Source organism: Prunus avium, chromosome 8 (assembly GCF_965620075.1).
Source record: "Prunus avium chromosome 8, drPruAviu1.hap1.1, whole genome shotgun sequence".
Classification (NCBI taxonomy): Eukaryota; Viridiplantae; Streptophyta; class Magnoliopsida; order Rosales; family Rosaceae; genus Prunus; species Prunus avium.
The window spans coordinates 37,824,479-37,947,998 of NC_142291.1; the positions used below are offsets into that span (position 1 = coordinate 37,824,479).

At 36.9% G+C, this 123,520-nt stretch overlaps 16 protein-coding genes, 2 non-coding genes and 6 pseudogenes across 31 annotated transcripts; 9 read left to right on the forward strand and 15 right to left on the reverse strand.

Moving 5' to 3' along the window:
- The first annotated feature begins 7,272 nt into the window (after nucleotides 1–7,272).
- Nucleotides 7,273–8,061, forward strand: LOC110757516 (ethylene-responsive transcription factor ERF098 pseudogene; annotated as a pseudogene).
- Nucleotides 8,062–8,497: 436 nt separating this feature from the next.
- LOC110757439 (ethylene-responsive transcription factor ERF096 pseudogene) lies at nucleotides 8,498–9,082 on the reverse strand (annotated as a pseudogene).
- A 2,613-nt stretch (nucleotides 9,083–11,695) lies between these two features.
- Nucleotides 11,696–14,458, reverse strand: LOC110757464 (dehydrodolichyl diphosphate synthase CPT3-like). Of its 4 annotated transcripts, none has more exons than XM_021959070.2 (2): nucleotides 14,220–14,458; nucleotides 11,696–12,905 (listed from the first exon to the last, which is right to left on the reverse strand). In XM_021959070.2, exon 2 carries the CDS (start codon nucleotides 12,857–12,859, stop codon nucleotides 11,987–11,989), a length of 873 nt encoding a protein of 290 aa, XP_021814762.1. In that variant the 5' UTR covers nucleotides 12,860–12,905; nucleotides 14,220–14,458; the 3' UTR covers nucleotides 11,696–11,986. The 4 variants fall into 4 exon arrangements, with proteins under 4 accessions (XP_021814762.1, XP_021814763.1, XP_021814764.1 ...); XM_021959071.2 differs by lacking the exon at nucleotides 14,220–14,458 and adding an exon at nucleotides 14,045–14,209; XM_021959072.2 differs by lacking the exon at nucleotides 14,220–14,458 and adding an exon at nucleotides 13,837–14,038.
- Nucleotides 14,459–14,633: 175 nt separating this feature from the next.
- LOC110757465 (uncharacterized) lies at nucleotides 14,634–17,268 on the forward strand. The gene is made up of 5 exons (XM_021959073.2): nucleotides 14,634–15,169; nucleotides 15,339–15,389; nucleotides 15,883–16,016; nucleotides 16,486–16,586; nucleotides 16,702–17,268. Exons 1-5 carry the CDS (start codon nucleotides 14,780–14,782, stop codon nucleotides 16,881–16,883), a joined length of 858 nt encoding a protein of 285 aa, XP_021814765.1. The 5' UTR covers nucleotides 14,634–14,779; the 3' UTR covers nucleotides 16,884–17,268.
- Nucleotides 17,269–18,877: 1,609 nt separating this feature from the next.
- LOC110757463 (hyoscyamine 6-beta-hydroxylase-like) lies at nucleotides 18,878–20,549 on the forward strand. Its single transcript, XM_021959069.2, has 4 exons — nucleotides 18,878–19,291; nucleotides 19,398–19,648; nucleotides 19,731–20,046; nucleotides 20,138–20,549. The coding sequence occupies exons 1-4, from the start codon at nucleotides 19,082–19,084 to the stop codon at nucleotides 20,378–20,380; spliced, it is 1,020 nt and encodes a 339-aa protein (XP_021814761.1). The 5' UTR covers nucleotides 18,878–19,081; the 3' UTR covers nucleotides 20,381–20,549.
- An 859-nt stretch (nucleotides 20,550–21,408) lies between these two features.
- On the forward strand, nucleotides 21,409–22,680 carry LOC110757466 (RING-H2 finger protein ATL16 pseudogene; annotated as a pseudogene).
- Nucleotides 22,681–23,116: 436 nt separating this feature from the next.
- On the reverse strand, nucleotides 23,117–25,860 carry LOC110757461 (Tetratricopeptide repeat (TPR)-like superfamily protein). The gene is made up of 2 exons (XM_021959066.2): nucleotides 24,064–25,860; nucleotides 23,117–23,668 (listed from the first exon to the last, which is right to left on the reverse strand). Exons 1-2 carry the CDS (start codon nucleotides 25,734–25,736, stop codon nucleotides 23,467–23,469), a joined length of 1,875 nt encoding a protein of 624 aa, XP_021814758.2. The 5' UTR covers nucleotides 25,737–25,860; the 3' UTR covers nucleotides 23,117–23,466.
- A 223-nt stretch (nucleotides 25,861–26,083) lies between these two features.
- Nucleotides 26,084–32,039, reverse strand: APG9 (autophagy 9 (APG9)). Of its 2 annotated transcripts, none has more exons than XM_021959065.2 (10): nucleotides 31,657–32,039; nucleotides 30,215–30,835; nucleotides 29,772–30,092; nucleotides 29,161–29,383; nucleotides 28,601–28,780; nucleotides 28,290–28,496; nucleotides 27,757–27,834; nucleotides 27,589–27,659; nucleotides 27,323–27,433; nucleotides 26,084–27,106 (listed from the first exon to the last, which is right to left on the reverse strand). In XM_021959065.2, exons 2-10 carry the CDS (start codon nucleotides 30,784–30,786, stop codon nucleotides 26,263–26,265), a joined length of 2,607 nt encoding a protein of 868 aa, XP_021814757.1. In that variant the 5' UTR covers nucleotides 30,787–30,835; nucleotides 31,657–32,039; the 3' UTR covers nucleotides 26,084–26,262. The 2 variants fall into 2 exon arrangements, with proteins under 2 accessions (XP_021814757.1, XP_021814756.1); XM_021959064.2 differs by having other exon boundaries at nucleotides 30,215–30,856; nucleotides 31,657–32,038.
- Nucleotides 32,040–32,213: 174 nt separating this feature from the next.
- Nucleotides 32,214–35,237, forward strand: CDT1A (CDT1-like protein A). Its single transcript, XM_021959067.2, has 7 exons — nucleotides 32,214–32,672; nucleotides 32,800–32,919; nucleotides 33,030–33,270; nucleotides 33,501–34,385; nucleotides 34,479–34,659; nucleotides 34,748–34,838; nucleotides 34,964–35,237. Exons 1-7 carry the CDS (start codon nucleotides 32,380–32,382, stop codon nucleotides 35,019–35,021), a joined length of 1,869 nt encoding a protein of 622 aa, XP_021814759.1. The 5' UTR covers nucleotides 32,214–32,379; the 3' UTR covers nucleotides 35,022–35,237.
- Nucleotides 35,238–35,374: 137 nt separating this feature from the next.
- LOC110757438 (WAT1-related protein At1g44800-like) lies at nucleotides 35,375–37,451 on the reverse strand. 2 transcript variants are annotated; one of them, XM_088244940.1, is made up of 7 exons: nucleotides 37,143–37,448; nucleotides 36,983–37,045; nucleotides 36,763–36,879; nucleotides 36,443–36,671; nucleotides 36,088–36,246; nucleotides 35,842–35,993; nucleotides 35,375–35,736 (listed from the first exon to the last, which is right to left on the reverse strand). In XM_088244940.1, the coding sequence occupies exons 1-7, from the start codon at nucleotides 37,343–37,345 to the stop codon at nucleotides 35,535–35,537; spliced, it is 1,125 nt and encodes a 374-aa protein (XP_088101066.1). In that variant the 5' UTR covers nucleotides 37,346–37,448; the 3' UTR covers nucleotides 35,375–35,534. The 2 variants fall into 2 exon arrangements, with proteins under 2 accessions (XP_088101066.1, XP_088101067.1); XM_088244941.1 differs by lacking the exon at nucleotides 36,763–36,879 and having other exon boundaries at nucleotides 37,143–37,451.
- A 3,908-nt stretch (nucleotides 37,452–41,359) lies between these two features.
- On the forward strand, nucleotides 41,360–42,896 carry LOC110757467 (hyoscyamine 6-beta-hydroxylase-like; annotated as a pseudogene). Its single transcript, XR_002526802.2, has 4 exons — nucleotides 41,360–41,600; nucleotides 41,688–41,935; nucleotides 42,055–42,373; nucleotides 42,478–42,896. The product of XR_002526802.2 is annotated as a hyoscyamine 6-beta-hydroxylase-like (transcript).
- Nucleotides 42,897–46,275: 3,379 nt separating this feature from the next.
- CPUorf7 (transcription factor bHLH155-like protein) lies at nucleotides 46,276–52,729 on the forward strand. Of its 3 annotated transcripts, XM_021959102.2 has the most exons (12): nucleotides 46,276–46,502; nucleotides 47,078–47,565; nucleotides 47,913–48,083; nucleotides 48,291–48,375; nucleotides 48,531–48,572; nucleotides 49,104–49,160; nucleotides 49,525–49,650; nucleotides 49,817–51,016; nucleotides 51,107–51,208; nucleotides 51,603–51,743; nucleotides 51,952–52,077; nucleotides 52,352–52,729. In XM_021959102.2, exons 2-12 carry the CDS (start codon nucleotides 47,468–47,470, stop codon nucleotides 52,439–52,441), a joined length of 2,238 nt encoding a protein of 745 aa, XP_021814794.1. In that variant the 5' UTR covers nucleotides 46,276–46,502; nucleotides 47,078–47,467; the 3' UTR covers nucleotides 52,442–52,729. The 3 variants fall into 3 exon arrangements, with proteins under 3 accessions (XP_021814794.1, XP_021814796.1, XP_021814795.1); XM_021959104.2 differs by lacking the exon at nucleotides 46,276–46,502 and having other exon boundaries at nucleotides 46,532–47,565; nucleotides 51,615–51,743; XM_021959103.2 differs by lacking the exon at nucleotides 46,276–46,502 and having other exon boundaries at nucleotides 46,533–47,565; nucleotides 49,531–49,650.
- Nucleotides 52,555–54,432, reverse strand: LOC110757458 (1-aminocyclopropane-1-carboxylate oxidase homolog 1-like). The gene is made up of 3 exons (XM_021959061.2): nucleotides 53,825–54,432; nucleotides 53,406–53,727; nucleotides 52,555–53,200 (listed from the first exon to the last, which is right to left on the reverse strand). The coding sequence occupies exons 1-3, from the start codon at nucleotides 54,334–54,336 to the stop codon at nucleotides 52,949–52,951; spliced, it is 1,086 nt and encodes a 361-aa protein (XP_021814753.1). The 5' UTR covers nucleotides 54,337–54,432; the 3' UTR covers nucleotides 52,555–52,948.
- Nucleotides 54,433–55,748: 1,316 nt separating this feature from the next.
- LOC110757450 (uncharacterized) lies at nucleotides 55,749–58,033 on the reverse strand. The gene is made up of 5 exons (XM_021959046.2): nucleotides 57,850–58,033; nucleotides 56,638–56,752; nucleotides 56,284–56,373; nucleotides 56,091–56,189; nucleotides 55,749–56,007 (listed from the first exon to the last, which is right to left on the reverse strand). Exons 1-5 carry the CDS (start codon nucleotides 57,915–57,917, stop codon nucleotides 55,906–55,908), a joined length of 474 nt encoding a protein of 157 aa, XP_021814738.1. The 5' UTR covers nucleotides 57,918–58,033; the 3' UTR covers nucleotides 55,749–55,905.
- Nucleotides 58,034–58,651: 618 nt separating this feature from the next.
- On the forward strand, nucleotides 58,652–58,812 carry LOC148292684 (U1 spliceosomal RNA). Its single transcript, XR_015827648.1, has one exon. It is a non-coding gene; the product is annotated as a U1 spliceosomal RNA (small nuclear RNA).
- Nucleotides 58,813–58,966: 154 nt separating this feature from the next.
- Nucleotides 58,967–61,123, reverse strand: LOC110757540 (pentatricopeptide repeat-containing protein At1g06143 pseudogene; annotated as a pseudogene).
- A 173-nt stretch (nucleotides 61,124–61,296) lies between these two features.
- Nucleotides 61,297–63,315, reverse strand: LOC110757541 (1-aminocyclopropane-1-carboxylate oxidase homolog 1-like). The gene is made up of 3 exons (XM_021959192.2): nucleotides 62,697–63,315; nucleotides 62,249–62,570; nucleotides 61,297–62,151 (listed from the first exon to the last, which is right to left on the reverse strand). Exons 1-3 carry the CDS (start codon nucleotides 63,233–63,235, stop codon nucleotides 61,897–61,899), a joined length of 1,116 nt encoding a protein of 371 aa, XP_021814884.2. The 5' UTR covers nucleotides 63,236–63,315; the 3' UTR covers nucleotides 61,297–61,896.
- A 6,520-nt stretch (nucleotides 63,316–69,835) lies between these two features.
- Nucleotides 69,836–71,670, reverse strand: LOC148292685 (1-aminocyclopropane-1-carboxylate oxidase homolog 1-like). The gene is made up of 3 exons (XM_088246204.1): nucleotides 71,077–71,670; nucleotides 70,617–70,938; nucleotides 69,836–70,515 (listed from the first exon to the last, which is right to left on the reverse strand). Exons 1-3 carry the CDS (start codon nucleotides 71,613–71,615, stop codon nucleotides 70,261–70,263), a joined length of 1,116 nt encoding a protein of 371 aa, XP_088102330.1. The 5' UTR covers nucleotides 71,616–71,670; the 3' UTR covers nucleotides 69,836–70,260.
- Nucleotides 71,671–78,049: 6,379 nt separating this feature from the next.
- LOC148292686 (1-aminocyclopropane-1-carboxylate oxidase homolog 3-like) lies at nucleotides 78,050–79,686 on the reverse strand. Its single transcript, XM_088246235.1, has 3 exons — nucleotides 79,118–79,686; nucleotides 78,658–78,979; nucleotides 78,050–78,565 (listed from the first exon to the last, which is right to left on the reverse strand). Exons 1-3 carry the CDS (start codon nucleotides 79,654–79,656, stop codon nucleotides 78,311–78,313), a joined length of 1,116 nt encoding a protein of 371 aa, XP_088102361.1. The 5' UTR covers nucleotides 79,657–79,686; the 3' UTR covers nucleotides 78,050–78,310.
- A 4,906-nt stretch (nucleotides 79,687–84,592) lies between these two features.
- On the forward strand, nucleotides 84,593–88,053 carry LOC110757504 (increased DNA methylation 1-like). 5 transcript variants are annotated; one of them, XM_088245179.1, is made up of 5 exons: nucleotides 84,593–84,885; nucleotides 85,004–85,312; nucleotides 85,802–85,814; nucleotides 86,043–86,123; nucleotides 86,282–86,540. In XM_088245179.1, exons 1-4 carry the CDS (start codon nucleotides 84,874–84,876, stop codon nucleotides 86,045–86,047), a joined length of 339 nt encoding a protein of 112 aa, XP_088101305.1. In that variant the 5' UTR covers nucleotides 84,593–84,873; the 3' UTR covers nucleotides 86,048–86,123; nucleotides 86,282–86,540. The 5 variants fall into 5 exon arrangements, with proteins under 5 accessions (XP_088101305.1, XP_088101304.1, XP_088101303.1 ...); XM_088245178.1 differs by adding an exon at nucleotides 87,384–88,053 and having other exon boundaries at nucleotides 84,596–84,885; nucleotides 85,802–86,123; nucleotides 86,282–86,372; XM_088245177.1 differs by adding an exon at nucleotides 86,640–86,718 and having other exon boundaries at nucleotides 84,596–84,885; nucleotides 85,802–86,123; nucleotides 86,282–86,372.
- Nucleotides 88,054–90,052: 1,999 nt separating this feature from the next.
- LOC148292687 (small nucleolar RNA R71) lies at nucleotides 90,053–90,159 on the reverse strand. The gene has a single exon (XR_015827247.1). It is a non-coding gene; the product is annotated as a small nucleolar RNA R71 (small nucleolar RNA).
- A 13,585-nt stretch (nucleotides 90,160–103,744) lies between these two features.
- Nucleotides 103,745–105,407, reverse strand: LOC110757456 (1-aminocyclopropane-1-carboxylate oxidase homolog 1-like). Its single transcript, XM_021959054.2, has 3 exons — nucleotides 104,810–105,407; nucleotides 104,349–104,670; nucleotides 103,745–104,258 (listed from the first exon to the last, which is right to left on the reverse strand). Exons 1-3 carry the CDS (start codon nucleotides 105,346–105,348, stop codon nucleotides 104,004–104,006), a joined length of 1,116 nt encoding a protein of 371 aa, XP_021814746.2. The 5' UTR covers nucleotides 105,349–105,407; the 3' UTR covers nucleotides 103,745–104,003.
- A 3,744-nt stretch (nucleotides 105,408–109,151) lies between these two features.
- LOC110755411 (1-aminocyclopropane-1-carboxylate oxidase homolog 1-like) lies at nucleotides 109,152–110,961 on the reverse strand. The gene is made up of 3 exons (XM_021956607.2): nucleotides 110,306–110,961; nucleotides 109,825–110,143; nucleotides 109,152–109,682 (listed from the first exon to the last, which is right to left on the reverse strand). Exons 1-3 carry the CDS (start codon nucleotides 110,815–110,817, stop codon nucleotides 109,476–109,478), a joined length of 1,038 nt encoding a protein of 345 aa, XP_021812299.1. The 5' UTR covers nucleotides 110,818–110,961; the 3' UTR covers nucleotides 109,152–109,475.
- A 4,844-nt stretch (nucleotides 110,962–115,805) lies between these two features.
- LOC110757506 (protein ANTAGONIST OF LIKE HETEROCHROMATIN PROTEIN 1-like) lies at nucleotides 115,806–118,107 on the reverse strand (annotated as a pseudogene). The gene is made up of 2 exons (XR_015826201.1): nucleotides 117,883–118,107; nucleotides 115,806–117,145 (listed from the first exon to the last, which is right to left on the reverse strand). The product of XR_015826201.1 is annotated as a protein ANTAGONIST OF LIKE HETEROCHROMATIN PROTEIN 1-like (transcript).
- Nucleotides 118,108–123,520: the final 5,413 nt, after the last annotated feature.

The window sequence follows — 123,520 nt, forward strand, 5'->3', positions numbered from 1 at the left end:
TGGGTCAAATAAGGCACGGCGGCGGGATTTGACCAAAATTACATATTACATAATTACTTTAATATAAGATTGTGTTGCCGTGGCATCATGGCAATCTACTTTAATTTGCGATTGGGGTCGGTTGGCATAACGAATTGAATAAACAGTTCGTAGGAATCTTTAGTTGTGAACTAGTGCACTGTGCACCGGTGTAGCAGTTGGCTGGCAGCCTATCAGCAAATGTAACAATGGGGTGTTAATTGGATTGGCCCAAGCTTTTAGCTTATTTCTAATTAGTCGTGAGTTCAAGCGCTCGTGGTATCCTATCCCCTTCCTTTCCCTAACCCTAAACGCATATTTTTCTTTTATTAAAAAAAAAAGAATAATTTGAAAGATAAAGTAAATAACTACTAGATTGTAGTTGGTGTAAGTGAGGAATCAAAATATGATATACTTGACATCATTATTAACTGTATAAAAAACATTAAAGAAGAAACATTGATGTATTTGTCTGTTTTTGTCTTTTCATCGACACTAGTGTGTGTTTAATTAGATTTTCTCTATATATGCATATTATAATATCGTCGACATCTCTGTTTACTATATAAAAAATCTTGAAGAAGAAATATTATTGTATTTTTTCTTAAACTGTTTTGTTTTTACTTAACACTTGTTTTTTATCTTTCTCTAAATAACTTCATTATTCACGGTGGTTTTTATTTTATTTTATATACAAGTGATATTCTACATTCTTTTCATCACTCTTCACTGCACCATTTGTTATCCCTCAATCCTTGTATATATTTCTCCTCCGTTTTTAATCAAAATAAAAACTAAAAACAAGAAATCCTTGGCTTGCCAACATGACTTGGATTAATCTAAGAGGGTCATTTGTTCTTAATTAATTATATTATTAAACAGAAAAATAAGAAATATATGGACTAGAAGAAAAAGTAAATCCTCTTACACATGAAATGTCATTTTCAACACTACAGGTAATTCAATTTTGAGACCGATACTTAGCCTAAGATTAACCCAAAAGTTTAAACTTCAATTTTTTAATTTCTCACTGGCCTCTGTTCAATGGCGGATCTATGAATTTTTCTAGGGACTGGCTAAATTTATTTTTTTGGGAGATCTTTTATAACCATGAATTGTTCTATGTGCACTGTTCTTCTCCACAATGCCCATATATATAATTAATTGAATAATGCTACTCTTACCATATTCTCATACTATTTTATGTGGCAGATGAGGTGGACAACCACATCAAATAAAATTAATTTAATAATTTATATTCTTTTATAATTTATTGACATTTTTTAATTGATGTTGATGTACACCTCATCTGCCATATAAGGTGGTATGAAAATATGATATACATGTAAGAGTAAAAAATGTCGAAATTCCTAGGATTATTGCATTAGTCACGCTTGGCCCAACATATATGGACTTGGTCAATTGAATTTTGACTATGGTTGCTTATAAATATATGTTTGCCATTTTCCCAAGCAATGATTTGTTGGGATATGCATGGTGACATTTTTCTTAGATTGCATTTCTATTTGTTTAATTTGAAGTACAACCACTCCTTTAGTCCTTTGCACCACAAAAGGTGGTTAAATCTAACATCTGTTTTAGCTTCCCTTTGCTAGAGATTAGTGCCGGTCCTTGATATCTAATACCAAAAAAGAGTTTGAATGTTTCTTTTTATAGAAATGGAATTCGTTCATAGAATCAAAGTAGCGTACATAGAACGGTATAAAACAGTGATTTCATTAAAACCTTCTTGAGGGACAAACCTCAAGATAAGAAAGAGTGCCACACATGTCATAGACTAACAAAAGAGTCTGAAACAGTCACGCAGGACCAATATTAGAGCAAAATAAAATAAAACAGCAAACATACACATAGACCTTCGACGCAAAGACCTCTATAATTGTCAATAGGATCCGGCTCAATAGAAAAATGGATTGACTTGCAAATCAGTGGTTTCAGGTTCGAACTCGAATGACACTTTGAGACAGTGTCTGTGAGAAACTATCTCTTTTTATTTATAATTCAGACTATCGCTTGTATTAAAAAAAATATATAATTATCTATTTATCAAAACCTATGTTATTCCTCATAAGAATAAAAATAAACCTATGTTATTGTGAATAAAATTGGTGAGAGCTTCACAATGGGCTTCCTAAATCACATCCTTAGACAAATTTTAGGGAGGATTTAGAAAAATACAACTCAAACCATGCTCCCTATCCACCTCCTAAAATAGGGAGACCTCTAGGAGCTCCTAAATTTAAGGAGAGAGAAATGACTCCTAGTGACTCCCTATAATTTAATGCTGCTTTATTTAATGAGTCTTTCAAACCTTTAATTAATGTTAATTAATTTTTATATATATTTTTTTAATAGAGATGGACCAATTAAAAAAGAGTTATAGCATTTATATAACATTTATGACTTTCTAAACTAGAGAGTATGATTGGAGTTTAAATTTTACAAAGAGTTCCTAAAATAACTTTGATATGTTTTTAGCTAAAATTTAACTAAAAAATAGAGCATGATTGTGGATGCTCTGACCACGGTAAACTTCCATTTACTTTCGTCGCATTGGGGATTGCAATTTTCAGTTTTTTGTTTCATCCTCAACCGACCAGCTTTCTAGTTGTCACATAATTAAATTATAAATTACATTAGTGATGACTAAATTTCTTTATATTATCATTATCTCAAATAATTTGTTTTTGCTAAATTATTAAATCCTATACGTGTTAGGTCCTAGCCAACTTATTCATAGAATAATACCACTTGCTCACCATAAACATAGAATCAAATGTTATGTGTCACATCCCCATATATATATATATATATATATATAAAGTAATAAAACACAGATATTTGGTGTTCCAAATCGAACTGTGGTTTGGGTGGTGAGCCAACTCTGCAACTTGTTGTGAGTGTACTGCATGTTTTTTTTGTTTGGGCAGATGGGGGCCATGGGCCATGGAATGTTATGAGAAGTTCTGGGCTGGGTGCATGAACCAAGATCAAATTCACATCATCCAAAATGTAAGGGACATGTACAACGTTTTTTTGGGGTAAAAAACGTGATAAACTTATCTTTTATGAATGTTCTTTTTTTATCGTTGAAAAAGAGATCTTTGATCAATAATGTTAGGCTATATAAAACCTTATAGCATATAGGTTAATTAGGAAAGGATTAAGGAAAGCATATACTTTCATTTTAACCTAGGTGTATGAAATGAATCATGATTAGTCCTCGTGTCAGTGTGAGTTTAAAATTAAGAGAGTAAGTGCATGTACTAGTACAATTCTTTATCCTCCAACTAATTATTGCTTTAATCATGGTAGCTACCTCAATCTTTATCCTCAAACCCCTAAGAATAGACATTAAGTAACACAATCATTAGAAAGATTTAACCGATGTAAAATTAGAGAAATGTTCGTGTGTGACACAATGACTGTAACACTATGTTATAACATGAGTGATCAACGGATTAAGGTATATCATTAATAAGTACACATGTATTATAATATGCGTAAATTAATAATACCACGTAACGTCAATGTTATGGTTACACCGAAAAGTTTATCCTAAAACTTGCTAGAGCATATACCTAAGATTATACAGGTGTATGCAGCCTTCGTGTCTCCATTGATTTAGACACTTTGTTTTGTCCGGAGGTTTTTGCGTACCCTCTACATAACTCCTTTTCTGGCTTAACAAGCAAGAGAAGTAAGAATATAGAAGACATGAAAGCTTATACACACGAACACTTGTGCATTTGCAGTTGCAGGATGAGAAGTGAATCTGATTAAAGTCAAATGTCTACGCAAAATTCAAGAAGCACTTGAAAAAAAGTCAAGAGTGGGAAAAGCTAAACCATGATGTAGGAACGTCGCAAAAAGTTTTGGCTTTATATTAATATTTGTTTCTTGCACCTAAGTATATTCTATGCACCATACACTTCATGGGTCTTGGCCTGAAAGGGAACCCAACTGGGCTAAATTCATTGCATACTCTCACAGTCTCACAGTCTCATTGTCACTCATCCGAGCTATCGCATTATATTAGCTTTTAATTTAAGCACGTGCGTTTTACCACTGATTTTGTTAATTCAGCTTTTTTCTCAAGTTGCAAGCTTCAGTACTTTCCAAGAACCTCTCTCTGTATCTTTCTTTAAATCTTTACTTTAGTTTTCTAATATGGTTTTAACAGACTTCCATGTAGTCTGGTCTAGACTAGCTTCTTTTCTTCTGCTGCCGGGAAAATTTTCAATGACATATTTGATTAAGTGTCATTAAGAGATTAATTAAGGTGTGCTAAATCGTGCTTAATTATAGCTGTTTCCTGGAAGCTCACTTGAGAGAAAGAGGGCCTACTTTTGTGCATGCAGATTGCCCCACAGGCAACATTTGATTGCAACTTGCATTAAAATTATGAGTTGAACGGGTTTATTCAACAAGAGGAATTCTGCAAATTTGATGACTAGCCAAAGAGGAATTCTCTAGATGGGTGACATTGATTTGAATCACTTATATATATTCAATTCAATTATTGATTGCAGGATTATGGGGAGAGTTGGTATTCCTTTATGTTTTTGTATGTAAAAGATATAAATTATAATGCATATGTTGACCTAATGTTAATTTCTCTGTGTGTTTCTGAGCCTGAAAAACTTGAATCCGTGTCAATATTGGATTGCCGGACATGGTTTGCACTAACTACTGGTTTTATCACCTAATTCCGTTGAATTGGAACTTGGAATATACAACTATGAATTACAAAAGGGGAGCAAAAAGAGTTTTTTAGCTATACGTCTAGACAAACACTAAGGAAACACATAAAAAAGTATGTGATTTCGCTTTCTAATGGAACACTACGAACGCATTTAAAAAATCAATGAGTTCAAGAAAGAGAAAAGTAACCAAAATTAAATGATTCGGGGTTCTATGCGGTCGTCTTGCGTGGCTCTGCTTGGGGCCAACCTTTAAAGGCCGTGCTTTTGGTTATACATACTTAAGTCACATCAATTTGTACCCAACCACTTAGATTGAGGTGGGATGACCCTCTTAAGTGAGGAGGTTGGGTGATAAGAGTGGACTTAAGACAATTTCTTAAGATGAAAGTTTCTAATGTGGGGTGCGCCGCAACTTGCTTGACAATCACATTAATGATCATAAACTGATTGAAATACTTTGTATCGTATTTAGTTTAAATAAACTAAACCTTATTTGTTGAAGCTAAGAGAACAAGGCATCTTAGAGAGTATTATCAGATAAATAAATGCAGGAATGAATCAAAATCCGAAAAAGAAAATAATAACTTGGATTTAAGAATAAAAAAAACCATGAACTTCTAACAACGTTGTTGACAGTAGGGCTAGTAGTGCCTGTTGAATTGGGCTTGCCAATGTTGCAATTACTTGTGGGCTTTCTTAGATGCAATTGGACATCTCATTTATTGGAAACCCATGTGCATCCGCATGACAAAGCAATACGTCGTCCGACCAAAACAAAAAGAAGCAATACGTCGTCGCATTGTCATCCCTCATCATCACCAACGAAAATACGCATGGAAAAAGACACGTCGTCCATTGATGCGTTTTGTCGCTTATCAATGAAATGCACGACATGTCGTTTTATTTGCTTTTCCCCAAAAAGGTGAGTTTAGAGAGCAGACCAAGGGAACATTGAATTCGGACAATGTCTGAAATACGCCAAAGATGGCATGGAACGCACCAACTACCAGTACCAGACTATTTCTCACTCTCTCTGTGGCCAGCCAGCCATCAAAACCCTTCCACAATAATTCCTCCCACATATCAAATATGCATGCACCTCCATAATTTTTCTTTTCCAAATTTTCATGGTGGTAAACAGGGGCAGCCTTGAGGGTGTGCAAGTGATGTCACCGCACAGGCCCAGAAATATTTTTTACGTGTAGAATATGAATATTAATATTATAGGTATTATATATATACTTGAGCGAGTAGGAAAGTAACACAAGTGTATTTGGTTGAGTTGGAATTCATCCCCTTGATTTTTGTAGGCAAGTTGGGTTCAAGTCTGTATTGTGTCATTCAGTAGTTGCGAAACAAAAAAGTTCATGTCTTCTTCCTCTTCCATTTTCTCAAATTGAAACATTAAAACTTTTATGAATGTTATTTATGATTGCTATTGCATGTTGGCACTAAAAACTGAACAGATGGAGATGAGTGCAACTTACAAGTGGGATGGACGATCAAGAGATCGATTGGATGTTGGATGCCGATTCTTCCTGTCCTTGGATGCTGATCCTGAATAGAAGATAAGCGAAGCTCGTGAGGTCTATGGAACCGGTGTGGAACCAGCCTAAGACCCTCCGATGCTCAAGTAAGATTGTTTTTAAGAGCTCTTGCTGTTGACCATATAAAAGTATAAAAGTCAAGCTGAAAAGTCTTCTTCTGTACTGTGGTGGAGGGGTGTATTTATAGAGGGCATTTTGTATGCTCTTAGTACTTATTTCCGATGTGGGACTCGTGGGAGGGCCCTATGAGGTTGACACGAGTCCTTAGATATTTCGGGCGGGTGCTTCGAGGTTGATTGTGCAGAATCGGTAGGGGGTACCGATTGTAGACGAGATGGGCCTGCAGCAGCCGTTGGTAGCTTTCAGACAATGCCATCGGTAGCCGATGCCGATTGTTCGATGCCTTGGGTACTTGGGTGGGTTTAGATGATCCACGTGTCGTTGTATGAGTGGAGGGTCAGATATGGTACAAACATTGCATGCTAATGGATGATGAATTTTAGTTATTAAAAAAATTGTTTTATGGTGTTAAGTAATTGAATTTTTTTATATAAATATTTTCATATTAGATTAAGGGCTCCCATTTAAGTTTCGCATAGGGCCTTCAAAATCTCAAAACCGGCCCTGATGGTAAGGGGTTTGTAGATTAAGTAATTAATATCAGTTATTTATGCACCTAAAGTCATGTGTTTCGATCGTCTCTCCCAATATCACTTGTATAATAATAAAAAATAATTGGCCATGCTCAAATAATAATAATAAGCAGACATCTCTGCATATACAGTAATATAATGCTCAAAGGCCTTTTTAATGGCCAAAGGGAGGTTTGCCTTTTCTTCTTGGTCAGAAGCTTCCTAGGCTCCTAGCCAAAAAAACATTTTCCAACCCATCAACCATCAGATTGGACCAGCTTAATTTATTAGTCCCCACCACCAGAGACCACACCATTCACTATATATCTTGCATGTCACAACCCATATTTTTGCCACCAAATTTGAATAAAGACTTCCTGTTTTTGCTTAACATGGAAGGGAAGAAAGTGGAGAACCAGCAGAAGGAGCAGACTAAGGTAAGAGATCAACCCCGGTATCGAGGGATTCGGAGGCGACCGTGGGGCAAGTTTGCTGCTGAAATACGTGACCCTTCGAGAAATGGGGCACGCCTATGGCTAGGCACATTTGAGACAGCTGAAGAGGCAGCTAGGGCTTATGATCGAGCTGCTTTCGGCTTCCGGGGTCATTTGGCCATCCTCAACTTCCCTAATGACTACCAGTATCATAACCCATCAAGCTCCTTGATCAGCACTTCATCCTCTTCATCTTCTTCTTCATCATCATCTCCATTTTCTGCTGCTGATATTGGAAAGAGTACTAATTTTGGCAGAGGCCAAGCAGAAGATGAAGTTATAGAGTTTGAGTACTTGGACAACATGGTTTTGGAGGAGCTTCTTGACACAAAAGAGGATCATCATAGACAGGGGAAACCAACCCATTAAGGAAATTGACTGGTTTTGCTTGAACTGCAGGCAAAATTGAAGTTGGTTTAGCTCTGTTTGTTTCTTTCAATTTTTACTTTTTTACCCGACAACGTGTGAATTTGTGAAATTCATTGTAGCCAATTGTTACTCTGACTTATTTATCTCTATCAATCTTTTTTTATCTCAGTAAAAACAAAACTTGTGAAGGTAAAAGAATCAGGGAAATTTACCTGATATTATAATGTGGAAACAAATCCGTACATTGGTGAGACCCAAAAAAAAATAATGAAGATGCTGGCTGTTCTTGACTTTTGGTTATGATTTCAAGCAACATAATGCCAATCATTGAGCTGCTATGACCAAATTTTTTTTGCAGAAGATAACGCAGTCAACTCACTCAACAAGGCATCTATGGATCCAAGGAAACACAGTTTCTTACATTTACAGTTGCTCAAGTCATATATTTAATTTTTTATTAGTCTTAAAATATGATATAATGACAGTAATTAAGAATATAATAATTGGGTTCAGGACAAAATAAGATTATAATAGTTGGGTTAATACTAAAACAGAAAGGTAGCTATACATTGACAACGCATGAGCATGACAACTTTCATGGTATTTTCACATTGGAGCAGTGCTTTAATATTTAACCAAAAATTCTATTCAAATGACTCGAATCCTACACCGCCGAAACAGAGAGAACATAAAAAAAATTTGAAGCTTCGATTTGCAGAAACAGAATTCTAAAGTTGATGTTCTGTTTTTCACTAATTAAGCAAAGATTTGAGTTGTGTGATTTGTATTACACCAAGTTCTTCACTCACTCTTGCTTTTGTTGTCAAAATCAAGAAGGTCCTCTAACACACTGTCATCTAAATACTCAAACTCAAAGATTTCTCTTCCTGTTTCTGTCCTGGTGGCCACATTATTATGCAATGTAGAAGAGGATGAAAAATTAGATGAAGACGAAGACGAAGAAGATGAAGAAGAAGAAGAAGAAGAAGAAGAAGAAGCAGCAGAAGTAGAATGATCAACTTCAGGCAAACCATATTCACTTGGAAAATTGAGAATTGCAAGAGGACCCCTCATGGAAAAAGCAGCTCTGTCATAAGCCCTTGCAGCCTCTTGTGCAGTGTTGAAAGTGCCAAGCCACAGCCGAGCTCCTTGCCGTGTCGAATCGCGTATTTCGGCTGCAAACTTCCCCCACGGCCTTATTCTCACGCCTCTGTACTTCACATCCCTCTGTCCCTCTTCTCTGGCTTTGCCTCTGCTTTGACCTCCTTCCATATGGCCTACTGAGTTAAACTATTGAAGCCTCACTCTGGGAATTTATATTGGGATGGAAATGTGCCTACTTGGGTAGAAACAAAAGTTGACAAATCAGACTCAGATGCCCATTTGATAAAGATTTTTTATTTATTGGTTACGAAGTATTATGACTGTATTGGAGATCAAGGTGATGGCTTTCAAGGAGAGGGTCAATTTTGTGTGTATCTGACATGACTTTTTCCTGTTATTCTTTCCAATTTCAAAACCTCATGAGAGTAGTGGCATCATTTGGATTCAAACAAAGGTGGGTTTGGTTAATTAAGTTGTATTATTAAAAGGAAATTAAAATTAAAATATAACCTGGCAGATGCTGCAGCAGATCATAGGTTCTATGTATATATTTTGTGTGTGCCAATGCATGAATGATTCCTCTGTTCTGGGGACCATAAGAGAGGTTGCTAACTTGGCATTGAGGTCATCGAATTACGTCTGCGTAATTCGTCATCAATCTAGTTTTTCTAATCAGCTATGAAACATAGGATTAAGAAATAGATCAATATAAGTATATGAGGAGGAGGTTGAATTGGGACTGGTGAGAAAGATTCTATTGGAACATGTGTCAGATTTGTTCAAAAGGTGAGGTCACTTGGCTTGCGTTGCTCATAGAGGTCATGGGATGATGTCTTGTAATTTGGGGAAGTTCCTAGGTTCATTAGGGGTGAGGGTGTGGGTGAGGTCAGCTTGCTTACCCTTAAGCTTTTGCTCAGCAAGATTATATGCTGCTGTCAGTTCACAACAAACCATTCGCTTAGAACGTGGGCATCCAAATTAAGCACAATATGCTTCCAATTGATGAATCCTTCTTTCCCATGTTTTCACTTTATGCAAAAATCTGCCTTGTGATTCTTTTTGTTAGGCAAATTTGTGTCAATGATTTGGAGAAAGTTATACAGTTTGTATCAATTGGCTTTCCACAATTTGTAATGCAGGTTTTTTAGGTGACAATTTAAGTTATTGCCTTGATGGTTTTGGTTATGTTTTGGTGATGGTGTGTGGTGATAGCGGCAGGAACAAACAAAACCCCTTCTGGGTTATTTTAATCACCACACTGTTTCTTGGTCACGCCAGATTTAAATAAGAGAGAATGTGTTCCACAGGTCAAACAATTTTAATTCTCCATAGGTTCAAGAAAAGAAAGGGGGAAGTAACTAGAGCAAAGTCCAAAGCCATGGGGGTCATCAAATAGTTTTTCAATTCGAACTTTTAAGAGTGCTTAATAATATTCTATTAACAAATGGGTTAGTTTAATTAAGCCAAAAATTAAAAATTGATTTTGTTTATAAGGAGTGGTCCTGCTCTTAAAAAATTACACTCATTCGTAATCAAGGACGTGGTTTTACATAATGTTGGTAATGATGATGTGTGCAAAGCATCAAGAGGAAACATTTGATGAGATCATCATATGAATCATGTATTGTACAATCTAACTATGGCATACAAATGCAACCCGAGATCTTGTGTTCGATTTGTCATCTGTTTCAATATTGCTTGTATGGAGGATGAAAATCCTCCTAGAGAATTCATCAACAAAACATACACATCTTTTCTTCTCTTTCTCTTTCCCTTCTCCCTTGTTCTACTTTCCCATGTTTTCCCGGCAACCAAATGGCAGGGAAACGAATGGTTCCTCTGTTTTGGGGACCATAACATTTGGTAACATGGTATTGAGGTCATCAAATTACGTCTGCCTAATTGGCCATCATAAATTTTCTTATTTTTTAATTGGGTATATACAACATAAGATTCTATTAGATTTGGTTCAAAAGTGAGGTCATTTGGCTTGCGTTGCTCTTACAGATCATAGGATGATGTCTTGTAATTCTGGATTTCCTAAGTTAATTGAGCTGAGAGGGTGAGATCATCTTGCTGACGTTTGAGTTTTTGATCTGCAAGCTTATGCTGCTGTCAGTGGCAAAAGTCCCTAAGCAATCTAAGTCCTAACGTGACATAAATAAAATAATCAATATTTTGTCGATAATAGTGCTATTCAAAAACTTTGCTATGATCGTTGTGGTATTTAAGAGCATTTTTTGCCTATGTGTTTCAATTCATGCTTAAAACTGCCTTGGGGTTCTGTTTGCTTTCTTGTAAACTACTTTAAGTTATGTTTAGGAGAAAATTCTATACTTTGTGTCCATTTGCTTTCTACACTGTGCTCCAAAATGCAGTTGTAGATTTTTGGTGACAGTTTTAGCTATGTTTTGGTGATGGTGTGGTGATAGCAGCAGGTGCAAACAGAGGCCTTTCTAGGTTATTTTAATCACCATTCTGCTTGTTCCATGTGGTCATCTTTTTAATTGATTTGATGTTGAGAAAAGGAAGGGGGGAAGTAAATAAAGCAAAGTCCAAAGCCGTGAGGGGTCATCAAATGGTTTTCAATTCTACCTTCTAGAGTGTTTAATAGTATTCTATTAACAAATGGATTAGTTTAATTAAGCCAAAACCATTGATCTTGTTAAAAAAAGGTTGTCCTGCTCTTAAAAATTACACTTAATCGTAATCAAGGACCTTGTTTCGCATAATGCCAGTAATGATGATGTGTGCGAAGCAGCACAGGAAACAATTGATGAGATCACTTCATGAGCAAGGCAAGGTTTAACAAATATAAATACATATGTATATATTCCAGTAGTTATGACATTATTGCATACATGAAAAACATCACTAAACCATGACCAGATGATCATAATGCAAGTATTCAGCAAAGCAACCACACAGGGAAGCAAATTATTCTTACAATACAGCAGACTAATGTTTACAATGTAAGAACTACAGGCAGGGGCACTGATAAACGCTTCAAGCCTGCATCTAATCTGTATTTGTTACAGAGGATAGTAATTCAGAAACAAGTAGACCAAATGTGAAAAATACATCAATAAACAAATTTATGACTGTTTCCTTTTTCTGTCCAGATAAAAGTAGCTACGCTGAAAGCTCAAGATTGACCAAGTGAAATGCCGGAAACCAATCTCTGGCCAGAGCACAGATGGAGAGTACAAATAACAGTGTGCACTCTGCCACAAAAGAAAATTGCTCAACCGGGTCTCGCCAGAAGTACGGATTAGAATATCAGGGTCAGGTGCAACAGCCATGTACATATGCTTTTCAATATCTGTCAATTTTACAATGTTCTCCCTTTCTTCCTTTTCATTCCCTCCAAGTTGAAGTAGACCATACCCAGCTCCACTTGCATTCATTACACTGATTTCATCTGATTTTTCTTCGCACGATTCTTGAACAGCATGCACAATCTCATCAGTGGAAGTGTAGGCAATACATATTGACAAAACTCCGCTGGAGTTGTTAGCAGTGGCCTCCATTGCCCTCTCAGCTGCCAACCTAACAGGTTCACTCAAGAGTTTTAGGTTCCCTATAAAGTGTACCCTAATTCCATAGCGGTTAACTATGCTTTCTTCCTTGATTAACCCTTCTATTTTCTCCTGCATCAGGTTCATCAAGGATTGAACTTCTTCAGGGTCCCTTTTGAAATTATCAATACTAAAGGCATATATAGTCACATATCTAACTCCCAACTCATAACAATACTTGAGCATGGTCATCAGAGCCAAAAACCCAACCCTATGTCCATCCCCTTCCTTCAACTTCCGCTTTTTAGCATATCTTCGATTTCCATCCATGATGAATGCAATGTGATGAGGTATAGGACGAACAGAAATTACAAGAAAAAGACATCTCCTCAAGAAACTAACTATGCTCCAAAAAATCTGGGTTGCTTTATTGCCATTGCTTTTCTCCATCCTAGAACCATGTACAACTGCCGAGTTCTGCTAAAACCTATTTGACCTGTTAATTAATAAACAAACTTTAGTTCAAACTCCTGAAGTTAAAACATGGAACCACTGAAAAATCATGCCTTAAAATGTAGTTCAGCCTATTAACCTATAACCACAATCATATAAAGATTGAGTTCCAGCATAGTATGCTTAACAGCAGGTGTGGCTTTTCTACTTTTAGAATGATCTCCATTGAGGTATCACGCATTAACATCTTAAACCAAATCCCTCAAAATTGAATAATCACTTGTCTGGCAGATATTAGTCATAAACAAATGAATACAGTGCGCACACAGCAGTTCGAAAATTACAACAAAAAAAAAAAACAGAAGGCAAATAGTCAAGAAACCAATGCTTGAATATTAGAAAATCACAATACTTTGTTGTGCTTTTTAACTGTGGTAAATCAAGATTCGGAAATAATCACACCACAATGCAAACAACACTTGAGCAGAATAAAATGAACCAAGGAATAAAGATAGCGCACAAGGGATTTATGAGGTTTGGCAAAATCCAGCCTATGTGACTACGTCCCCGGATAGAGTTATCCTTCACTATGAGAACAATAACAGTACAAGACAAACTTGAGTTAAATCAACATAACCCAAACCATAACCCCTGTGCATCCACTCACAGTATTTCTCTCAAACACCCATGTTTCAACTATTACATGCACTCATCAAATGAATCACATTCTGCCCATTAATAGGCAGTTGGTTCAATGTGAAAACAAAGCTTCTACAATTGTCTTCAATTTTTCAGCCACCATTTCATGCAACATGGCTTCCTCTAAAAGCCAATCCTCTAGTTAGATCTACAAGGACATAGGATGCTGCACCATTTACTACATGGTCCCATTTTTACCAATTTCAATAAACTTGGTACTGTGAACATTGAAAAGACATTGACAGTTACCTAAATTTGTACAAGTAGAACAATACCTTGAACATCTTGTTGTGTTACTTGTGTATTCTATCTCATGCATATAGTCAATTTGGCGTATAGGCTTCTATGACCAAAATGGTAAAACCAATCAGAATAAACGACCTCGTTTAATATGCTTAGAGCTGTAACTACTGATTAAAAGCCGCAAACATAAAAAAGGAAAGTGAAGTTCTGAATTTGAGATAAATTGGAAATGACAGAAACCTAATAGCCTCCCTCCATTGAACCCAAGATACAAACTTTTCTGGTTCCCAGGAAGGAAGGTCCCATCTTTTAGACGAAAGTTGATTGATTTTTCCTTTTCGATTTCTCGGAGACCAAACAGAGGCTTGGAAAATGAGAGAGAGAGAGAGAGAGAGAGAGAGAGAGAGAGAGTTACCGGTTAACCAAATACAGAGTGGGATCAAAGTAGCAGCAGGGGAGGGAAGTAGAGTAGACCAGTCCCAGTGTGAGAGTGAGAGAGTTGAAAGACAATTTGGCTACTTCGGGCCCCCCTTTGAAGTTGGAATTTGCACACATGTTTACCGACAGTTCTACCCGTGTTCCTTCAGTCAGTGTGGCTATTTTGCAATTTTGCAACTGAAGAAGGACCAATGAGAATAAGACGACAGACTATTCAGGCCAACTCGTGAATATACCAAAATAGGGCAAACACACACAACAAACGACCTTGGGGTCAAACCATGAATAACGATAAATAGATAATGTCGCTTTTAGTCTACTACATTACAGAAACAGCGAGGGTAGTTTTGGATCTTCACGTCTCATTTCCTCTGCGTTTTCACGTGTGGTTTCCAGAATTATTCTTTTCACACGTGTGTTTCTTCTTCTTCTTCCTTCTTCTTCCTTCTTGATTTATCCGAAATGGCGGCAAGTTGACTGTGGAGCTTAGGAGTGGCTTAGGAGTAAGCTCCTGAGCTCCTAATTTCGGTGGCAGAAATGAAATCTGTTCATTTCTCACACCTTTCACCTCCAATTCGTGCCTTCAACCCTAATAATCATACTTCATCATCATCTTTTTCTTCTTCTTCAATCACTCTTCTCCAGCGCTGTAAATTCAGCTCTGTTTTTCTCACCTCCACTTCCAGGCCCTCCCGCTCAATCATGCTTTGCGCTCCCAATTCCACCAAAGCGACGTCGTCGTCGTTGTCCCAGTTCGAATCGGTGGCAGCGGAGGGCATAAAGGAGGCTTCTTTTCAGGTTCAAAACGACGCTTCGCAAAGTCCGTGGAATGTGGAAGTCGGAAAACCTAGCGTTCCGTCTCCGTCGGTGGCCAAATTAAGCTTGAGCGACCAGGCTTTCTTCCTCTTGGCCTTCGTCGCCTGCACGGTATATAAGCCTCAGTTCTTTTTTTCTTTGCTAATATAGTTTAATATGTAATTCTGTTGTGGAAATTGGGATCAATTTGGAAACTTTTTTTTTACATAAATGAGAAATGATAAGATTTAGTTAATTATGTGCATACACTGCTGATATGTTAATTGATTTCATTGTGCAGACTTCTGTGGCATTTACGAGCCTTGTAATTGCAGCTGTCCCGACACTATTTGTAAGTTTTCCTTAATATTTCAATCCAAAGGAAAAAGCAATCACTGAAGTGCTGAGGAAATCAGTTGAGTTTTAGGGAGTTCTGACTTTTCCATGGCATTTCCTTTTTTGCCAAAACCCCAAACCCTGAATCAGATTCTATTCTTTTTCCGTCTATCTTTGTACTGCTTGTTATTGGGTCTTGATATTTTTGGTTTTGTTATTTGGATGAGTTTGAGTGCTATTTGGATTGTCAGAAGATTTATTGTGCAGTGCTTTGCATGGAATGGAATGTTTGAAAACTCCTGGCATTGACTCATGGCTTGAATGGTCTTGGTCTTTTGAGTCCTTGTCTTGAGTTGGGCATGAACCCAAAAGCAAATTAGAATTTTAAGTCTTGGTAAATGACTTCTTTTGAGGTAGCTTTAGGTGCCCTTTTCTTTGGTTAAAATCAGATGTTCAAGGTCTTGTCCAAATTCTTGTTCCAATGTGGCTGTTTGTGATATGTTCTGTAGGCAATGGGGAGAGCTGCAATATCTCTTTCAAAGCTGGCGGATACAGCTCGTGAAGAACTCCCCAGTACTATGGCTGCCATTAGGCTTTCGGGCATGGAAATAAGTGATCTTACACTGGAACTGAATGATCTGAGGTGATAATTAAATCTTTATTACCTTAGTCTCTGACCCGTGTTCTGTTTTACATGGTTGCTTTATAGCTTCTCTTCATAGTTAAACTCCCCTCTTTACTATGAGCTATCCATCATTTTCTAGTTTATAACCCCAAAACGAATCCATTCAATTGTCGACTGTATTGTTCCATGCATACGTGCCCACCTGCAAAAGCAATGGGGTTTCCAAGGGGGACAAATTCAATCTTGTCTGGTTTTCTTTTTTCCCCTAAAATATTTGTTATAATCTGGTGTTTACTTCCAGAAATACACTAAACCAGGTTTGATATGAGGATTACTTCACAAGGCAATTTGGTTACCACTCGTGTCTGTCAATACATTTGAATTTAATTTCTGGGTTTTCTATATATGGTTCACTTCACGTAAGGTTTTTTTTTTCTTTTCACATTTTGAATATTTATGTCATGCTTTTATTCCATTCTGCATTCAGCCAAGAGATCGCTGAGGGGGTCAGCAAATCCACTCAAACTGTTCAAGCAGCAGGAGCTGGGATTCGGCAGATTGGTACACTCGCACAGCAGCAGACTATGTGTACGTTTATCTGACCTCCGGATAGAATTCATTTGCTTCGGTTTTCCTTAATATGGTCTTTCTATTGATCTTCACTTAACTTCTGAACTGTTATTATGAATTTTTTATGATACAGCAATGATACAAGAGAGGGCGAACCTGCCCATCATCTCTTTGCAACCAGCTGTTGTTGGAGCAGCAAAGAAGACTACTCGTGCTGTTGGCCAAGCTACCAGGATCTTCATGAATATAATATCTCCAAGGGACTCGGAGAAGGTCAATGAGGAGGACATTGAAATTGATAGGGTGGAACTTTAAGTTTGCCGCACTCATAATCAGTAGCCATTTTTTCACGAACTTTGTGTGCATAATACTTGTACAGTTTCCAGAGCATGTGGACCGACTTAATTATTTGTTATTGGAAATGTCCCGGAGTTAGGGATAAGCAGTGAAGATAAAATTGCCTCCATTGAAGTCCTAAGCTCCCGTTGCAGGGGTGGTCCAATTGTTCATATTGAAGCTGTCAAAGGAGTAAGAAGTTCCTAAGCTCCTATTGGAAATGTGGTCTTTTTCTAATGCAAGATTTCTATATTACCTTTCCAAACTTATGAGGTTGACCAGTAAATTTAAATGTTGATAGAATCTTTGATTTATATGTATTGAACCTTTACCCTAGTCAAGTGTCAAGGTAAGCTTGTTGAAATTAGAACTACAAGGATAAATGTGATATCGATTCGAAATTAGAAGAACGGAAATGGAGAAGTTATGGGTATCTGGTAAGATGTGCATAACTCTGTTCAGGACCAAATTAATCTTGCATCACATGTTCAGGGCCAAATTAATTTTTCTCCCGTCCCTCCCTTCAGAAGATGAACACTGTTCAGGACCAAATTAATCTTGCATCATATATCTGAAGTTAATCCCAATATTTTATTATAGTTTTCTACAATCAGTTGAATTGAAACATGGAAAGAAAATAATGTAGTTGACTTGGGAGAACAAAATATGATTGACCACAAATATTTGAAAAAGAAAAATGGCCGGTGGGGATTTTGGTTTGTTATAACTCACTCACGTGCATCAACCGGGTGATAAGAAAAGAAAGGAAAGGAAATTGAAGGTGGCTTTTGTTTATGAAGAAATTAAAGTAAAGATCAGGTAATATTAATTAATAAATAAGTAGTAGTTGTATCATAAGATGATAACTTAAGATAATAGCATAGGATGATAATAATGTATTACTAGCAAATGATTATAAAATTATAATTATTGTTATTATTATTCTAAGATGATAATGTTTGTTATTTCCTGGATTTTCCATGTTGGATTTTTCCAATGGGCACCAGGCTTGTAATTACAGCTTCATCTACAAATTGATACTTTTGAGGCATTGGCCCCCATTCAACGAAAAGAACCAAAAATAAAAAATTAACATTGTTTAATTAGTATGATTATGACAAGGCAAGGGTTGAAATTGACTGGCATTTTGCAAGTTCAATGAAGAGAAGAACTTGATTCATATTTAGTAAAGTAGCTGCCCAAATATGTTTATTTGACGGATCAAAACTAGAGCTGGAGAGAAATGTCAAAAGCTAGTCCTGGACTTGCCAATCAAACGACATCAATATCGTGTTTGATTTCTACACTCTTAATATCGCTTGTAATTCAAAAAAAAAAAACATTAAAAGTGCTCCTCAAACTAATTACGCTTTGATCTCCCACTTTTCAAAACTCAAAAGCATCATTGATATTCTTCATAAAAGGATTGAACACAAACAATTAGGTTTATGTAGTTACTCATCGTCATAAGAATCTGTTGTTGAAATACAGCTACAACCATACAGTATCCGACGGCGTGGGAAAGTTGAAAATTGTACGTGCATAAATATGCAAATGCAAGCTGGCAACTCTATCGATGATGCATATATATAGGTTAAGGACCAAGTTAATTGAATACGAATAAATTGCTAGTATATGCTCCTTGTGTTGAATTGAAAATGCTAGCCACTCTAATATGCTTTGACTTTCTTAATTAGCCCGCCCTCATTTTTAATCTAAATTATTGAATATGGTTCCAACTTCCCCAAAAGAAATATAGTAGTATAACATTGCATACTAATGTGTTATGGAAAGCTTCAAAATTTATGGAGGGAATTGACTTTGCAAATGTTCTAGTTTACTTTTTTTCGATGATGTGGCAACCCGTAACTGGATGACGGGACTTTTGTGTCAAGGATTTCTGATTTGCCACTTGTCATGGAAAGTTCCTTAAGGCACTCCCTCCCCACAACAATTTCTATTTCAAAATATTCTGTCAATGTTTTTTTACCAAAAGAATTGCAACTTGTTCTTTGTTAATGTTAACATATATTTCTCCATCTCCACAACTTGTTGATGCATGTGGAATATGACAGAAGACTTCCTATAAAAGGCAAGTTGCAACCAGTTTTTTTTCCAGCATGTTTGCTTTGGAGTGAGTACATTGAGACAACCATTCTTCTGTTTCAAAGATTGACATGGAGACACTACTAGATCAAAAGCTTGTTTCAAGCTGGTTTGATGTTCAATCTGTGCCCCAAACTTATGTCCACCCACCCGAAAAACGACCCGGGAAGCTCAACGTTCCGCTATGCAAGCACATCCCAGTAGTTGATCTTGGAAGCCATGATCCCCGTGACACCATTCATCGAATTTCCAAAGCTAGCGAAGAGTTCGGATTTTTCCAGGTTCAGGATCAATCACCTTCTTCAGCTTTGCACTTGTTTTATCTTGTTATTTACATAAAATTTTAGAGTTCCATTGTGATCATAAAATAGTACTACGTTCTCTCAGGTCATCAATCATGGTGTTCCCATTAAGTTAATTGATGACACAATGAGTGTTTTCAAGGAGTTTCATGCACTGCCCCAAAAAGACAAGGCAATTGAAGGCTCCAAGGACCCAAGTAGAAGCTGCAAGCTCTACACAAGCAGTGAAAACTATGCAAATGAAGAGGTTCACTACTGGAGAGATGTCTTGACCCACCCTGGTCATCCCTTTGAACACTACATACAGTTTTGGCCTGAAAAACCAACTCGATACCGGTATGTGGCCTTGTATGCAATCATGTAAAAAATATATGATCTTTCAAGCTTATAATTGCTTAACCTTGTTATATCTAAGCAGAGAGGTTGTTAAGGCTTATTTGGAGGAGGTAAGGAACTTGAGCTATGTGATTTTGGAGCTGCTTGCTGAAGGCTTGGGAATTGGCACTGAGTTCTTCTTTGGTGGACTTACTGAAAGTCCAGTGCTGTTGTCCAATCATTATCCACCATGCCCAGACCCTAGTTTAACATTGGGATTAACCAAACATTGTGACCCTACCCTTATAACCATTTTACTTCAAGATACAGATGGCCTTCAAGTTTTCAAGGATGGGAACTGGATTGGTGTTGAGCCTGTTCCTAGTGCTTTTGTGGTTAACATAGGCTATGTCTTGCAGGTACGTTTTTAAAATGTGATATGAAAATATGGTCTCCCTAGCATTATTCGAGTTAATATACTAATTAACTTCATGATGTGGACTAATGCAGATGATCAGCAACTCGAAGTTTAAAGGCGCCGAGCATAGAGTGGTAACAAATTCAAGAGTTGCAAGGACAACAATCGCATACTTAATTCATCCATCGAATGAGAGCCTTATAGCACCTGCAAAATCTTTATGCAATCCACCATTGTACAGGTCCATGAAGTTTAAAGAGTTCCTCAGAAACTTTAAATCCAAGGCTGCTAATGCTGAAGCTGTGTTGAAGGTTATAAGCCTCTCAAGTAGCTAGTGTGGTGATTTGCCAAGACAAATCGCCATACAAATTCTATTTCTGTACGAAAAGGTTTTAAGACTAGGTTGTTATACCCAAAAAAAACTACTTGCATAGTTGATATGATATTTTGCTTTAAATTATGTTCTGTAAATGAAGGATGCGATTGTATTTGTACTGGTGCACGAGTTCTTATGCAAAAATTATTGAAAACAGCATAAAAAAACGTAAGCTGGTTTAGACACAAGCTAAGCCTTATAAAATAAAACTGGTGCAGATAAGGACATGGGCATAATCAACCAACCAAAAGAAGAAAGATTAGATTAAAAATCTGAATTATATATGCCTGCAAGAGCCAATCATCTCTACTTAATTCCAATTAATACTCATAATCAGCATCTGCTGCTTTGTCTACTTGAATTATATATGCCCACAAGACCCAACAATCTCTGCATAACTCCAATACTTATCAGCATCCTCTGCTTTGTCTGGTTAATTGATTTGGATATATATATATATATATATATATGAAAAATAATTATGTGGAGGTTGAGACATTCAAATCATGAGCTTTATTGGTATTGCTTGGCATATAATATATCTAGGTTTTTGACTTAGGAGGTGCAGTGTTGCACAAGTTGTGTGTAGTTTTGGGAAAGAAGAAAGCTATAGTTGACTTAAGAGTTATCACATGCAAATATGATCTATAATATAATAGATTCACCAGGACATGTGCATGTCTCAGAATTCAAAATGCCCAAATTGCCTTGAAAGAATTTGATGAAATGGGCTTGTACCAGGTGATGTTTCAGGGAGGGGACAAATTCCAAGATGATGATTTTTATTTGCCATGAAGAGACATGGTCCAACAAAATAGTAGTAGGCCAACTCCGCAAATAACCTTTATAAGTCTTGCCCAATAACACATTCTTTCTGATCAATGAGAGGGCGGATTTAAACTTGGAATCTCTTTCAATATCAAGAGAAGAAGTACCATTAAGAACTAGTTAAGTTTAATATCACCTTAATCACTCTATCTCTTGCAGTCTCTAATATATAGTCTTTAAGTCATGTCATAAAAAGATAGGTATGGGACCTACATTGTTTCCCACAAGTGTGTGACCACAAAACCAGTCCAAGACAAGAGAACAATCTTCCAAAACCTGTATGATCTTTCAATTTAAGATCTCACTGAACCCATTGATCATAATCTATATATCAGCATCTGTGGCACCATTACTCCCATGTTTCAGCCACATACAGACCATTTGTTTATGGCTCCAAAGCAGAAACACTTGTACAAATTTGACCAAGCTCTACCACCCATAAAAAACCAGGTAAACTCATACTATCAGCCACCCCTGCCTAGCCCAGACTCTTCTTTTCCTGTATTAGCTATTGTTGTACTAAGCATCATGGCCACAGCTTTCTTGCTAGTGAGCTACTATGTCATTGTTGTCAAATTTTGCTCAAATTGGTACCAAATTGATCTGCTGTCAAGGTTTCCTATCTTTCGAGCTCGAGAAACGGAGGATCTTCTTACAGCCTTCTCTCCATCAATTTGGAACCGGGGGCTTGATGAATCAGTCATTCGCGGAATCCCAACTGTTCAATTCAAAGGAGGAGAAGTTGAAGATAGAAATGTTTGTGGATGTGCAGTTTGTTTGAAAGAGTTTCAGGAGCAAGATACACTAAAAGTTCTTCCCAACTGCAACCATGAGTTTCACTTAGACTGCATTGATATATGGCTTCAAAGCAATGCAAACTGCCCTCTTTGCAGAACAAGCATTTCAGGTACTATCCGGTATCCGACTGATCATGTCATAGCACCAAGCACTTCACCTCAAGACTCTGAGTTGTTTTCTCATAGCTTCATGGGCAGTGAAGAGGACTTTGTAGTAATTGAGTTGGGGGGAGAAGATGGTGTCATTTTCCACCAAGGCAGCAGCAAAGAAATGATTATAGAAAGTCATAGGACAGCCTAGAAGAAGTCAATCACCAAGAAAAATGGAGAAGCTCAGAGACTTAGAACCAAGAATGTGATAGCAGAATCGAAAGGTTTGTTTTCGATTTCGACATGGCCGAGTATCTAGAAATGCAGTTTTTCCTGATGAGTGTGCCTGTAATTCCTTTCTCTTTTTCTTCTTTTGTTGATAAATTTTGTTAGTTGGTGTTTGGTATTAAGGTGAGATGGTGGAATTGTTAACTTGCAATTGATAGTTACTTAGCATGAAATAGACGAATGTAGAGTTACTTTGGGTTGATATTAGACACAATGAGAAGCTTTGGACAATTGGGATTCTTGCTTAATCCTGAAACGCTGGCATGGGTTTTGAGAATCATTGCTTTGTTATCTTCTTCTTCTTCTTCATGAATGAAAATGATTACGTTAACCTCTTCTTTTTCTTTTATACATATATAGAGTTTCAGAGAGAGAGAGAGAGTATAGGGACCCAGATGCTAGAGAAAAGCAGGACAAAGATTTCCCTGGAAATTATCTCACTTCTTTTGTCTTGAAGCCATCACATGAATGTTGGTGAGTGCTGAAGGTATTCATTATTGTGTTGAGTTTAATTATGGCATTACGTTCTCACTGTTTCATTCAGAAGGAACAGAAACATACTGTATACATGTGCTTGTAAGGATAATAAGTGTGGCAAAAAGGCTTGTAGGATCCTTTCTTAGCTGAGCAATTAAGGACCAAGAGCATTCTTAAACAGGCTAAATTCCAAAATGCTGGCTAAAATCATCACCTTTCAGCAAAAGAAAAAGGATTATTATTTCCGTATCACTGCCAAAGATGACAAACATTTCATTCAAAATAAATTTGATGATCCATAACAATGAAATTTATTTTAGTACACAATACTTATCTATATGAAGACATCCCTAATTCCCAAAAACAAAAGAACTAGGAATCCCTGAAAATTGTGCTGTTTACACGACTAGCTACGTAACACAACCAAAAAATTAAAACCAGCAACCAGAGACCCCCACCATTCGATGAAGCTAACCAATCCTTGCAATGTTCTTATGCAATGGATCAATTAATTTGAGCATCTTCTAAATTATGTCCAATCAATTCTAATTCACAGGCGAAAGGCTTATGAACTCCTGGCAGATGGATGAGTTTGGGGTAAGGGCAAGGCCTTTGTAGTATGCTCATCATTTGCAAATGTGCCACGGGCTTTTTTCTTCAATTGTTCGAGAACTCGGTGTGCTTCTTTGAGTTCGTCTTGAGCACTTGGTCCATGGCTTTCCCAAGCATCAACTACTTGCTGCTGGAATTGGATTGCAAGGGCATAGCTGAAAAATCCAGGAGATAAATTATGAGATATACATATATTTATCCTCAATAGTCAACATACAACAAAACATCTTTACTAAATGCACCAATCATCTCGCTTAATTTCTGCTTGATAAATAGAGACATGAAAGGATTATGCATGTGACTACAATTAAGTTGCAATACGTATTAAGTTTACTTTCTCCTAACAGGAACTACCGGAAATAGCACAAAGAACTAGGTACTCGGTGAATTATATATCAAATTCAGCAATGCAAGAATTACAAGTCAAAGGAGTAACCATCTTAGCAGATACACAAGTGCAATGTAATTTCAATATCGAATGAATTAATAAATTCCAACAATAAGAACATATGCTGGAAATGTAGCCAAAAACCAGAAAGAGCATTCATACCTTTTCATGGCATCATATGCTTTTGAGAGGTTCTGGCATGACTCAATTGAATCTGCATGATGGGGGCCAAGCGAAAAATCCATGATGTCCTTCGCAACAGCAAACATCTGAGCAGCTGACTGAGGTCTGTCTAGTTCCAAATATGCTGCCCCCAAGTTATTGTATATATAGCCCACACCAAAATGCTTGGGACCAAAGCTCTCTTTCAACCTCTCAGCTGCACTCTCCAAGTAAGGAACAGCCTGTGAGACCTTTCCCGTCAACAGAAGTAACCACCCTATTCTAGCCGAAACACTCCCCTCGGAGTGCTGTTCTTGTGGGAGCTTCTCAAGCAAAGCCAATGTTCTCTTTAACAGTGAAATTGCAGTCTCAAACTCATTCATAGATTCGTATTGCATTGATATCTCTGAGTATGCCTCAGCAACATCTACCGGGGAGACTGTCTCTTTCTTGTCAAGAATTCCACAAGAAATCTCCAAACATCTCTTTGCATCGGCAAATTTTTCCTGATTACATAAGGCTTTTCCCATCGAGATAAACACCAGTGCCCTAGTCTCACTCTCCTTGTCTGTTTGCTGAACAACAAGCTTCAAAGTATCAATAGCCTCATCAAACTTTCCCAGTGCAATCTGCATATTAGCAGCATCAATCTCTGCACGAAGCAAATCAGAACTAAGACCCCAATTCTTCAAAACCCTTTGTGACAACTCATTTTGCTCCAAGGCCTTCTCATGCTCCTCCAACCCAGTATAAATAACAGCAAGAAGCCTCCTGTCATGTGCAACCTCCACCGAATTCTGCCCCAACTGCTGTCTGTGAATGTCCAATGCCTTCATACAGAAGCATAATGCATCCTTAAAGTTCAAAAGAGCGACATATGCCTCCGCCAAATCCCGGTTCGCCTTGCCAAGTTCTGTACTATCTTTCTCCAGCATCAACTCCTTAATTTCCAAACACTTCCTAAGATTCCCAAGAGCCTCCTCTCTCCTCCCCATTGCCGTCTTTACATTTGCCAGCTCGAGCTGTACAGCATGAAGCACAGGCCTAATATCCCGAACATCAAAACCCTCCTCCTCTAATCTACCCAATGCTCTATTAGCCATGTTAAGGTACCCCAAACTATCACTAAACCTTTTTAAGCTATAATTGGCAGAACCCAATAATTGTAAAGCCATGGCAACAGGCAAAGAAGGTTTATCATCTCTATCCAAAGCTTTCAAGGCTCTGGTAGCAAAAGACAGAGTCTTTTCAGGGTCCTCACCTTCTTGGTCAAGTTTGAGGCCAACTTTTAAAGAAGCCAAACCAAGCTCTCTCTCATCAAAAGCTGACTCCATGTTCTTGAAAGCCTTAAGCATTTCTTCAGAAGTCTTTGCAGACTCGAAAGCCTCTTCAAGCTCAGATTTTTCCATGGACTTTCTCTGCCTTGAGGACACTTGAGGTGATCTTTCAACAAGGGTGTTCATATTTTGAGATAGGTTTGCTTGGAATTGGCTGCTTTTGAAGAATAAGCCATGGGTTTCGGTGCAGGGCCTGAAACGGGTCGGTGAGACCAGCGGCGAAGAAGATGAGGAGGAGGTGCGGTCAGAAATGTAATTTCTGGAAAGAAGGGGAGTAGAGGATTTAAGTCTTTGACGAGTGAGATGAGAGAACAGTGAGATTGGAGATTTTCTCATGGCCGGAACTGTAAAGTTCTGTAATTTTGTGAGTGTTTGTTTGGGATTTTGCTAAAACCCTATGCGAAAACCCTCGCGCTGCTTCTGCTTTTGGTGAGTTGGATGGAAGCCTGTGAAGTGAAGACGAAGGACAAAAAGAACAAGGAAAACTAAAATGTTACCCAAACGGCGTCGTTTGAGATAAAAATTTCCATATTTTCTCTACTGCATTAACTTTTTGGCAGATATTAAACAATTTAAACAAATTTAAAAATCACTTCTCAAATAAATTCGTGGAATGTAATTGCACAATTTTGGAGGGCTTCTGGTTGTTCTTTGGCCTCAGTCACCCTCACACAAGTCGAGCATTGGCCGATCAAGAATCGATTGAATATATATACAGAAAAGAATACACAGATTCCTTAAATGAGTGTATTATAAACAGAAATCACATTCCAGTAGCTAAAAACCACCCAAATAATTAAGCAAGAACCTCTTGAAAAAACTAGAGGGAACGAATGGATCACTAAAAGTTTGGGGGCTATGGCTATATCTTGGGAGTTTCAGGAGGTCTACTATATACATCATCAAAATGAAGATTGAAGTCCCCTGCCTCTAAGTCTAAGTCATCCATGCAAGTCGTTCGGGATAACTTGTGATAGTTCTTCCAATCTAAGTGTTCTTCTTGTTCTTTTTCCTCTAAGCTTCTATCTGAGAAATTTTCATAATAATTATCTGAAGGCTGGCGGATGAAATCTGGAGGCTCAATAAAACTTGACTGGGGCTGTGTAACATGTTGGCCGAACTCTGGGGGCTCAAGGAAACTTGACTGGGGCTGTGAACCATGATGTTGGCCAGTCCTAGCCCACCAATGACTCCCTGTTGGATGCGCCAAATTACCACCATCATGATGCTGAAGTACACTCCCTCGGTGGAATGGGGCCGACGTGGAAGCCCCCAGATTAGACTGTGTACGGTCCTCATAATGATGCCCCCAGAGTTCTTCAAATCTCACTTGATTATCTGTAAAGTTAGGTGGCATCCAATCAGCAGAATGTTGCTCAGTAACTTCAATTGGTTCTTCTGGAATGTCCCCCGTATAACTTGTTGTATGATGCGGCCGAGAGGTGTAATACCAATCAAGGAGATATGGGTGATTTTTTTGATCTGCATCAATTAACCAAAGAGACCCCAACTGAAAGCCAGTTCCAAGGGTATGATGTGGCCTTTCCCTTAATAAAAAGTTGTTCCTGTCACCAAAGCCTCTTGGAGGAGAATATCCATGTCTAGTTCCTTGTCCCTGCAACTTTTGTTCCCTGAAAGTTCTCAGCTTTTTAAGAAACTGATTTCCTTCAGTATTTGGGTCCCATGATGGATAGTTACTCTGGAAGCTGCCACAAAAATTGGAAAGGTCATTAGAATTGAGATGTGGAAAGGAAATCATTTGGGTGGCGCCTAATTAGCATCCCAAGAAATACTTATGCTCTAAGTGGAAAACAGGGAGAATACTGAAATAGCGCAGGGATATTGCATGTTTCTGATAACTACTTTATTGCAGCTTAAAAAATTGTGAGCACATCATATGAGTAATGCTTTTGTGATCATACCTCAAGAACGATTTCTCCATTTTTCCCTGAGAACTCCTCTGAGAGCGAGGCAAATTGTAAAGTGACCCATAATTGCTATTACCATGTCTTTGAAAGTCAAAGGCACTAAAACTGCCAAGAAATCAAGAGGACAGTCAAACTTTGGAATCTTGTCAATGTTAGAGCAAACATATCCAGTAATGGCTCTCTACAGAAAGCTTTAGAGGATATGGTGCTAGAATAAAAATGAAACGATGGTGACAACAATGACGATGATGAATACCAACCTACACACATGACCAACACCTTCAACATCCGCTGTGAACTCTGCAATAAACTCTAAAATGTCATCCACCCGCTGCAAAATAACAAAAAGCATATTAGATCAAGAAACTGCAAATAATTTATAGATGGCATAAAAATAAAAGCAGATTAACAATTTTGATAAAACTGACCTTTGGGACGACAAATAAAAGTAAATATGGAGTAAGGAAGATTGAGGCCATCTCCTCAAGTAACATCATTCCAGTATACTGCGTTTGAAGAAACAGAAAAAGGGGGGAAAACCCAAATAGCATGAGCAGCAACTTAATTTGTGTTTTAGTCATAATATGTCATAACTGTTATTTGTTTCCGTTGACGGCTATAATTAAATTAAATGCTGAAAAGGGTAGACCAATCTTCACGCATAGGTAATATAGTTAAAAACCAAAAACAAAATTATTTTCAAAACAGGATAGAATCATGAACAATCAAACATTTACTGGGAAGTAAGTTAAGACTATGTAGAATCAACTATGTATGTAATGCAGAAATGGGCCCTAGTAAGTATCTGTGGTTCACCAACTGGCAATAGATATGCTCCATCTTTCCAGACCTTATCAACAGAAGCTACTCTAAACCACTATAGTGGCATGCCCATAACTTATGTCCTCATATCAATCCCAGTTTAAGATAAACAATAGGAAATGAAATGTCCCTGGATTACCTGAAACAGGGTTTCAAACTCTATCCGAACCCTCTCAGTATTCTCTTTACCACGCCATGTCTTCGGCATATAATGTGTATATTGCACCACCATAGACATGGCCCCCTCTGGATCAAGGACCAATAGCTCATCGGTAATGGCAGCCCTGCTAATAGCGGTTATAGTTCCAAAAACAGCAGCATACCAGAACAAGTTACGACCAAATATCTGCATGATTCAAAAATATTTTAAAAACAAAATAACTTAGAGTTAGCATCGATATCTATACAGACAGCCTAACATGGCATTAAGTACAAATATCAATATCTTACATGGCCCTCCAGCAGAGATTCCTCCAGAAATGCGATGATGATTAGAATAGCAGCAAAGCCACCAGAAACAAAAGAGATGAACTTTGCTATTATAGATATAATAGGAGAAGGAAATTGCTTCAAGTAATCAGAAGCATGCACTATGCTGCTATTGATTCGGTGCTTAAACAAATGGTCCACCTGCCACATCACCATACCAGTTGTAAAATTAATCCAAAAAGAGAAAAATACAAAATACCATATAGACATTGCAAACAAAAAACCAGTCAGGAGGAGAGGGCAACATTTGTTTTAGAAATATGCATAAATGCACAATTTCATTAAATAAAGTAAACCCAACATGTTAACCGTGCCAATTCAGAAAAGCCACAATTTTTCATAAGGTTTCACTTTCATATGAATTGGGGAACCAAGTTCCAAGTGTCCTCATGTGAACTGTTTCTTAATGTAAGAATCTGATGCCAAAAATTTAATCGAGAATGCATGTTTCAATATTAGCATAAGTACCAGACATGGGGTTAGGATCATGTTTAACTTAATAGAAAGAAGAAAAATATTACCTCATTAAATTCCCTAAACATCCACCTTGATAAATTTGACCATCTTCGAGATGATGCAGTGCTTGGATGATTATAAAATTGTTCTGCATGCCTCAGGAAGAGATATACCAGCATGAATATGACAAGAAATGGCGAGAGGAGAAGCATTACGAGCCCAACTACCATAAGCCTTTTCTTTAATGTTCTTGGATTTGATATAAAGTCCCTTCTAAGACAAAAATTTCTGCAGCAAGAGTACACAACATCAAAACTTGGAAAGCACACAGGACAAACTCCAGAGTGCATCCTGTTTGAAAGAAATATTACTCACTTCATACAAAAGTAAATCCACATTACACACTATTGGTACATGAATAAACAACTCAACCAAACCATACTGTAACAAAGCTTTAAAGTCTGTTCTGTGTACCTAGGGTAAATATTCACTATGGCTCAAACAAAACTTCTAACTATCAAAACAAGAAAAGGCATCATAATGACATGCTGTCTTTCACATATTCTAGATGCTTGTAGATATTGGCCATGTGTCAGCTGGATATAAGATCAAGACATCAAGTAAAATCAAGAATTAAAAATGCATTGCAAGATATTTGTACTAAGATTCACCCTACCGATCAAACATGCTCTGCATTATGCACCAATTTAAGGTCCACTCAAGGGTTTTTGTCAGTATTAGACGTTCTTGCTTTCCATCTGAGCCAAATTTGACAGTTGGACCAGCACCTGGGACCCACTGTGAGATTGGGAAAGCAAGCACCCCCTTGTTAAGCATTCCAATCAAGTAGTTCTCCTTCCGCATCAGTCGCATAACCACATCATGAACAGAAAGATCCCTGACCACACAGAGCTGCTGTGATCTTTGGAGCTGAACAACCTTTTCAAGAATTGATGCCCATGGCATAGTCTGAATTTCATTGTCTGTGACATGGAGGCTGCAAGAAGACAACCAAAATCACCATTCATTACTAAGACAATGTTATGAAGGCATAGGTTTTGTACAAACCATAATCGTCGCTCAAATTAAAATTTTGGAGATAGAAGTATTCAGACATACCTGTTGTGATAGAAGTGACGGACTCCCAAAGTATCCCTTAATTGAGCAAAAAACCTCAAAAAACAGAAGACCCAATAAATGGAGAATATACCCAAATATCCCACAATGATAGCTTTAGAAAGCGTCAAAGGGGTTAGTGGGTTCTGATGAAGGGCTTCCTTAGCAAGGTCACAGGGCTTAATTCCAGATTCAAATGCATCCATCCCACACTTTGCATTACGAAGACCATTCCAATCAACATATAATAAGAAGAATCCTGAGAAGCATATAGTAAATCCCAAGCTCAGAAGCTCAACTATCCACTTTATAATAATACACCAAAGCCCTTTCTCACAATAGTAGCTGTAGAGCCTTTCAAAGAACAGGTCCAAATCAGCAATTGGTTCCGCATTTACACTCTCACCATTAAGAAGCCCCGAAGGGCTCTCACTGCCAGGACTTGGTGCCCTTCCATATTCAGATAATTCAACCTCAGGAGGCACATCCCTGAGCAACGCTGCTGTCAAAGATGATTCGCTATTCAACTTAAAAATGCCAAGAGACTTCACACCCTTCAACCAACGGAACATCATTCACAAAGCCTGACAGTGTGCAGATACAGCCAGTCCATTCCACAAACCACTATACCAGTTAAGCAGGGTTCTGTAAGTATGAAAGGCATAAGATAAGTTCCTTCTACGGGCATGTAAATAAAGCTTGGTATATGCAAGGAGGAAAAGAAAGAGCATGAGGTAACTAAGATAATAAGCACTTCCACCACACTCAGATTATCACCACATTTACAGTTTAATAAGTATAAATATCATTGAAAGCAACTACTCATTTTCTAAAGCATATTAAACTAATCAGCTGAACCCTAGTTCGTTTGGGAAGAAAATAAATAAATTAGTAAATAAATATGAAACAATCCAAACTTAGAAAAGAGGTTCTTGTATCACTATCCAGTTGAGTAAAAGCCATACAGTGCAACTGTTATAACCACTCACAGAACCTCCAATGCAATTGGAGTCTCCGAGGAGTACACAAATTCCTAATAACCCAGCACCCACTTTGTTGTTTCTCCTACATTAAGCAATATACTTCAGCTGGTTACTTTCTGAGAAAGTGCTATGACGTTTCTGCAAAAAAGTATAGTCATATCCGAAAGCCGGAATGACTGCTACAATCTAATCATTTAGCACTCTTAAGCCCAACTATCTCGGAGGGGAGTTATTATCCTTGACCATAAGTCAATTCATCAAAGCACATATCAGATTTTAACAAATAAATTATAAAAGACCAAGAAAACCAGATTAACAAATAACAAGAAAAATAAAATTATGATTTTTCACATAATTAAGGATTGAAAAAAAAAAACTCCAACACCTTCACCTTCTCTTTTGGGCTAAACAAACAAAACCCAGAACGAGCAATAATAAAGCAGTTAAAGAACGAGACTTTACCTCCGACCCACGAGGCAACATCCAACCAAGAGTTGAAATCAATCAAATTTATTGGAACCCAGAAAAGATACGCTTCGAAAAAGATACCCCAATCAAAAAGGACTCAGAAGGTGAGAGAAAAAGGTGAAGGGGCAAGGGAGGTGTTGAGGCTAAAATGGGGAAGCTGAAGCAATGGTCCTGTTCCTGTAATACAAATTAAAAGCAGAGGAGAAACCGAAGAGAGAAGGGAGCTTTTTGGGTCTTTTAGTTATTTTCTCTCTCTCTCTGAGTTTGCTTGTTAAATTGTCTCAATATAAGAAAATTAGGAAGGAGACGTGAAGTTGGGTAAATACTAAAATGGAGCCTCTCTTGAGTCCTTGATGCTTCAAAAGACTTCATTGCGTTGGAATGAAAAACAAAATCATATTTCTATTAGGTTACTCTAGAAAAAGCAGAAATTTAGAGCAAAGTACAATGGCACCTTTGGGTTGGGCCTAAAGAAGGCACAGATAATACTGACATTGGGCTTGCCCCGACCCGAAGACAAACCCAAGAGCCAACGGATCTATTTGGAGCGAAGCCACGGGACACGCGAGCACCGGTTCATCTTTCCCGCCACAGAGAGCTCCTGTAAATACCGAAAACCCTCAAATGACTATCGCTTCACCTTCTCTGTGAGACTGTGATCCTCAAGATCTCGCCTTTTGATCGATTCAAAATCATAAATTTCTCTTGGCCTCTGCAATGAGTTCCTCAGAGACCTTAAAATCCAAGACACCCATAAGCGAAGCCCTAAGCCCTAAGCCCCATGTCCGAGAAAATGAGATACTGAGCTCTAAAACCCCTGAGAAGCCCCAACAGCTCCGTCGCCGAGCTCGCAACTGCAACATCGCGCTCTCCATTGAACAAGTTAGAAGATCTGCCTCCAAAAGCCTCTTCAAGTCGAACCAGAAGCAACGGACGGACCAGATCGATTCTTGGCCCGAGGAGACCCAGAAGAAAACCCGTATTCGCCGACCCGTGAAGCTACCGGAAAAGTAAGGTTCTTTGAGTTTTAGATGGATATAATTTGACAGATTTGTTCCTGACATTTTCAGGTGGGTTTTGATTTATTCATTTTGTCAGGTGGGTTTTGATTATTTCATTTTGTGGGTGTTTTTGCAGGTATGAGATATTGGGTGAGTTTTTCAATTGCTTGGATATTTCGATTCGGAGGTTGCGGAAGAAGGGTTTGAAGTCAATTTTTACCAATATTTGCCCGGCAATTGAGTATTTAACGGAGAGGTATTTTTTCTTTAAGCCAAAAACGGAGATCTTTTTAATGTGTTGTTTGGTTTCTGAAGAAATGAAACAAGGCAATAGAAAGTGATGGACTTTTGTTTGTCTCATTTTAGGAGGTTTACATATGGTCACTTGGCTCAGCTGAAGTTTGTTTTACCTGAGGTGATTGAGATAAAGAAATTGCTTGTGTGGGATGAGCGAACCTGTCGTAGGAAGCTGGATCTTCATGTTAGCATGAATATTGTTGCAGTAGAGAATAATGGCATGTTGAAATCTCAAGGTGGTGGTGCAATTATGCATTTGAGGAAGGCCTTCTGGAAACGGCTTGCGGATATTTCAAAATCTCATCCTGAGGTATATACCCTATATATACTCATTTCCAGTATAACACAGCAGGGTTTAAGGGTAATAGAAACCCTTTTCTACATTAGATGTTCAAATATCTAACTTGTTTAGTTTTCCTGAGTGGGAACCAAGCTTCACTACCGGGGACTTCAAGCTTTTAATTTTATCATATTGTCTATATTTTTGTTGAACTGCACTGTGAATGCTATGTGATCTAAGAATTCGTAATACGTGTTCAGGATTATGAAATTCCTGAAGAAACTCTGCCCCATCCATTCAATGCTACGAAGCAGCATATGCATTCAGATAGGGTCAAGTTTCCCTCATCTTCATCTTCTGGTGAGGTTGAGCAACCAGCAGTATCAACAATCTGCCTTCGGGGTGATGAAATTCCAGATGAGACGCATCCAATGCCATCTAATCAGTCAAAGGAAGATTTGAATTCTAACATAAACCACACTCCCAAACGGTCACTGGTGATTAAGACATCAGTTGAATTGCCTAAAAATCAGCAACCAGCAATAGCAGCTTATCTGTCTCAGTCTTTTCAAATGCAGTCTTCACAGGAAGTCACAAGAACTGACTCCCAAGCTCCAAATATTTCACTTCCAAATTCAAACCTCAATGCAGTTTGCTTCATTGAGGAAACTAAAACTGCTTCTTCATTGTATGGTCAAGTGCCTGCAACTCCAACCAAAAAGATATGGCCCATAAAAGATGATGATGGTTTGCCCAGAACAAGTGCTAGTATTACGTTAACTCCAGAAAAGCTTGCTTCAACTCCAGCCAGGTTGATGACCCTCACACCTGCATTGCACCCACCAAAGCGATGTTATATGAGCCCTGATGATGATTCTACAAGCTTGCCAAACAAGTTGGTTAAGCGTCTTCCATGCTCCAGGTCATTGAAATTTAACACTCCTATGAAGAATAAAATGTCAAGCCCATATGATATTTCTACAAGCTCGCCAAACAAGTTGGTTAGGCATCCTCCATGCTCAAGGTCACTGAAATTTAATACTCCTGTGAAGAATAACATGTTCGAGGAAGAAGCAGTTGTTCTGGATGACGCATCAAGTGATAGTGATGTTTTCGATGTTCTTCCAGAGGATCTTTTGCAATCAGTATGTCTATCATGAATTCTCCATTTTTACGTCTACTTGGATATGAACAAAATGAACTGTAATTTTGAGAAGTATCCATATATCTCTTTGCAGCTTAGGGATAAGGAGAGGAAGGCCATCTCGCAAGCAAAGAGGCGGCGACAGATGATTTCCAGCCTTCCTGAACTCTTCAATATGATTCATTTCTTATTTCAATCAATGAACTATTCTTTTATGAAAAAAGAGGATCTTGTTGACAAGATCATTTTTAGCCATTCTGATATTGTTGATGAAGGTAATCTATATACAAAAACAGATAATTTCCCACTGGATGGAAGCATGAATTGAGGCTGAATTCCTTTTAATGGTTTTTTCTTTCATAGGGGAAGTTGAAGAGCAACTTAAGTTGTTGGTTGAACTGGTTCCGGAATGGATTTCTGAAAATTTAGCACCTGGAAGAGATCTTTTGGTCAAGTAAGTTTCTTTTTAATCAGAAATACAGATTGTATGTTTCTAGTGTAAATATATATTATACTCCATTAAAAAAAAGTAGAAACTTGATCGAAGTGTTTGATGTCATTGTGCCCCTCTTCTTGCAGGATTAATAAGATTTCAAACCCCGAATCCATACGTGCTCGGCTTGAAGACGCAAAGTAGCTGGAGAATGCTAGGTGTCTTTAAGGTTACTGGAAGAATAAAATTAGGGGTGATGTGCAATTTCCCCATTTATATATGTTTTGGTTAATTAGTTGTTCATGTAAAGTAAATCTGGGTGGCTTAGTCGTGTAGCCTAATCATGTAGTTAGTATGAAGGCTTTTGTGAAGATTGTTATTTAGCAACAATATCATAGAAATATCCATTTCCCTTTTGCAGTTTTTGGTGTTATTTTCTTTTTTGTAAATAAATACAAAAATTCCTGAGCAGCACCAAAAATTATAAAATAAAAAACTTGGTTAAGCTGATTGAGATGTGAGATGTGCAAGTTTTCAATTGCCATTTCTAAGAGGCCTTTATTTAACAACAATTGAATATTTCATGTCTCTTCCCATGAACTTCAAAGCGGAATATGATACATCTTGGATCTTCCTGATCGACCTTAACATGCCAGCGCTCAATACGAAGCGTTATACTTTCCATTACATTATTCTGAATCATAGGATGCATAATCTTCAACCAACAATTGCACCTTTCTTCTCAAGGTCCGTTTCGAGGACCTGTGATTCTGCTAAAGGTTCCATTTGTATCTTGGGTTTCTTCAGCTCATCACTAGTCAATATAGCTTGATCTTGGGGCCTGCTATGATTTTCATCTATATCTTTGCCCCATAAAACCAAGTATAGTCCAATGATGATAATGACTGCTCCAAGTATTCTGAGGTAAGCCAAATATCGACTTAGACATCGGCTTAAGTAGAGTGAAGGTGTGTCTGTGTGTGTGTGTGTGCACGCGCGTTTGTGGCATAAACTGTGATTCTACCTGCCAACGTGCAGTCTTTCGCCGAGAATGAAGTACGCCATAACTGCCACCAATGATGTTGCAAGGGGACTGAACATGGTCACAAAAACTGGTCCTTTTTGTTTTATGCACCACAGTTGAATGAAGATTGTGATACCTGAGCATACAATTCCCTGTTGTTTTTGTTCATCATCAAAAGATACAAAATTAAATATTAATAGCTACCTAATAAATTAGAATTTCTACTCATATCATAATTTTACTTACAGCATATAGGATAGACCAGAAGTCATTGTTGTACGAAATGCTCCAAGCTGCCTGTTTGTGTTCTATAATTACTGTGAAAACAGCCGATTGTGCTGCCCCAATACAATTTATCCATGTGGTTAGAGACAGTTGTGCAGGATATTTCTTCAATGTGATTCCCTACGAATAGCACAATATTTACTGTAAATGAACTCCCTTGTATCATTCTACTCTTTCTTAGTTTATCATTTATGGTAATTTTTTTTTATCAGAATGTTTCTGGTGTCGATAATGCATGCATGGTCTTGGACAAGGTTAATAAAGGATATGTTGATAGAAAAACCAGTACATCCAATGAGATTATCATGGTGAATACCTGCATTATGAACCATATGGACCACGATATACAACTTGCAACGATTAGGATTGATCCTTTCGTCCAATTTTTGTGAACAGGATCACTTCTGATGTGTACTGAAGCGCCTGGGAAGCTTTGCACAGCAGGTCCTCTGTACAAGGTCATGGTCATGACCCCAGCCAAAGATAGTAAGGTTCCGAAGACTTTAGCTATTCCATGGGAACTCGTAACGTCTACAGCCTCCAGCCTACATGAAATTTGTATTAAAAAGTTTGTCAAAAGAAAGAGAAAGATGTATACTTATCTCCCAGGTATACATGAACACTTAGCGCCCCCACCTGAGTATGACAGCAATTAGAAAAGTCAGGGATGGAATGGTGTTAGCAATTGATGTGACAAAGGTTGGAGAAGTGTACTTCAAGCTTGCAAAATATATATTAAGGGTTAAGCTAACCCTGTTTTTCATCAAGAGAAAAAGGTTAGTTTTTTCCTGCATCAGATAATTTCAAAGATCAATATCTCATTTCATGTTAATTGGAAGAAAAATATGTACCCTACCCTAGCAGAGAAAGTACAAATATCTCCACAAACAATGCTAGTGTCAACTTTGGCCTTACTTTTCTGCAGGAAAACAAAAAAGGAAATTGAAATGGTAAACCCTTAGAATGATGAGACTTTTTTGTTGCAGTATAAAGGCATGAGGGCCTCAGTCATTTACCTTTCAAGAAAATAGGCAAATGGAAACATCACTAAGCCACCTACTATATGTCTATAGGTTACAAAGACATGAGGGTTCATCCCGTGATCGAAGGATGCAGCGGTTATAAAGTAGAGAAATGTATAGCCGATCTGTGTCAAAACCATGAGAAGATGTGGCTTGAATCTCATGTAGACCATGTATGGACATACTACCGGTGCCATAGCTTGATCTTCTGCAACATATTTTTTTGCTACTCTTTGCTTGTTTATAATCAAAGCACTGAAAAGAATTCTGTTTTGGTTATGCCTGCATGTTGAGAGTATCATGTTCTTGGTTAAATTCCTACTTGATCATGATATTATTGCTGTGAAAATGACAGAGCAGAAGTATGGTTATATTCTTTTCAATGTGCTAGATTGGCTGCACTTATTATATTCCTGAAATCAGTGCAATGGCCAATATTTTTTCAACTATCTCTTTAGCAGATGCATAAGTAAACCGGTGGCGGAGTCACATAGAGCGCGGGAGTGGTTGCATTTACTGAAGTTTTCCCCTGGCTAAGCTTTTCAAGCCTTGCCGCAAGTGCCCCCCTTTAGTTCCTCTTAGGAGCCAAGCTGTTTTGACGAAATGCCTAGCCTCTTTATTTTTTTCAATAAGATTTATTTATTTTTCTTTGGCCTGAATAAAAAATTGTATGGGTCTGTCGGAACTAAACAAGCGAGAAAAGTCCTATATGTTTTAGTGTAGTATATGTTATATTAAATGGTTTCTGTCAGATTAAATGAATGTGTTATTTGATATATTAAATTGAAAAAGGGTGAATATCATTAAATTAGTATTGAAATTGATTCTTACAAGATTCTTTGAATACTTGATTCATGTGTGGACGAACATTGTGGAAAGCACAAACACTTGTGGATATTTGAATGTTTGATATATGTATGTATTGAAAGTAATTTAGAAATTAGAAAGGAATTAATAATGGATGTAGGATGTAGGATGTAGGATTTAAGCTTAAAACAGTTATGGTGAAATATTTGAAAAGAAAATCACAAACAGTTAAAATAGTTCAAAGCATACTGATGTATTTGTCCCTGCTAGAAAAAGGGACATAAGCCACAGTTTCCCTAGCCATGACATGCCAACAGTGGCCAACGCCCTTTGGCCTCGGGTTGTCTGTGATGAACAGGAATATACTCCACAGGTATATCAGTGGCTTATAATGTGGTTTTCTAGTATACATGTATACTACTATATTGGCCCTTCAGTTTATTGATGCAGAGAATTGCTTTGTTTCCAGATGCTTAATCCCTTGACATATAACGATTCTTTTGTGCAATCTTTCTTTTAGTGATTTAGTTTTCATTATAACACGTGGTGCTGTGGAGAATCAGAATTGTTCTTCCTGTTGGAAATTGGTGGTCCTCTCTTTTCCCTCAAATCTTTTTTTTTTGCATAGAAAACTGGACCTGATTTCTTCTATCTTGCTGCTGTAAACTTCTTCTGCAGTGCAGAACAATCCTTTTTAGGTTGCAGGAAAAAAAATCCCAAGAACTCAAAAAGGAAAGAAAGAAAGAAAGAACAACAAAATTTAACAAGGACCAACCAACTAGGAAATAACTTTGTAGCTTCCTTTTTTGTTGGCATCTGCACCATTTTTGTCTGCTCAAATGGACGTTTACATCACCAAGTTCTTGAAGTAATCGTCCCCTTTTGTCTCCAACAATTCTCAACCCTTCTGAATCACAAGTTACCATTTGGACCTTCCTGAATGAAAGACAAAAACCATCAAAATTTAAGGTCATATGTGGTAGTGTGACTGAATTTTTCTTTATGGTCACATATGGACCGTATATATATATCGTATAATTTGTATGTATATATATGGATGGATCTTATATATATATCGTATAATTTGTATATGCATACATGACATAATGAAGTTCCACATGTAACAGATTGTGATTGAGAATATGAGAGGCCGGCTTAGTAAAGTAACTACTAATTAATCACTAATATAATTGGATGTGAAGAAACCAATGGAGCTTTGGGGATTTAATTTCTTACAGCTACAATAAAAAGATGCCCAAGATGCCAGCACAAAGAGCATTACATTGGAAGGCTGGGAATTAGAGGGAGGCAGATATGAGGCAGAGAGACTTGCTGGAATTTAGAACACCCCAACACCCATCATCATTGGGGTTGGCCGCAAACAACTGGGGTGGTGCTTCTCCCTTGTTAGCAAGAAACATACCAAAAGAGTCACTTGAACAGAAGTATCTGAGGCTCAACACAATTCGAACACGCGACGAGATCTTCCCAGCTGAGGATGATGAGTTCAACAACCTGCCTAAGTCTCCTGCATCTAAACAACAATGTCCTCCAACGCCGAGCCGGAGCAGAAAACAATTTATCTTGAAGCTTTTGTTCACACCAAAGAGGAAGACTGCTGCTGCTGCTACTACTACTACACTGGGTTCAAATTCAAAGAAGAAGTCATGGTTCCCAAGATGGGATCCTCAGAAAAGGTGGCCTCAAGGTTGGTGATGTTTACATATCATGCATGCATGGGACATGGCAAAGGTTTTAAGAGAAAATTGGATGAGAGTGGAAACCAAAGCATGCTTATCAAGTTGTACATCAGAAGAAGTGGAGGAATAAAACAAGCATGCTTGTCCATTGATTGGAGACTACATAAATTTTTGGTTGAGAGATTTTTGTACAAATACAAGTTGATGTATTGTGTTTGATTTCATTCTATATTTTGTGCATTTATATAGGTTCATTTTGGACTTAAATACCTAAAAGTCCCTAAAGTTTTTCTCTTTTTCTTTCCAAGTGAGTTGGGGGCTACTTGGTTTCATGACCCCCAAATCCTAATGAATTTGGATCATCTTTTTTATTTTGGCTATGATTAAGTTCTAATTCAATTGTCCATTAAAACCAAGTTCACCAGAAAAACAGAAGATAGAGCAAATTTAGCCAAGGAAATGAACTACTTAGGCCATCTCCAGCCATGGGCTATTTCCTAAATATAGCCCTAAAATAATATCAAAACCATCTCCAGTCATGGGCTAAATAAAATTTTGGCCACATTCGGCCCTTTAGCCCTCCAATCAGGCCATATGTAGCCCAGCTTTAGGAATGGGCCAAATTTGTAGTGGGACCCATAATTTGCTTTTCAACTGCCATCTATCCCTAGGATGCTACATCTGCTGGATCTATATAGATTTTTAAAATAATAAAAATAGTCAGCTTTTCAAATTTGTAGTCAGATTTTTAAAATGACCGTTGGACCTACCCACTCCCTTTTTAAAAAAAAATAAATAATAAATATGGTTAGCTTTTCAAATCTTTTCAAGTGTTGTTTTAAAAAAAATTATAAACAATATATTAAACAGTAGTTTAATTAAATCAAACAATATATAGTTGTGGAATGTATGAGTGTTGTACCATAGTTTTTCTCAAAATAATAAAATATGAAGGACCCTAAAATATAGTCCTGCATGGCTGGAGATGGAAAAATTTAGCCCTGCACTATTCTTTAAAAAATTAATATTTTGAGGGGCTAAATTTTTAGCCCTAGACTATATTTAGCCCTATAACTGGAGATGGCCTTAACTGTAAAAATGCTTGCCAAACTGGTAATAGATGAACTCAAGAGTTCTTCATTAAAATGGAAGCCTCTCTATCTTGGGCTTACTAGCTGATGATCTCTGAGGTGTTAATCGGGCCAGGGATGTACTGATGTGAGTTTTCTGTTTTTGGGCCTCTGGGTCCTCATATGTACCTAAAATATATATAAAAATCTAACCTAAAAATAAAAAACCAAAAAACAATGAAGATGCTGCAAGGTTAGAAGCATATTTTACTATCAAAATATTCTTAAACAAAATTGCTTGCAGATCCAGCCTATTTATTTTCACTAAATTATTGTCATGCTGACACTTATCACCTCTGTCACAATAGCCAGGCGAGGGTTGCAGCTAGAATCCAGGACCAGGCTGCACACAGATTAAAAAATGGTTGTTGGCCATGGTTGGTTAGGCCATATAAGAAAAAATCCAGTTAATGGTTATTTTGTACTGTTGTGGGTGACGAATCTAAGGTTTCTGATTCCACTGAGCTCAGCTTTGTTCTTATTTAGGTTCAAGATTTATTATGTGAAAATTGTTCTCCCATAAATAATATATATATATAAATTTTGGTACTGATACAAGAAAAATAACTAGCTGAAAATTTAAGGACATTTTCATTTGAACTTGCTTTGGAAAAATGGAGAAGCTCATATCAAACAGAAGCGACTTGCAATCTGTACCTGAATCTTACATATTGCCCCCTGGAACTAGACCCGGAAATGTGCAAGTTTCTATATTTGAGAACATCCCAGTCATTGATTTTCATCAACTTGGTACTGACAAGGCCCAGCTGATCAAGCAAATTACAGAAGCTGCTAAAGAATTTGGATTTTTCCAGGTTTGGCATTCTTTTTGTATCTTTTTATTTTGTGGGTTTATTTGAATAATAACTCTTTCTTAGTTAGTTTTATGATGGCAAATGCAGCTGATTAATCATGGGGTTCCAGACAATTTGCTGCATAATGTAATGAATGTGGGCAAGGAGTTCTTTGAGCTGCCTTCTGAAGACAAAGCAAGCTTGTATTCTGAAGATGCTAGGTAAAGTTGCAGATTGTACACCAGCATTGACTATGTAAGGGAGCAGGTACATTACTGGAGAGACACTTTGAGACACCCTTGTCATCCTCTAGAGGAACACATTGATTTCTGGCCTCAAAAACCGGCTAATTATTGGTATGTTTAATGCTAATCCCCCGTTCAAAACATGCATTAATTTTTAAATCACCATTAATTAACAACATCAAAGACTCAAGATGTGCATTTTCTGTTTTTTTTTTCTTCTGCAATTTCAGAGAGGTGTTTGGAAGTTACTCTGTGGAGGTGAGGAAGTTGAGTTTGTGTCTTCTGGATCTTATCTGTGAAGGGTTAGGGCTCAAATCTAGATTTTTTTAGGGTAAGCTCAGCCAAGTCCAGTCGATGGCTACAAATTATTATCCACCATGTCCAGACCCAAGCTTAACCTTGGGATTGCCTAAACACAGTGATGTGAACCTCATAACTCTTCTTCTCCAAGAACAAGTTCATGGGCTTCAAGTCTTGAAAGATGAGCAATGGCTTGCTGTTGAGCCCGTCCCCAATGCATTTGTGGTTAATATAGGCCACATGTTACAGGTTCTGCACCCACACATACTCATCTAGCTCCTTTTAGTAATTTTTTCCATTTTTAGTCCCTATGCAATTAAAAAAAACAGTTTTGTCATGAATTTGTGTTGCAGATTATCAGCAATGGGAAGCTGAGCAGTGCAGCCCACAGAGTTGTGACAAACAACAAGGTTTCAAGGACCACAGTCACCAGCTTCATACATCCTTCGAGCACCTGCCATATTGAGCCTGCAAAAGCCCTAGTTATGGACTTCAATCCACTCTACAAAGCTTTTATATACAAAGATTTTGTTAGTACCTATATAACAGATACTCAGGAGAGAGTATCGCCGCTTGAGCGATATAAGTTCCAAATTTAAAGTAGCCAATCACCATTTCGTTTAGTTGCATCTTAATCTTTACTATATTGAAGGAGATTCGGATATTCCGAATATAAATCTCGTGGATGGAAGTTTGTTGTGCTATAATCAACAAATTTTTAGTAGCTTAATGAATGAAAAATGCCACTAAATCCACCTTATCTTTCAAGCTTCAAGTGCACAAGTAGGAAAGTTGGAAAGTTGGAAAGTTGGATATATCTCTTAAGTCCTAATCTTACCAAAATTACTTGTGGCTTGAAATCATTTTGTACCTTCCTTGGTGAGTGGGGTGTTTCTTTTTTGGCACGTAACTTATTTTATTAGACACATCGTGTTTGACTTTCCCATATATACATTGGTCAATAGACTCAATACCTCTGCTCTGATAATTGTTTTTTGAAATATCATTGTCATTATATTCTCTGAAAGTAACTTTTCCAAAGATTATAGATCTTGGGGTTTGGACTCTTATCAATCTTACTAATAGTTATTTAATTGCTTGTTTTTAATGGTTAATGGTCATTATTGAAGAAACAAAACTTTCAAATAAAATATAACATTATTTTGTTTCTAATGGAGATGGAAATATCATTATCTAGTTGACTACTCGACTGATTGAACATTTTATGTTGCACCAATTTTGTGAGCTAATATTGTAAGAGATTTGTAGTTCAAGTGGTTAAGAGGAGTTATTCTTGCATCGGATGTCCTTTGTTTGAATCCCTCTCCTCCCGATATCGCTTGTAACAAAAAAAAAAAACAAAATGTAAATTTATATTCATATAAAAAAAAAAAGGAAAATTCATTTCATAGTAATATATTTTGATTAAACAAGCATTCTGCTTTTTTTTTTTTTTTTCTTAATCTGTCGGCTTGTAAAGTTAAAATTAATCTATGTAATTATGAATCTCGCATTAAACAATATGAAAAGTTGGTTAATCTAAAAAATCAAAAATTTAAATCGTAATCATCATAGGATTCTCTTTCACTTGATTCGTTAGGGCCACATATGGGTCCTCATAGAGTTTGGCAAGTTGACAAGCCTCCAAGATAAAAAGAGAGAAAGAAAGATATGCACTTTTTTTTATTTATCTGGCTGCTCTTGCTTTTATATTTTTGGCAAAATTAAAGAATAAATGAGGACAATTTATTAATGTAAATTGTAATGGCCACTAGTTTGACATATCTCTCTCTCCATAATGTAACATTGGATTCAAATGGAGCTTCCACATTGACGCCCGTCGATATTGACTTGTGGAGAGAGAGAGAGAGAGAGAGAGAGAGAGCAGATCAAAATAATACTCATGACAAAGGAGACTAAGGAATCACCTTGATAGATTACATGTTAGTAAAAAGCTAAGCTACTAGATCTACTTGGGATGATCTTGGTTCCCAACTCTGTCAAACAAAGAAAGAGAAAGCAATGAAAAGGTCCCTTTTGGAATCTACATATGCAATTTCAAAACTTTCACACTATCTTTCTCTATCATTTTTAATTTCTTTGGACAAGAAAAATTCCAATCACCATTCTCTTATCGATTACTTTTTCGATTATAAGAGCAGCCAACGGGAAGAGAGGATTCGAACTTTTAACTTTAGGTATTGAAGTAATGCTCTCAAATGCAAGAGTTATAAGCCCTTGATGGATACAATACAAGACTTTCGTTACGAGTAATCATTTGTAAAAAAAAACATATGTATCAAATAAGCTTGAGTGCCTTTAGTCCTTGAAGAATGAATAATGAAATTTAGAATGTTTGAATTTACAACTTGCTTTGTGTTTATCTCTTTATCACTACACTATGTGGGTTATTTCTTTTTATGATTTCAATCGACAACTCATATTATACGGAGTTAAATCTACATACAATTAGCATATACGACTCAAAATTAATTGACAATGAATTTGATAAAGATGTTTGAGATTTTAAAACGCTAATGCAAAACTTCCATTTCTCTAGCATGGGACAAATGCTCAAATCAAAGATATCATGTTTGATATGGGAGGAAGCTATCATTCTCCTTTGTCTCTTTGTATTCATGGGCAATCCTACTCATTCCTTTCACTATTCTTTATACATTGGAAAATGATATGTCATTTGCATCACTAATTGCGCTTATTCATGCATAACCTAGTTGACTTCATTCAACGACTAGCTATAGCCTCTAAGCCTTCATAGACACTAATTCTTTGAGAAAATTAATCAAAATTATTAACCGTCCAAAGCATTTCAAATCTTCAAAGTTAAGGAGAATTGACAAGGGTCAAATGCGACAACACAGAAATAACTTTCAGAAAATAAAATATTAAATATATTAAATAAACTTTTTAAAAAAACTATGATTAATGGCCATTAGTATTGCTAGTGAAATTAGGTGAAAAACCCTTCGGATAACTTCCGACAAATTAAATTTGTTGGATTAAAGCCATAAAAAAAGATCATTTGATTTGATTAGAGATGATAAATAAAGAATTTCAATTGTTAATGATTGATTGGGGGAAAAAAATAAACAGACAATGCGATCATTTTGTTCCTTTATTCTTTTTCCATTTTGTTTTGTTTGTTTCTCTTCATGACTAGTAAAAACAAATTAAATATAAAACAAAGCTAAAAAAAAGAGAAAATGATTATAAATCAATGACAATAATCACCGAATATCGCACTGTTAAAACACAAATCATGGGATTCGAAAAATTATGTCCAGTTGGTGCAGTGCAGGAAAGGCTGCTTCATAAATATGTCATGAAAACCAAGGAAGAGCCAAACATTTGGCCACACCTCCATAAATTGAACCAAATTTTGAGCTCTCTGGATTTATGGAAAACATTATCATCATGCTTGAATGGCGCTCGATGAGCATCCGATGGCCAACTTGGTTTTCCTTCTGTGTTTTAATAATACTAAATCCATCAAAATACCTAATGTTTAGTCACCAAGATGGATAATTTGACAACATTTTACTTCTAGTTATCAACATAATAGACTTTGTCGACTATGCCTTTAATACTCGGGAAATGCTCTCAAGTATCATTGTTAATATACTAAAGTTTCCAAATAACGCTTGATGATAGGATACTCACTAAAATGTATCATTCTCATACTTATATGAGTCGAATCCAAAACCTCATTTAACTAACCGGAGACAACTACCACCAGACTAAGAAAGAAGTGGTAATATCTATCGTATGGTTTGAACGGAAAAATGTTAACGTATGAAAGGAAACATTGAAAATTGAGGGGGTGTAAGATGTCACAACTTTGGGGCAATAAAATTATTGTAAAAACAAAAGGGAATAGGGGGAGAGGGATGAGTTCATCTTATTTTGTTGTTGGTTAAGAAAAGAGGTGGGGATTGTATCCTTGAAAATTGAGGGCAAGATAAGGATCAATTTCCTCACATGGGCATGATGTTGTTGGCCATCAAGGACACTACCTAGAAAGTGTACTCATAGCCCAAAATTGGGATCAATGGATTTCCTTTTCCAAAATTATATATAAACTCAATAATACAACCCCCCACCCAATAGCCAAATTCCTCATCACTCTTCTTTTCTCCTGAGCCACCATTTTTTTTCACCCTTTCCCATCTTTCACACTCAAGACACAAAGGTGGGAGTTACTAAAGTGCGCAGGATGCGTAGGGTAATTACACATAAGGAGGGTTAGTGGTGAGTGGTCTGCGGTCACCAAGGATGCGCAGTATAGCACCATCCGGCACATTATATCAACGATTGTGCACGTTTCGTAAAGAAAAGCTAAAATGAACAGCATGCGAAGGTAAACTCTCCTTATTTTATAAACAAATCACTCCTCCTCTCACTCGGCGACTTCTCTCTCATTCGCAGTTCGCACCAAAAGCGCCTTCTTTCTCTCTGCTTTTTCGCACACACACTCTCTCTCTCTCTGAAAGAAAAAAGCCATTGAAGCTTCTCTCTCTCTGCTTTTTCCCTCTCTAGAAAAAGCTAAAAAGCTGCATTGTCGTTAAAAATGGCAGCGAATGCAGCTCAGAGCTTTGAATTTTGCTGCACTTGATATACATCTTCTCAGCTAAAGCTTCAAAGCTAGTCCCCTCTCAGCAAGCTGACAAGCTCTGCTGAACTCTTAGATCGCCACACTAAACCGTTCTGTTCTGTTCAATCTGAACCTTTCTATGTGAAGAAATCCGTACAGTTCATCCAAATAATTCGCAGAAAAAAAGTTTTTTTTTTTTTCCCACTCTTTTTTTTCTGAGAGATCCATGTCGTCGGACATACGCTAGGGTTCAAATCGATCGCGTTCTGTGTTTAGTTTCATCTGGAAGCTGTTGGAGCTTTTTCTTTGTTTTCTAATTCTTCTTCCATTTTATTTTATAGATTTTTTGAAGTTCCCGTACAAGTTCATGGCTGAATGCAGGGACTGTAACAAACCCAACTGTACCGTGGCCTCTCACTCTGTATTTCTAGGGTTTGGGATTGTGAGTTTGTGAAGGTCGTTGAGGAAGTGAGGTATTGGTGGCGTAGTACTGTGATCGCGTTAACAGTGTGAGGGGATGGGGACGGATCGTTTGCTATTAGCGGCGGTAGGACCGCCAATAAAGCGGCGAGCAGGGTTACGGAGGAAGCAGGCGGGTAGAGGCTCCTACAGGGGAAGTTAGGGCACGAAATTCGCGCCAAAATTAAAATTTTGGGGAGGCTGTGGGGTTTTATTTGTTTGGTGGTGTTGTTTAGAGGCTGATTAGGAAAAAGCTTTGGACTTTGGAGGAGATGGGTACTGCTGACTTGCACCATGTACTAAGAAGCCTCTGTTTCAATACGGAGTGGAACTACGCCATTTTCTGGAAACTCAAGTATCGAGCTCGAATGTGAGTTTTAATTTGCTTGCTTATTATTATTATGGATTTTGAAGTATTCTTTTTTTCTTTTTGGTCGAGAATCAGCAAATTTAATTCAAGCAGGTTAGAATGGTACAGAAAGCAGAGCTGCACTAGGATTGGTACCTAAGTCATGTTAGTTTCCCAAATATCTGTGGTCTTCAGTATAAATTTAGAGTGTGAATCCTGCTATTCGTTTCAGTCCGTAAATAATTAAATTAGGTGTGGTTTTCGAGAAAATTTCCATTTGCATGTAGATTTCTGGCTCCTTTTACTGAGTTATAAACAATTTCATGTCCCACATAATATTTTGATATGTGGTATGCTGCATTATGCAGGGTACTGACTTGGGAAGATGCTTACTATGACAACTGTGAGCAACATGATTCTTCTGAGAATAGGTGCTTCAATAAGACACTAGATAGATTGCACGACAGCCATTACTCACACGACCCCCTTGGGCTAGCTGTGGCAAAAATGTCGTATCATGTATATACTCTGGGAGAAGGGTAATTACTTTTGTCACTTTCAAGTTACCATAATGGCCATTCTTAAAGTTTGGATTGAAAAACCATTTCCAGTATCTATGTACTAAGCTTATGCTCTTCCTCAATATTTGCTGTTACCATCATTCTGATTACGGTAGCTGGATAGCTTGAAAAGAAAATGGAAAAGAACGAGAGCTCATAAATTTGCATTATTACTTTCCTTTTCAGGATTGTTGGACAAGTGGCAGTTACCAGGAAGCATCAGTGGATTTTTGCTGATAATCTATTTAAGAATAACTGTTCACCATTTCAGGTAAATGTTTTGTTATTATCCAGAAATAGTAATAATTAGCATATTTTATTTTGAAAGTGTGTGATATTGATAAACAGTTGCTGCTCTGCAGTACTAATATTTAATTGGTTTGCCACTCATGCTTATTAAGCTTTGATGATTTGGGTGTTTTTCAGTACTGTGATGGGTGGCAAAGTCAATTTTCAGCTGGCATAAGGGTATGCCTTGCTCTCTCTCGTTCTCTCTGTCCTTTTAATTTTTTTTCTTGATGAGATACTACCCTGCCAGGACAGATAAATTGGAAATAAATTAAGAATTGATGAGGGTATTGCTTTTGTGATGCACTTTTTATTTACTGTTGTTTCTTCTGGGCATAGTCATATATGAGAAAACATGAATAATCATGGGATAGCCTGCGATATTGTCTTTTTTGTCTATTAGTTTGGTTTAGGCATCTGCTTCACTCGTAGAATCATTTTGCTCTGTTCATTGAGCTGAATGAAAATTAGCCATAAAATTTCATTTCTCGAAGTTCTTTCTTTGCAAGGCCAGATATGGATTAGGATTCGTCTTTTTGTATAGGGTTGGTAGGTTGATGGCTGGTTGCTGAATGCAAATTTGTTCGGGTTTTTGAACACTTCCACTAACATATATGTTTTCTTATATAAGCATTTGTTTTGTTATGATTATGATTTCTACTAGATGTTCTGGATGTCATGCTAAATCGAATTATTTGCCATTTCCTGTAGACCATTGTCGTTGTGGCTGTTCCACATGGAGTTGTACAGCTTGGTTCTTTAAATAAAGTAAGTTCTTTCTTTTGAGTGAATAATGAATACTTTAAGTAATGCTTGAGTTGGTGTTTGTGTGGTTTCTTATCCTATGGGATTACATAATAAACATCTGTAATTCTGTATGATACAGCATGTGGTTAATTCTTAATTTTTTTGCGGTGTTATAGCTATGAAAATGATTTGTGTACTTTACTGTCCAAGTCCATGCAATTTTGTTATTATTCCATGGTGACCACAAGCGGTTGAAATTTTTAAAATTGTATGTGTCATAATTATGGTTTGTATATTCATTGTCGCAAATAAGTTATTTATGCTTGCAATCTATACATTTTTCAAATGTAGATTTATTTTTCTTTTTCTGTTTTCCGTTTGAGAGGTGCAGGTCATTGAAAATGTGAAGCTGTTATCTGAAATAAGAGATGTTTTTAGTACTCTTCAAGATTCCCCAGTAGAGCAGATCCGTAATCCATTGCAATCTGGCGTAAACAGTTCAGAATGCTTGGTAACTCTCTCTCTCTCTCTCTCTCTCTCTCACTATGTCTGCGTGTGCATGCGTCGATCAGTTTGTGCTTGTGCATATATGAAGCAAGTTTATGATTTTCCTTCTTGTGACGCAGAAATTAGGACACTGACCCCTGGGTATCCTTTTTTTTTTTTCTCTTCCTCAGACAAGTATATCTCCTAAAGGTTTGGCTTCAGGGGTTATTACTGATTGCCTACATAATTTAGATAAAGCCACAAACAGAGAAGAAAGCCCAGATGTTTGGTCGTCCGTTTTCCCACATATTGGGAAAGACAGTGATAGTTCTTACGTTTTTCCACTGCCTGAAAATTGTCTGAAAAAGGCAGTTGAACTGGCCAATAAGCATGGAGGACTTGAGTCATCTAACTTAGGGTGTCTTGAGAGTGCCAAACTACATCAGTCAAAATCAAGTATCTTCAATTCAGAGCATTGCAAACTAGTAGGTGTGGAATTACTTGATAGGACGAAGTGTAAAGGGGAGAGTAGTGGCTGCAAAGATACTAGGATGGCTTCAATGATCTATGCCAATCCATTATCACATGGTTCTGTTCAAGAAAATGTTAATTTATGTGATTCTGCAGACTTATCTGCAACATTTCTCAACTCTGCTGCACATGGCAGGGCTAATGCGGACAGGGTAGTTTTTTACCAAAATGAGGTGTTGCAAGTAAGTGAACCCTCAGATGTTAAGTTTCAGAAGGACCTGGAAAACTTGGACTTTCAAACTGAATCAGGTCACATGGACACATCTAGTACATCTATGGCATTCCCTGCTGGCTGTGAGCTGCATGAAGCACTTGGGCCAGCTTTTCTGAATAAGGGTAACTATTTTGATTGGGAAGCAGAGAAGAATGGAGATGGAATTACTATTGAGATGCCTGAGGGGATGAAAACTAGCCAGTTGACATCTGATTCTTGCCAAGAGCATCTTCTTGAAGCAGTGGTGGCTAATGTTTGCCACAGTGGCAATGATGTTAAAAGTGAAAAATCGTTCTGTAGATCAATGCAGTCTCTGTTGACAACTGAAAAGTATCCAGAGCCTTCTAGTCATACTACACATACAATTGATTCAGAAAATTATTCCATTGATCAGCCCTCTCTTATAGCAGAGGACGCACAACAATGCTTGAGCTCATCAGGGGTATGTGGGGTGATATCCCCCAAATGGTTTTCCTCGCCTTGTCCTAGTGCTTGTAGTGAGCAGCTGGAGAGGTCTTCTGGACCATCTAAAAACAACAAGAAGAGGGCTAGACCTGGTGAGAATTCTAGGCCTAGGCCAAGGGACAGGCAATTGATCCAAGATCGTATCAAGGAGCTGCGGGAGCTAATACCTAATGGAGCAAAGGTGACTTTCCAAACTATTGTCTGGGTTCTGGACTTGAAAAATTTGTAGATTCATGCTATATATGCTAAAAGTTTCATGGTAATTTTACAGTGTAGTATTGATTCACTGCTGGAGCGTACAATCAAGCACATGCTCTTTCTACAAAGCATCACTAAGCATGCAGACAAACTTAACAAGTGTGCTGATGCAAAGGTAAATGTTTTTGGTCAAGTATATTATGGCCTGGGATTAGTTGACAACTTTCAACCTTCATTTTTAGTTTACAAAGTGGGCTCTATTTGGTTACCTTTGTTTGGTTAGCATTTCTGTTTGGATTATGAGTATGCTCTTCTGAAGCTTCCACCTTGTAAAAGCATCTGTAGAGACTTATATATATAACCTATATTTAAAAGCGTCACTGTTTCATAGCAGACAGTGAGTAATAACTCTCTTTTTTGTGCCTCTACTATGTAATGGAAGAGCTTTTCAGATTTCAAGTAGGAGTTGAGTAGTAGGACTTGCAATTGCAAACTAATTATTGGCAAGAATATGCAATGTTTATTGAATTAACATGTTAGTCTACTTAATCATAATGCTAAATTCACAGTTGTGTCACAAGGAAGCAAGCATGCTGGGATCCTCTAATTATGAACGGGGATCAAGCTGGGCAGTGGAGGTGGGAGGCAATCTGAAAGTTTGTTCAATAATGGTAGAGAACCTCAACAAGAATGGGCAGATGGTTGTAGAGGTATGCAATACTTGTGAATACTAGCGTGTCTTTTCTTTAATTATACAGTAACTTCTGGAGATGTTATGCTTGATTGTGTCTAATTCGGTCTTCCAGTTATGAAGTTTATCATATGTTATTTTTGCAATTTTTTTTTTCTTTTGCGCTATGATTTTCTTTGCCTTTAATTGATTCTCATTTTTACAAACATTCTGACTGATCTATGCAGATGATGTGCGAAGAATGCAGTCATTTTCTTGAGATAGCAGAAGCTATCAGAAGCTTGGGTCTGACAATCTTAAAAGGTGTAACAGAAGCCCGTAGTGACAAGACATGGATATGTTTTGTGGTTGAGGTAAGATCAGTGGCATGACATGCTAATGAAAAAATGCATGCCAAATGAGCTAGGCCTCAAGATGTCATGACCGTATGAAGACACTTAGAATGTTGATATTTATAAAGTGGACTTGCTTTTCGACGTACCTATAAAAACAGCCGAACTTGCTTATATCTATCACCGTGTGACAATCTAAAAGCTTGCATGTTTCCACCACACTGGATTGCTATCTAGTATGCTTGTACCTCGTGTTTACAGTCATGAACTAAAATTGAATTCTGAATTACTGCAGGGGCAGAACAACAGAAGCATACACAGAATGGATATCTTGTGGTCCCTTGTTCAAATATTGCAGCCCAAGAACCCTGTGCAACAGCTATAGCTTGTCTCGCTCTTGGAGTGGCTCTGTAGGTTACTTTGTAAATTATTGTGAGTCTTTTGTGATTGGCATTTACGGTTTTCGTTTTAATTCCCCTCCCTTTTTTTTGGTCTGGGTTTGAACCCTCCATAATTGAAAAGAAAAGGAGAGAAAAGCCCATAGGAGGTAGAAAGGTGCGATTTATTATTACCCCTTTGTTCTGTTGTAATTTGCCTGTCATTTGTTTGGGAGGATGATACTTGGATAATAGTCTTTCTAGCAGTATCTAATGCATGTGTCTTTTTCCGGTTTGATTTTTTTTCCTCTACATTATCATGAAACAAGTTTAAAGATAAAATTTCAGTTTCTAATATATTGGGTGATAAAACTTCAATATAAAGGGTGCATGCATTTTGTTACTTTGATTTGTTGAAAAAACAAAAGAAAGAAAATTGAAGGTAACTAAAATAATTGGGATTAAAATGAATTTCATCTGAACTATAGGATGGATCAAAGAAAGTAGGGATTAAATTAGGCTAATTTAAAATGAGGAAGGGCAGAGTTACCATCTAATCCCTTTGACCTGTAATAGGCAAGATATTCCCCAACGTGAGTTTCCCTGTATATAGGTAGGTTGTTGGACACAAACTCCTTAATTGGCCCATAGGGTTTAAATCTATGTGTAGCACTTGGATAGAAAAAACATGCAGCTGATATCCTGGGGCCCACTCTTCCAGCCAGTACCCTGTGCTCCACACTTTTGAACTTGTCATTAGTAATAAGCTGCACATAATGTGAAGATTAAGTCACCTCTCATGTTTTTCTAGAGCTGTTTCAAAGTCTAGTTTAGGAGGAAAACTTTCTTAAAACGGTTTGATACACCTCCTTTTTGTCTTTCTCATCACCTGACTAGTTATCACGAGACAGAGAGGAGGTGAATGAAACAGTGTCACCAAAGTTTTTGACATTGAAATTATGAAACCTATACCTGCATTAGATCACCAATATTGGCCACCAGAGCTCCGTGAGCTGGAGGAACATCAACCCAGTGACCTTGATGGAGGACTTGTAGGCCACCAAGATTGTCTTGTAAGAGCACAGTCAAAGAGGATGGATCTGAATGCTTGGTTGCCCCAAGGGTCAGCTCTGGTTCTGGACAGCTTGGGTAATAATGGCACACCAGATTTTCAGTTTTCATGCAGTCTATGCGTTCCAGGTGATCAGTGCTAAGCCCCAAGGCCTCTGACAACAAACCTGATAGCACCTCTCTTAGGTTGATCAAGTGTTTCATGTACTCTTGCACCGGCTCTCTGCGAATCAAACCAATCTCCTGTTAGGTTATTCAATATGTTATGTTGTCAGATTGTCAATACTTATAAATAGACGAAGTTTGTTTGGGTGAAGAACCTGCAAACAGAGGGAAATGTCTCGGGGTCCAATGGTCCGTCCTGGAAATCAAAGCCTATTGAATCTCTCCAGTTTGCTGCTTTTGATACCAACAGATCTCCATTGCAGTAAAATCTAACTCTTTGCTTAGAGTCTCGGGAATACAACTCCATCTTCACCTCCTCTGGCTGCTCATGAAACTGTCGAATTGCTTCTATCATATTGCCTATAACCGTGTCTGGAACTCCATGATTGACCATTTGAAAGAAACCCCATGTTTCGGATGCTTCTCGAATTTCCTTGACAATCTGCACACGCCGGAAATCATGATCAAAGCCATCAAAATCTATGACTGGAACTTGGAATTGTATATTGGCTGTGGTTGAACTTAAAAGGCTCTGTGGTGGATGGATGAGGAACCTTGGGACTTTTGTTACCCCCGAGTCTACAAGGCCTTTAACTCCAGCTCTTGTTTCATCAAACTCCTTCACTTCCTTGACTCTGTCATATTTTGGCTGTGACCCATCTTCCATCTTAGCAGCAGGGTGGGTGTGGTGATCAAGTTTTGAAAACTGAAAAAGGGTTTGCTTTTTCTTATCTCAGATGAAAAGAAATGGAGGAAGAGGAGGCCATTTCAAAGCAAAAAGAAGGGGCACAAGAGGCTCTCACATTCGCTGAAAAGACCAGATGCCTTCTACCAATTTAAAAATTGTGTGCGGAAGTTTAATAAGTTAAACAAAAGGTCAAGAAAGTGAGATACTCAGTTTTGGCTTTTCCTTGAGATCACAATCTTGAGATGTTAACAAGGCAAATAATATAAAGGTTGGAAGAGAAAAATGTATTTTTCCTTCGATTGTTTTGGTCAGTGAATCTCACCATTCAACAGAAAAGGAAAGTCTTGCTATAAAGTTTGTTTTTTTCTGGATCGCCACTTCCAAAACAAGCAAATGATTCTGCATTGTCTACATTTCAGGATTGTATAACGTGGCTCTGGAAAAGGCAAACCAGACCACTATCTGGCATTTATTCTGGATTAAAAGTTTGAAATGTAAGCAAAGCAATTTGATTCTTTTTTATTTTTCCTATAATGGAGTATAATTTGAAGTTTCTTTCTCTTTTAACTTGGCATCATATGCGAGTTGTTGAAAATTGAACAAAGTCAGAAAGGATTACTATTGTAATTAGGTCATTATTTCCTCTGACCACTCTACGGTCAAGTCAGTGATAAGTTAATAATCGAGTCGATAGATTATTAACGACTTGTTTAAGTTTTTAGAGTCTAGTGTTCGTATAAGTTTTTAGAGTCTAGTAGTAGTGATTGTGTCATCTATTCGTATTTTAGAAACATGATCTTTCATTAAAAGGGAACAATGTGACAGATCACCAAATGGCTAATTCGGGATTAGGTTAGGTGACATAAATAAGCTCACATGGGATCCCAGCCTCAAGAGGAGGACGCGTCTGAGTCCATGAGAGCATGCAATATCTACGAATCAATGAGATTTGACATCTTTCTATATGTTAACGTATACTTTGAGACCACAGGCTGTTTTGGGCGGCCGGGGGTGGTCATGTCCATTAAAAGACCAAGGCTCATAGTTTTTATTTTCGAAGACTGCTAGCATCAATTGTGCGTGGAGACTAGATGAATTATGAGTCGTGGATATATGCGAAATTAAGTGCAGAGTCCACGATGGCTCAAAATACGTTACGTAACTATGAGCAATCAGCCTGTCACATTCCTTTTTTTTTTTTTTTAAATTTGGGGGCCTGAAGACCAACGCTCTAATTATTATTGTTTGGGTTCAATCATGCAACTTCCCTTTGTTCTGCATGATGCCTAACTTGATCTGGTATCTTAATCCTCATGGTGCAATTTCGTGATTACTCATAAATAGGTTTGCTATAATTTTTAAAGCAGGTTATCATTTCAAACCAGCTCTACTTAAGAGAAACAAATCCCATTACCATGAAAGTAAAGTACACAAAAGAGTTCAAAAGAAGATTGTGGCCTAAATCATACATGCTGGCTAAAACCATTAGTTTAAGGTAGAAGTTACATCAACCGCAAAATGAACCCAATTTCTAAGGCTAATTCCTTCCTAAACAGTTTTTGTTTTCTGAACCTTCTTTTTCGGTTGTCTCCGAGAAATTGAGTTCTTCATCCCAATGAAAAACAGCAATGCCCCAAAAAGAGCCATATTCTGCAGAGGGGAAAAGTAGGGCATAATTTACAATGCAGTTGGTGATAGTTCCATGCTAGTATTCAAAAGACTATATATATAACCTGTGTAAATTTGATGAAGAGTTGTGTAAATTCTTTCTCCTCGTTGTCATAATTGTAGAAATCATATAAAATAGGAGTGGCAATCATCTGATGCAGAAGCTGCACCAAGTAAAAGGATATATATATCAAAACTGTTCCAATTTCCAATATGGCACATGCAAAAGACGTGAATTAGCAGAGCATGAAAACAAACCAGGAGATAGGCTCCAAGAGAAGTGCCAAAGATGAAGAGGATGCCTCCAATGCCCTGGAGTGCTATAGTGGCGGCAACTAGGTGTGCAATCTGTGCACAACAAAAATCAAAATCAAGCTAATAATAAACCAGACATGACCTTTGCAACTAATACTTTTTCTTCAAGACTTTGTATGTGCAAGATATTGTTTGATTTTATATTTACTGGATGGTTACCCCTTTGAATAGTACACGAAAATACTATGAGGCCTTTCTTCATCTAAGTTAGCTGTTTCAAAACATGCTCCTTTCATTGATTCAACAATCTGCTAACTAAGATGTGTGTTCATGTCTGAGATAGTGAGAGATCCTCACTTCGATTTCTGGCACTTGTTTGCCAGTGTGAGATTGCACATGCTTTGTAAAGACATCAAACTTTGGTCCGAAAGCCTTTGCTGCTGGTCCCCCATCAGACTCATATTCGTTGAACCTATCAAGAGGAAGACATCACAATACTATATAAGAGACATGTGCTGTAAGGCTGATCAGCAACAATTAAAGCGAAACTGGTGCTTCATAACAACCAGATACACCATGATCCTTCTCTAATGAAGGAAAACTTCAGTTTCTCACACAAGGAATTTAGAAGTGTTCCAAATAAAGAAAGCAAAATTCAATGAAATAACTTGTAATCTGGTGCCAAAGAAATATTACACCTACATTGATTAACAGCCATCTATACTGCGAACAAATGTGTGCATAAACTTAGTTTTAAAAGATCAAACTTAACATCTAGGAAATTTTTTAAAGGGTTGACACGACATAACGTTTTTTTGGACCCATCTAAACAAGGAGTGGAGGAAAACTAGTAAAAAGAAGACCTTTCCCCAGATTTTTGATACAACAAACATGAAGAACATGTTTTCATCAGCTTATGATGCATATTTAGCCACAAAGTTTGCGAATGTTGATACGATAGCAAAATTAAGAGTCTATATCATGTCATTGAGGAACAAGCTTAAGCAGTAAGTATAAACTTTCCACAATGTCTCAGCAGCATAATAAATTGAATGAGCAGGCTACGAAGGATCATTAAGTTTCCTAATATTGTGAACTAAAAAATTACTAACTAGAATAGCACCCATTTTCCCAATAATTAAGCAAATAAACTAATCGTCCATAAAGATCCCAATTGCAGTAAGCAACAAAATGATAACCAAGTATATGCCAATATCCTTTTAAAAGCATAAACTTTTCGATGTCTACTCTCACTAATAACTGTTAGAAACTAACTCTGTAGCGATGGAAGTTACTTCAAGCCCTTGAAAAAATGAAAGTTCTACTGGAATTAAACGAAATGAAAATGAAAATCTGTATACATGCTTCAGTCTAAGAAGATGAAACAAGATAATGGAAACAAAAATGAACCAGATCCAAGCAGAAAAGCATACCAACCAAATTAAAAGCAAATTTAAACAGGAACCCAGAAATTTTCTGGCTGCAAAGAACAAATTACATGCTATACAATCAACAAAAAGTACAGAAATTTAAAGAACAGAATGAAGATATGTAGTAAATTATAGTAACTCTTGGTAAGCAGAGAGTATGAAAACAGAGGCGAAGAGAACTCTGCCAAGAAAAGAAGTGAAAGCCATTGTCTTTAACTCTTATAGAGAGCGAAACACTGAAAGAAGAAATTTAGGGTCCGCTCTGAAACACACACCCACACTCTCTCTCGTTTCTTCAAGACAGGGAAGAGAGAGAAAAGGGAGGATACTGAGGGTATTATGGTCCAAAATAAGATGTCTTTCGGGACACTGCCGCGCTGGAACGCTCTTTTTTCAAAGACATGGGCGCGTAAAAGGGACAGTTTTAGTAGTTTACTGAAATGCCCTTGAATTTGGTTTTAAAGCTTCGGTAAGAACAACAAACCCAATACTTATATTACTGAGGGACTTGAATTTGGTTTGAAATGCCCTTGAATTCATATGCAAATATGCAAATTTGATCTTTGTTCCAATGCTAAATTCAAGGTTTCAAGGTTTCTAGCAGGTTTCTGAAGTTGTAGATTTGATCAAGCTACTGCTATGAAGTTGATAACTTTGGTGGTGGCCAAATAACAGTAACAATTTTTCAATATATAGCAGCACAACATAGAAATGAACCCAATTGAATACCTTTCTGGCCTGGTAGATAAGAACAAGTATAGCTGGGTCAAACTGCAACACAACCAATATAATATTTCATAATTGTTCAAAGACTCAAAGAGAGTGTTCTTGTTTTGGTGGATTTTATTTTAGTCTGTTTTAGTTTTGTCCCACATCGACAGAGCATAGAAGAGTTGGAGTGTGAGGCCTGTATAAAATAAGTCGACCAAACCCATTACAACATACTTACCTGGACGGGGTTTTTGGGTGATCAAGAAGGCCCATGGCCTAGGTTAGTGACCTCCATTGCACTTTGGAGGGGTGCTACCCTATGGTCTCCCCAAGTGGGAGAGCCAACGTCATAATTTGTGTTAGTGGGGGCCTGCGTTCGCGCGGCCCCTGTCCAAACCTTAGTCCAAGATTTTAATTTTAAGTTGAAACGAAATTACAAAAGCTAAGAAGCAAATTCAATTTAATTTGGAAATAAATTTTCTATTTTGTATGTTGTGATATCTTTTGTTTAATTATAGAACTTTTATATCAAGGGATAGCACTATTCTGTTTTGTGTTTGTAACGTTCTTGAAAGAAAATATATTAATCTCTCGCTGGAAATCCTCTTTCACTTAAGCGTCTGCTTTGATGCAAGTACATTTGCTGAGATAATTTCATCTGATCAAAAATCACATCAAGAATGTAAAGCACATATCGGCTACAGATTATTCCAAGAGGAATGGATCTTCCTCTCTTACATGTCTCTTTTCTCCTTGTGATCAATATGAGAAACATGCCATCCAATCCCAGAATCACCAATTACCCTCTGGATGTCAATTTCTCATTTTGAAGTTTGGACTGCTATAACTCATAGCCAAGTTCAGGAACATAAGCATCAAGCTTCAGCTGCCCGTATAATTCTGCCAGCAACAAGTAAATTTCACTTGAAGCTGGATGAGATTTATCAGATGCTGCAAACTGATGGACTTTCCTTTCCATTTCAATCCAACTGGACCCAGGACATCCCTTTTCTACCCCAAGTTCCTTCATAGTTGCTCGTGTATCTGCAACTTGTCGCCATCGTTTGGCTTCAGCATACATGTTAACCAAAAGGGTGTAATAACCACTATTATTTGGCTCCAATACCATCAATTCATTGACAGAAACTTTAGCAATCTCCAAGTTCCTATGAAGCTTACATCCACCCAACAAGGCACCCCAGATAACAGCATTAGGTTCAAATTTCATGCTTCTTATCAACTCTAGTGCATCTCAATAGATCCACCATGCATCCATAGTGTTCAACTTCAGGAAGAATGGAATAATCTTGGGTCATGCTTGAAAATCTCCTACGGCCTTCTTCAACAAGCCCTGCATGAGTGCAGGAACTTAAAACACTTACAAAAGTAACCCCATTTGGCTTGATCTTCTCTCTCTCCATCTTGCTAAACATTGCTAGTGCTTCTTTGGCAAATCCGTGAACTGCAAGTCCTTCAATTGCTGAATTCCAACAGAAAAGGTTCTTGTCCTGCAATTTAAAGAAAACCAAAAGAGACCTATCCAATGCGCCACACTTAGCATACATATCAATCAATGCAGAGCCAATATAAACATCAAGATCAAACCCATTTTGCAATATGTAAAGATGTATCTCCTTTCCCAAGTCAAGGGCTCCAAGATGGGCACAAGCTGAAATAACAGTTGCCATAGTCACTTCATCAGGACTGATCCCTTTCATCCTCATGTCATTAAAAACCGCTAATGCTTCCCCAAATTTCTTATTCTGAGAATAACAATCAATCATAGTAGTCCATGAGATAATATCCCTAGTTGGCATGTGATTAAACAACAACTCTGCAGACTCCACATTGCCAAGTCTAGCGTAGCCGTCGATCATAGTATTCCAAGTAGTTATGTTCCTTTCCTCCATCTCATCAAATGATATCCTCGCAGAACTCATATCCCCCACTCGAGCGTGAGATGAAACCATAGTAGTCCACGCAAAAGCGTCTCTTTCAGGCATTTCATCAAACACCTTTCTGGATTCACTGATTCGTCGCAACTTCGAATAAAAATCAATCAAAGAAGTCTGAACAAACACATGTGACCCAAACCCACGTTTCCAAATGTGGCCCTGAACAGCTTCTCCAACCCCCAACGCCGATAGTGAAGTGCAGGCCTTGATTAAAGATGAAAAAGTATAACTGGTAGGCAAAACCATGCCCCTGACCATATTGATATAACAACCTAAAGCCTGACATGGGTGACCGCAACAAACAAAGCCTTTGATCATCGCATTATAGACAAACACATTGGGACTTTCAATCTGAGTAAAGGCTAAAACTGCATAATCCATGCGGGAAAGCGTCGAACAGGCGGTAATGAGTTGGTTCATGAAGAAAGAGTCTTGGGTAGCATTGGTCTTGATCATTGAGGCACATACTCGTTCTAGCTCTGTTAAAGTTGAACATTTCTTTATCTTTTCAACAATGGATGATGGGTCCTGAGACAGGGGTTTGGGCAGTTGAAGAAGAGGTTTTTGTTTAAAAAACAGTTAAAGTTGGCTGTGCATTTCATCCGCTTGAAGATCATTGCCGAAGTAAAAATATACAGATGATAACTACCATTCCGAGTTTTTGGCCGGCCCCAGTAAAATAATCCTTGCACAACTCATATATCAGACGCGTTCTTGAACCCAAAAATGCACGAGAATCCCTTTCAGGCATTCCATAGTATATTTTACTCTCTAAATATATTATATTTAAACAGTATAGCCGTGACCCAAACCAATGTTTCCAAATGTGACCATAAACAGCTTCTCCAACCCCCAATAAACAAGTATTAATTTTATTATTATTGAATCATAAAAACATACAAGCACTGCGGTCACTTGGGAACTGCAAACAATAAACATGTCCATACACGATTCAAATATCTTTAATACAGATGCACTGCATTAATTATTATTACAATTACAGAAATAGTACTTTTGAACATAAACTTGAAGAGCTACGATTCTTTTTGGTACATTCACACTCACAAGTAAAGAGAAGCACTGTTGAAAGCGATATCAACATTGGGATGATCGACTCTGGAGTTTGGCAGGAAACTGCCAGCTTCAATGATGCCAGGTTCGGTCCACCACCTAAAAAATGGAAAGGCACATGCCAAGGCTCATCCAATTTTACTTGCAACAACTGAACCTGACATCACTGAAGCTGGCAGATTCCGGCCAAACTCCAGAGTCGATCATCCCAACGATGATATCGCTTTCAACAGTGCTTCTCTTCACGTTTTCATGAAACCCGATGAAGTTCCATGACTATTTCGTAGTACATTTGACCCTTTTAAGTGGTATTACACCACTCAATGAGCTAAATATACCACTTAATGTGCCAAAATGACCCAAAAAGTATGATATTTTTATTTTATAATACTGTATACATGAACGTATCATAATCGGACCCATGCTTAGGATTTAGCTAGGCTCACCAGCTACAGTTTAAAGTGAGGCAGGGCACGACCGCCAATTTGCCCAACAACTCTGTAATGGCTCATAAACTCAGCATAAGAAGTGATCCTGTATATGGGGGGACTGTTATCAGACAAAAGCTCCTTGATTGGTCCGCATGGCTTATGTATGTCCTTAGCACAAGGAAGGAAAAAAGTTACAGCTGATATTCTTGGCTTGCCAAGCGAGGTAGCCAGTACTCTGTGCTCCACGCTCTTGAACTTGTCATTACTAAGCAACTGCAGATACATGTGTAGTTGAGAATACTACTAGACCAGACCAATAGCTAGTTGATTACAAAATTAATTAGTAATATGATACGGAGAGCGAGCCTACCTGCATAAAGTCACCGATGTTCGCAACAAAAGCTCCGTCCACCGCCGGAACATCAACCCATTGATCATTATGGAGAACTTGGAGGCCATTGCTCTTGTCTTGTAGGACTAAGGTGAGGAGGGAGGGGTCCGAGTGTTTGATTGTGCCTAGAGTCAAATCGGGCTCAGGGCAAGCCGGATAATAGTGACCCGATAACCTGATAGACTTCAAGTACCCGTTGCTCGATAGGTGATCCTTACTGAGCCCCAACGCTTCTGACATTAATTCGGATAGCTTTTCCTGCAGGTCAATCATGTTTTTCATATGCTCCTTCATTTCGCGCCTGCAAAAACACACGTAAAGTGAACAAACTAGTTAGAGAACATTTTCCGTATACTATATTTAGTAATAATAAAATTAGATCAAATTAATATGGTTGGTTAGCTGATCTAGAAATTATTAAGCTCACCTGCACAGTTCAGGAAGTGCATCAAAATCCCACTGATCATCTGCAGCTCTGCAGGACAACGTGTCCCTCCATTCAGCTGGTACTGGTTTTGCACGCCCTTTGATATCTCCACTGCTATAATAATTCACCTTGCGACTAAAGTCACGTGAGTACCACTCCATCTTGGCCTCCTGGGGCTGCTCATGGAACCTTCTTATGCTTTCCGTCATGTCCTCCATTATAGCAAGTGGAACTCCATGGTTAACTATCTGAAAGAAACCCCACGTCGCACATGCATATCTAATGGCACTGACCATCTTTACTCGCCGGTCATCGTTCTCGTTAAAACCTTCGAGATCGATGACCGGGATTTCAACTCCATCATAGCCGTTGTTCTGCCGAGTTGATGAGTTGTTTGCACGACACTCCGGTGGGTGGATGAAGAACTTGGGAATGTGAGTCACCCCAGCGTCTACGAGGCCTTTGATACCGATTTTGAGGTCGTCAAACTCGTACAATTCTTTTTCAGCGGTGGTGTAATCCACAAGTGCTGGTGCCATCTTCACCTGAATTGTTGGTTTTTTTTTCTTTCTGGTCAGACACTTGAATTGTTGGATGCAATTATTAGTTGAACTTGAAGGGCACTTTCATATATACACAGCCGCATCGTATTAGTAGATATTTTGGATTGCATGGCAATAAGAAAGCCACGTGGTCGGTTGTTTGTTCACTAAAGTAAAGCCTCCTCTTCCTTTTGTAAGTACGACACTTACAAGAGTAGCTTCTGACTTCTGACTTCTGTGTAACACATTGAAGAAAACATTGAAAAAAGTTTTCCTACTTCTCTATTATTGAAGTGGAGACTGAGTGAATCGTGTGTAGCATTGTTTTGTGAAAGACAACATGAGCAAAACGTTACATCCAACAATTGTTTTTTTTTCTTGTTTGCTTACTTAGGAAAGTAGCTTCTGACTTCTTGGTTTACATTGAAAGTGATGCTTTGTGGAATGAAATTTACAGGCAAGTGCAGTTATTAAGGTCATGAGCTTCTGCAGTTTCCATTGAATTTTCGATCTGTCCCTATTTCAAATACGTAAACTCTACACCTTACATTATATGTTATTTATCATTAATTATCTTTAGTTAAAATCCATGTCATAAAAAAGGAATTCACATGTACTAGACGCCTCTTTTTGAAATAATGGTGAGTGAAAAATAAAATTATGTTTTTTCAAACTTACATGGTAAGTGAGGAAATAGGACAGGAAGTGGAAATAGCAGCATTCAAAAGTATAGTTAATGCTTATCTTGGTATATTTAATTGTTAATAGAGACATATTAGTCATAAAAAGTGTAGTTAATGTTTGCCTTAGTTTCATATGAGGATGGAAAATGAAACCCATGAGCCAAGAATTCTTTTCTCAAGTCTTAATTTACCAAGCATGGAAAAGTAAATGATTTCCTATTCCCAAGTCTATTTTCCTACCTACCAAACGTAACCATAGGTGCACAAAAGCCATATTCAGTTTTCGTATGAAAATTATTGAGTGAAGGTAGTAGAAATGAGTATACATTTACATATTTTGGCTGTTTCATGTGCCGTGACTGTGAGCAGAAAACTCTCTGTAGCATCTTAGTATTAATCTTCAACAAAAAAAGAAAAAAAGAAAAAAAGAAAAAAGATACAAACCCCCTTATGTGGAAAGTACAATTAATTGCTGAGATAATTACATTTGACCAAAGTAATCCCATTTGGCTTGATCTTCTCTCTCTCCATCTTGCTAAACATTGCCAGTGCTTCTTTGGCAAATCCATGATGAACTCCAAGTCCTTCAATTGCTGAATTCCAACAGAACAAGTTCCCCATTCATCCTCATGTCATTAAAAACTGCTATTGCTTCCCCAAATTTCTTGTTCTGAGAATAACAATCAATCATTGTTGTCCATGAGATTATTGTTAGTGTTTTCAAGTATTTGGAAAAACAGAGTGAGAAGAAGAGGAATAGAAGGAGGAAGAAAGAATTGACAAAATCTCTCTCTACTATTCGTGTAGCAGAGAACCTTCTATTTCTTTAGATTGCAAGAATTGGTACAGTATCGCTCACACTCTTGGTGTGAGAATATTACCGTTAAACAGCTCCAGCTGGATGCATTACATCACAATGCAATCTCAGCCTTCCATTAAACTAACCAATCAACCTATGACACTTGGCTTATAAACTGAAATACAAGAAAACTAAATTTAACTAAATATGAAATCAGCTTGAGCACTTATAATTCAACACTCCCCTTTAAGTCTTGAGCTGATTTCACTCCAAGCATGCCTCTGAGATAATTGAATCGATCTTTGGCCAAGGGTTTGGTGAAGATATCAGCCAGTTGCTCATTCGTGGGACAATATTCCAGATTAATAACTCCTTCTTGCAAAGCATCCTTGATGAAATGGTATCTCCTGTCAATTTGCTTTGTCTTCTGATGGAATACAGGATTCTTAGTGATTGCTATTGCTGAGATGTTATCACAATGCAATGGAGTAGCTTCGGTTTGAAGCTCTCCAAAATCTTCTAGCACAAAACGAAGCCAAATGGCCTGTGTAGTAGCCTCTGCTGCACTGATGTACTCAGCTTCTGCAGTGGACAATGCAACACAATTCTGTTTCACAGAGGCCCAAGAAAACACTCCACTCCCAAAAGTAAAAGCATACCCTGATGTACTCTTGCTATCACCAACTGATCCTCCCCAATCACTATCACAGTAGCCGATCAGAATTGATTTCCTGCCTTTCACATACTCTAAGCCGTAGTCTAGAGTTCCCTTGACATACCTCAAGACACGTTTAGCTGTTCCATAATGCCTATTTGTAGGACAGTGCATGAATCTGGCTAGCAGACTTGAAGCATACATGATGTCAGGTCTGGTAGCAGTTAAGTACAGCAGACTACCAACAATGCTTCTATAGTGTTCTTCATTTGCAGCTCCACTTCCATCTTCCTTAGCTAGTTTCTCAGTGGCAACAAGAGGTATGGTTACAGATTTGCATTCAGTCAAGCCATATTTGTTCAACAAGGTGCTAGCATACTTCTTTTGATGTAGAAATATACTAGACTCAGTTTGAATAACTCCCATGCTAAGAAAATGATGAAGTAGACCCAAGTCAGTCATCTCATACATCATATCTTCTTTGAATTCAGCCAACAGTGCTTGACTACTCCCTGTATATACAATATCGTCTACATAGATAGACACAATTAGGATCTCCTTATCTCCCCTTGCCTTGATGTACAAAGTTGCTTCACTTAAGCTTTTCTCGAAACCACATTGAGAGAAATAGCTATCTATCTCTCCATACCAGGCCCGAGGTGCTTGTTTCAAGCCATATAGAGCCTTATGCAGCTTATATACCTTGTCTTCTTGACCTTGAATCACAAAACCATCCGGTTGATCAATGTAGACTTCCTCTTGTAACACTCCATTAAGAAAGGCAGACTTCACATCAAGTTGATACAATTTCCAGTTCTTTTGAGCAGCAAGAGCAATAAGTGTTCTGATAGTATCCAATCTGGCTACAGGTGCATACGTTTCATTGTAATCCAGCCCAGGCTTCTGAGCATATCCTTTGGCAACTAACCTTGCTTTATTCTTTTGAACTGAACCATCCAAATTTAGCTTTGTCTTGTAAACCCATTTAACTCCAATCACTGGTTTTTCAGATGGTCTGTCCACCAACTCCCATGTTCCATTCTTTTCAATCATCTGCAATTCATCTTGCATAGCCTTAAGCCAAGATTCATCCTGTGCAGCATCTGCATAGTTTTCTGGTTCCATGATGCACAAGTTACATTGTGCCAGCACATCATCTAGTCTCCTCCACTTCAATGGAGAATGATCATAGGCTTGAGTTCTCCTTTCTTCACTACTTATATCACTTGGAGAATGATCATAGGCCTGAGTTTGAGGTGTAGCCACATCATTGTCATCTGAATTTCCAGAATTGGTATCAAAATTTACTTGATTTCCTACTGAGTATGATGGCATGTCTGAACCATTGTTATCTGTCCAATTCCAAGCACCTTCTTCATCAAATGTCACATCCCTTGACAATATCAGCTTGTTAGAAATTGGATCAAAGATCCTATAACCTTTTTCACAAATTGCATATCCTACAAACACCCCTTTTTTACTCTTTGGTTCCAGTTTGTGTCTCAATTCATCCGGCACATGAACATAACACAAAGAACCGAATATTTTCAGATGTGCAATTCCAGGTTTCCTTCCACTATATGCTTCAAATGGAGTGATGTTGCTGAGGGCTTTGGTAGGACACCTGTTCAGCAAGTAAACAGCTGTATGCACTGCTTCAGCCCATAGGAAATAGGGTATTCCCTTCTCATGCAACATTGATTTGGCCATTTCAATAACAGTCCTATTCTTCCTCTCTACCACTCCATTTTGCTGAGGAGTATAGGCCATTGTGAGTTGCCTTTGGATGCCTTGAGCTTCACAAAACTCCACAAATTCTGCAGACAGAAACTCTCCACCTCTGTCGCTTCTGATGCATTTCACTTTGTGTCCAGTTTGTAGTTCAGTCATAGATTTGAACTTCTTGAAACAACTGAAGGCTTCTGACTTGTTTCTCAAGAAGTATACCCAAATCATCCTTGTGAAGTCATCAATAATCCACATGAAATATCTGTTCTTTGAAACAGATTCATTTCTCATAGGGCCACACAGATCTATATGCACTAATTCAAGTGCCTTGCTTGCTCTTTGAGCTTGTTCCTTTGGAAATACAACCCTGTGTTGTTTTCCCAATTGGCACCCTCCACACACACCACTTTGTTCTTCCAATTGTGGTAAGCCATGCACCATGCCTTTTTCTCTTAACTGGTTCAGACCTTTAAAATGCAAGTGACCTAGTCTCTTATGCCACATCCATGTGCATTGAGTGAAATTGGTTTTCATGAGCAGCTGGTTGTCAGCAAGAAAGGATACCGGATAGCATCTGTTACTCTTCATTGGTACTTTGATGATTAGATAATCCATAGATGGACTATCAAACACCCTGCACATTCCTTCTCCAAACACCAAACAATATCCATGTTGATCCATCTGCCCAACACTGAGTAGGTTTTCCTTCAACCCTGGCAGATACATTACCTTTCTGATGTATTTCCTGCCCTTTTCTGTGTCAATCATCAGTGAACCAATGCCTGCTACATTTACAAGTGCACCAGTTGGCATTTGTACCTTCCCAGTCACATTAGTTCTCACATCAACCAGCAGTTTTAAATCTCCTGTCATATGATTGCTACAGCCGCTATCAACATACCATTCTCCATTGGCTTTGATTTCAGTGGTTGTGCAATTAGCATAAAACAGATTCCCTGTCACCTCCGTTTGATTTACATAATTTGCCTTCTGCACATTCTTATTCACAGTACAATCCCTAGCAAAATGTCCAAATCTATCACAGTTATAGCATTTTGGTTTTCCCTTGTATCTGCACTCACCAAAATGATGCTTGGAACACACCTTGCATTGAGGTTTAGCATTCTCCTGGTTTGTGGAATTGACATTATGTGCAGGATAGCTGCTCTGCTGTGACTTGCCTTTTGATTCCCATGGCTTTCCTTTAGAATTCCAATTTCCCTGTGACTTGGATGAACCAGACTGAGATCCATTTTTATTCTGACCTTTGGAACTCACAGTGAATGAGGCAAATGCTTTTTCATGTGTATCAACATTATGCATTTCAAACCGCTGTTCTTGACTCTTCAATATAGCAATGATCTCCTGCAACTCAATAGTCTCCAAACTTTTTGTATTTTCAATCACTAAACAGATAGGATCATACATTTTATTAAGGCTGATTAACACCTTCTGAACCAGCCTCTCATTAGACAGCACTTCTCCAAATGTTTTTATTTGGTTTATCAAATCATTCAACCGGGTGAGATATGCAGTTAATGATTCACCCTCACGCATCCTCATATATTCAAATTCTCTTCTGAGATTCTGAAGTTTTACTGACCTGACCTGATCACCACTGTGATACTCACTGTAGAGCAGACTCCACGCCACCTTGGCTGAATCGGCGTTGGCAATCCGAGGGAAGATTTGGTCAGAAACTGCATTTTGTATGATTCCCAAGGCTTTCGCATCCTTCATGAGGATTGCAGCTGCTTTCTCATCATCTTCTTCCTCTGAGGTCTCCTCAGTTGCCTTCTTCTTCTTCTTCGAATCTGAAACTGGAATTCCCTTCTCTACCAGATTCCAAAGCCCATATGATTTGAATATGGTCACCATCTTAATCTTCCAAAACTCATAATTTTCACCAGAGAAAATTGGGGTTCTCACCTCTGAGCTTCCAGATCCAGCCATGATTGGTCTCTGATTCCTCCAAAAACGAGTTGTTTTCAAATCTAGAAGAAAACCCAAATTTCCCGATGATTTTTCCTTTCACAGATTGAACGCCCAGCTATTAGACAATAGTGTTTTCAAGTATTTGGAAAAACAGAGTGAGAAGAAGAGGAATAGAAGGAGGAAGAAAGAATTGACAAAATCTCTCTCTACTATTCGTGTAGCAGAGAACCTTCTATTTCTTTAGATTGCAAGAATTGGTACAGTATTGCTCACACTCTTGGTGTGAGAATATTACCGTTAAACAGCTCCAGCTGGATGCATTACATCACAATGCAATCTCAGCCTTCCATTAAACTAACCAATCAACCTATGACACTTGGCTTATAAACTGAAATACAAGAAAACTAAATTTAACTAAATATGAAATCAGCTTGAGCACTTATAATTCAACAATTATGTCCTTAGTTAGCGTGTGATTAAACAACAACTCTGCAGACTCTACATTGCCAAGTCTAGCGTAGCTGTCGATCATAGTATTCCAAGTAGCTATGTTCCTTTCCTTTTGCTCATCAAATAATATCCTCGCGGAACTCATATCACGCACTCGAGCGAGAGATGAAACCATAGTAGTCCACGCAAAAGCGTCTCTTTCAGGCATTTCATCAAACACCTTTCTCGATTCACTGATTCGTTGCAGCTTCGAATAAAAATAAATCAAACAAGTCTGAACAAACACATGTGACCCAAACCCATGTTTCCAAATGTGACCATAAACAGCTTCTCCAACCCCCAATAAACAAGTATTAATTTAATTATTATTGAATCATAAAAACATACAAGCACTGCAGTCACTTGGGAACTGCAAACAATAAACATGTGCATACACGATTCAAATATCTTTAATACAGATGCACTGCATTATTATTACAATTACAAAATTAGTACTTTTGAACATAAACTTGAAGAGCTACGATTCTTTTTGGTACATTCACACTCACGTATTCAGTACAAACACATAAAAATTTTAATACTCGTTAGGTTATGATGGCCTATTTCGTAGTACATTTGACCCTTTTAAGTGGTATTACACCACTCAATGAGCTAAATATACCACTTAATGCGCCAAAATGACCCAAAAAGTACGATATTTTTATGTAATAATACTGTATACATGAACGTATCATAATCGGACCCATGCTTAGGATTTAGCTAGGCTCACCAGCTACAATTTAAAGTGAGGCAGTGCACGACCGCCAATTTGCCCAACAACTCTGTAATGGCTCATAAACTCAGCATAAGAAGTGATCCTGTATATGGGGGGACTGTTATCAGACAAAAGCTCCTTGATTGGTCCGCATGGCTTATGCATGTCCTTAGCACAAGGAAGGAAAAAAGATACAGCTGATATTCTTGGCTTGCCAAACGAGGTAGCCAGTACTCTGTGCTCCACGCTCTTGAACTTGTCATTACTAAGCAACTGCAGATACATGTGTAGTTGAGACTCCTAGAAATACTACTAGACCAATAGCTAGTTGATTAAAAAATTAATTAGTAATATGATACGGAGAGCGAGTCTACCTGCATAAAGTCACCGATGTTCGCAACAAAAGCTCCGTCCACCGCCGGAATATCAACCCATTGATCATTATGGAGAACTTGGAGGCCATTGCCCTTGTCTTGTAGGACTAAGGTGAGGAGGCTGGGGTCCGAGTGTTTGATTGTGCCTAGAGTCAAATCGGGCTCAGGGCAAGCAGGGTAATAGTGACCCGATAGCTTGATAGACTTCAAGTACCCGGTGCTCGATAGGTGATCTTTACTGAGCCCCAACGCTTCTGACATTAATTCGGATAGCTTTTCCTGTAGGTCGATCATGTTTTTCATATACTCCTTCATTTCGCGCCTGCAAAAACACACGTAAAGTGAACAAACTAGTTAGAGAACATTTTCCGTATACTATATATAGTAATAATAAAATTAGATCAAATTAATATGGTTGGTTAGATGATCTACTAGCTGATCTAGAAATTATTAAGCACACCTGCACAATTCAGGAAGTGCATCAAAATCCCACTGATCATCTGCAGCTCTGCAGGACAAAGTATCCTTCCATTCAGCTGGTACTGGTTTTGCACGCCCTTTGATATCTCCACTGCTATAATAATTCACCTTGCGACTAAAGTCACGTGAGTACCATTCCATCTTGGCCTCCTGGGGCTGCTCATGGAACCTTCTTATACTTTCCACCATCTCCTCCATTACAGCAACTGGAACTCCATGGTTAACTATCTGAAAGAAACCCCACGTAGCGCATGCATATCTCATGGCATTGACCATCTTTACTCGCCGGTCATCGTTCTCGTTAAAACCTTCGAGATCGATGACCGGGATTTCAAATCCATCAGCGCCGTTGTTCTGCGGAGTTGATGAGTGGTTTGCACGACACTCCGGTGGGTGGATGAAGAACCTGGGAATGTGGGTCACCCCAGCATCCACGAGGCCTTTGACACCGATTTTGAGGTCATCAAACTCGTACAATTCTTTTTCAGCGGCGGTGTAATCGACAAGTGCTGGTGCCATCTCGACTTGAATTGTTGGGTTTTTTTTTCGAGTCAGACACTTGAATTGTTGGTATGCAATTAGTTGAAGGGCCCTTTCATATTTATATACACAGCTGCCTTGTGCTTTGTATTAAACAAAGAAAGTAAAGTCTTGCTTTCCACATGATGAAATTTGTTTCAAATTTGTACAGCCAAGGCAAGAATCTAGATCCTACACTAATGCCTTCAAGTAAGCTGATTACGCCTTTACAATATAGGATATAGAATCACTAATTTGTTGAGTGATACATGTGATAGATATGATTAAATTTTTAAGAGGTCATTAGCTGGTAAACAACTGTTGACGGGTCTTTTTTTTTTAAAGAGAAACAACTTTCCCATATAAACGAGTCCCATATAATAAAGAATGCACGGCTCTGCCTCATTGAGGCATTTCGACAAGCACTTTCCCATGAATCACTGGGTAGGGCGGCAGAATAATTGTTACATAATTAGATGAGTGGGTCATTAACCCCTTCTTCTTCTCCTAATTAAGTTTTGAGAATTCACAAATGCCCTTTGCCATGAAAAACATTCGTAATTTAAAAAATAGCCATGAAAAACATGCATGTTTAAATTTAATTGTAAAACAAGTACATGTGGAGATGTAATCAAATATTTTTATGTTTATATAGACTACCTTTTCAGACTCTATTATATGTTTCTTCTATCAAAGGAAAAGAGAGGTTGAATTCAAACTCGGAAATTTATACTAATCCCAAGAAATGAAAAAACACCAAGATCTGACTTATGGTCGAATAATGATGAAAATGATGTTTAATCAATGATTCGTGAATGCCATTTGCATAACTTCTTCTTTGCTTATGGGTTTTTGATTTTTTTTCCTCTTTCTCCTCCATGAAAGATGACCTAAACTCATATCTTATTTGGACCCATGAATGATTGAAACATATTTACATTCATGGTGTCACGATGGTCGATGGCACGTTATGGTGGTGGCAGCAATCTCGTTGTGACAGTGGGACTATGGTGTCAGCCAAAGTTGTTCAATGGATGGGTCACAGTGGGTCGATATGCATGCGACTCTTTCTTAGATTTTTTTCTTGGCTAACTATAGGTAAATTATTCAAAAGATTGATATCGTAAATCACAAGAGTTTCATGTCACATGCTACATTAGTTGGTATCAAATTTGTAAAAGTTTTTTTTGTTGTTGTAATTTTAATGTGCAAAAACTTTTCTTTTACACGTGTCAGATTGTTGTTTGCCTATAAGGAAAAATGACTCCTTTCTTGTTCTGCTAATGCTTCCCCAAATTTCTTGTTCAAAGAATAACAATGAATTATAGTTATCCATGAGATATAGTTGGCATCTGATTAAACAACAACTCCGCGGACTCCACATTACCTAGTCTTGTGTAGCCATCAATCATAGTATATCAAGTAGCTATATTCTTTTCTGCCATTTCATCAAATAATATCCTTGCAGATCTACTCATATCCCCCAATACAGCGTGAGATGATACCATCGTAGTCCATTCAGGCATTTTATCAAACATCTTCACGTAAGGCCTACCATCTACATACCTACACTCACAGTTTCTCATATACCAATATTTTTCTTTTAATTACTTTTTGAATACCATGCGATCTAATTACAATCTCTGCTCGGGAGACGACAACTGCCTTGATATTTAAATTCTTTTATTTAATTAAACCCAATTATTATTATATTTTGTTGAGAGAACTTCGGAATTAATGAGAGAAACGCTATTGATAAAACTAAGGTTTACAACTACGGCGCGGGGAGAGGGGGGGAACAAAATGACTTACCCCGACTCAACAAATCACATAATAGGGCATCCTGAATAAGATCAGGAGGCACCTCAAATCAAATAAAGTTGTCCACATTATGTAGACCAAATCGAGCAATTATTTCAATATTTAATTTGGGATATGTTGTCAATAGTTTGCCATGACTAAAGGGAATTAATGTTTAAGGAGTTTCAGTCAGTACCAATTTTCTCCAAATCATCCTCAACATACATAAACACACAAGTATTTTTTTTTGTTTATTGAATCATTTTGTTTATGTATTTATTATTGAATCATAAAAACATACAAGCACTGCAGTCATTTGGGAACTGCAAACAATAAACTTGTCTACACTACAGAATTCAAATATCTCTAATATAAACGTGATGCACTGCATTATTATTATTACAATTACAAAATGGGAGTACTTTTAAACATAAACGTGAAGATACTCAGTATGAGCACATGAAAATTTCACACCCGTTAGATCATCGTGGTAGTACTTTTGATTCTTAAATGAGCTCAACATACCACTCAAATCCATCAGCGCCGTTGTTCTGCGGAGTTGATGAGTGGTTTGCACGACATTCCGGTGGGTGGATGAAGAACCTGGGAATGTGGGTCACCCCAGCATCCACGAGGCCTTTGACACCGATTTTGAGGTCATCAAACTCGTACAATTCTTTTTCAGCGGCGGCGTAATCGACAAGTGCTGGTGCCATCTCGACTTGAATTGTTGGTTTTTTTTTTTCGAGTCAGACACTTGAATTGTTGGATGCAATTATTAGTTGAAGGGCACTTTCATATTTGGGTAATGCTAGGCTTACCACATTTTTCACACCACATTTATACCACCTCTCTAATAGAGGTGGAGCCCACCAATACAATGGGGCCCACCTCTATTAGAGAGGTGGTATGAATGTGGTATGAAAAAAGTGGTAAGTCTAGCATTTTCCTTCATATTTATATGGAAAATGCTAAACTTATCATATTTTTCATACCACATTTGTACCACCTTTTTAATAGAGGTGGAGATGGCCCCCATTATATTAGTGGGCTCTACCTCTATTAGAGATGTGTTTCAAATATAGTATGAAAAATGTGGTAAGTCTAGCATTACCCTATTTATATACACAGCTGCATCGTACTAGTCGATATTTTGGAAAGCCACGTCTGTGGTTGGTTGTTTGTTGACTAAAGTAAAGCCTCCTTTTTATTTTGTAAGTACGACACTTACAAAAGTAGCTTCTGACTTCTGACTTCTGTGTGAAACATTCAAGAAAGAAAGGGAAAGGAAAAGAGTTATCCTACTGCTCTATTATTGAAATGGAGACTGAGAGAATCGTGTGTGGCATTGTTTTGTGTAAGAGAACATGAGCAAAACGTTGCAACCAATTGTTTTTTTTCTTGTTTGCTTACTTAGAAAAGTAGCTTCTGACTTCTTGGTTTACATGGAAAGTGATGCTTTGTGGAAATTTAGAGGTAAGTGCAGTTATTAAGGTCACGAGCTTCTGCAGCTTCCATTGAATTTTCGATCGGTCCCTATTTCAAATACGTAAACTCTACACCTTACATTATATGTTATTTATCATTAATTATCTTTAGTTAAAATCCATGTTATAAAAAGGGAATTCACATGTACTATGCGATGCCTCTTTTTAAAATAATGGTGAGTGAAAAAATAAAATTGTGTTTTTTCAAACTTGAATGGTGGGTGGGGAAACAGGACAGGAAGTGGAAATAGCAGAACTAAAAAATATAGTTAATGTTTATCTTGCTATATTTAATTGTTAATAGAGACATATTAGTAATAAAAAGTGTAGTTAATGTTTGCCTTAGTTTCATATGAGGATGGAAAATGAAACTCATGAGCCAAGAATTCTTTTCTCAAGTCTTAATTTACCAAACATGGAAAAGTAAATGATTTCCTACTCCGAAGTCTATTTTCCTACATACCAAACGTAACCATAGGTGCACAAAATCCATATTCAGTTTTCGTATGAAAATTATTGAGTGAAGGTAGTAGATATATGTTGAGGCCCAAAAAATCCACGGTTCGGCCCAAATAAATTCTCAGCCTAATGCAATACCTTACCGAGAAGAAACCCGATTTGGGCACGCGAAAGTTCGTCATATGCGCTTGCACACATGCCAAGCCAAGCAAATAAGCAACACGCCACGCTACAAGCTTAAGTGGGCCCAAGCCACGCAAGATGCCCGGGTCTTGCTTGAGTGGGTTATGGTATGGATGGTAATAAGTTGTCATGAGACCCATTGATGGATCGAGAAATGGAAGTTCCGGGTCGGTTGGGAGCCTCGGAATTCAGGCCCATTTCTTAGGCCCGAAAACATGGGTAAGTACAAGAGAGAAAATATCCCAACCAAAATGGCCCACTAAAATTAACCAAAATAGCCCATCACCTTGGATAGCCCATGAAGCCCAAATTTGGATGCACTTAGCCCACTTATTGGATAACTTGGCTTTCCATATTAAAAAAGCCCATACAAATTGAATAAAGGGGATCCAAGGCCTTCAGCACTTGGCTGAAGAGGAGGACCATGAAGAAGCCAAGGGATCCACACGTGAAGGGTCGCTGGGAAGGAAGGAACAAGTTTTCAAGCAAAGTATCCAAAGGACCAAGGGATAGTGGCGCGAAGGGGAAGATGCCATCCTTTGAACCAGCATACATACCCGTTTCCTTTCTCCATCAGATCTGGCCATGGAAAGAAGAGAAAAGGGGAGAAAAGAGATATCTGAAAATAGGTAGTCGCGGGAAAGGGGGCCTTGAGCTCCCAAAATCCCTGATTTTATGCAAAGGAGCAGAGTAAATTTCACCACAAGAAGATGATTGAAAGGATGAGGAGAGAAAGGAAGGGAAAAGTTTGGAAAAATAGGAGGGAAGTCATTAGGGTTTCTTGAAAATAGATGACTTCCAACGGCTATAAATAGGGCCTCTTCCACCCAACGAGGATCATCCACAACCAGAGAGCAAGCTTCCTCTCTTACTTCAAAAACCCAACAATTTTCGTGCTTAGTTCATCTCCTCCCTCAGCTTTCCCCTTTGTCATGCTATTCTGACATTTGACAGAGCCACTGTCGAGCTGCCGGAAATAGTGCCCAAGCCACCTTTTTCTTTCCTTCCCTCATTCCCAACCAAACCTCTCTTCAAAATCTCTTTTCTTGATACCCATATTTCCCCAAGAACACTTAATTTTCTCTTTAGTACTAAACTCATGGCAACTATGCTCCCATGCCACAAGCTTCTCATGCCAAGCTAAGATTCTATTTGTAAACACCAAGAAATTATCTGTAATTTGTTGCTATTTTCATTTGTGAAGGTAACCAAGGAGTTTCCTAAGGCCTCACTACCCTTTCGAGACATCCTTGGGGCTTGATCTTCGAACTCAGACACAAGGGGACACTTGCATCAGATTGCTCCTTGCAGCAGCCCAGCCCACATGCTGCTACCAGAAGAAAAAGTCCCCTACAAAATGAATATACATTTACATCTTGGCTGTTTCATGTGCCGTGACTGTGAGCAGAAGACTCTCTGTAGCATCTTAGTATTAATCTTCAACTAAAAAAGAAAAAAAGAAAAAAGATACAAACCCCCTTATGTGGAAAGTACAATTAATTACTGAGATAATTACATTTGACCAAAGTAATCCCATTTGGCTTGATCTTCTCTCTCTCCATCTTGCTAAACATTGCCAGTGCTTTTTTGGCAAATCCATGATGAACTGCAAGTCCTTCAATTGCTGAATTCCAACATAACAAGTTTGTCACGACCCAACTCCCCTAGCACGATATTGTTCGCTTTGGGCCCCCCTCTCTGCCCTCACGGTTTTGTTTCTAGGAGCTCAAGAACAACTTCCCAGTGGGTTACCCATCCTGGGATTGCTCTAGCCCCCAACTCGCTTAACTTCGGAGTTCCTAAGAATTCGAAGCCAGTGAGCTCCCAAAAGGCCTCGTGCTAGGAAGAGAAGTGCCCACACATTTAAGCACTTCACCTTTCCCTCCCAGAGCGATGTGGGATTGCTCACCGTTCTTGATTCCACAAGACATGGGTCTTACAAAGTTCCCCATTCATCCTCATGTCATTAAAAACTGCTATTGCTTCTCCAAATTTCTTGTTCTGAGAATAACAATCAATCATTGTTGTCCATGAGATTATGTCCTTAGTTGGCGTGTGATTAAACAACAACTCTGCAGACTCCACATTGCCAAGTCTAGCGTAGCCGTCGATCATAGTATTCCAAGTAGCTATGTTCCTTTCCTCCATCTCATCAAATAATATCCTCGCGGAACTCATATCCCCCACTCGAGTGTGATATGAAACCATAGTAGCCCATGCAAAAGAGTCTCTTTCAGGCATTTCATCAAACACCTTTTTCGATTCACTGATTTGTCGCAGCTTCGAATAAAAATCAATCAAACAAGTCTGAACAAACACATGTGACCCTTCGTCCACATAAAAAAAATACACATGTGACCCAAACCCATGTTTCCAAATGTGACCATACACAGCTTCTCCAACTCCAAATAAACAAGTATTAATTTTTTTATTATTGAATCATAAAAACATACAAGCACTGCAGTCACTTGGGAACTGCAAACAATAAACATGTGTATACACGATTCAAATATCTTTAATACAGATGCACTGCATTAATTATTATTACAATTACAAAAATAGTACTTTTGAACATAAACTTGAAGAGCTACGATTCTTTTTGGTACATTCACACTCACGTATTCAGTAGACTATCACTCAATGAGCTAAATATACCACTTAATGTGCCAAAATGATCCAAAGAGTATGATATTTTTATTTAATAATACTGTATACATGAACGTGTCATAATCGGACCCATGCTTAGGATTTGGCTAGGCTCACCAGCTACAGTTTAAAGTGAGGCAGGGCACGAACGCCAATTTGCCCCTCAACTGTGTAATGGCTCATAAACTCAGCATAAGAGGTGATCCTGTATATGGGGGGACTGTTATCAGACAAAAGCTCCTTGATTGGTCCGCATGGCTTATGTATGTCCTTAGCACAAGGAAGGAAAAAAGTTGCAGCTGATATTCTTGGCTTGCCAAGCGAGGTAGCCAGTACTCTGTGCTCCACGCTCTTGAACTTGTCATTACTAAGCAACTGCAGATACATGTGTAGTTGAGAATACTACTAGACCAATAGCTAGTTGATTACAAAATTAATTAGAAATATGATACGGAGAGCGAGCCTACCTGCATAAAGTCACCGATGTTCGCAACAAAAGCTCCGTCCACTGCCGGAATATCAACCCATTGATCATTATGGAGAACTTGGAGGCCATTGCCCTTGTCTTGTAGGACTAAGGTGAGGAGGCTGGGGTCCGAGTGTTTGATTGTGCCTAGAGTCAAATCGGGCTCAGGGCAAACCGGGTAATAGTGACTCGATAGCCTCATAGGCTTCAAGTACCCGGTGCTCGATAGGTGATCTTTACTGAGCCCCAACGCTTCTGACATTAATTCGGATAGCTTTTCCTGCAGGTCAATCATGTTTTTCAAATACTCCTTCATTTCGCGCCTGCAAAAACACAGATAAAGTGAACAAACTAGTTAGAGAACATTTTCCGTATACTATATTTAGTAATAATAAAATTAGATCAAATAAATATGGTTGGTTAGATGATCTACTAGCTGATCTAGAAATTATTAAGCACACCTGCACAGTTCAGGAAGTGCATCAAAATCCCACTGATCATCTGCAGCTCTGCAGGACAACGTGTCCCTCCATTCAGCTGGTACTGGTTTTGCACGCCCTTTGATATCTCCACTGCTAAAATAATTCACCTTGCGACTAAAGTCACGTGAGTACCACTCCATCTTGGCCTCCTGGGGCTGCTCATGGAACCTTCTTATACTTTCCACCATCTCCTCCATTACAGCAACTGGAACTCCATGGTTAACTATCTGAAAGAAACCCCCCGTTGCGCATGCATATCTAATGGCATTGACCATCTTTACTCGCCGATCGTCGTTCTCGTTAAACCCTTCTAGATCGATGACCGGGATTTCAACTCCATCAGCGCCATTGTTCTGCGGAGCTGATGAGTTGTTTCCACGACACTCCGGTGGGTGGATGAAGAACCTGGGAATGTGGGTCACCCCAGCATCCACGAGGCCTTTGACACCGATCTTGAGGTCATCAAACTCGTACAATTCTTTTTCAGCGGCGGTGTAATCGACAAGTGCTGGTGCCATCTTCACTTGAATTGTTGGTTTTTTTTTTCGAGTCAGACACTTGAATTGTTAGTATGCAATTAGTTGAAGGGCACTTTCATATTTATATACACAGCTGCATCGTACTAGTAGATATTTTGGATTGCATGGCAATTAGAAAGCTACGTCTGTGGTTGGTTGGTTGTTGACTAAAGAAAAGACATCTCCTCTCTAGTTGTAAAATTGTCTTCTTTCTCTATAATATAGTACGGTGTACAAAATTCTTCTGTGTCATACAGGCGACATTGTTGAATTATGGGCTTGTTCAATATAGATCCCTACATTTCCTATTTCCTAGACATATACCCATCACTTTATAAATCTATATGTAAAACCCAATTTCAAATTTAAATGACCAGTAGGATATAAGAGGTCGTAATATTCCTAGGTTTTTACATCGTTGCCACCAAACTTCATATTTTATTTATAACTAGCCTCTCCGCACGCGCTTCCGCGCCTGCGAGAGGCTTTTTAAAAAAAATTTAAATTTATTTTAGAATTCAAAAAGATAATGGGTAATTGTGTTCCATAAAAATAGGATCCATTATCTGATTTTGCTTTTCATTTTAATTTTTTTTAATATGAAAAAGTGTGAATTGACTATATTATCCTCATTTAATTAATAATTTCAATTCTTAATATTTGCATTAACCAAGGGCATTTTCTGGTATTTTGAATGTTTCACCATTCTCAGCCTTTTGCTTTATATATATAGATTTATTTCAAGCATTTCATGAACTGTCATAATTATAATTAACACTTCCTATTAATAGCATATCAATCACCTCATTTCTTTTGGTTGTCATTCACTCTCACATACCGGCCCCTAAAATTGCAAACCAAAAAAAATATCTATAAATTACATATCCAATAATGTACCTATGAAAAAATAAAAATAAAAATATTATTTAAATAAAATATAGGTATATTATTTACCAAAAAAATTAAAAAAAAAAACTAAGTCGGGTACTTTGTTATTGAAATTTCCGTACATTTTTCATAATTAAAAATAGGTAAACAATAATTTATAGAAAATATAGGTACATTATATTCCCCATAGGTAAATTATTTTACAATATACCTATAAATGTGTATAGCTACATTATTTGGAGAGGAAAAATAGACTCATTTAAAAAAATACGTACACTGTTTTACTAGGTACATTATTAGAGGAAAAAAATAGGTATATTATTTGGAGAGAGAGAAAATAGGTTCATTTAAAAAAAATTGTTTTTCATAAAATAAATAGTAGGTACTTTATTCAGAGAAAAAAGGGTACATTATTTTGAGAATAAATAGGTATATTATTTAGAGAAAAAATAGGTACATTATTTAGAGAAAAAATAGGTTCATTTAAAAAAAATGTTTTTCATAAAACAAACAATAAATAGATTATCAAAATATTTTTCAACATAATTAGAATGTACACTATTATTCATAAAACTATAATAAAATGGGTAATGCTAGGCTTAGCACATTTTTCATACCACATTCATACCACATCTCTAATAGAGGTGGAGCCCACCAATACAATGGGGCCCACCTCTATTAGAGAGGTGGTATGAATGTGGTATGAAAAATGTGGTAAGCTTAGCATTTTCCTAATAAAATAGATTACTATTTGTATAATTCATAAAAGGAAAACAACAAAAAAAAAAAAAAAAAAAAAACCAAACCGTTTTTTTTTGGGGGTCATAAAACAAACCAAAATGTTACTAATACTTTAATGTTGAATTTAATATTTAATTTTAAATAAGTTTCTAAATTAATTCCTAAATCCATTACAACCGTTTGAATATCTTTCCAAATTCAACATGTGCCATTAGTTACACCCCATATAACACGTTAACTTGTAAATATGGGTAGTTTTGGAATCTGAAAAATAGAATAAATCAGATTTTAAGCTAGATTAGGTAACTTGCTTACTTGGATCATAGTCATCGGGTTTTATTTAAAAAAATTGGGTATTTTAAATAAAAAAAATAAAGAAAATGGTTGTAGGTGATTACACATGAATTTTATGGGTCTAAGCTCAATTTACTATTGAATTATTAAGAAGCTTCTTAACTCAATCTTCAACGACAATAATTCTAAACAATGACGTCGGGTCCATAAATTTTTCTTATTGAAAGCGAGAGGCCATAGAATTTAATATATTTTTTTCAGGAGAAAGAAGCTTCAATAACCATACATGATTAACAATACTTTCATAAAGAGACAAAAAATAAAATACATATTCAATTTCCATTGAGTGATGAAGGCAGTAGAAATGAACATTGCAACAAGCCCCCTTATGTGGAAAATAGTGCAAAACCCCACCTAACAAAGACTATAGTTGTTGACTACATTATATATGTTTCTATCAAAGGAGGTTGAATTATCAAACTTCGAAATTTGTAATAATCCAAGAAATGAAAAAGCACCAAGAATGTCTCCATCAACCCATCATCACTTCCTCTGTTGTTTAATTGGGTGGATGTGACATATGGAATTTCAAGGAGCGACGGCACCTTGAAATCTACAATTCAAACTAATACCAAGATCAGTATTGTAAACAACAAATTGTATTGTAGGTTAGTATAAGCCAAGAACAAATTGATGAAATGAAATTTGGGTTCCATTGAGACATGGTTTTTTGTTCTCTTTCTCCTCCATGAAAGATGACCTAAACTCATATCTTATTAATTTGGACCCGCACCATAACCATAAATGATTGAAACAAATTTTACATTCATGGTGTCACAGTGGTCGTGATGGCACGTTATATGCTGGCGGCAACAACCTCATTGTGACGGTGGACAGTTGTGGCAGCCAACGTTGTTCAATGGATGGGTTAGAATGGGTTGATTATGTGATTTTGGAATTTCTTAGATATTTTTTCCTGGGCAAATATTTTAAGAAAATGACATCCCAAATGACACGATTTTCATGTCACATCAAATGTGTAGAAGATTTTCATTTCGTAATTTTAATATGCAAAAACTTTTCTTGTGCATGCGTTAGACTATTATTTAACTGTAAGGAAAAATGACTCATTTCTTCCTTCCACGTGGTGAACCAAACAACGTCCCCTTAGAAAATGTCAAGTTGCCAAGTACCACTTTCAACTTTTGACTATCCAGAGAGTGACCAACTCAAGTACTTGTAGGCATGGTCTTAAATATCGATAATATCTGATTTTTTTGGGTCCGATATTTTAACAACTAACCATATAGTTATCGTCAATATATCGATATTATCCCGATAATATCGGAAAGATATTTTCAACACTTTTATGAATGATTTGGTCAATATATCGAGATATTATCGATAATATCCCGATATGAAACTCAAAAAATGTAGAGAACTGAAGTAGCTCATTGAACTGATTTGGGCACTCTACGGAAAGCATGTCTCCTAGAGTAATACAAAAGTAGCTCATTGAGCTAATAAACAAAGCATGTCTAGCCGACAGAATGCTCACATGCTTTTACAAAATGGATAAAATATAAAACTTAGCTTTGGATTCCTGGCTTGGTTTACAAAATGGATAAAATATAAAACTCACCAACGTTTTTTCAACTTACATTACTTACCCTACCATTCAACCACTCACCTGCTTTTACTTACCCTACCATGGCAGTAGGCGGGCAGGACCAGGAATTGGTGCCATAAGGAAGAACTATACTCGTAGAGAAAGAGGCAAGGGGACATTGTCAAGTCAAGAAGATGACTCGTTATCTATAACTTCGGACTTTGTTGGAGTAGGAAGTAGTAACTATAGTTATACTCATAACCAACCATTTCCCTACCCTTCATATCCCATTCCTGTTGGGATGGAATCAAGTGACACATGGAAAGAATCCGAGACTCAATCTTCAAATGATTTTGCTTATGGACAACGTCAACCAATCTCGGATCCATATGGGTGGCATATTAACAATTACATGGAAAACTATTTTGGGGATTTATCATTTGATGACTACTCTTCAAAATATACTTACTCTACACATAGAGATGATGAAGATAGTGAAAATTTTGAACCTCATAGGAACTCTATGTGGTACTAAGTCACTCATGTATCTGACCATGCAATGTATAAAGTGTAAAATATTGTAGTAATTCATTATATATAAATGATTATGGTGTGTTTAATCTTCTTTCATTAATTACTACATATTTCTACACTTACGGTGTTTGCCAGCTCGCTATATAATCAACTTAAATCAATTAAATCTATCATGCAATGCATTTCCTTCCAATTTTTTGTGATAAACTAATAGATAATTGACTAAATAAACATCCTACAAAGTTTCAATAAAAATTTCCAAGTTTTTCTTACAATTTCCGTGGTTTTTATTCAATTTTTTCCAATACCGATAATATCCCGATATTTCCGTGTTTTTTGACTTCCGATACTTCCGATACCTCCGATATTTAAGACCATGCTTGTAGGACACTAAGCAAACACGATTGCCATAATTTGTTGGTTTTTTAAGACTTCAAAAATACCCTTTGTCCTGAAATAAATTTACAACGCTACCATGTTTAAATTTGATTATAAAACAAGTATGTCGACATGTAATCAAATATTTTAGGGAAATTGACATAGATAATCACAAAAGATAAACCATAATCAAATATACTCACTTTATAAATTTCAATCAGAAATACTCACTTTGTAACATGAAAGTACTCAATTGCCCTTCATATAAATAGATGTGTATTGAACCCTTTATCCCCTCCAAAATTCTTAACTATAAAAAAACCCATTTCTAGCTATAGAATCATAGAAATACCCTACATGAAATTGACTTCATAAACACACCCTACCTTACATTAAACAGACTTTATAAACACACCCTACTATTTTAAGTTTACTTAATATACAGATTGAGATTTCCTTATTTACCCTTAGTGTGAAATTCATATTAAAAAACTCAAAACTGGATTATTACTCACCGGTTGTTACTCTCCCTCTCTCTCTGGTTATTACTCAATTGCAGTCAGATATGGAGCTACGGTCATAGTTATGCAGTCTCGTGCGCCCTCTTCTTTGTCCATCTCTGAAACCAAATGTATAATCCACGCCAAAGCAGCGAGAGAGAAGAAGCCTCACGAAGCTCTCTGGTGCAGACGCAGACATATTTCATTGAAAAGCACAAAGCAACACAACGCCAGAAGTAGCAGTCTCGATCTGATGAGTTATTGCAGACGACAATGGATTTCTCGGTAAAAATTAAAATGGGCGAATTTTCATTTTCCATTGTTTATGCTTAATTTTTGATTTTCCGATTAATTAAGTAGCATTAATCGTATTTTATTTTTGTAATTTTTTGGGGTTGAGCAGAGATCGAGTTCTTTATCATTGGGAGAGTGGATCTGCGCAGCATTTATATCAAAATTTGAGATTCATGCGGGAAGCAAATTGCGCCAGCCATTTCAAAATATACGTTTGGATTCTGGGGTTTCCCTTTTGCAATGTCAGATAGATGCATGGAATAGACAAGAGTATATTGAACGCATCGGGTTCCACTCTGTACAAGTTGACGGTGATGAACCTGATGATGATACTTGTGGCCTCTGTGGAGATGGTGGGGATTTGATCTGTTGTGATAGCTGTCCATCAACATTTCATCAAAGCTGCTTGAATATACAGGTATGTTTATGTTATTTTTCTGCAGATCACAGGATATGGTTGCCAAATTGATGCTATTTATATTTTCAACGGTGCATTGGGTGTAATTTGTTTCCCTTGGGATATATTTTGGTTCATTGAGGGTTTTTGTTCCCTCTACCTATTTAGTTCTGTGAAGTTGAGGTTTACTTTTGATAGAGAGGGATTGCAAATTTATCTGTGATGTCGAGATCTTAGAGGAATTTTTGGATTGTGAGTCATGGAATTTGGTGTGTTTCTGTGGTCTTGGAAATGTTGTTGAATGTGCTTGCAAGTTTTAACACTTGAGAGGAGCTTAATACAAATCTTGTTTTTTAGATGTCTTTTGCCGGCAAACTTGGAGAAACAAGTTTGATTCAGTTTGCTAATAAATCTGAACTATGAATTGTTCTTAGTGGTTTTGGGAACTTGAGGAATGATTTACTCTTGTTCACTCTTGGTTAGGTATTGATATATCTGTTCTCATTGCAGATGCTTCCTCCAGGTGATTGGCATTGTCCAAATTGTACATGCAAATTTTGTGGGATAGCAAGTTAGATTGTTGCTGAAGAGGATGATACAACTGTTTCTGCACTTCTCACTTGCAACCTCTGTGGAAATTTACTGTCTAAGTCTCCTAGGAAATTTATGTTTTTATGGGTATTTTTACATTTGATACGTTGTATGAACACGGACACAATATTTAAATTAAACGGCCTCTATTTGGTTTCAGGTTAAGCAAATGGTGATTGCCATAATGATGGAATCTGACTTGCAATTGTCAAATGATCTTCTTGAGTCTATCATTGATAATGTAAGCACTATATAGTTGTGTAAGTTTGGATGTTGTTTTATTGGGTGGTAATCAGAGCTTGTGGAGAATTTAGCACTCACGACATTTTCTATGACATAGTATTAACAGTGTACTTCTATGACATAGTATTAACAGTGTACTTTTTTTCTTTCTTGTAGAGGTATTTCCTTTTGCCTTTGTGATTGTATGTGGTGAAACTATGGACAATTGGAGGTGGTTTCTGCAAAAGATATCGGATGTCTTGCTAGGGTAGGGTTTTTAGGGTTTTTTAAAATTTTTTGTATGAAATGGTATTAATAATGTACTTCTATGAAATTGTATTAACAATGTACTTCTATGACATGGTATTAACAGTGTACTTCTATAACATGGTATTAACAATGTACTTATATGAAATGGTATTAACAATGTACTTCCATGACATGGCATTAACTGTGTACTTCTATAACATGGTATTAACAATGTATTTCTATGAAATGATATTAACAATGTACTTCTATGACATGATATTAACAGTGTACGGAGGTTCGATGAAGAAGGGTCGTAAGGACAGCTCCTTGATTTTCGTGATTATTTATTTAAAGTTTGGGTTTTAAAAAAAAAAATTGGGCTTGGCTTGTTTTGGGTTTTTTTTGGTTTTTTTTGTGTTGGGCTTGTTTTAAGTTAATCAATGGTAGAGATGTAATTTATAGGAACTTCAACACTCATTTCTTATTTCTTATGTAGTAAATAGTTTTTGGGTGTGTTTCTAAAGTGCATTCCATGTGGGGTTTTTTTATATATAATTTCAGCCCTTATTTTGGGTATATTACTAAAACTCCCTTTTCTGAAACCCAATTTCCCTCTACTCCTCTCCTCTCCTCTCTCGCTTTCTCCCAAATCTTGCCCAGGCATGACTTCATAGAAAACAGAGAGAGTAGCGGCCACGGCGACGACGTTGGTGGATTCTCCAAAGCCTGACCCAGACACTAACACTGAACTCGATACCAATCCAAACCTTAATCCTAACCCTAATTCTTCAAACTTGTTAGCCCCCGCCTCCTCCAATGGCCCTGATGTCTGTCTGCTCAAGTTTGCTGGTGTTCGGTTCATTTTTACACATGATTTTTCATGTTATTCCCCTTTTATTTTGAGTTAGTTTTTGACATTTTATAGCTTTTTACTTCCTTTTTGTTTTTTTTAGATTTTACCTTGGTTAGATTGAAAATGAGCTAAAAGTGCACTACTTGTTATAATTTCTGTTTTTGTTCATTTTCGTAGGTCAACTTCTTGGCCTGGGATCAGCATGCTCCGGTGCTCGGATGAGGTCATGATCTTCTTGAGACTTGTTCCAATGGATGTTAACTACAACATATCCAAATTTGAGCTCCATTGGACAAGTATTGCCCATCCAAACGATCCTGCATGTTACCACAGCTCTGAAATCCGAATTTGGCCAGCTTTTACCTCCTTTGTGTTATCTTGATTTTCTTGTTACCATAACTCTTGGTAACAAGAAGTTACCTTAGCTTTGAGATATTTTCTGAAGCAATTGGCATCTTATTGAGGACAAAGTTTCATCATGGCAAGGGGACAATGGGCTAAGGCTTTATCAAAGGTGGTAGTTTAATATTAAAAGGTAAAAGTTGGAAAGGAGGAGAGAGGGAAGAGAAGTCAAGGGGCAATCTGATTTGGGAGAGCTTGAAACGGGAGAGGAGAGGAATCTATCATTCCAGACAACTAGAGAGCAGATTTTTGGAGATTTGGAGCTAGGAGAAAGCCAAGGTGCAGCCAAGAAAAGTGGAGAAGAAGACTTCCACCATTGATGATCTTGGAGCTTTCATCATTTTCTGAAAATCTGTAAACTCTTTCTAATTTCATTTTGAGTTTGTATTTGAAATAAGTATGAGCAACTAAACTCCATAGCTAGGGCTTAGGTTGAAGCCCTAAACATGATTACCTTATTGTTTTGATGCTTGAGTGTATGAATTTCTAGATATTGTTGATGAATTCCAATTCACCAAATTAATCTATCCTTGATGTATGTTCTTCTTTGATTGATCACCTTTGAAAGCATGCTTCTTGAGATTGTTGGGATTATGTGTATCTTCATGTTATCCTAAGCAATAAATGGATGAAGTAAGAATCATCCATGTGAATTGGTTTCTTGAATACCTAATGTAAACACCATGCTATTAAGGTTCTTGTGATGTTCATATTCTCTTTGAACTTAATGGGTTTTTCTTGTAATTGAATCAAAGTACTAAGCACACCTAGATTCGATTATAGGGAAGGCACAAGTATTGTAGCACTCGTACTGCACTTTACGTACATTAGAGAGAATCAATGCGTCTTGAGCCACTCGTACTGGTCTTGATTGCGAACATCTTCAACAACACGTTTAGAGTTCATCACTTGAGTATCCATGAACATTGGTAGAATTGTTTAGGGTGGATTCCGAAACCCTAGTGTTTGTTACATTTTGATTTCACATCTTGATAATTCATCTATGCCATTCTCATTTAAATTCGAAGTCCATTTACTTACATGCAATAGAAATAGATCACTTGAACCAAATCAAACCCCCCCCCCCCAATGTGTGTGTGAGTTGCGTGTTTGACACGTTACGTGTCTTTGTTACTGAATTTTATTTCTTTCTGTAATTGTTCTGGACTTTTGGTCTGCGTTGTGTTCTTCCATTTTCTGTGCTGAATCCAACCGTATAAAGAACGTGAATTTTGGACGTACGGTTGGAAAGTTATAGGCAAAACACTGGACAGAGGTCGAAACTGAAAAACAGAGAAAACGAATCTGCCCAAAAACGACCGGTCGCTTTTACCTGACGACCGGTCGCTTTTCAAGTCAAAATTTGAGTTTCGAATCTGCCCAAAAACGACCGGTCGCTTTTACCTGACGACCGGTCGCTTTAGCACTGTTCATAGGTGATAAAAGGGTGATAAAAAGTGATGTTTGTGTTTTTCTTTAGTTTTCTTGTGTTGTTTCATTTCTTTTACACTTCTTTACTCATTTCTAGTTTCCCTCTTTCATTTGTGCATTTGTGGTGTGTTAATTAAGTGTTCTCCTTGTACTCGAATTAGAACTTATAGGAAACCGACAAGTTCTTCGTGGGATCGACCCCGTACTTACATAATCTATACTTCGATAGATTCGTGCACTTGCGGGTATTTTTAATTGGTTGTTTGCACATTAATTTGTGTCCTTTTAGGAATGCAACAATTTTTGGCGCCGTTGCCGGGGAACTGGCACGGTTGCTTATATGTTTTGTTTGAGTATATTTAGAGTACTTAATTTTATTTTCATTTTTCTTTGTTTGTCATTTCATTTTATTTGAGTTTGTTTTTGTTTCTTCTTATTGCAGGAACATTTTGCTTATGTCCCTTTTGAATTTGGATATTTCATTAGATTGCACAATAGAAGATATCCAAGCTCAAGCTTTGAGAGAAAGGAACATCCAACTTGCTGTGTCTACTCCATTGCCTTTTTCATTCTCGCCATTTTCATCATCACCAAGCTCACCAAAAGTCGAGTCACCTCCACCTTCACCAATGGCGGCAGCAGCTGCAAATGCGGAACTTACTATGCAAGAATACTCTTCACCGCCAACAACTGGACAACCATCTTGCATAGTATATCCCGCAAGCACTTTGGAAAACTTTGAGTTGAGATCGGGCATGATACACATATTGCCTAAGTTCTTGGGAAATCCTGGAGAAAATCCTAATGCACATATCCTAGACTTCGAGGAAGTGTGTTCCACAATAAAGATTGAAGGCATGAGTAGTGATGAGATAAGAATAAGACTTTTCTCATTTAGTTTGAAGGATACAGCAAAGGAATGGCTTCACTATCTACCTCCAAATTCCATCACAACATGGACGGATCTTGCTTCAAAGTTCTTGCAACATTTTTTCCCAGCACAAAGGACAAATGAACTCCGAAGTCAGATTACAGGAATTCTGCAAAGGCCGGGAGAAAGCTTCCAGGATTATTGGGACCGTTTCAAGAAACTTCTAATCACTTGTCCGCATCATAACATACAAGCTTGGCTTCTAATGCAACACTTCTATGAAGGACTTTTTGAAGCGGACCAAAACAATGTGAATGCAGCTGCAGGAGGAACTATAATGACCAAGACTCCAACAGAAGTGCGAGCAATATTTGATCTTGTTGCTGCAAATGCTCGCCAATATAATTCAAGGCAAAGACCAGTCAGAAAAGGGGAATCCTATGATGTAAGTACCCTTTCTAGTATGGAAGCTCAGATTGCAAACCTAACCAACATGGTAAAGAAATTGGCACCGGGATCATCCAAGGTTTGTGCATTTTGCTCCACAATTGGTCATGACACTGAGGATTGTCCCTTGGCACATGAGGAAGCAAATGCAGTGGGCTCATTTCAAAGAAATCAGTGGCCTAAGAATGATCCTTTCTCACAAACATACAATCCGGGGTGGAGAAATCATCCAAATTTCAGGTGGAGTGACAATTCGAATGTTCAACAAGGGCCAACTCAACCACCTCAAGGGCCAACTCACCCACCTCAAGGTCAACAACATACTCGCCCACCTCATGGTCAAATGCACTACTACAATCCACCACAACCACCACCTCAACCACAATCTACAGGAAAATCTTTGGAAGAACTTGTTGCTTCCATGGCTAGAAATACAGATAGTTTCATCACTGAGACAAAAAGCTACATGCAGAGGAATGACACCCACATGCAGAAAACGGATAAGGCCATTGCCAATCTAGAAAATCAAGTGGGGCAAATTGCTCAAGCTTTGAGTCAAAGGGAACCTGGTATGATGTGTTGCATTCCTAAAAGGACACAAATTAATGTGCAAACAACCAATTAAAAATACCCGCAAGTGCACGAATCTAATGAAGTAAAGATTATGTAAGTACGGGGTCGATCCCACGAAGAACTTGTCGGTTTCCTATAAGTTCTAATTCGAGTACAAAGAGAACACTTAATTAACACACCACAAATGCACAAATGAAAGAGGGAAACTAGAAATGAGTAAAGAAGTGTAAAAGAAATGAAACAACACAAGAAAACTAAAGAAAAACACAAACAGCACTTTTTATCACCCTTTTATCACCTATGAACAGTGCTAAAGCGACCGGTCGTTTTTGGGCAGAGTCGAAACTCAAATTTTGACGTGAAAAGAGACCGGTCGTCAGGTAAAAGCGACCGGTCGTTTTTGGGCAGATTCGTTTTCTCTGTTTTTCAGTTTCGACCTCTGTCCAGTGTTTTGCCTATAACTTTCCAACCGTACGTCCAAAATTCAAGTTCTTTATACGGTTGGATTCAGCACAGAAAATGGAAGAACACATCGCGGACCAAAAGTCCAAAACAATTACGGAAACAAATAAAATTCAGTAACAAAGACACACCACGTGTCGAACACACAACTCACACACACATTGGGGGGGGTTTTGATTTGTTTCAAGTGACCTATTTCTATTGCAAGAAAGTAAATGGACTTTGAATTTAAATGAGAATTGCAGAGATGAAATATCAAAGAGTGGAATTAAAAAGTAACAAACACTAGGGTTTCGGAATCCACCCTAAACAATTCTACCCAAGTTCATGAATACTCAAGTGATGAACTCTAAACGTGTTGATGAAAATGTTCGCAATCAAGGCCATGGGTCGTGGCTTAAGACGCATTGATTCTCTCTAATATACGTAAAGTGCATGGTTCGTGCTACAATACTTGTGCCCTCCCCATAACCGAACCTAGGTATGGTTCGTACTTTGATTCAATTACAAGGAGAACCCATTAAGTTCAAAGAGAATATGAACATCACAAGAATCCTAATAGCATGGTGTTTACATTAGGTATTCAAGAAACCAATTCACATGGATGATTCTTACTTCATCCATTTATTGCTTAGGATAACATGAAGATACACATAATCCCAACAATCTCAAGAAGCATGCTTTCAAAGATGGCCAACCAAGGAAAAACACACATCAAGGATAGATTAATTTGGTGAATTGGAATTCATCAACAATATCTAGAAATTCATACACTCAAGTATCAAAACAATAAGGTAATCATGTTTAGGGCTTCAACCTAAGCCCTAGCTATGGAGTTTAGTTGCTCATACTTATTCCAAATACAAATTCAAAATAAAATTGGAAAGAGTTTACAGATTTTGAGAAAATGATGAAAGCTTCAAGATCATCAATGGTGGAAGTCTTCTTCTCCAGTTTTCTTGGCTGCACCTTGGCTTTCTCCAAGCTCCCAAAAACTCTCCAAAATCTGCTCTCAATGTGTAGAATTTAGAATTGAATTGCTTTCCACGTTCAAAGGCTCCCTCCATATCTGATTGCCAATTACTTTTGCTCCTTTTCCCATCTTTTCCTACTCACACTTTTAATATAAAACTCATTCTTTCTCTAAAGCTTTTGCCCATTGTCCCCTTGCCATTATGAAGCATTGACTCACAAAGATGCCAAATACTTCAGAAAATATCTCTTTTACAAAGGTAATTCCTTGTTACCAAGAGTTATGGTAACAAGAAATTAAGATGACACAAAGGAGGTCAAAGCTGGCCAAATCCGGATTTCCAGAGCTGTGGTAACATGCTGGATTGGTTGGATAGGCAATACTTGTCCAATGGAGCTCAAATTTGGATATGTTGTAGTTAACATCCATTGGAACAAATCTCATGAAGATCATGACCTCATCCGAGCACCAGAGCATGTTGATCCCAGGCCAAGAAGTTGACCTACGAAAATGAACAAAAACAGAATTTATAACTAATAATGCACTTTTAGCTCATTTTCATTCCAACCAAGGTAAAATCTAAGAAAACACAAAAAGGAAGTAAAAAACTATAAAATGTCAAGAACTAACTCAAAATAGTGGGTGAATAACATGAAAAATCATGTATAAAAATGAACCGAACATGATGCCTAGCCAACCAGAGATTAATCCAACTGGGCGTGAGCATGTTCAAGCAGTTACCTTGAGAACTGGTAAGGTAATTGGTGAAATTGATGGTTCTAAAGATTTGATTCACAATGTTGATGACATGCAGGTTGAACAAGTGGCTGAGCCTAAAGAAAAGGATGAAAGCAACAAAGAGAAAGATAAGCAAGCAGCTTCTTCATCCGAGTGGATCCCAAAGCATGAACTTGCAAGAAGGGCAAGAAATGAGAAGGTAAGTCGTGAACCTACTGACGAAGAAATCTTACGTGTTCCTTTTCCTCACAGGCTTATGAGTTCCAAAAAAATTCAACAAGCCAAGGAAATATTGGAAACCTTCAGAAAAGTGCAAGTCAATATTCCTCTCCTGGATGCAATCAAGCAAATTCCGAGTTATGCAAAGTTCTTGAAGGACCTTTGTACCAACAAGAGGAGATTCCAAGATCATGAAACGGTTGCACTAACGGAAGAAGCTTCTGCTGTTTTGCAAAGGAAGCTCCCTCCCAAATTGAAAGATCCAGGAAGTTTTACAATTCCTTGCATTATTGGAGATAAATTGTTTGAAAAAGCTTTACTTGATTTAGGTGCTTCAATTAATCTGATGCCTTATTCTGTTTTTGAAGCCCTTAACTTAGGTGATCTTAAACCAACTTCTGTCAGTATTCAATTGGCGGACCGATCAGTGAGATATCCAAGAGGAATCTTGGAAGATGTACTTGTAAAAGTAAATGATCTCTCTATATATATATATCAGTTATTCTCTTATCCAGATGTCCGCACGTTATTATCATGCGGATCTTATTGTAAACAGGTAAGAAAACAGAGAGGGGTAGTACAAAATACACTGCGTCCGCACGATAATAACGTCCGGATGTCCGCATAAGAGAATTTCTGTATATATATATATATATATATATATATATATATATATATATGTATGTATGTATGTATGTATATATGTATGTATGTATGTATACATGTGTATGGAGTGTTATGCTTTAATTGCTTAATTGTGGTGTTTCTATATGGGAATTTGAGTGGTGTTGATATAGGATTTTGAGTGTTTGACAAAATATGATTTTCTTTAATAGTGTTTTGGGCTTTGCGAAAGGGAGTGAATTTTCTCTTTCTGACTGACGAGGTATTGGAGTTTTTGGTGGGTTTTGTTTAGTGTTGCTAATGGTTGAGGTATGCTAGTGTTTTGAGATGTGAAACTGTGGTTTTCTCTAATGGTTGAGGTATGCTAGTCTTTTGTATTTTTCAGTTCGTATCATGTGGGTTTCTGTTGAGTATTGATATAGCGATTCCTAATATGCTTTCGGATATGTTTTCTGCTGAAATTCTTTATATGAAGCGTATGAATTTTGAATTTGAAATTGTTGCATTTGCCTTATCAAAACATGATATGGATGCAAATAGGTCTTGTTGTGATTGATTTTGTTATATATATATTTGTGAGTATTGTTTGTTGTGGGTTCCAAATTTTAAATGTGCTATGATTTTGTTATATATATGTGTTTGTTTGGTTTTTGGAAATTTTGAGTTGGCTTCCTTGATTTAGTTTGATTGTGTTGGTTTTCTTTTGGTATGCAAGCATACTTGAAAATCTGTAACCTTTTTAGAAGCCTCCAACTCAGTCTCTGCCACAGTTTACCTGGACACTGCGCATAAACCTACAAATAAGCATATATCGTGTAGATGACTACAAAGTCAGAGCCTGTTCTTATTTTTGTGGCATCAGATCAGCCTGTGAATGTTTTAGCACTAGAATATCAGATAATTCAATTCAATTGGAAGATTCTATCAGCCTTAAACATTAGTCTTGTGTTTATTTTTGTATTTTAAAATAATTGAAAATCTGGAATTTTTGGGATTTTTTTTTTTTTTTTTTTTGGCTTGCTAAAACCCCTTACTGTGGTTAAGGTTGTCAGGTAGGCTATGTGGTGGGTCATTCAGGTTGAGTGTGTGGCTATAGTTGCAAGAGCCATATTTTTTTGGTGGAAGAAAGAAGGGTAGGGTTCTAGGAAGAGTAGAAGGATATTTAAGAATGTAAAGGGTGAGGAGATAGATTATCTGTGGTAGATGGTTCGCTTTCGGGCATCTCCATGGACTTCTATCACTTCAAATTTTTGGGATAATCTTTCTCTGCCATATTTTCATATTGGATGGTTCTTTGCTCCAATATCTTGTCCATTTTTTGTAATATTTATTTCTCTTGAGATATTTGACAATTTTTCTTTTTTTATGACAGTTGGACCTAGATTTTTGCCTTATGGAAGATTGTTGTCATTGAGAACCTTCATCAATTTGGCTTCTTTGTATTTTTCACATAATTTCAAAAATTCAGTATGTGGGGTGTGTAGAAACTGTCTTTTACATGAAATCAGAAAAGAATTAAATTCAAATGAGCCTTTTTTGTATGCTTCAACTTATCCAGGTTGTGGGTTGGTTATTACTTATTAGGATGCAATCTGATGAGAATGAGCTGTGTAGCTTTTCTTTCAAGTCTCAGAATATAGCAAATGGGTCTATCCAATCTTTCTTGTGCATAATATTTGTTTAGAGTTCTAAATTTTTATTATCTTGAACTAGATACTCATCTTCCTTGTTTATGGCTGGCTACTTCCTGAATGTCAGTGATCAATGCTTAAGATGTTAGAATTTTTTATTATTTAGGTTATGCCAAACATAGTTGTTGGTTTTTTTTATTGGACTTGGATTATGCTTAGCAATTTACTGCTGTAGGGAGATAGATGTGAAGTTCAACCAGGTTCTGCAGATGGTGTTGATTGCGAATGAAGCTGACTCAGTTTCAACAATGGTATTGGTTTCTGTTTTGAAATTGGTTTCAATTGTGATTGAATGTTATGTTTTTGTTTCCCTTGTGATTGCATGATTTGCTTCTAATATGCATTTTTTATCCGTTTTATACAGATGGAAGAATGTCTTGTTTCAAGTTGCGGCGTTCTTTTGGGGAGGAAATTGCTTTCAGCTTAAATTCGGGTGTAAGAGGAGATGTACTGGAATTTTGCTGATAGATATGAAATGTGTTAAAACCAAGAGATGTAAATTTTTCGTTTTTTGCCACTTTCTTCTGTATATCTTAAGATGTAATGAGATAATATTGTTAGTTCATCAATTTATGAAAGTCAAGTTGAAAGGAAATTTTTCAATCTCTAATTTCCATAGTTTCATTGTTTCCCCTTACAAAGAAGAAAAAAAAATACAAATGTAACCAAATTAGTGATTTAATTGGCAAATGTCATGACAGATATGGATTGCATATGTATAGCCCTTTATTACTTGTGTATTGCTACTGTATTGCCCTCGTATATCTATTTTTTCAAGTCTCTGTTTGAATAAATTTATAGGGGAGTATGGAGTTTGTGTATTGCCATTATATGGCCCTTTATTGCTTTTGTATTGCTATTGTATTTCTTCTGTATATCATGTTTTTTCAAGTTTGTGTTGGAATAAATTTATAGAGGGAGTATGTAAGTCTGTGTTGGAATAAATTTATAGGGGGAGTATGGAGTTTGTGTATTGCCATTGTATAGCCTTTTAGTGCTTGTCATTCAGTGTATATTGCGTGTATATTGGATGTACATTGCTTGTATATTGTTTGTATATTGCTTGTTCATTGTCCTCGTATATGTGGTTGTATTGCCCTTATATATGGCTTATATTGCATAGTTGTTGCCCCCATATATGGCTTGTATTGCTTATGTATTGTGCAAAAAAGGAGTCAAACCAATTAATGCAAAAATTATGTAGCAAAAATTAGGCAATACCACGACACTACAATGTCAATACCATGGCAATACAAGAGCAATAGGGCAGCAATACGATGACAATACAAAAACTCAACATTCCCACTCTTAATTTTAAGAGTATAGGAGTGTAAACGGTAACCAATCATGATTACAGCTCTCTCAACATTAGCTGAACAGTAACCAATCATGACCTCTCTCTGATGTCAGGCTCGCAAGAGAACTTCATAGAAGCTCAATTCCTCACCTTAATGTTAAATATAGAGATTGATGAGTGGGGGCATTTACCCATTTAACCCCTTCTTCTTCTCCTAATTTAATTTCATGAATCGCATTTGAGTTATATTTGTGTTAATTAAATAGTTCAGCCGTTTTATTTGATATATGTAAGATTGGGAAAAAAAAAAAAAACAACAACCAACCAAAACAATGGCATGCTAACTATTGAGAAAGATAATGATGATACATCTTAAATTAAAATGGTGAGTAAAAATGTACGATTCGTCCTTTTGAAAAATCTCCGCCCCCTTAGAAATGTCCAGTTGCCATGTGCCATTTTGATTTTAGGACTAATCAGAGTTACAAAACTCAAGTACTTGTAGGGCATGCTTGGTGCATGCATGGTGGTGTGCAATTTACTTTAAAATAAGCAAAAGCTATTGACATAATTTGTGAGTTTGGTGTACCTTTTGAGAATTCAAAAATGCCCTTTGCCACGGAATAAAATCACAACAAACCACGACAAACATGCATAATTTAAATAACAAAAAAAAAAAAAAAAAGCCAAGAAAAACTTGCATGTTTAAATTTAATTTGTAAAACAAGTATATATCGAAATGTAATCAAATATTTTATGTTTATATAGACTATAGTTGTTGACTACATTATATATGTTTTTATCAAAGGAGGTTGAATCATGAAACTCAGAAATTTGTAATAATCCAAGAAATGAAAAAGCACCGAGAATGTCTCCATCAACCCATCATCACTTCTTCTGTTGCTTAATTGGGTGGATGTGACATATGGAATTTCAAGGAGCGACGGGACCATGAAATCTACAATTCAAACTAATACCAAGGTCCGTATTGTAAATAACAAATTGTATTGTAGGTTTTTTTTTTTTTTTTTTTGGGTCAACTTATTGTAGGTTAGTATATGCCAAGAACAAATTGATGAAATGAAATTTGGGTTCCATTGAGATATGAGTTTTTGTTCTCTTTCTCCTCCATGAAAGATGACCTAAACTCATATCTTATTAATTTGGACCCACACCACAACCATGAATGATTGAAACAAATTTTACATTCATGGTGTCACAATGGTCGTGATGGCACGTTATAATATATGATGGCGGCAACAACCTCATTGTGACGGTGGACGGTTGTGGCAGCCAACGTTGTTCAATGGATGGGTCACGATGGGTTGATTATGCGATTTTGGAATTTCTTAGATATTTTTTCCTGGGCAAATATTTTAAGAAAATGACATCCCAAATGACTTGAGTTTCTCTCACATGTTACATTAGTTGGCATCAAATGTGTAGAAGATTTTCTTTTCATAATTTTAATGTGCAAAAACTTTTCTTGTGCATGTGTTAGACTTTTTTTTTTTTTTTTTGGTCTGAATCACGAGGTGGTCCTAGATGGGCCCCAACTATGGGTAGCACCTTTAAGCCTTAATCACAACTTAGACTAATCCCCGCTCACACCGGGTCGGCCCGTAAGGGGTAAAGTGCTAGCCAAAGTGGTGACTCCGTACGAGAGCAGAAAAAAAAAGCCTCCTTTCTTGTTCTGCTAATGCTTCCCCAAATTTCTTGTTCAGAGAATAACAATGAATCATAGTTATCCATGAGATATATAGTTGGCATCTGATAAAACAACAACTCCGCGAACTCCACATTACCTAGTCTTTTGTAGCCATCAATCATAGTATATCAAGTAGCTATATTCTTTTCTGCCATTTCATCAAATAATATCCTTGCAGAACTCATATCCCCCAATCCAGCGTGAGATGATACCATCGTAGTCCATGCAAAAGCGTCTCTTTCAGGCATTTCATCAAACATCTTCACATAAGGCCTACCATCTACATACCTACACTCACGTTCTCATATACCAATATTTTTCTTTTAATTACTTTTTCAATACCATTCGATCTAATTACAATCTCTGCTCGGGAGATGTCAACTGCCTTGATATTTAAATTCTTTTATTAATTAAACCCAATTATTATTATATTTTGTTGAGAGAACCTTGATGGAATTAACAAGAGAAACGCTATTGATAAAACGAAGATTTACAACCACAGCGCGGGGAGAAGGGGGGAACAAAACGACTGACCCCGACTCAACAAATCACATAATAAGCCATCCTGAATAAGATCATGAGGCACCTCAAATCAAATAAAGTTGTCCACATTATGTAGACCAAATCGAGCAATTATTTCAATATTTAATTTGGGATATGTTGTCAATAGTTTGCCATGATTAAAGGGAATTAATGTTTAAGGAGTTTCAGTCAGTACCAATTTTCTCCAAATAATCCTCAACATACATAAACACACAAGTTTTTATTTTTTTTATTTTTATTGAATCATTTTGTTTATGTATTTATTATTGAATCATAAAAACATACAAGCACTGCAGTCATTTGGGAACTGCAAACAATAAACTTGTCTACACTACAGAATTCAAATATCTCTAATATAAACGTGATGCACTGCATTATTATTATTACAATTACAAAATAGGAGTACTTTTAAACATAAACGTGAAGATACTCAGTATGAGCAAGGTCTAAAATATCGGTGATATCGGAAATATCGGTAGGCCAAAAACACGGAAATTTCGATGGAAATATCGGGATATTATTGATATCGATAAAAATTGAATAAAAACCACGGAAATTGTAAGAAAAACTTGGAAATTTTTATTGAAACTTTGCATGATGTTTATTTAGTCAATTATCTATTAGTTTATCATAAAAAATTGGAAGGAAATGCATTGCATGATGGATTTAACTGATTTAAGTTGATTATATAGCGAGCTGGCAAACACTGTGAGTGTAAAAAATATGTAGTAATTAATGAAAAAAAATTAAACACATCATAATCATTTATATATAATGAATTAGTACAATATTTTACACTTTATACAATGCATGGTAAGATACATGGTCAAAAGAATTCAAAACAATTTGTTTCTTGCAACAAAAATTCAAAACAAAACCATGTATATATATAAATATTTTAGCATATTTCACAAAAACATAAGTGATATGGTGGTTAAGGTGTTGAAGGAGTAAAATGGGTGGGGTTTGAATCCCCTTGGTGTCTTTTTTAATATAGAAATTTATCATATATAATAAATATTAGCTTACAGACATTTTAAAGACGTTTTAAATATTACACGCCGAAAATATAATCACAAACATGTACGCAACTGAGTTGGATAAGGCACTGGGTTGTTTCTCACAGAGGCAAGGGTTTGAATCCCTCCATGCGCAACAAAACTAGAATACACCATATTATTATTAATATTAACCAATCTGCAAAGATTGCTTGACGAAAAATGTGAAGAAAATTAACACAAAAACCAGACTAGCTAAGTTACTAAGTATAATAATAAAAAAAAAGGAAAAAGTACAGTAAACCCCCCAATCTATTGGGCCATTTACGAGTACATCCCAACCTATCGGATATTTTCAATTACATACACAACGACGTCACGAAAAATTACAAGAGTTTCCCCTCCGTCAGTCAGACTGTTAGTCAGTCTGTTAAATACTAACGTGTCAAAAGTGGGATCCATTTTTTTATGATGTGGACTTCCACGTGGACCAAAAATTAATAAAAAATTATTTTCCTGTTTAAATTATTTATTGTTGTTAAATTAATTCAAATTTTAAAATTAAAAAAAAAAATTTGAAAAAATCTGGCAAAAATCAAAAGAAAAAAATTTCTCTTCCTCTCTCTCTCTCTCTCAGAACCCCAGAACCAGAACTCTCTTTCTCTCTCTTCCTCCATAGCCTCTACCACCAAACCCTCCTCCATCTCATCTTCCTCTACCAAAAAGTAAAGAAACAACCCAGCTTGCTCCCCCCAACCCCAACAAAATCTCATCGTCCCCGACCCCATCCTTATTCCCCCACCCCCAAAAAAGAAAAACAAATTCTCATCTCTCTTCTCCAACCCAGCCAACCCTCTCTCCCTCCCCATCGTTACCCCAAATCTCCCTCCCCCACCCCGCTCCTCCAGTCCAAACCAACCCCTGTACCACATAGATCCGACACAGATCCGGAGAGTCCAAAACTCCAGATCCGTCGAAGAAGAGAATGCAACCACGAAATCACTTTTGTTTTTGTTTTGTCTGAACCACGAAATCACAAGATCTTTTCCATTCTTGATTTCTCTTTGATTTCTTGGATTTTTCTCTACATCTTAGCATCTTTTTTCATTCTGAAGCTTTGGTTTATCTCAGATTTTTTTGTTTTTTTCATGAATGTCATCTCATATTTGATTATTTCTATGTCGGTGTGGGAAGGGGTGGCTGGGTGTGGAAGAAACTGTGAGAGATTTCTGCAAAATGGGATATGGGATTTCTAGCTCCTGATTTTGGACCACTCTAGTCTAGCAGGGAAGAAGTGGTCCACTAAAACTTGATTAACAAATGCGAGGCAAGTGTGTGCTGTTTGGGCTGGCAAGTCCTGAAGCTGCCAAGCCTGCTGTGTTCATGTCATGGCTCTGCGGCCTCATGAATTTCTTCACACTCTCTCTCTCAACCACCATAATCATTCACTTGCTTAATTGCCTTGGGTTGGGTTGGGGATGCCAAAAGCCATTTTCAACTTTTCAGATCTTTGTCTTCTCCAAATGGACTGTTTGATATTACGGGAAAGCAATTTTGGGGAGGTGGGTGTACTTGGTGGAATCCAAGAAAGAGATGGCTTTGATTTCAGCTGGAGACAATAAATTAAGAGCCATCCCAACTCAGCTTTTTTATTCAAATCAACAAAAAGCAATAAACTTTGAGAGAGAAGAAGATAAATTTCAAACAAATGAACAAAACCACGAGAACCCTTTGCAGCTTTTTTTCTGGGCTTTTTGTTTTTGGTTTTTGGGTATTCATGGTGAAGGGAGGGAGGAGAAGGTGGCGGACATGGGTCTACAAATTTTCCCCTCCAATTCGTCTTCATCATCTGAATTGGCACTGGATTTTTTGGGCGGTGGCTGGGTTGGTGGGTTTTGGGAGATGGCTGGGTGGTTCTTTGGGCGGCGACAGGAGAGTGGTGGCTGAGAGGTGGGGTTGAGTCGGGAAGGAGAGAGGGTTGCCAGATTTTTATTTTTAATTTTTTTTAATTTTTAATTTTAAAATTTGAATTAATTTAACAACACTAAATAATTTAAACAGGAAAATAATTTTTTATTAATTTTTGATCTACATGAAAGTCCACATCATAAAAAAATGGGTCCTACTTTTGACACGTCAGCATTTAACAGACTCACTAACAGTCTGACTGACAGAGGGGGCTCTTTTGTAATTTTTCGTGACGTTGTGTATGTAATTGAAAATATCCGATAGGTTGGGATGTACTTGTAAATGGCCCAATAGATTGGGGGGTTTACTGTACTTTTTCTTAAAAAAAATAACACACACAAAAACTAAACTAATTAACCAAAACATTCTTTATTACTTAATTAAAGCATACAAAAGCTAAAGGACATACAATAATCATTATTAAATTAACACATTATATTGGCCCATAGGAGAAACTTTTTAAAAAATTTACCCATTAACCATTATCATGAAACCAGGCCTTAGCCCATTAAGTTGTTTTTAATTACAAATAAAAACCAAACGAGTTTGACCAACGTGACAATGACATCATTCTTGCTTCTTTTTTTATGGATCAGAACACGACGTCGTTGAGTGTGTTTTGAGAAGACCAAAAAAAGTCAGAAATCCTCATCTTCTTCCTCGCGCTAACAGAGCGCCTCTGCAACTCAAGCAATTGCAGGGGTCACATTTCTTCTCCCCAAGCCATGGTTTCTGGTTTGCAGGTATCAATAATATCGAGATATTATCACCATTTCAGTTTGGATTTTCACGATAATATCGCTCCCGATATTTCAGCGATATTTTCGACATTATGACGAAATCTAATTGGGTTGTGCTGAAAATATCGCAAGTCAAAAAATCCGATATTATCGCCGATATTTCGGCGATAATATCGACTTTTCATACCATGAGTATGAGCACATGAAAATATCACACCCGTTAAATCATCGTGGTAGTACATTGACCCTTAAAGTGGTGCTACACCACTCAATGAGCTCTACATATATACCACTCAATACGTATATGGGGAGTAATTTTTGGGTGTTCCCGATACACCACGTGGATTATTATCATCAGACAGAAGCTCCTTGATTGGTCCACATGGCTTAACGCTATCCTTAGCACAAGGAAGGGAAAAATATACAACTGATATTCTTTGCTTGCCAAATGGGGTAGCCAGTACTCTTGAACTTGTCATTACTAAGCAACTGCAAATATACGTGTAAGTTCAGACTCGCAGAAATACATTACTAAGAATCTCTTTGAGGCATTTCATCAAACAACTTCGCGAGAGGCCTGCCAATCTATATACCCAATACTCAGAGTCTCTCATATGCCAATATTACTCACCCAGGCAAGGTCTTGTATTCTAGTTTTAGCATTCGTATAGTGTGTGCGAGTTTAGTATATTATATATCGCCCCTTTCAATAAAAAAAGGAGTTTTATTTGATTAAAATCTATGATGTCAATATTTAATTTGGGATATGTCGTGAATAGTTTGCTATGATTAAAGGGAATTAATTATGTTTAAGGAAGGTGCCAATTTACTCCAAATCATCCTCAACATACATAAACACAAGTATTAATTTTTTATTATTGAATCATAGAACGATACAAGCAGTGCAGTCATATGCGAACTGCAATAAACTACACAATTCAAATATATTTAATACAGATGCCCTGCATTATTATTAGTACAATTACAAAAACTTAGTAGTACATCTAACCCTTAAACTGAATTGAGTATATGAAATTATTTTAACCGGATCGTGCTTCTGAGTTAGCTAGGGTATATGGCACCCAAACCACATGCATATCTAGGCTCACCAGCTACAGTTTAAAGTGAGGCAGGGCACGGCCGCCAATTTGCCCAACAACTCTGTAATGGCTCATAAACTCTTCATAAGAGGTAATCCTGTATATGGGGGGACTGTTATCAGACAGAAGCTCCTTGATTGGTCCACATGGCTTAATTCTATCCTTAGCACAAGGAAGGAAAAAAGATACAGCTGATATTCTTGGCCTGCCAAGCGGGGTAGCCAGTACTCTGTGCTCCACACTCATGAACTTGTCATTACTAAGCAACTGCAAATAAATTCCTAGTTTAGACTTGCATAAATATTGGCTAGTTGATTAAAAAATTAATTAGTAATATGGTACAGAGATCGAGCCTACCTGCATAAAGTCACCGATGTTTGCCACAAAAGCTCCGTCCACCGCCGGAATATCAACCCATTGATCATTATGGAGAACTTGGAGGCCATTGCCCTTGTCTTGTAGGACTAAGGTGAGGAGGCTGGGGTCCGAGTGTTTGATTGTGCCTAGAGTCAAATCGGGCTCAGGGCAAACTGGGTAATAGTGACCCGATAACTTGATAGACTTCAAGTACCCGGTGCTTGATAGGTGATCTTTACTGAGCCCCAACGCTTCTGACATTAATTCAGATAGCTTTTCCTGTAGGTCGATCATGTTTTTCATATACTCCTTCATTTCGTGCCTGAAAAACACATGTGAAGTGAACAATCTAGTTAGAGAACATTTTCCATATACTATATATATAGTAATAATAAAATTAGATCAAATTAATATGGTTGGTTAGATGATCTACTAGCTGATCTAGAAATTATTAAGCACACCTGCACAATTCAGGAAGTGCATCAAAATCCCACTGATCATCTGCAGCTCTGCAGGACAAAGTATCCTTCCATTCAGCTGGTACTGGTTTTGCACGCCCTTTGATATCTCCACTGCTATAATAATTCACCTTGCGACTAAAATCACGTGAGTACCACTCCATCTTGGCCTCCTGGGGCTGCTCATGGAACCTTCTTATACTTTCCACCATCTCCTCCATTACAGCAACTGGAACTCCATGGTTAACTATCTGAAAGAAACCCCACGTAGCGCATGCATATCTCATGGCATTGACCATCTTTACTCGCCGGTCATCGTTCTCGTTAAACCCTTCGAGATCGATGACCGGGATTTCAAATCCATCAGCGCCGCTGTTCTGCGGAGTTGATGAGTGGTTTGCACGACACTCCGGTGGGTGGATGAAGAACCTAGGAATGTGGGTCACCCCAGCATCCACGAGGCCTTTGACACCGATTTTGAGGTCATCAAACTCGTACAATTCTTTTTCAGCGGCGGCGTAATCGACAAGTGCTGGTGCCATCTCGACTTGAATTGTTGGTATGCAATTAGTTAAGGGCCCTGTCCTATTTATATACACTGCCTCGCCTCGTACTAGATATGCTGGTTGTATTAACAAATAATAATTTTATATAGCTTGCTTTCCACATGAAATTTGTTACAGCTAAGGCAAGAATCTGGAATTTTGACCCAAAAAAATAATAAAAAGGCAAGAATCTAGAACCTACGTACACTAGTTAATGCCTGCAGTTAAGCAAATGCCTTCAGGGATGAGAAATGGAATTTTGTTTTTGTTTTTGTTACCAAAACAAGGAAAAGGCAGGTGAAAACTTACACACATAGATACCACGGAGGTTTGAACCTAAGATCACTTGGGAGCACATCAAAGACGTGATAGGCCAATTCAACTGACACTCTATTGATAATGGAAGATTGTTTTCTTATATTTGGTAATGCTCAAGAAGTAACTAGGAAATATCATTTTATTTCTTTTCTCATCTTTGGTTCGTATAGGAATTTGAAACAAATTTGGTTTAGTTTTCCAATTATACCCCTATATTAAAAATATGAGGAAATAAAAGTGTAATTAATGCTTGCTTTGGTATGTTTAATTGTTAATAGGGGCAGATTAGTCATAAACAAGTGAAATTAATGTTTGCCTTGGTAAGAGCATCCACAATTTTGCTATCTATTTTTTAGTTAAAATTTAGCTAAAAACACTAGAAAACTATTTTAGGAGCTTTCTATAAAATTTCAACTCCAACCATACTCATTAGTTTAAAGAGTCATAAATATTTTAAATATTTTTTTAATTCAATTTTTGAATAAAGTTTAGACACAAAAACAACAATAAAAAATAGTTCGTATTAAATAAATACTTCAAATAATATTAAATATAGAAGCATTTAATTATAAGGAGTCACTAGGAGTCCTTTATCTCTCTCCTCAGATTTAGGAGCTTTTAGAGTATCTCCAAGGGAGATGTCAAATACTAAACATCAAATTTAAATTTGATGGCTGATGTGGCAATTTGATATTTACACAGTTTTACAATCCACCCGATATGTCAAATAAATAATTATTGTAACAGTCAAATCATTAAAGATAAAGAAGAAAAAAAATTATAAATGAAAATTATAAATGAAAATAACAGCCAACTGTCTTTAAAAATAATAAAATATTCATTTGACATCTTGCTTTTGGGATGTCAAAAATAACAGCTGAACCTCCAACCTTCATTCCACATCAGCTTTGACAATTCGGTTGGAGTGATGTGAGATGTTATTTCTAGCTTTTAAATATCTATGTGGCACTTTTGACATATCGGTTGGAGATGCTTTTAGAGGTCTCCCTATTTTAGGAGCTGGATAGGAAGCATGGTTGGAGGTGGGTTTTTCAATTCCTCACTAAATTTTAGCTAATTAAGTGATTTAAGGAGCCCATTGTGGATGCTCTAAGAAGACAAAATGAAACTCAAAATGGATGGAGTGTTTTATTTTCCCTTCTATTTTCTCATAGGCGAGGACATTTTTTATTTTTTAAGTTTAGACTTTCAAACATGAAAATGTAAACAGTTTTGTCCCTTTTCTATCAACCAAATGCAACCATAGGTGCGCAAAAGCCATCTTCTCTGTAGGTGTAAAATTGTCTTCTTCCTCTAGAATATAGTCGGTGTACAAAATTCTTCTGTGTCATACAGGTGACATTGTTGAATTATTAAGAGGCTTCTTAACTCAATCTTCAACCACAACAATTCTAAACAATGACGGCGGGTCCATAAATTTTTCTTATTGAAAGCGAGAGACCATAGTCTTTAATATATTTTTTTCATGAGAAAGAAGCTTCCCTTTCCATACATGATTAACAATACTTTCATTAAGAGACAAAAAATAAAATACATATTCAATTTCCATTGAGTGATGAAGGCAGTAGAAATGAACATTGCAAACAAGCCCCCTTATGTGGAAAATAGCGCAAAAGCCCACCTAACAAAGAATGCATGGCGCAGCCATCATTGAATCATTTCGACAAACACTTTCCCTACCCACCGCCCCCTGAAAATGAATTACTGGGCACAGTGGCAGAAAAAATGTTGAATATAGAGATTGATGAGTGGGGGCATTTACCCATTTAACCCCTTCTTCTTCTCCTAATTTAATTGCATGAATCGCATTTGAGTTGCATTTGTGTTAATTAAATAGTTTTGCAGTTTTATTTGATATCTGTAAGATTGGGAAAAAAGAAAAGAAAAAGAAACAACCAACCAAAACAATGGTTATGCCCATGAACACATGTTAACTGTTGAGAAAGATGATGATGATACATATTATGTTAAAATGGTAAGTAAAAATGTACGATTCGTCCCCTTGAAAAATCTCTGTCCCTTAGAAATGTCCAGTTTCCGTGTGCCATTTTGATTTTAGGATTAACCAGAGTTACAAAACTCAAGCACTTGTAGGGCATGCTTGATCGATGCATGCATGGTGGTGTGCAATTTACTTTAAAATAAGCAAAAGCTATTGACATAATTTGTGAGTTTAGTGTACCTTTTGAGAATTCAAAAATGCCCTTTGCCATGAAATAAAATCACAACAAACCACGACAAACATGCGTAATTTAAATAACCAAAAAAAAAAAAGCCACGAAAAACTTGCATGTTTAAATTTAATTTGTAAAACAAGTATATATCGAAATGTAATCAAATATTTTTATGTTTATGTGGACTATAGTTGTTGACTACATTATATATGTTTCTATCAAAGGAGGTTGAATCATCAAACTTAGAAATTTGTAATAATCCCAAGAAATGAAAAAGCACCAACAATGTCTCCATCAACCCATTATCACTTCCTCTGTTGCTTAGTTGGGTGGATGTGACATATGGAATTTCAAGGAGCGACGGCACCATGAAATCTACAATTCAAACTAATACCAAGATCAGTGTTGTAAATAACAAATTGTATTGTTGGTCAGTGTAGCCAATAACAAATTGATGAAATGAAATTTGGGTCCCATTTGAGACATGGGTTTTTGTTCTCTTTCTCCTCCATGAAAGATGACCTAAACTCATATCTTATTTGAACCCACACCACAACCATGAATGATTGAAACAAATTTTACCTTCATCTTCATGGTGTTACAGCGGTCGTGATGGCACGTTATGTGCTGGCGGCAACAACCTCATTGTGATGGTGGACGGTTGTGGCAGCCAACGTTGTTCAATGGATGGGCCACAATGGGTTGATTATGCGATTTTGGAATTTCTTAGATTTTTTTTCCTGGGCAAATATTCTAAGAAAATGACATTCCAAATGACATGAGTTTCTCTCACATGTTACATCGGTTGGTATCAAATGTGTAGAAGATTTTCTTTTCATAATTTTAATATGCAAAAACTTTTCTTGTGCATGTGTTAGACTATTATTTAACTGTACGGAAAATGACTCATTTCTTCCTGACGTGCAACGGTGTAATGAACCAAACAACGTCCCCTGAAAAAATGTCAAGTTGCCAAGTACCATTTTCAACTTTTGACTAACCAGAGAGTGACCAACTCAAGTGCTGTTTTTTGAGACTTCAAAAATACCCTTTGTCATGAAATAAATTTACAACGTTACCATGTTTAAATTTGATTATAAAACAAGTATGTCGACATGTAATCAAATATTTTAAGGTTTATAAAGATCACTTTTTCAAACTATAATACTTTATTAACTTATCGGTTTATATCATACAACATAAAGGGAGAATTCAAACTCAGAATTTTAAATGTGGAGCTAAATACATGGTCTTACTAATAATTCGAGCTAACGTACAAAACTCTCGAACCTGAGTGACACCACAGTGAAAAAGTGGATCAAACTCTCCTCCTCTCCCAAGTGCATTCGGGTTTGATTCACATATTAATAAGACATGATGTGGTAGCTTATAAATCAATTTATTATGTAATAGCTTTGGGATCTTTGTGCAACCCTTTATTTATTATAACTGAGAGGACATGATCAACACATCATATCATACACAAGTTCTTCAGAAAAGTAGAATTACATTATTACCAGAGAACACAACCAAACAGCAACATATAACCATAAGCCTCAGTGCAGCTCTGACATAAGGAAGCACGAAATTACCATCTTATCCCTTAAAAACCTATAGTTTGTAACGGTTCATGTATTCTCCAAATACAACTTCTTTGTAAATTGCCGGATTGTCTTCGGAAATAAGCTCCTTTATCGGCCCATATGGTTTCTGGAGGTCGTCGGTACCAACAAAACATGCAATTGATGTACGGGGCTCGAGGGTCGCTGGCATCAAAACTCTGTGCTCCACACTCTTGAACTTGCCATTAGTAACAATCTGTAAAATTAAATCAAATAATTACGGACTATAATATCGATAAATATATACATGTGTTATAACTTGAATGAATGGGAAGAAAACATCTAATTGGGTGTAGAAAAATAGGGTAAAAGTTAAAAATAGCTGGCAGTTACATTACCTGCAACATGTCGGCAAGATTGGTAAGCAAAGCTCGCTCCACTGGGGGCACATCGATCCAGACATTGTCATGAAGAACTTGTAGGCCGCCGCTGTCTTGGAGGAGCAAGGTGAGGAAGCCGAGGTCGGAGTGCCTGGTACCGCCTAGAGTCAAATGGGGTTCGGGGCAAACAGGGTAATAGTGGCATGCCAGTGACCTCGATTTGAAGCACCTTAAGTTCTCAAGGTAATCACTGTCTAGCCCTAAAGCTTCCGAAAATAATTTGGATAGCTTCTCCTGCACTTGAACGATGTATTTCATATACTCGCGTATCTCCTCTCTGTGAAATAAGCGTTTAAACGAGTTTTAGAGTAAGCTCATATTTGAATAGATCATCATTTAAAGGGGGAAAACCAAATTTTCTATATAAAAAAAAGATCATATTAGTTAGGTAACAAAGTTTTAATAAGCAAATTTGGTGAGCGTAGCATAATTCATTTACCTGCAAACTTCGGGGATGGCTTCAAAGTTACATTCATCTTCTAGGACCTTGCATGACAAGGTGTCTCTCCAATCAGCCGGGGTCGAAACCTTCAATTCTCCATTGCTGAAGAAGTTGACCTTCTTCTTAAAATCCCGCGAATACCACTCCTCCTTGGCCTCCTGGGGAAGCTCATGAAAACCTCGAACACCTTTGAGCACCTCATCCATGACAGCATTTGGAATTCCATGATTCACAATCTGAAAGAAACCCCACTCTTCAGCTGCTTTTCGAAGGTCGTTGATGATCTCTTTTCGCCTCTCGCAGATGTCGACATCCTTGAGATCAATGACAGGAACTTGGAGGTTGGAGTCAACGCCATTGTTTTGGTTGGGGGAAGGTAGGCTCTCTGGAGGGTGTCTGAACATTCTTGGGAGCTTGGTCACCCCAGCGTCTACCAGGCCTTTGACACCAGCTTTTGTTTCATCGAATTGTTTCAATTCCTTCTCCAGCTCACAATCCACAACTGCCATTTTGAATTCTTTCTTCTTCGATTAGTGGAAAACAAGTTTAGTGGTTTGTGGCAGTGCAAGTTTATCTTGCTACTTATATAGAGATTCAAGAGAGAATAAAAGAATTCAAACGTTCTTCTGTTTAACTTGGAAAAAAGATGAAGATAATGATGAAGCCGGCGTTGGAGAAGTCATGCATATGTAACGACAATAGTAAATGTTGTTAAATCAAAAAGACAATCGACAAAGCGAATCTGACATCAAATCCTAGCTAAAATCTACACCAACTACAACTTTTGGTGGGTTCCATATATACATCAGTGGCAGTGGGTGGGTTGGTGCGTTCTTAGAGTCTCTTGTTATTGGAGGAAAACAAATAAAGTAAAGAAAAGCCGGCCTTCTTAGAATTTGACTAGAGCCTATTTAGAGCATCTCCAACCGATATGTCAAAAGTGCCACATAGATATTTAACAGCTAGAAATAACATCTCACATCACTCCAACCGAATTGTCAAAGCTGATGTGGAATGAAGGTTGGAGGTTCAGCTGTTATTTTTGACATCCCAAAAGCAAGATGTCAAATGAATATTTTATTATTTTTAAAGACAGATGGCTGTTACTTTCATTTATAATTTTCTTTTTTTATTTTTTTTCTTCTTTATCTTTAATGATTTGACTGTTACAATAATTATTTATTTAACATATCGGGTGGAGTGTAAAACTGTGTAAATATCAAATTGCCACATCAGCCATCAAATTTAAATTTGATGTTTAGTATTTGACATCTCCCTTGGAGATGCTCTTAGACAACATTTTCCGGCAACCTTAGCTGACTAGATGTGTCAGCTGATGTGTGCAAAGCTATATACTTCAACTACGATGAGATGTGTGGTTGAAAGCTTTCAAGACACCATGAAAGTAGTGACACGAGCCCGTGTGTGACATCTTATGTTGAATGTAAAAAATATTTGTATTGAACTAGAGTCAAATACGAATAACTCGTAACTAGAATTATATAAAGGAAAATCTTATAGCATTTTTATATGATTGTGATAGGCTACTCGATTTAGAAACAAATATAACAAACAACTATACGGCTTCTTTTTTTAATTCACCCATGCCCCGCATTTGCTGCAATTGATTCCATTATTCTTACCTAATTGGGCCCCAATAGGCAACTAATCATCGTTGTCAATGAGCTCCATAATTCTTTTATTCTTCTAAGTCTTGTTTAGTCTGATTTTATTCTTTAACTAGGAAACAAATTCAAAGACAAGAGATTTTGCTTCTCAACAACTATGTATATAAACTATTTTCATTTTCATAAACCATTTCCATTCTCATCATCAACCTTGCAACCCTTTACAACATGAATACCAAAAGCCACCAAAGAGTCTCAGTTCATATCTTCACCAACCATTTGAAAAGTTAGCCTCATAGCAATCGATGACTACCTTTAGCTTTATTTGAATTTGGGTTAAACAAGTTATCTTCAGTCATGAATCATACACCTTCGTTTGAACACAGCTTAAACATTACCACAGCATGGTTTCATTTTCAAATAACATGTAATTGGTACTTAGGTGAGGAGGGTAAACTAAAACCCTTAATGAATAGAAACAGACACGCGGGAGACAAACAACAAGGATTCCAAACCAATATGAGACTTAGTTAAACCTTAGCTACAAAGCTTATGAATGCAGACTAATCAAACCAAGCACATTCAAAAGCAATACTCATACCCTTGCAAATCTAGAAGAAAACTACGTGACAACCTATGCACTCAAAAGGACCCACCAATTGCGGTACTCTTCTGGCGTCTCCAATTTCTCCAAGTCTTTTCGTCACCCCCCAAAGAAGTTCTTTCTCACGCTTAAATAAAACACCACACGTATATTCCTACCCTAGTTGGGCTTTTACAGCAGCCCAAAAATAAAGAAAAACATAATTAAAACATAAATCCAAAATGGGTAAGTATAAAGAGTACATAAATGTGTAAATTTATGGACTTATTAGCAATAATTATGACGATAACAACTTTGGGCACTTTCATGTATATTTTTCTCAAATGGTGTTGAGTAGAAGTGTTGATCAATGCTTGAAGCTCCCTTTAAGAACCTTTGAGTAGGAAATATAACATCCTAGTTAGTATACACATATCATTTCACCTACTGTTGAAACAAAACTAGACATTTTTTCCCTATTAAAAAAAAGGGGGCATTGATAAAGAACTGGAATATGCCTTTTCGGAATCAGAACACCAAGATCAGCACTAAGTGTTTATGTATATATATTGTTTTCAAAGCCACTGTTCATAACAAATAACATGAAATATCTTAAACACATCATGCGCCCAATCTAAAATATTATCTTCCGTTTTTTCTCTCTGGAAAGAGTAATGCATTCTATGCCTGTCATTTCGATTCAAAATGTAGAGGTTCAGAAACCATGTGGATCAAAATTGTTTCTCAAGTACGTATATTTACTGGAGAAAGCAACAATTTCTTTTCTTCTCTTGGTTTCAAAGGAGCAGTAAAAGTTTTCGTTTCTCTATATTTACTACATTCCTCTACTTAGAGAAAACAGAATAAACATCAAAACCTAATATGCATTTACTAATGGAGTAGAAATCAAATCTATGCATCACAAACTTCATAAATGATTCAAATATAATTGAAACAACCATTAGTTTAGTATTGTACTTCTCAACAACTGAGAATCCATATTGAGGAGATAAAGGCAACACTCCAACAGCACACTGCAAACTGCAACCATAATTTCCAAGTATGCATGCTTGAAATGGAAAAATAATTAGCCGCTTGGCAGACATATGGGTTAGGCCAATTGGCCAGTGAGCCCGCTCTCTTGCATCCAAATTTGAATACCCCTCCCATTAGATTAGATTAATTTAGAGTATTTTAGACTATCGATTTTATAAAAAATAAAAGAACTGTCCACTTGTAGCTAGCCTTGGGTAGAGTTGTTGATCTCCAATATTTTAAATTTCATTATGCAGTGATATACAATATTCTCCAAATAACATTATGTTGGAAGTTGGAAAAAATTAATGCTTCCAACTCTGACTTGAGCAAACTTAACACACAAATGATGAGACTTATTTCTCCTTAATTCAAACGAGTCTTCATATTTATGTGTATATTGCTTTCTGATACATAAATTCACATTGTAGTCAGCCAAAGCCATCACCTCAAGAACAACTCAACAAAACCTTAGTCCCTGTACTTGCTATTATCTATCTTAAGCCCCAAACCTTAGTCCCTGTACTTGCTATTATCTACCTTTAGTTGCTATTATCTATGACAACAAGCAAAGCACGACTATGTGTTTCTGTGTCTGTATATTCCCCAAGTCTGATTCAGTCAGGATTTCCAACTACTCATCCAACTTAGGCCAAACCAGATTCCTAACGATTACATACTACTTTTACAGGCTAAAATCTTTATTGCTCCCTCTAGTAATAACTTTTCGACCACATCTTTCTCTTTTCAGGATGCAAAACACATAATCAAAAGCCAGTTTTCGTATAGCGGCCATAAAAAATTGAAGCAATTTCATAATTGAGCTAAAGTCAGAAAAAAAAAAATGTAAAAAAAAAAAAGAAAAAAAAAGGGATCCGCCTAGGCCGATTTTTCCAACAGTCTAACTGAACAAAAGCACAATTTATAGGTTTTCAGCTCTGATTATGAACATCATTACCGAATTTAACATTACAGAACAAAATCCAGCATCTGTTCTAGATGTCCGCGGCTTTAGGCTCGACTGGAACCAAGCTTAAGTTTTTCTTCAATTTCCTATCTTTCTTGCTTTTCTTTGATTTCTTGGAAGGCACCATGAGAGCTCAAATGAGGAATTGCCCACCTATTTTTCGGCCTTGAACTTGAAGACTTTGATGGGAAGTGATTCAGTGAAGCGAGCCAGGCAGGGAGGGAAATGTAAAGCTCGTATAGCCATTTTTGGCCTTTTTAAAAATAAAAAAAAAATAGTATAGTATAGCCGAACGGCTATACGATTTAAATATTATATTTAAATTGTATGGCCGCGCGGCTGTACTATTTAAATATACTACATTTTAAAGGTATACCCGTTCGGCTATACTGGCATCTCTTTTTTTTCTTTTTCTTTTTTCTCCCCTGATTTTCGTTTATCAGGGCTACAAGATTAGTTGGCTGCCTATATTCCGTCTGTCATCTCTTTGAAGGAGGGTACAACAGCACTTGAGAAGCATGTGCTTGCAGAGGCCACATCTCATAAACTAGACACTGAAGAATCAGAGGTAATCTCCATGTTTGTTTATACATTCCCTCTGCAATGGGAAATTGGACTGAGGTGATGATCCATTAATTAAAGCTTCAATACTCTCTTCTTTTTTTCTATCTGGAACTTAAAGCTTTACTCCATTTATTTCCTTATCCATAATGGGTTAGCAGTTTTTGATTGGTCTTGCACATTTTCTATCCTCTTTTGAACCTGTATGAACTCTTCAAAAATCATCTAGACATGCACCCATGAGTTCTCACTAATGCAATTATGTTCTTTGCTTCAATGCCATCGTGTATGATCTTCTAGCCAGAAAGTCTTTTGAAAGACTTGCTTTTTATATTAGATGAATTGCGGAGGCAGTATTTGAATATATGGTTTATCTCTGATGGAGTTTCTGGGGTAGTGTCGGATGAAAGTGGGAGTGTGAGAAGAAGAGTTCTTCTGAGGGACTATATCTATGGTGGCAATAGAACCAACCAGAAACGCAAGAAAGCGCCCTTCTGTTTATGCATACAGCCCCCAACGAAGGGAGATTGAAGCAATGGAATTTCATGGTCCCATGGTATAGTTTTAAAGTAATGATGAGGCATTAGTTTTGTCTCATTGTCCATAAGTTTTTTCTTTTTATAGAGCTCTACTTGTTTTACATATATATTGCTGCTTGTCTTACTTTTTGTTACTAGCGAGTTGTATGCCGCAGCTTAAAATAAAAATGCTCTATTTTTGTGGGATATCTTTGGCTTTAAACTTCTTTTGGTGTTACAAGTTCTCGTAGACTCTGACAAAATGAGCTTCCATTCTACTTTCTAAGCCGCCAAACAAAGATGGCTGATTCACAGTCTGTCAAAAACATACATACATTTCTTTTATGCACGTCAATGTGAATAAGAGAAGCAATTCAGCATTTCATGCCATGCATGGCTGGGGCCAGTGAAATTGCCGAAGCAAATAATTTTACAGATTGAAACCATTCCAAACTTCCAACTCATTTAAACCAGACTGGCAGAACAAGAATCACTTTGGTGCAGCGGTCTGCTTGCTGTGCAGCAAGTGTTTCACTAGGATATCCCTCATGGTCCTCCCCAACGGATCAACTTTCCTACAGCATTGTTCGCCATATCCCGAGTCATGATGACCAGATAAAGCAACATCTGGTTGTAATATATCTCCACTGTCAATTCTTATATTGTGAAGTAAAGAACATACCTAGATGATGCTCGGAAGTTTCCGCTTTTTGGCTCTCCACATGACCTTGTTAAGGATTCTCCAAGTGCCCTTTAAATGCGTGAATGCCGTTACTGCAATTGACCTTGCAGCCCCCATGCACGGCATTGAAAGCGGAAATGGAAGCTGGGAGGCCATTGCTTTCATAAGGAGTTATGAGCCAGGGAAGCAGAGGATAGCCAACCCCTTCAACTAAGTATTCTCTAACCTCTACTCCAGATAAAGTTCTAACATTTTCATTCAAACGCTGTCCACCTTCACAGAGCTTGAAAAATCCTGAACACTTTAAAAGTCTAGACACCGTAATGCCCCCAGGCCAACCAGTTACAATGTCAAGAAACCTCATCTCATGGTCACAATTCCCTGCAAGAGCATGCCGTAATTGTCCTCCAGGTCACACCAATCGTCTGATGTTTGAACGGTAGGAAGGGTCATAATGATGTGTGTACCATCGATGGCTCCACAACAATTGGACAATCCAAAGGCTTCTTCAAATTTGGACTTTATTTCTTCCATTCTGTTGGAATCAGGCCACTTGAGATGGTGCCTGGCACGTTCTTCCAATGCTTCAATGAATCTCCAAGTCACCTGAGAAACTGTGGTGGACTGGCCTACCCCAAACGCAGCTCCCACTGAGACTTGAGACTCACCAGATGCCAACCTTCTCAGGGCAATTGCAACCTGTTTCTCAACACTAAGAAGCCTTCCTTCTATGTTGATGAGACCTGACTGCGGCCTCGACACAAGGTCTTCTCTTACAAGGGAACGGATATAGTCAAAACTCTTCTTAGAGACCCTAAAGAAATACTTAAAACCTTCCTCCTCATCATTGGATAGTGAAGAATCTGCACAGATGAATTACATCACCAAAACAGAATAAAGTTAAGTTATCATGGAAAGTTCAAAACAGAAATCAACTCGAAAAAAAGTAAAAAAAAAATCTACTAAAGGGAAAATAAGAAGACAGAAAAACTTGCTTCCATATAACAACAAGAAAAGCCCGACTATGTGTTTCCGTGTCTGTATATTCCCCAAGTCTGATTCAGTCAGGATTTCCAACTACTCATCCAACTTAGGCCAAACCAGATTCCTAACAATTACATACTACTTTTACAGGCTAAAATCTCTATTGCTCCCTCTAGTAATAACTTTTCGACCACATCTTTCTCTTTTCAGGATGCAAAACACATAATCAAAAGCCAGTTTTCATATAGCAGCCATCAGCAATGGAAGCGATTTCATAATTGAGCTAAAGTCAGAAAAATAAAAATAAAAAAATAAAAGAAAAAGAGGAACCGCCTAGACCCGCCTAGGCGGCCGCCTAGCGCCTAGACCGATTTTTCCAACAGCCTAACTGAACAAAAGCACAGTTTATAGGTTTTGAGCTCTAATTATGAACATCATTGCCGAATTTAACATTACAGAACAAAATCAACACCTGTTATTGATGTCTGCATCATAGATTTTGCAAAATAAACAAAATTTAAAGATAATTTAGCTAAAACTACAAGTAATCTGAATGCATTCCACTAAAAAGGAGGAAGCAGAGTACTTGAAGACTGAGCTTAGAGAAAAGAAAAACCTTGGGTTGAAGAATTCTTGTGCTAGAAACTATCCCACCGGTCAGAATCTGCTGCTTTAGGCTCGACTGGAACCAAACTTAAGTTTTTCTTCAATTTCCTATCTTTCTTGCTCATCTTTGATTTCCTGGGAGGCGCCATGGAAGCTCAAATGAGGAATTACCCACCTATTTTTTGGCATTGAACTTGAAGACTTTGATGGGAAGCGAAGCGAGCCAGGCAGGGAGGGAAAGGTATAGCTTGTATAGCATTATTTTGGCCTTTTTTTAAATTTAATAAATTGTATAGCCGCGCGGCTGTACTCCTTTTAAATATAATATATTTAAAAGGGTTAGCCGAGCGGCTATAGTAGCATCCTCTTTCTTTTTTTTGTAATTTTTTTCCCTAATTTTTGTTTATCGATAAGAGTAATTTGGAGCATTATCCATTACTGTTAGGCCATTACCTGAGTCTCTATTGTCTTCTTTTGATTTTTTACTTTTCTAGAGTTATTACCTGTATAAAGAATTTAAAATTTTCCCGTTTAATACTCGTATTATACACTTACGTATGTGCTTTTCAATAACGCTTCCGTTTTCCATACACATCTTAAAGACTTGGGAAAATACGCACTTTTTAAAAAAACAAACTTACAATAGTATATGTATTTTTCATTTTTAATACACATGTTTTTTTTTACAAAATCTTCAATAATACACACAAAATTCATATATTATACACATAATTTTCACATATTATTAAATAAAAATAATATATATATATTAATTTTTTTAATATATATTATACACCTATCTGAAAAAGTAACCAAAACAATGTACCCCAAACTTGAATATAAAGGTGAAACAAAAAGATTATATGAATGAAGTGAAACTTTGATGAGGTTCATTATGCACATATATTTTTGAAACCAGTGTTACAAGTACCATCTTGCCATTTCCAGTAGGAAATGCAAGACAATCACTCTAGTAATAATTATGACAATAACAACTTTGGGCACTTACATGTATATTTTTCTCAAATGGTTAATACTAATTATTCACTAGAGAAATAATAGTTAGAAAATAATTACAAATGAAAGTAATTAAATTAATTACTGAAAAGAAATTTTAAAAAAATAAAAATTTATTGACCTAAAGATACTAAGTTTACATTTAGTTTTTTTTAAAAACCTCTCGCAACGAAATATCTTCGGCAAAGATTTGCCGGATTAGGTTTGTCGTGGCGAAATTTCGTCAGCAGAGGTAATTTCGTCGGGAGAGGTCTATGGACCTATGTTGACGAAATTTCATCTGGAGAGGTTGTTTTTTTGGTTATAAAATTTATTTAATTTTAAAAATATAAAATTAGTTTCTTCCCTTTTGTTTTTTGGCCAACTTCTTTAATTTAACGCATGTAATTAAGTAATACCTTAGCCTTTTTTTAAATTACTTTAATTAGTAATTATGTTTTAAATTATTATTTCTTTAGTGAATATTTAAATCTTTTACTTATTTGTAAATTACTTGGTAAATAGTAATTAATTGTTTTTTGAATCATTTTGTGGATTTTGTTTTTTGTTCTTTGATATTAATTAATCATTAAAATGCGTGCGTACGTGTACAATACATGTATTATATGTTTGCTTTCATTATACCGAGTCTTGACGACGCATATGAAAAACATAAGTATTATTTGAAAAATACGTACATACGTGTATAATACGAGTATTAAATGGGAAAATGCTAAATTCTTTATAAGGGTAATAACTCTGGAAAAGTAAAAAATCAAAAGGGGACAATAGCTATACCTTGGCAATGGCCTATAAGTAATGGATAATGCTCTAGACTAGTCTAAATACTATTTATTAAGTAATATCATTTATGTTGTTAATTAAAATATTTAATACTAATTATTCACTAGAGAAATAATAGTTATAAAATAATTACTAATGAAAGTAATTAAATTAATTACTGAAAAGAAATTTTTAAAAAAATAAAAATTTATTGACCTAAAAATACTAAGTTTATAAATATATATATTTTTAAAACCTCTCCTGACAAAATTTCATCGGCATAGGTCTATGCCGGCAAAAATTTGTCAGATTAGGTTTCTCGCGACAAAATTTCGTCAACAAAGATAATTTCGTCGGGAGAGGTCTATGGACTTGTGCGGACAAAATTTCGTCGGGAAATGTTGTTTATCCTTTTTTTTTTAAATAATAAAAAAATTTGAATTTTAAAAATATAAAATTAGTTTCTTTTTTTTTTTTGGCCAACTTCTTTAATTTAATGCATGTAATTAAGTAATACCTTAGCCTTTTTTTAATCACTTTAATTAGTAATTATGTTTTAATTATTATTTCTTTAATGAATATTTAAATATTTTACTGATTTCGTAAATTACTTGGTAAATAGTAATTAATTATTTTTTGAATCATTTTGTGGACTCTGTTTTTTGTTCTTTGATATTAATTAATCATTAAAATACGTGCGTACGTGGACGATACTTGTATTATATGTTTGCTTTCATTATACCATGTCTTGAAGAAGTATACGAAAAACATAAGTATTATTTGAAAAATACATACATACATGTATAATATGAGTATTAAATGGGAAAACGCTAAATTCTTTATACGGCTAATAACTCTTGAAAAGTAAAAAATCAAAAGGGGACAATAGCTATACCTTGGTAATGGCCTAAACGTAATGGGTAATGCTCTAGACTAGTCTAAATACAATTTATTAAGCAATATCATTTATACTGTTAATTAAAATATTTAATACTAATTATTCACTAGAGAAACTAGCCTCTCCGCACGCGCTTCCGCGCCTGCAAGTGGCTTTTTTTTAAAAAAAAATTAAATTTATTTTAGAATTAAAAAAAATAATGGGTAGTTGTGTTCCATAAAAATAGGATTCATTATCGGATTTTTCTTTTAATTTAAAATTTTTTTAATATGAAAAGGTTTGAATTTATCAAATTATCCTCATTTAATTAATAATTTTAATTCTTCATATTTGGATTAACTAAGGGCATTGTCTGGTATTTTGAATGTTTCACCATTCTCTTCCTTTTGCTTTATATATATAGATAATAGTTATAAAATAATTACTAATGAAAGTAATTAAATTAATTACTGAAAATAAATTTTAAAAAAATAAAAATTTATTGACCTAAAGATACTAAGTTTATATATATATATATTTTTAAAAACCTCTCCCGACGAAATTTCGTCGGCATAGGTCTATGCCGGCAAAGATTTGTCGGATTAGGTTTCTGGCAACAATATTTTGTCGGGAGAGGTCATTTTGTCGGGAAAGGTCTATGGACATGTGCCGACGAAATTTCGTCGGGAAAGGTTGTTTAGCTTTTTTTATTTATTTTAATAATAAAAAATTTTGAATTAAAAAAATATAAAATTAGTTTCTTCTCTGTTTTTTTTTTTTGCCAACTTCTTTAATTTAATGCATGTAATTAAGTAATACCTTAGCCTTTTTTAATTACTTTAATTAGTAATTATGTTTTAATTATTATTTCTTTAACGAATATTTAAATATTTTACTGATTTCGTAAATTACTTGGTAAATAGTAATTAATTATTTTTCGAATCATTTGTGGACTCTGCTTTTTGTTCTTTGATATTAATTAATCATTAAAATACGTGCGTACATGGACAATACGTGTAATATACGTTGCTTTCATTATACCATGTCTTGAAGAAGTATACGAAAAACATAAGTATTGTTTGAAAAATACATACGTACGTGTATAATATGAGTATTAAATGGGAAAATGCTAAATTCTTTATACGGATAATAACTATTGAAAAGTAAAAAAATCAAAAGGGGACAATAGCTATACCTTGGTAATGGCCTAAACGAAATGGATAATGCTCTAGACTAGTCTAAATACAATTTATTAAGTAATATCATTTATGCTGTTAATTAAAATATTTAATACTAATTATTCACTAGAGAAATAATAGTTATAAAATAATTACTAATGAAAGTAATTAAATTAATTACTGAAAAGAAATTTTAAAAAAATAAAAAATTATTGACCTAAAGGTACTAAGTTTATATTTAATTTTTTTTCAGAAACCTCTCCCGGCAAAATTTCGTCGGCATAGGTCTATGCCGGCAAAGATTTGTCGAATTATGTTTCTCGCGACGAACTTTTGTCAGGAGAGGTCTATGGACTTGTACCTACGAAATTTCGTCGGGAGAATTTGTTCGGCTTGTTTTTTTTTTTTATAATAATAAAAATATAAAATTAGTTTCTTCACTTTTATTTTCTGGCCAACTTCTTTAATTTAATGCATGTAATTAAGTAATACCTTAGCCTTTAAAAAAAAAAAAAAACTTTAACTAGTAATTATGTTTTAATTATTATTTCTGTAGCGAAATTTAAATATTTTACTGATTTCGTAAATTACTTGGTAAATAGTAATTAATTGTTTTTTGAATCATATTGTGGACTTTGTTTTTTGTTCTTTGATCATTAAAATACGTGCGTATGTGTACAATATGTGTATTATATGTTTGCTTTCATTATACCGAGTCTTGACTACGCATACGAAAAACATAAGTATTATTTGAAAAATACATACGTACATGTATAATACGAGTATTAAATGGGAAAATGCTAAATTCTTTGTACGGGTAATAACTCTGGAAAAGTACAAATTCAAAAGGGGACAATAGCTATACCTTAGTAATAGCCTAAACGTAATGGATAATGCTCTAGACTAGTCTAAATACTATTTATTAAGTAATATCATTTATGTTGTTAATTAAAACATTTAATACTAATTATTCGCTAGAGAAATAATAGTTATAAAATAATTACTAATGAAAGTAATTAAATTAATTACTGAAAAGAAATTTTAAAAAAATAAAAATTTATTGACCTAAAGATACTAAGTTTATATTTATTTATTTTTAAAACCTCTCCCGACGAAATTTCGTCGGCATAGGTCTATGCTGGCAAAGATTTGTCGGATTAGGTTTCTCGCGACGAAAGTTCGTCAGTAGAGGTAATTTCGTCGGGAGAGGTCTATGGACTTGTACCGACGAAATTTCGTCGGTAGAGGTTGTTCGGCTATACTTGGTTTTTAAATGTTTTTCGCAAAAATGGTATAGCCGTGCGGCTATATTGTTTTGGACACGTGGGCACCTAGAAGCTAGGTGGTCCCCAAAATGTTTTGCAAAAATAGTATAGCCGGTCGGCTGTACTCGGTTTTTAATTTTTTCCAAAAATAGTACAGCCGTTCGGCTATACTGTTGTTGACACGTCGCCCCTTTTTTAAAATAGTATAGCCGGTCGGCTATACTTGGTTTTTCCAATTTTTTTTAAAATAGTATAGCCGCTCGGCTATACTGGATTTTTTTGTTTTATTTATTTTTAATAAATAGTTTAGCCGAAAAGCTATACTATATATATGTATTGATTTTCGTTTATCGATAAGAGTAGTTTATAGCATCATCCATTACTATTAGGCCATTACTCGTGCCTATATTGTTCCTTTTTTATTTTTTATTTTTTTAGAGTTATTACCTGTATAAAGAATTTAACACTTTCATGTTTAATATTGTATTATATATTTGTGTATGTATTTTTCAATAATACATCCGTGTTCTGTACACGTTCTAAAGACTC

Coding starts and splice junctions, on each gene's coding strand:
- LOC110755411 (XM_021956607.2), bottom strand. CDS start 110,817: ATGGCAGTTGTGGATTGTGAGCTGGAGAAGGAATTGAAACAATTCGAT. Junction 110,144..110,305: donor GCCATCCCCGAAGTTTGCAG/GTAAATGAATTA, acceptor CTTATTTCACAG/AGAGGAGATACGCGAGTATA. Junction 109,683..109,824: donor ATCTTGCCGACATGTTGCAG/GTAATGTAACTG, acceptor TTAATTTTACAG/ATTGTTACTAATGGCAAGTT.
- CPUorf7 (XM_021959102.2), top strand. CDS start 47,468: ATGGGTACTGCTGACTTGCACCATGTACTAAGAAGCCTCTGTTTCAAT. Junction 49,651..49,816: donor TAAACAGTTCAGAATGCTTG/GTAACTCTCTCT, acceptor TCTCTTCCTCAG/ACAAGTATATCTCCTAAAGG. Junction 51,209..51,602: donor ACAAGTGTGCTGATGCAAAG/GTAAATGTTTTT, acceptor CTAAATTCACAG/TTGTGTCACAAGGAAGCAAG.
- LOC110757463 (XM_021959069.2), top strand. CDS start 19,082: ATGGAGACACTACTAGATCAAAAGCTTGTTTCAAGCTGGTTTGATGTT. Junction 19,292..19,397: donor AAGAGTTCGGATTTTTCCAG/GTTCAGGATCAA, acceptor ACGTTCTCTCAG/GTCATCAATCATGGTGTTCC. Junction 19,649..19,730: donor GAAAAACCAACTCGATACCG/GTATGTGGCCTT, acceptor ATATCTAAGCAG/AGAGGTTGTTAAGGCTTATT.
- LOC148292685 (XM_088246204.1), bottom strand. CDS start 71,615: ATGGCACCAGCACTTGTCGATTACACCGCCGCTGAAAAAGAATTGTAC. Junction 70,939..71,076: donor GCACTTCCTGAATTGTGCAG/GTGTGCTTAATA, acceptor GTGTTTTTGCAG/GCGCGAAATGAAGGAGTATA. Junction 70,516..70,616: donor ACATCGGTGACTTTATGCAG/GTAGACTCGCTC, acceptor ATGTATCTGCAG/TTGCTTAGTAATGACAAGTT.
- LOC110757458 (XM_021959061.2), bottom strand. CDS start 54,336: ATGGAAGATGGGTCACAGCCAAAATATGACAGAGTCAAGGAAGTGAAG. Junction 53,728..53,824: donor ACATTTCCCTCTGTTTGCAG/GTTCTTCACCCA, acceptor TTTGATTCGCAG/AGAGCCGGTGCAAGAGTACA. Junction 53,201..53,405: donor ATATTGGTGATCTAATGCAG/GTATAGGTTTCA, acceptor CATTATGTGCAG/CTTATTACTAATGACAAGTT.
- LOC110757461 (XM_021959066.2), bottom strand. CDS start 25,736: ATGAGAAAATCTCCAATCTCACTGTTCTCTCATCTCACTCGTCAAAGA. Junction 23,669..24,063: donor GCATATGATGCCATGAAAAG/GTATGAATGCTC, acceptor TGGATTTTTCAG/CTATGCCCTTGCAATCCAAT.
- LOC110757504 (XM_088245178.1), top strand. Junction 85,313..85,801: donor AAAGCTGCTTGAATATACAG/GTATGTTTATGT, acceptor TTCTCATTGCAG/ATGCTTCCTCCAGGTGATTG.
- LOC110757464 (XM_021959070.2), bottom strand. CDS start 12,859: ATGGAGAAAAGCAATGGCAATAAAGCAACCCAGATTTTTTGGAGCATA.
- CDT1A (XM_021959067.2), top strand. CDS start 32,380: ATGAGTTCCTCAGAGACCTTAAAATCCAAGACACCCATAAGCGAAGCC. Junction 32,673..32,799: donor CCCGTGAAGCTACCGGAAAA/GTAAGGTTCTTT, acceptor GTGTTTTTGCAG/GTATGAGATATTGGGTGAGT. Junction 34,386..34,478: donor CAGAGGATCTTTTGCAATCA/GTATGTCTATCA, acceptor ATCTCTTTGCAG/CTTAGGGATAAGGAGAGGAA.
- LOC148292686 (XM_088246235.1), bottom strand. CDS start 79,656: ATGGCACCAGCACTTGTCGATTACACCGCCGCTGAAAAAGAATTGTAC. Junction 78,980..79,117: donor GCACTTCCTGAACTGTGCAG/GTGTGCTTAATA, acceptor GTGTTTTTGCAG/GCGCGAAATGAAGGAGTATT. Junction 78,566..78,657: donor ACATCGGTGACTTTATGCAG/GTAGGCTCGCTC, acceptor ATGTATCTGCAG/TTGCTTAGTAATGACAAGTT.
- LOC110757465 (XM_021959073.2), top strand. CDS start 14,780: ATGAAATCTGTTCATTTCTCACACCTTTCACCTCCAATTCGTGCCTTC. Junction 15,390..15,882: donor CAGCTGTCCCGACACTATTT/GTAAGTTTTCCT, acceptor TATGTTCTGTAG/GCAATGGGGAGAGCTGCAAT. Junction 16,587..16,701: donor CGCACAGCAGCAGACTATGT/GTACGTTTATCT, acceptor TTTATGATACAG/CAATGATACAAGAGAGGGCG.
- LOC110757438 (XM_088244940.1), bottom strand. CDS start 37,345: ATGGCACCGGTAGTATGTCCATACATGGTCTACATGAGATTCAAGCCA. Junction 36,247..36,442: donor CCATATGGTTCATAATGCAG/GTATTCACCATG, acceptor TGCTATTCGTAG/GGAATCACATTGAAGAAATA. Junction 35,737..35,841: donor GAAAGACTGCACGTTGGCAG/GTAGAATCACAG, acceptor GGCTTACCTCAG/AATACTTGGAGCAGTCATTA.
- LOC110757450 (XM_021959046.2), bottom strand. CDS start 57,917: ATGGCTTTCACTTCTTTTCTTGGCAGAGTTCTCTTCGCCTCTGTTTTC. Junction 56,374..56,637: donor AACAAGTGCCAGAAATCGAA/GTGAGGATCTCT, acceptor TGTTGTGCACAG/ATTGCACACCTAGTTGCCGC. Junction 56,008..56,090: donor TCTTCATCAAATTTACACAG/GTTATATATATA, acceptor TCCCCTCTGCAG/AATATGGCTCTTTTTGGGGC.
- LOC110757456 (XM_021959054.2), bottom strand. CDS start 105,348: ATGGCACCAGCACTTGTCGATTACGCCGCCGCTGAAAAAGAATTGTAC. Junction 104,671..104,809: donor GCACTTCCTGAATTGTGCAG/GTGTGCTTAATA, acceptor TGTGTTTTTCAG/GCACGAAATGAAGGAGTATA. Junction 104,259..104,348: donor ACATCGGTGACTTTATGCAG/GTAGGCTCGATC, acceptor ATTTATTTGCAG/TTGCTTAGTAATGACAAGTT.
- APG9 (XM_021959065.2), bottom strand. CDS start 30,786: ATGATGTTCCGTTGGTTGAAGGGTGTGAAGTCTCTTGGCATTTTTAAG. Junction 29,384..29,771: donor ATGCAGAGCATGTTTGATCG/GTAGGGTGAATC, acceptor CTCTTGCTGCAG/AAATTTTTGTCTTAGAAGGG. Junction 27,835..28,289: donor AGTTTGAAACCCTGTTTCAG/GTAATCCAGGGA, acceptor CTTCAAACGCAG/TATACTGGAATGATGTTACT.
- LOC110757541 (XM_021959192.2), bottom strand. CDS start 63,235: ATGGCACCAGCACTTGTGGATTACACCACCGCTGAAAAAGAATTGTAC. Junction 62,571..62,696: donor GCACTTCCTGAACTGTGCAG/GTGAGCTTAATA, acceptor GTGTTTTTGCAG/GCGCGAAATGAAGGAGCATA. Junction 62,152..62,248: donor ACATCGGTGACTTTATGCAG/GTAGGCTCGCTC, acceptor ATGTATCTGCAG/TTGCTTAGTAATGACAAGTT.